The 144,179-nt window shown below is 37.4% G+C and overlaps 2 protein-coding genes across 2 annotated transcripts; both read left to right on the top strand.

Moving 5' to 3' along the window:
- The first annotated feature begins 77,134 nt into the window (after window positions 1-77,134).
- LOC139744815 (carbohydrate sulfotransferase 15-like) lies at window positions 77,135-92,321 on the top strand. Its single transcript, XM_071655233.1, has 7 exons — window positions 77,135-77,138; window positions 81,469-81,558; window positions 82,496-82,649; window positions 84,018-84,183; window positions 85,059-85,203; window positions 86,073-86,234; window positions 92,206-92,321. The coding sequence occupies exons 1-7, from the start codon at window positions 77,135-77,137 to the stop codon at window positions 92,319-92,321; spliced, it is 837 nt and encodes a 278-aa protein (XP_071511334.1).
- A 3,623-nt stretch (window positions 92,322-95,944) lies between these two features.
- Window positions 95,945-115,970, top strand: LOC139744030 (1,4-alpha-glucan-branching enzyme-like). Its single transcript, XM_071654495.1, has 14 exons — window positions 95,945-96,076; window positions 97,526-97,695; window positions 98,113-98,228; window positions 99,603-99,876; window positions 102,625-102,715; window positions 103,444-103,653; window positions 105,855-105,970; window positions 106,488-106,615; window positions 107,549-107,647; window positions 108,825-109,107; window positions 110,496-110,680; window positions 112,964-113,094; window positions 115,070-115,187; window positions 115,891-115,970. Exons 1-14 carry the CDS (start codon window positions 95,964-95,966, stop codon window positions 115,957-115,959), a joined length of 2,103 nt encoding a protein of 700 aa, XP_071510596.1. The 5' UTR covers window positions 95,945-95,963; the 3' UTR covers window positions 115,960-115,970.
- The last annotated feature ends 28,209 nt before the right edge of the window (window positions 115,971-144,179 follow it).

Here is a 144,179-nt window from a genome sequence, read left to right as displayed (position 1 = left end):
CCAAAATTGCAGGTATTTGATTTTTAGCTCAACTGAGCCGAAGGCTCAAGTGAGCTTTTGCCTTTTGTTTTTGTCCATCATCTGTAAACTTTCACATTTTCATCTTTTCTCCAGAATGGGTGGTCAGGTTTCAACTTAGTAGGAATTCTCCTTATGGGTAGAGGATCCATAATCGTTCAAATGGTACTAATGGTCCCAAGTCAGAGTTGTTTGGACATACCAATCACAAAAATTGGAAAATATTGTCTTCAAACCTATTTGTCAGGTTTAAGTGGAAATGATACAACAAACTAATTATATTACGAAGTTTTGTTGAAGCCTGAACCAAGGACACTTGCCTACTTGCATTTACAAAATCTTTAGCCAATAGAGTGAATTGAAATAGCTTCCCTTCTTCAACATAATTTATACATCTGAGGAAAGTGTACTTGATTGTATGATGAAACTCTTCTTTTCCTTATGTAGAGGAGGTCTTGGACACAACTGAAGTGGGCGCCTTCAAGGCCAAAATGAAGCAAAAAGCGGTGACTGCAATCGGTGAGAATTTTCATCTATCACAAATAATATCAGTTCATAATGCTTTTGATTTTACCATGATTAATCAGGAGTCAGTATGTCACCGTGATTTATTTGACTTACACTTTTTAGCAAGCTGTACTAAAATTCCTTTCTCTTTATTTCTCTAGGATGAGTCTTAAATCAAAGTGATACAGTTTGAATACATGCAGTTTCAAAGGCACAGCCACGATGGGTGAATTCTTTTAAAACCCACTTGCTCAACACAATATCAGATTCTTGATGACAATTTCCTTACAAGGAGTGCTGTACCTGCAGTCATGTAATCATGTCTTGTAAACTTCTTCAAAATTTCTTGCTTACTTATTTACTGCCCGTTATGCCACGGGCACGTAGAGCAGCAACAAAAGTTCACCGTTTGACCCTGTCCATGGCCAGGCGCTTTATAGTGTCCCCCAGGTGTGGTTCAGGTCCCTCATCTCTCTCTTCACAGTTCTTCTCCATGTGTTTTTGGGTCTCCCCTCTTCCTCCGCCCTTCTGGAGTCAAGTGGAGTGCTGTCTTGGTAGTGTTGTCCTGTTCTTTCCTAAGCACATGACCATCTCTAGCGCCTTCGTTGGATGATTGTGTTTATGCATCCCAACTGGCATTTATCATAAAGCTCTTTATTTGATATTGTATTTGACCAGAATATGCGATAGATTTTCCACAGTGATTTGTTGTGCAAAACTGACAGTTTTTGAATGTCGCTCTTCGTCATCCAGCATTCTGATCCGTACAGGAGAGTTGACAGAACACAGCTTTGATAAATCATTAACTTTGTTTTGGTGCTGAACTGCTGAGATTTCCAGATGAGATTCAGCACAGAGAATGCAGTCCTTGCTTTATTCATGCCACTTTTTAATGTCTACTCCTGCACCTCCATCATGTGTTACTGTACTTTCAAGATAAGTGAATTCATCTGTTGTTGGAAGATCTTCTCCATTAGCCTGTATGATTTCAGGGTTTTGAACATTGAGTGCCATTACTTCTGTTTTCCTGTGATTAATCTTCAAGCCAATTTGTTGTGCAAAGTCAGTAAGGTGGGATGTCTTCTCCTGCATGTGTTGGTGAGTGTGAGACACTAGAGCAAGATCGTCTGCAAAGTCTAGGTCCTCAAGTGTTGAAAGGAGTGTCCACCTAATGCCTCTTTTCTGATCTGCAGTAGTCTGCCTCATTATCCAATCAATGGCTTAACCTGGTTGAAGAGTAGTGCAGACATCACACCCTTGTCTCACCCCAGTCTTCACCTGGAAACTGTAGTTACTATTTCCAACCTTGCAAGTGAAATTGGTGTAAAAGCTCTTGATGATAGCCACTACTTGTTGAGGAATGCCGTAGATTTGTAGAATTTTCCATAAGCTGTCTCGGTGTAAACTGTCAAAAACTTTCTCGAAGTCAACAAAGTTAATGTACAGCTGGCTTTGCCATTCTGTGCATTGCTCAATTATGTTGGGCTAGACAAAAATCTGGTCTACGCATCCTCTTCCCCTTCGAAAACCTGCTTGCTCTGGTCTCAGTTGCTCATCAACAGCCCTGGTCAGCCTCTGAATGATAACTTTTGCAAGTATTTTACTCGGAAGTGTTATTTCCCGCCAGTTGCTACATTTCCTGAGTGAACCTTTCTTAGGGAGTTTGATGATGATCCCTTGTGACCAATCGTCCGGGACTTTCTTTCCTTCCCATACGTCAGTGAAGAGAGGATGCAGTATGTCTGCAGCCAATTCTGGGTCTGCTTGAAATAACTCAGCATTGAGGTTATCTAATCCCGGTGCCTTTTCATTCTTTGAGGACTTGATTGCCTGAATGATCTCAGCCCGAGTTGGTGGATTTATGTCTATATCTATATCTAAATCACAAACTTCTTCTGGTGTATCAGCTTCAATAACTGGGGTTGGCCTATTGAGGACTTCTTCAAAGTGTTCAGCCCATCTGGCATCCTACTCTGCTTCAGTAGTAAGAAGCTTTCCATTCTTGTCCTCTGTCGGTAATTCTGAGTATTTACTGTACTTGCCGCTAATCATTCTGGTCAGCTTGTATACTTTCCCTTGTTCACCAGCCTTTGCAGCCTCTTCTGCCTGACTAGCTAAATTGTCAATAAAGGCTCATTTATCAGCTCTTGACTTTCTTTTAACCTGTCTGATTTTGCAGCCATGCATTGTCTTTTCACTTCTCTACGCTTCTGTACAGTTTGCCGTGTGTCTTCAGTCATCCACTCCTTTCTCCCTCTCTTTGTAGTTTGAAGACTCGTTTCACGTGCTTTGTGGTAGGCTGTCTTGACCCTTTCCCACTCTTTATTGGTCTTATCTTGTTCCTCCTGTGTGTATTCAAGATCTGCTAGGACCTGAAATCTGTTCCTAAGCTCTAACACAAATGTGCCTTTAATTCTGGGGTCCTTAAGTTTATTAATGTCGTATCTTGGTTGCTTTGCTTTGTTAACTCCTGTTTTCCGGAGCTTCACTTGAAACACTGATAACATTAGATTGTGGTCACTAGCAGCATCCCCCCTCCCCTCTCATGACTCTTTAACATCTTGAAGCGATCGTCTCCACATACCATTAATCATGATGTGATCAATTTGGTTTCTATCCCTGCCATTTGGTGAGTACCAAGTCAGCTTGTGAATGTCTTTGTGCTGGAAGAGTGTCCCTCCAATTACTAGATTGTTGAGAGAGCAGAATTCCACAAGGCGTTCTCCATTTTCATTCATCACCCCACATCCATACCTCCCCATAGCCCTGTCATAGCCTAAGTTGTTGTCTACAACCTTAGCATTCAGGTCCCCCATCACAATCTTCATATCGTGTGCAGGAGCACTCTCTAGCTCATGTTGCAGTAGTTCATAGAAAGCATCTTTGGTCTCCTCAACGTTGTCGTTAGTCGAGGCATAGCACTGGATGATAGTTGTGTTAATTTCTTTTCCCCTGAGCCTAATCGTCATCATCCTGCTATTCACAGGCTTCCACTCAAGAAGACATTCCTTCACTCCCTGTCCGCCTGCTTTCACTTAAACCAGGAATTTGTACATTATATCTTCGCATTTCTGCAGTGACTTCATTTAATATCCCCGTTTCATACACAGTTCTTACATTCCAAAATCCTACTCGTGTTCTACATTTGGCATTCATGACCTCCACATTCCTGTCGGTGGCTTCCTTTCGGCTCTGACCACCGCCAATCATCCAGGTACCATTTGGTACACCAGGAGGCAAATTGCACCTGGTTTTTGCTTTATCTTTTGTTGCTGTTCCCGTAACAGATTTCTATTTACAGGACACGGTTGTTAACCCTGTGCCCAACCCCCAACCTGGAGGGCCAGGGATCACAATTCGTCTGGTCTCTACCCTTTGACCTCTCCGGCTTTGGTGTCCCTGCCGGGTGAATAGTCTCCCGCCGGCATAGCTCTAGGGGTCACTGAGACACGCAAGCCCATCAGACCACGACAAGGTTGTGATTCATCGCGGGTTCAAAATTTCTTATGTCTAAGTTTATTTTGTTCTAGAGAAAATAAGGTCAGGAGAAACAGAATGGGAGAACCAGGTGGCTGTCCGGGATTTCCTCTTCACTGATCTGTACATTGTGAATGCCCAGCGTACATGCATCGGAGAAGCTATCTCTCTGGAAGAATATCATGACCGTCGTTACATCGATGGAAAAATTCATGTGAAGGTTTCTAAAAATTTCTTTCCTTAATACCTCTAGTTTTCTTGATTGTTAATAAATTGATGTCATCATTCAGATGTTACCCTGCCTCTCAAAACAACCAAAAATTTGCCAGAAATGAATTCTGAATTAAAGGGGAAGGCTAGTAACTGATCAGTGTGAATGCTGAGGGATGATTGATCCAATTGTTGTGGGATTCATTTCAGAGTACATTATATATCTATTGTCGTGTGAAAATTATTTACTTCAGAACTGTCTAATATTCAAGTCATATGCAGCTTAATTCCCCGTCACTGACCAGGCACGCTAACCTGGATAGCGTTAAGCTGCACATTTCTTTAATATGAGACCATTCTGAAGAAAATAATTTTCACACAACAATAGATATATAACCTACTCTTGAATGAATCCCATAAGGATTGGAACAATCATCTCCGAGCATTTCCACCAATGTCCAATTTTTCCATCACAATTTTTACTTGATAATTTGAATCAATTGCTATTTACATAAGACAGTACGTATTTTACATTAATTCTTCCAGGTCTGGAATAACACTTTTTTTTTGTCGAGCCCACTGGAGGTGAGGGGAGAATAAAGGGATCGGCTGGTACTCTGTGCTGAGGACTTCAATTTCAATTAAACTAGGAGGGAAGAGTGTTTATGCAAAGTTACACATTTTGCTCATAACTTTTGATCCATATATCCATTTGTGACTAAACTTGGAAGGTAGATGTCCCTTTGGGAGTTGAAGGTCACCACAAGGTCAAAGGTCACAGGCTGTGGTCAATGAAATTTAAAGATATACTGGATTACTGGTTCTTCCTGAAAATTTACTTGAATGTGTTTCACCTTGTTTGTATTCTAAGTCAAAATACATTTTATATGAAGCCCAAAACGAGAAAATTTCCTGGCCAACTGCCTGCTGCAGTTAAGAGAACTCTCCTCTTCAAATATCCCATATGTTTTGACGTTGACCAACGTCAAAAAGTATGAAACCTTGATTTAACAATGGAAATGCAGCAATGTATTTAAGATATTGTTAAAAGGTATGAAAGTGTTGCTTTGGGTGTGCAATTTAATTACAAAATACCTCACACGGTCAGATCGGGTCCTAGATGAATATTTTTGGCATTATTTTCTAATGTCATTTGATTAGTGGCCTCACATGGTAATGGTTTTTCAATTTGAATAAAAACAGGCTCTGAATTGTAACATACATGATTTTATCCATCACCGATGTGATGAGATAATCATCATAGCTTTCAATTATTAAAGAGTAAATTCTTTCAAAAAAAGCATTGATGACCAGTACTCTTGTATAGCTTTAAGGGCTGCAGTGTTAAGTTTTTACGGCACATTTTGATTATCTTTTTAGCCAGAGGTTAGATCATCACCAAACTTGGTAAATGTCACTAAGAGAGTTGAAGGTCACAAGGTCAAAGGTCATAGGCTAGGGTCAACAAACTTTTAGGTCCCAATATTAAGATTTATGGCGCAATAGTGGGCAAGACACATATTGACTACTGCCTTGTATTGAATCTACTATTCTTCGATTTTCACATTTTTGATGCAGGACATTTTACAACAATTGCACAGTGACAATTGTCAGCACCAATTTACCTTAGCCATTTATATGTTTTTATCATTTCATGACAAGATTTTGCCAAACAAAACCTTAATATGGATGCTCATTTCAAATCATTAAGTCACACAAAAAGGTTTTACAACTTTATTTCTTCTAACCATGAGTATCAGTACAATTTAGATAATCCTTTTATGCTAACCAAGGTCAAGGACCACAAAACGGCCTATCAGTATGGCCCCGCTGATGTCTTCTTTAGCCGGGAGGCAGCCCCCATTCTCGAGATTTATGTCAGTGAGGTGCGGCCTTTGACGCCATCATACTTCAAGAAGGCCAATGGAGAGGAATATCTCTTCATCCATTCCAACGGAAAGGGTGTGAGAGCCATAGGCCCAGTTCTTGACACATTGTGGAATGCCGATGGAAACTCTGGAGCCTTCTTCCCAAGAAATTTGAGGAAGACGGTCTGCACAGAGGTAATGACTCTATATGAAGCAAATTTATCATATGATACATGTTTACAGTCTGACTTCTCTATCCAACTTCCCTTTATCTGGAACTCTCTATTACCTAGACGTGATCTTGCCATAATTTCTGAAATTTTATTTTAATTTTTACAATAATTATGGAATTCTTATGCTTACTAAGATGAAACATTTATTATTACCAACATAATTAACATACATTCACAGCAAATTTACTTCTAAACAATTTGCATTTAGTAGAACACCCCCATATCACTGCAAGAACACAGAGAAATGTGATTAGCTGAGTAGCTGCATGCATGTAACATTATGTCTCCCATATCTGGCCAAATCTCTTACCCAGATGAGCACCGGTCCCAACATGGCCAGATGAGAGAGGTCGGACTGTACCGTACTTATCTTTCCTTATTTTCTTTCACCAACATGATGATGATGATTTCATAGAAATTAACATGCTGTTTCATTCAGTTTAATTATTGTCGTGCTTGCAGAGAAGATACAAGACATTAGCTTCACTTTTTCTGATTACAGGAATGGCAACTTGCTTACATCTGTTTGCAGGAGCTTGTATTCAGCATGCAAGACGACGCTTGGCATTTGCCTTTTCCTAATAGCTCAATTAAGAGTGATTGTTTTTCCTTTTACACAAAGATTTCGTAGACTGCCAGGATTTCTAATTTTCCTGATTTGAAGTCTGTTGGAATTTCACAATAATGTAAATTTGCTCTTTTTCCATAGTGATTTAGAAATTTATACGCATATGATTGATTAGGTGAGGAAGAATCGGACACCTGCAGAGGCAGCCAAAGTTGCTACCTTCATGCAACATAGTTATGCGACACAGGGGAAGTATTATGTGGCTGCACAGACTGCAAGGGAAAACTACGAGTGCAGTGAAATGATTGAGGATATTTTTCTTGTGAAGGTAATTCCTAGTGTTTTCATGAATTCTGCATGGACACAAAGTCATTTTCAAGGCTCTGTGCTTATCAAATTGGCCTAAAGGGATAGTTCAGGAGTAAAACAATATTTGGTACTTCTTTCATTGTATGTATTCAATGTTTATAGCAAAATTTATTGAAATGACTATTTTCAATTCAAAAGTAAGTATTACACAAACATATACATATTTCACAATTTTTTCTGAATAGATTTTTAGCAAATAACAACAAAAATTTCAATAAAGTACAGTGTATGCAAATCATACATTTTTTCTGAATCATGAATGCTAAAATCAATATTTGGTGGTCTTGCTTCACTATTCCACCACTGAACTTCCCATTTAGCCTGAATGTAAATATATATCTAATATATTTCTTTTACAAAATTTATTTGCTTTTGTTAACTTTACAATGCTTTTATCTAACCATGACCTCCTCTTTGTAGTTTTTTACAGGAGTTTTGTGATCCATCTTCTCTCTGTATCTCAACAAGTGCACAAGTTCAATATTTTTGGAAGATTTTAAGTTGAATTGGCCAGTACTTCATACTATAATTGATTGGGCTGGGGATTTTGGGGTGGGGGGATTGTTACCACGTGATGCAGGTAAGTCTTCTTCATTTTTCTTTATATTTTATATCAATTTCTTTAATACTGAATAAGAAAATTATGAGTACCATTTCCAATTCAAAGTTTGATACTGTATTGAACGAATGGGATACCATGGAATATGGCACATTCAGGCATGGGCGGCGGAATGCACGGACAACACAATGGCTTGGGGGGTGGGAAGCATTGTTTGGACACAATACTAAATGCCCCCAACTCCATTGCTTATCCGCTCGTTCCACCACCCATGCATTTAGGGGCAAATATTGCATGAATCCAATATTTTGATGATTTGAGATAATTTTCATTGCTGCAGCAGTTTATTACGCCACGCATATTGGTAATAAAATATATAATGCAATGTGCAACTCAAACACACAAAATTGATCTTGAAAAACAGACCTGCAAAATCAGTGAAATTATTACATGACAAATATGCCAAATGGCCTTTAAATCAAATATAAGTTTTTATTATTTCACATAAAACTTAGGGAAAACATTTTTTTTTTAATGTGTTGCTTAACTTGATCGGCCTTATATAAAAGATAATGTTATTGAATTCATCATTAAAGATGTCGATTTTGCTTACATGCCTTCAGTCTAAAGGAGCCAGCGTTAAATTACCTATGTATAATGAGCAGTAGGAAATATTCTTTATACGTGCAGTAGTTATGAAATAAAAATCCTTCATTATTGTTATTAAACATACTTTGATCTGAATGCTATGATTTTGATTTCTTTCATATCTGCACTTATTATCATTGAAATCAATCCAATGCATATTCATTTCATTAACCAATTTTATCAATTTTTATTGATCACATTTTGAAACAGATAATAACCAGCCCAGTGTATTACGATGCTATTACAAGCAATCATACCACAGGTCTTTGTATATCAACCAGTCTTGGACAGTCATCAAGAAATCTACTGCAGCATCGAATGGGTGGGATCATACAAATAGCCAACAACCTTTTTGTAGGATCATGATCATGCTACCAGGGACATCATCAGGAGAGCCTAATCACGGTAGAAGTGACATCATAAGAAGAACCTAATCACACCACCAGTGTCATGATTGTAAGAGTGTGTTTAGACGACAGACACCATCGTCGGAAGAGCCTAGTCACAACACCATCGCCGTGATTGCTAGTGCATGATCCCACTACAAGCGCCATCATCAGAAGAGCCTAATCACACCACCAGTGCCATGTTAAAGAGCGTGATGATACTACAAGCGCCATCATCAGAAGAGCCTAATCACACCACCAGTGCCATGTTAAAGAGCGTGATGATACTACAAGCGCCATCATCAGAAGAGCCTAATCACACCACCAGTGCTATGATTGTAAAACGTGATTAGGCAACAAGGGCCATCATCAGAAGAGCCTAATCACACCACCAGTGCTATGATTGTACGAGCGTGATGACACTACAAGCGCCATCATCACAAGAGCCTAATCACACCACCAGTGCTACACGTATGATTGTAAAACGTGATTAGGCAACAAGCGCCATCATCACAAGAGCCTAATCACACTACTATAGTGCCATGATTGTAAGAGCGTGATGACACTATAAAGCGCCATCATCAGAAGAGCCTAATCACACCACCAGTGCCATGTTAAAGAGCGTGATGATACTACAAGCGCCATCATCAGAAGAGCCTAATCACACCACCAGTGCTATGATTGTAAAACGTGATTAGGCAACAAGGGCCATCATCAGAAGAGCCTAATCACACCACCAGTGCCATGATTGTAAGAACGTGATGACACTATGAAGCGCCATCATCAGAAGAGTCTAATGAGACCACCATCACCACCATTTTCAGAAGAACCTAATCACACCAAGAGTGCCATGATTGAAAGAGCATGATAAGGCAAAAAGCACTGTAATCGCAAGAGCCTATTCTCACCACCAGTGCCATCATTGTAAGAACGTATTCACACCACCAGTGCTCGCCATCATCGTATTAACCCTATTTTAACGAGGCTATTTGACCTCCCCTTTTTTTTGAGGGGGGTCAATCTGACCCCCTTCAGATCTCGGCTGTGGATCACGCGATCACCACAATACCTTGCACATTGATAAAGTGGAGTGTAAACTCGAAGACTATGCAGTTAGTGTTTCCGTAAGATTTTCATTATTCATAAATTATGCTAATTAATGTGTGAATGCAAGCTAATTTATTCATATTCAAATTTTTGGCTATGAATCCCAAAATAAAGACTCTAGAGTTCTAATTTTTTTGCATACAGAATCCTTTTGTACTTCAGAATGAGTGTACACCCCACAAAAAAAAAATGATTGAAAAATTTATTTCTCTTGTATTTTATTGATTTTTAATTTCGTATATATTTCTTTTCTTTTTTTTTCATAGTTAAGTTTTTAATTGTTTTTGAGAGCATGTACAATCAAACCGAATGCTCTGTCATTGTCAACGGAAAGATCACAGAATGGTTTCAAGTAGTGACAGGAGATAGACGAGGGTGTCTCCTTTCGGATCCCCAGCCTCTTCAACTTGTTTCTTGAATTTGTAATGAAAGACGTCCAAAATTTAGACAGTGGAATCTGGATGGGCGACATGTGCATGAACAACATCCGATATGCAGGCGACACCACACTGATGGATCTTGTCTTTGAGAAACTACAAGTCTCAACAAACGAACTGGAAAAGGCCTGCACAAGATGGGGTATGAAAATGAACCCAAGCAAATGCAAAGTCATATCACAAGACAAACGTCACATATCCTTGAATGGAGTAGCCATCGACAAAGTTGAGGATTTTGTATTCTTTGGTAGCAACATTCCTACAGTTGCCAATGATGTGATTTGTGGTACCAGATTAGAGGCCTGGACATTTGGCAAATTGAAAAGCACAATATGGACAAACCAGATTAACCCCAGATCACTTAAAGTGAGAATTTACAAAGCACTCATCCTCCCTATTGCCATCTACGGTGCTGAGTCGTGGACACTACGCCAAGCTGACCAGCGTTGATTAGACACTTGTGAAATGAGATGCCTACGAGTAATCCTTGGTGTGAGGCTCATTGACAAGATAAGGAATGAGGAAATTAGACAGAGGCTTCGTCTCACCAACACCATCTGTGATGAAGTAACCAAAAGGAGATTGAAGTGGTTTGGGCATGTAATTCGTATGCTGTCACATAGGATCCCATTCCAAGCCTTCAAGAATAACTTTCTCGGGAAAATACCACCAGGATGCCCTCCTGCCCGCTGGAGAGACCAAATTAAAAGAGAATTGGGCATTCCACTGAAAGAGCTGAACATCAAGCCCAGGGAAGACCAAACTGGAGAAGGATCACTCGTAGGAGAGCAAATGGACACACTGTCCTATGCAATTAAGTCAAGTAAGTAAAGTTTGGCGGGAAATAATTGCTGATCATTTCCATTACAAATACACCAAAATGAAATTCATTTGATAATTTTCAGTGAAAAAGATTGAATTTATGTGAATTTTTTGGAAAAAATCACACTTTACATTGGAATTGTACACAAAATCACATTTTTGGAGCAGTTTCTGCAAATTTGGTCTCAAAAGTTGCGGAATAAGTCAAAGAAAAAAGTAATGAAAAGGCGCGGCGAGAGCTTCTTTTGTTGCAGACTTATGCGCCAAATGTTGAGAGGAGGGGTCAATTTGATTCCCCCCCCCCCCCCCCCCCAGTTGAAATAGGGTTAAAGAATGAACACACATTAAAACAATATCAGTGTAGGAAGCTGATTATTGGATGAGTAAACAGGCCACCTGCCCTATCTTCGCCACAATCGTTCCTGAGTGTGATCGCTTGGCATCGTTGTGAAAATGTCTTCAACTGTATCAATGACAATGTTGGAGTTCAATCCTGTCATTGGCCCCGAAATTACAGCAGTGATCAGGCCACATGCTGTATCATCGTATTTAATAGTGTGATCAGTTTTCGTTTGCAATCAAAGTAAAGTCTGAGGGTAATCCAACTCGTGCTCCGGTTTCAGATGATCCTCTGATAATAACTGTCATTAGAGAGAGTTTGGGTTATGGTTGTGGTTGGGTTCTTTAGTCATGATAGGGTCAAAATTAGGTTACAAGGGTAAGGGTTATGGTTGAGGTTAGGGTTAACACAAGGAATTATCCCAGGAGCATTTGTTGCCTGTCTCCATCCATAGTTGCTAATGCCATGTCCCCAATTGATTTCTTGGATGAAATAAACAAATCAAGATCAAATCAGACATGAGCATTTTATTTTATGTAGTAGATATCATGTTTTGCACCAGTAAGGGGATGAGAAAATAAATAGTAATCCAATGATTTTTTTATCAGGTATGTATGGTCAGCAATTTAGTAGATGTTCAAAGGTCAAGTTCATAGAAAATCTATCACCAAATGTACCATATAAGCCATATATTTGTACTTGACATGTAAATGTTTTAAGATTAATGTGTTACTCAAAATGTTAATTATTTCTTCACTACAGTTGGCCTCGGTAATTGATGCCATGATGATCGAGTGGACCACCAAATGAAGTCAAGACATCTGAAATTGTAAGTGCATTTAGTTTTTCATAATTTCTTCAATGGGATGGTTTGGGTAAATCAAGTACTGGCCTTGTATAATGTCTATATTTCAAGAGTCCGTTCAATTCTTTTGGGAAATTTGAACACGTGCACTTATTGAGATAGGGAGAGACGTGTTTAATTTTTATTGTATTTGTTACTGGATTTAAGCATGCCATTCTATTTGATATAAAATTTATATGGTCACTTCATTTATCATCAGTTTATATACCTATGCTGCTTCTTGCAGGTACCTACAGTGATATCCTCCAATTCATCTAAGGCAGAACTTCGAGACATTTATTGCCTGAAGGGTTCATGCCAGAGGTTTTCAAATGACTGTATGGACTCATGCTCCATACAAATGCCATCTTCTTTAAAACTTGATTTAAGATCCAAAATGATGAAGGCTTGTAGGCGGTCATTATCTCTCTCCTTTTATCCTCACTGCAGTATTCACTACAGCCAGTGATTGATATGGGGTACTTTGTAAGTTTCTTGGTCTTGTTCTTGTTTTTGTTGTCGAGCCCACCGGAGGTGAGGGGAGACTAAGGGATCATCTGTGGCATCTGTACGTCCGTCCGTCGTCTGTCCGTAACGCTACAAAAACTTAAAATAACTCATTGCTGAGAACTTCAATTTCAATCAAACTTGGAGTGAAGAGTGGTTATGCAAAGTTACACATTTTACCAAACTTGAAGGTCAACTCAAGGTCAAAGGTCACAGACAGGGGTCAATGAACTTTATGGCCCAATGTCTTTACGGCACGTTTCGATTGAATGGCTAGAAACTTTTGATCCATAAGTCCTTTTGTTAAGATTTGGATGGTAGATGTCCCTTAGGGAGGTGATGGTCACCAGAAGGTCACAGACAGGGGTCAACAAACTTTTATGTCCCAATGGTAAGTTTTTACGGCGTGTTTCGATCTTGGCTCGTAAGTTTTGATCCATAAGTCTGTTTCTGACCAAACTCGGATGATAGATGTCCCTTGGGGAATTGAAGGTCACAACCAGGTCATAGGTCACAGGCTGGGGTCAATGAACTTTAAGGGCCTAATATTAAGTATTTAAGGCACGTTTTAACTATGGCTTATAAATTTTGAGCTAGAGGTCAGAATATACCAAAACTTGGATGGTAAATGTCACTTAGAGAGTTAAAGGTCACCACGAGGTCAAAGGTCATAGGCAGGGGTCAACAAATTCCTAGGGCCCAATGTAAAGTTTTTACAATGTGATAGTAGGCGAGACACATTTTGGCTAATGTCTTGTTATTCCACAGTGTCAGAATGACTGCATTTATACAATGAATTTTTGTCCTTTTTTATTCAAAAACCATGAATTGCAATAATTTCTGTTGTATATGTTCAAAGATAATGATGAACACGGCTCCATGGTTTTTTTTTTTAAGTTAGACTGGTTCCCTCTGCTCCTAACTACTTATTATTCTAACTATTAATCAATTATTAAGTATTTTAATAATTTATGTTGTATATACATTCACAGGTGCTGATGAACAAGGCTCCCACTGTCATTTTTTAACATTATTTTGTAATGTACATCTCAGTGACATCCGAAGGAGACGTATCCCTTGATAGGATCCAACAATCAGCAGTCCTTGTTCATTGTCTTGTGAAAAGAATTCAGTTTTTATGCAGCTGCAGAAAGAATCATTATAATTCATGAATTTGTTGTACCATGTTTTTCTTATGCAGAGTTAGAATGGTCCTTTCAGTTCTTGCATCCAAAATCATTCACCACTTGGATTATGGATCCCACTATTAAGACTTCTGGCGTTATCAAGAGGATAATCCAAAGACTGAATCACATCTATGTCATATCAAATGGATTCTAAAGGTATATTCGATTTATTTATCACTTAATAAGTACATGTTTTTCAATAATTTACAGGGGCGGTGCAGCCGTGGGGGCCGTGAGGTCCGTGGGGGCCGTGGGGGTCCGGGCCCCCACACTTTTTGTGCACCATACAAAGGAATACATAAGGTGTCATCACTTTGGGCCCCCACACTTTTTTCAACCCGGAAGTACGTAAGAGGCACTGCAATGGGAGGGGAGAGAATGAGCTGAGGACCATTTTTTTTTTTGCTTGTCAGCTGAAGAAACTCGGACGTGGACGGGTAGAGATCAGCTGAGGACCTTTCTTTTTTTTCTTTTCTTTTCTTTTGCCTGTCAGCCGAAGAAACGTGGACGGGGACCGGGAAAGATGAGCTGTGGGACCTTCTTTCTTTTTTTTTTGCTTGTTAGCTCATGAAAGCCGGAACTTTTGATAACAGTGCGCCGGCCCTGATTTATGTTGTATATACATTCACAGATGTTGATGAACAAGGCTCCATCTTTCATTTTTAGCTCACCTGAGCCAAAAACTCAAGTGAGCTATTGCCATCGCTCTTCGTCCGGCGTCGTCCGTCGTGCATCGTCCGGCGTGCATCGTCCGGCGTGCGTCGTGCGTAAACTTTTTACATTTTCTTCTTCTTCTGAAAACCCCAAGACCGATTTTCATCAAACTTGGCAGGTAGCAGCCCTAGGGGGTTCGAAACTCAATTAAGGAATCTGTAAAAATCTTCTTCTCTAGAACCAGAAGTGATAGAGCTAAGTTAATACTATGACTTAGTACATTGATGACTGTAGTTTCAAGTTTGTTCATGGCAGAATCAGGGGTGCCCCCCTTAGGACCCATGGGAAGGGGTTGGTGAGGGGTTCTAATGGGGCCTAAATTGTACATTTTCATCTTCTTCTTGAGAACCCCATGACCCATTTCCACCAAACTTGGCAGGTAGCATCCCCAGGGGGTTAGGAACTCAATGTGTGAAAATGGGCACCATGCCCCACCCAGGTGTCCCAGGGGGGCCCAAACCTCCCAAAGTTAAGAAATCTGTAAAAATCTTCTTCTCTAGAACCAGAAGTGATAGAGCTAAGTTAATACTAGGTGTTTCAAAAAACATTTCCCACTTTTGATTCTTAATAATTCATAAACTATATATCAAATAACACTGTCATTGATATGAGTAATAGCTGAATAGTGTACAATTTGGTTGGAGGTGGTTTGAATATGAAAACATAAATCGGTTTCATGAAATCCATGATTAATTTCACAGTTAGGTTCTAGATTTTGCTCTATTTTCAACCCTCTGTACAAAATTTCACTTTGCACTGGGGTCAATGGGTGTGTATGGGAGTGTGTGGTTAACACCATGACAATGGTCCTAAACAATGGTTAGGGTTTGAATGCTTCATTATTTATTCATGAGAAATTCCACTATCACAACTAGTATTTATTCAGCCTCTGGCAGTATCTGTATAAAGTCAAACGCCTGCCGATACTGTCGTTGGGTCTCGACAGTGCTCTCCCTACTTCTGAAAAACGAAATTACAATGAATACCTTCTGCTCTATCGTAAACATGGTGACAGGAAGCAAAGAAAATCAATTAGAGTATACACTTGTGTAAATGGAGCCTTAAATAAATCTGCTGTGAAACATATCGCCCCAATGATAAATGCTGCTGAACTCTACCAAAAATGATTTCTTTTTATCAAAAAGCGAAAATTTGTCAGACTATTTAATTAGTAGACAGTTGTATTAAGATGAGGAACTTTAGATCATTTATGCTTATTTATATCCCAAATTTAGTGATATGTGAAGCAAAAATTGAAAATGATTGCCAGCTGGAATGGAATGTGGTGTTTGCAAGCACATGGAAACGTGTGCTTCCTTTTTCCATGTGCATGCACTTTACCCTTTACCGTGCATGAATCCAGACTAGCAGTGCCCAGGGCAATCCACATGAATTATTGATTAAGCATACATGTGCATGGGAGCACGAGACTGATGCCTAGTCAACAGGTGGTTCAGGCATGTCCATTGTTCAGGGCCATTGTCAGCACACACTCACAAACACATCATGGGTTCCTGTGCAAGGTTCAATTTTTGTACAGAGGGTTAAAATTTGACCAAAATCTGAAACCTTACTTCAAACTCAATCTTAGATTTAATGAAACTGATTTATGCTTTCACATTCAAATCACCTCCAACCAAATTGTACACTATTCAGCTATTATTTATATCAATGACAGTTTTATCGGATGAATAATTTTTGAGCTATTAAAGGGGACCTCCGGATGATTTTCAGACTTTTACATTTGAACAACTATAAATTAGTCAAACTGAGTACAGAGTTTCAGAATTTATAGTGATTGGGATAAGTAGGCCTAATGAGAATGTTTTCAAAATTTATAATGAATTGCAATGAACAAGGATGATGACATAGCAGCCTCACCATAAGAATGCATGAGTTGGGGCTCAAGGAAGCAGAACAAAAGAAGAAGGTATGCATGGATTTTTCACAGGTGAACTTGTTGAGCAAGCGGTATTGTAATGGAATTACACTGCTACATTTCTGAAATATATGAGGCTCTGCTGATGTCATCATCACTGTTCAGTGTAATTTGTTTAAGATTTTCAATTTATTGGTTTCTCTGCTCAAGGACCACAATAAATTCCAAGGATCTATACATGGAGCTGTTGATTTATGTACTACATGATGTGAAATTATGAAAATCGTCCAGAATGCCCTTTTAATGATCAAAAGTGGGAAATGTTTTTTGAAACACCTAGTACTATGAGTTAGTACATTGATGACTGCAGTTTCAAGTTTGTTCATGGCAGAATCAGGGGTGTCCCCCTTGGGACCCAGGGGAGGGATCCTAAGGGGCCTAAATTGTACATTTTTATCTTCTTGAGAACCCAAACCCTCCCCCCCTCCCCCCCCCCCCCCCCCCCCCCCCCGGTCACAGAACATTAAAAAAAAAACCAAAAAATCTTCTATAGATCCAAAAGTACACTGGTCAGGTTAAATTGTATGTACATCTATACCTTTATACGTGAGGAATAAAACCTTTGCATGGAGGGGGAGGGGGTAATTGGGGGGTGGGACACTTCAAGGGGAAAAGGTAAATTTTGTCTTCCTTTAAACACATGATTGAATGTTATCCAGAATTGGTATGAATCTTGATTATTGTTAGGCGGCGGGAATTTCATTGAATGGTGCATGTGGCCCTCATGATTGCCAGTAACAAAGAGGCAAAACTCTTGAAGTTGTGAACGTCATCTTCTGCGATCAAGAAGTGGAACAGTCAAAATATATATTGTAGATATTCCTTTATAAGTGAAGAGTATCTGGTTGTTCATGACAGTAGCTGGGATGACTCAGGGCCCCTGTGTTGGAGAGACTAAAACATTCGGGGAGGGGCATGTTGCATTGTTATAAGTTATGTACCGGTAGTGTGGATACATAGGTGAGGAATGAAAGCTGTTTATGGCACTTAGAGGGTCTCTCCATTGTTCCCACATATGTACTCTATGTAAATGTAGATCCAGTAGGATTCCACATTTATAAACAAGGAGTTTTTTCTAGTTGGACCATAAGGAGCTTGCATTGAATGTGAATTTATCTTAGCCCTTGTTATGCCTATGATTTAAAAGTGTATTAGGAAAATACACCATGTTTTGAACTGCTGACTAGCAATGATGTCTTGACTATTCTATTTTGAAGAGAAATGTAATAATGTGGACCTTACTAATAACACAAATACATCCTTAGTGTTTTTGATTGACAAAACAGATTCTCCAACATTTGCGGTCCCAGTCTTACAACTTGATATTAAATGTACTTCCTTTTTTCACTAACATTTAATTCATCAGTTAAAGTATGTGCAGAATGTTATGGGAAATGTAATAAACAGTTATTGGTGTATTCTTTTTTTTTTTTTGTTCTTTTTTTACAGTGTCTATTGTTTCCTTGTTACTCTTGAAGCTTTGTTTTTATTGGTCAGAAACTTAACAATTTCTATAGTTCTAGATTTGAGTAAATTGTAGAAATAGTTAAAATGCTACCAATTTTACGCAGCCGAAAGTATCTTTATACAGGGTAATTCTGAATGTGCCACAGTTACCCGCTGGAGAGTGGTCCCAATTATCAGCTCATCTTCAACATTTAAGGTTTTTAATGTTACTTGAACAAACACTAATTTGTACTTCTAACTGTTACTTGTCACTCTCAACTGGTGTAGATTTACTGATTTTGCACATAACATACATTTACTAATGCTTTCCTGTTAATGCATAATTTTGTTGTCTTACAGTGTAGTTTACATTGTAACAAAATTTAATATTACAGTTTATAGTGGGTGTTTAAATAGCAAACATATTATCACATTCAGTTGCTGCTTATAATTATTGGAACAAGGTTATGGTTTGTTTTAAGACTTGTTTTACCAGAATAACATTAAGTAATAAACTATTTAGTGTTCTTTGCTTATTTAACAGATCAACCTCTAACATGTTAGCGGTAATACATAAGTTTGTGTAACCTGTGTGAGGTCTGAATAAATGCTCTGTTAAAAATCGCAACCTTTAATGTGTGTCAATCAGTAAATCACATTTAACTCTACATTCATTTTCAAAGTACAAGCCTCCCAAGTTTACTAAAAAATTGAATTAGAATGTTTTGACATAAATGGCTTTTAATGCATCAATTACTCCCATCTCTAACACACTATAACTGGAATGGACTTAATCTGTGAAATTGGAGACAAAAGCAACTTAAATAAAATAAAAATACTTCTGAAAATTATCAACACAATTTTGAACACAATGCTATCTTTCCTGTTTTGTTTGATTCTACTAAGTGTAGGTTTGCATTATTTGTGAATTGAAAAACAAAAACAAAGAGACAATTTACAAATTGAAGTCCACTTTTAATAATCAAGGTCCCTTTATTCATAAATGCAATAAAACTTCTTGTCATGCCCCAGCAGAGGAGATGCGAAAGATAAGAGTTTGGGTTTCCGCTTAACGTAATATAATAATTCAAAGGCTGTAATTCCAATATCATGTGACAATTGTGTTTAGCCCGATTCTAAAGATTCAGCAGAGTATCCTCTTTCTTTAGAACCCTTACCATGTTCTTTGCCATGGGTGCCAGGTTTATTTGGAGGCAAGATATTACACACTTGAATTTCTAGTCAGTAATAACAAAAGAAGCCAAGGAAAAGCAATGTTGACATTTGGGTGCACACTAAACAATAGAACCAATTATGCATACAATGCAGTCCACACAGTTCAGTTGGCATAACAGTGACTGTGATGATTGGACAAAAACGTGCACCTGGCATGCCACCGAACCTTTCCCTGAACTTGGCATGTTGGGGGTTATTAGAGTTTCAGGGTCAATGATCCAGGGTAGCTTGAAAAGCTGTAATTGCAATAATGTAGGCCAATTCTCATGAACATACAGAGTTAAAATAATAATGTAGAGCACTCTTCTTTTAATGAGTTTACTCATTTTTGTCTCGCCCACCGGAGGTGAAGGCGAGACTAAGGGATCCAAATGGCGTCCGTCCGTCGTCCGTCGTCCGTCACAAATGTTAAAGTTTACCTGCAAGACTCTCTTATGATGCATAACTTGGCAACTAATACAGCAATGGCAGCCACACTTGGGTGATAGAAGCACTAGGGGTATCTTCATGTTGCTACAATGGCAATCAAACTTGGGTGATGGTAGATGTCTCTTGGGAAGTTGAAGTTAGCCACAAGGTCAAAGGTTACAGAGAGGGGTCAACAAACTTTTAGGGCCCAATGTTAAGTTTTTAGGGCGCATTTCGTTTATGGCTCATAACTTTTGATCCCTTAGTCCGTTTGTGACCAAACTTGGATGGAAGATATCCCTTGGGAAGATGAAGGTCGTCACAAGGTCAAAGGTCACAGAAAGGGGTCAACAATTTTTAGGGCCCAATGTTAAGTTTTTATGGCGCGTTTTCAATTATGGCTCATTATTTTCGATCCCTTTGTCCGTTTGTGACCAAACTTGGATGGTAAATGTCCCTTAGGGTGTTGAAGGTCACCACACGGTCAAAGGTCATAAGCAGGTCAATTAACTTCTGGGCGTTATAAAAAATATTAATTCCTTGTACGCAAATGGGCTAGACACAATTTGGCGATTGCCTTGTATAACTATTCAACCTCTGTTTGAGTTTGGTAAAAGTTTTATGCCAGTAGAAGGTAGAAGTTACATTTTCCTTCTTATGTAAAGGAGGAAAAGCTCAATTGGGATTTAGATTGGTATGGATATTCCTGATTTAATAGGTTTAGGTATCTGAAGTCCAATGTAGATATAGTTTGGAAGTCAAGGGTTGAATAATTGCATATTTCTGATATATCAGGTTATAATTTTAACTACTAGCATTATTAGCTGTGGTTATTATGAAGGTAATCCAGTGATGTCATGTTACAGAGAATTGACCATGATCTAAGTAAGATTGATGGTTGATGTTCTGAGTACAATTGTTGGCATATTCTTTCAAAAAGTTTTAACAATTTACAAATATACTATTATTTAAGTATGATTATTTGAACAATTAACAAATATACCATAATTTCAGTATGATGATTACTCAGCAGCAATGTTTAATTTGATGTGTAATTAAAATAGGAGCATTTTATTATTTAGTCCATTCAGTGAGGATCTTACTCTCACACAAATTGACATTGTGAGTTTTCAAGGCTTAAACAGAAGGGTTGATGAACTTCAACTTCTGGAAAGCATTTCAGAATAACTTGGCTATGGGGGGGGGGGGGAGAATTATAGTCTGCTCCCTTAAATTAACTACACTGTGAAGCATATTTTTTATGTACTAAAATTTATCATGTACAGTGCACTCCCGTTATAACGAAATGCTTGGGACCAGCAGTTTTCTTTCGTTATAACGAAATTTCGTTATAACCGAACAAATACAATACATAATGAAAACAAGGAACCACGTATATATATCATATTATGTTTGCTGAATACTCATCATACACTGGAAAGCTATGTGAAATGTGATGGGATAACTGTCTTACAATGATAAACGCAAGTTCCCCTCAGAAACTGTGCGTGACACAAGGAGCGAACACACAGTGGTGTGAAGCGTTCACCCATGCAGAGACGCTATAAATGCTTGTTCCGCTACTTATTTTCGAAAGCAATTCGCACTTCGTTATAATGGAGCACATTTCTTTTGTTTTTCTTTGTCTGTGGAGCTCGGAAAAGACTTCGTTATAACGGAAATTTCGCTATAACCGTGTTCGTTATAAGCGAATTTTGTACCATAGACTTTAATGGTGATAATTTTGGGACCAGAAGATTTACTTCGTTATAACGAAATTTTGTTATAACCGTGTTCGTTGTAACGGGAGTGCACTGTACAAGTTTATATCATTTATAGGAAAATGAGGACGGAAAGCCTACAGAGAAGCAGGTAACCAAGCACTTCTGAATTTCTTGTTGTTATCTCATTTTTGTCCAGGAGGGAGAGTAGAGGATCCCTGGTATATTTGACAGCCATATGTCAATTTTGCATTTGTAAGGGTTACAAAGACCAAATTAACATTGTACTCATGGGTTGGGATAATTTAGGAAGGAGATTGCAAACTTGTGATGGTGGGGGGGGGGGGGGGGGGGTAAACAAGTTTCTATTATGATTTATAACTTTTAAAAGATATGACTATTTCCCCTTATCGAGAGGGTTAGAGTGTTGAATGTAACATCTGTGGTCAACTTGTGGAATTAGAATTTTTAATGGTAAAAGCCGAAGTATAGTTTTGGAAATCTTAAGAAATAGAATCCCTAGATGCTTTTATTTCATTGACCTTCATGAGTTCTGACAGCTCTGAATTTTTTTTTTCCCTCCCAAAACCATCAATTATTTTGGAATAGTCACAAAAATGTAATAGTGCTGGGGGATCCCAAGAGTTTTACCATAGGATTATGTACATAGTTCCATCTAGTGGTCGGTCATTGATTACTTAAAACTTTTCATTAACAGTACTTTAAGTATGTTTGATTTTATTTCCTGATGTCTGCAGTAAGAATCCTTCATTTTCCAAGAAATAATACAAAACTTCCCCCTTCAATCCAAAACCATACTTTGTCTTTAAATGAATAGTTTTGTAGTGGTTCCCTAATTGAGATTTTCTCTGAACCTCATTATAACAGTACATGTATATTTTTATGATAAACTGCACATATATGCCATGTGCGATGCCTAGCGATGCATGGGGATGAAGTTGTATAAATGAATTCATAATCAAATACTTATAATTGATTCAATGACCATCTTTTTTAAGAGAAAATGAAAGATATGTGCTGTTACTTGGCATGATTGATGAGATATTTTGACATCAAACTAATATTAAAATCAAATGAGAACAAAAAGTGAAAATTGAGCAGATTTTCTTCCCAACGATTCATTTGAATTTGAGTATGAAACGCCGGCAACGGTCTTTTACTCGATTTATATTTTTTGCTATTTAAGCCATTTCTGAATGGATTTTTCTCAAACAATGATCAATTTTATTTGTAAACTGTTATTATGCATCAATATTCATAGCGGTTCTCATTGTAACTTCTGAAATAATTTTCCTTCTGAAGCGCCCCCTCTTACCAACTACAAAACTTCCTCTTTAAAGGGGCTGTACATTACTGGTTGAGGTGGGGATTCATGTTTTCAACATTCCCAAGTGAGATAATGAGAAACCTCTTAATGAAATTTGAAAGAGCATGTAATTTTGATAAGGATGCGATGCTTATTTGATGAAAATCGGTTTCGAAGTGGCTGAGATATCAAAGAAAGTGATAATAATAAAAGGCGACAGGCCACAACTTTATTAGGATCTCTTTTTTTCACCTTGTTTTTGGATATCTCTGCCATTTCAAAACCGATTTTCATCAAATAAACTTTTGATACCCTTTAGAATTGCACGCTCTTTGACACCTCATAGAGTGGTTTCTGAATATCTCGCAAAACGTTAAATGCTAAATTCTCACCTTGACCAGAACTGTACACACCCTTTAATGGGCAAGAAGCATTTTGAACACTGCCTTGTTTATGAGTTAATTTCTGTAACCTCTTAAAGACGAGTCCAGAGTATACTTAGGCTGGGGTCTGTAGGAAATGCACGTTTTAGCAAAATCAGCTCCTCTTCAAGGGGTATTGGAATAATCCCAGAGGAGCTTATTAGTACATTCGCTTCTTAATATACCTTGGCACCACTTACTGCTAAACATTAATTGCTATTAATGACACAATTTTCTGAACAGACCTCAATTCCGGATTGCATTCCCCCAACTCCATCGAAACTTCGGCCTCGTCGACTGCAGGTACTCAAATTATTTATTCATATTTTTTTTTGTCTTATTGAATCATGAATTGTGTTGCATAAATTGTGTTAAGTACTAGATACATGTATGTATGTATACCTAAATGTAATCTTTGACCCTTTATCAGATTCAAATAGCTGTTTACAATTTTTAAATGTATTACCTGAATAGTATAGTCTTTTCATGTAAAAAATTACTTTTGAATTGAATTGAATTGAAAGGGTATTTTATTGAGTAATGTCCATTGCAGCCCGCAGGCTGGATTGCAGACATTTTACAGAAATAAGCACGATACTATAAAATATGTAGGCCTACAAGATTGTATAAGATACATAGAATGGAAAATGAATATCAATCATATTCGTCACACAATATCAACATTCAAAACAGAAACACATTTGCCATTATACATATACAATTTCTAACATCACTATTCTCATTACCATAAATAATCATGATTACTTTAAAAATATCTGTAAATTCAACTTCTTTCTCATCTTCCTCTGTTTTCCTTTTTCTCTTTTTGTTCTTCTTATTCTTCATTTTCTCTCAGTTTTTTAAGCTTTACATTATCCAACTTTCACTTTTTTTACTTCTACCTCATTTTATTCACTAACAATATCCAAAATTGATTATCATTATCATAACCACACATTTGATATCATTACAACAAAACCACCGTTTACAAACGTATTACTCTTACAACAATATCACGTTCACCCCCACCCCCCCCCCCCAAAAAAAAAAAAAAACTTATATATTATCATAGTTACTTAAAACATTGATTTCATATCAATTGGTCAAACATAAAAAAAGAAAAAAAAATCTTCATATATCACAGATCACATGACACAGAACATAAGAAGGCAGGTATTGCACTGGGTGAGTCAGAAAAGTTTGCCTGAGACTTTAAAAAATGGCACATGGCATATGAGGAAAAATGAAAAATTGGAAATGAAATCAACAATGAACATAAAAACATATTCTGTGCTTATCTTACATATACTGGTTACTTGCACTTGTTGATGCAGAGGTTGTTATAAACATTTCTCAAATACTATGATAGAATATATATATAGTCCTGAAAGCAATCAGTACATTTATGAATAAAATTGCACAAACCATATTCAGAAACACCGAAATAATGAAATGTTTGATTTTTGTCAAGCCCACCAGAGGTGAGGGGAGACTAAAGGATCGCATGCGGCATCTGTCCGTCCATCGTCCGTCTGTTGTCTGTCTGTGACACTACAAAAAGTTAAATAACTCTGTGCTGTGGGCTTCAATTTCAATCAAACTTAGAGGAAAGAGTGGTTATGCAAAGTTACACGTTCTACCAAACAGCAAAGTCACATTTAACCAAACATGAAGGTCATCACACAGTCAAAGGTCACAGGTAGGGGTATAGTTAAAATTTTTACAGTGTGTACGTGTTTCTAATTTGGCTAATAACTATGGATCCATACATGTGTAGGTCTGTTGAGACCACACTTTAATGGTAGATGTCTCTTAGGTAGCTGGAGATCACCTTAAGATCAACATCAGGGGTCAACAAACTTTAATTAATTTGTTGTTCATTCATGGCCAAGACACAGTTTGGCTGTTAAATTCCTATTTCTATCTAAATTTAGAATATGGAAAATTTGTCCCTTTATACCTAATCTAAATTTCTCACAGGAGATATTTTTGCTTCTGAAGTATTGAAACTTAATTGTCATGCCACTACAAGTACAATATTAACTGATTAATTTTTATTATGTGTGTCCTTTCTTTTATGGAAGACTAATGATGAAGATGACCAATGGGTGCCCCTAGCCAAGTCCTGCAAGGTAATGTCATTAAATTTATGAATAATGATTGCCGGAGGGCACATACCAAACCATACCATTTTCTGAAAGAAAATTTATGAGCTTTTCAAAACATACATGTCATGATGTCACCCGAGTACACTCTAGAGCGATGTCAGAGGTGTGATTTGTTAAGTAAACACAAGTTGCAGGCAGAGCACCCTTTCAGACCAGGGGCTTGTCTGGTTTGCGCTTTGGTGGTCTTGGCCTGGTGATGCAGCGAATTCTTCAATTATGTTTATTTTAAGATTGTTTTTTTTTCTTTTGTTCATGCAGTTTATTATATGCCCTTAAATTTAAGTTAAACTTTCAAGTACAGATTTACACATTAAAAAGTTGAAATAACACAACTTAGCTATTCATCATACAGATTAGTAATGAGGTCATCACTGATATTAATCATGTATGAATTCCTGCAACACATATCATGCATGCATTTACCCATAAGATGGTATTTTATGTGCAAGAAAATGCTGTTTTCACACACCAATAATAATGAAAAAAATCTCTATACTGAGGGAAGTAAACACCCCCTGCCACATACACCACCCCCCCCCCCAAAAAAAAGGTGGGGGGGGGGGGGGGGGTAGAGGGAAAGAAGAGATGGACAAGTGGTCTCATTTACCCAGAATAATGGTTTCTAATAGGCATGAACATGCCGTTTTTACTCAAAAATTTTCAAAAAAGCACCCCTCTCACACCACCCCCCCCCCCCCCGACATGTACCATGCACTGCTTGCTCAGCTCAGTCGCTTTGCTCCCTTATACAGTTGAACCTCTCTTATCCGTCCTCCCTTTATCCGGATCTCTCTATTATACGGACGCAATCTCGCAGTGATTTATTTTTAATAATTACGGGAGGAAAGGGGGATTCCCAACTCCTTGAGAACTCCTACACAAACACACATGATTAACATACATTACCATACATCAAATTTCCTTCCAAATTGCTTACCTTCAGACATTAACATCCCCAAACATCCCCAAATGTAACAATGAAAAGGTTGCAGTATACACTTTACTACATGTGGTACTACAATGGGCTACATCAGTATCCGGCCAAATCCCTTATCCGGATGAGCCCCAGTCCCGACGTGTCCGGATACGAGAGGTTCAACTGTATATTACCACCATCCCCTCCCCTCCCCCCCCCCCCCCCCCCCCCCATCATACCTGCCTACGCCACTGTCAACTGACAGTGTAGTAGTTGAATTCCTGCAGTGTTTGTCATCTGTCTGTCCAACACTATGAAACTTGGATACTCAACAATTTAATGAGGGCTTCATTTTCAATCAAGCTTTGATGGAAGAACGGGTTTGAAAAGTTTCACATTTTACCAAACATGAAGGTCATTACAAGGTCAATTGTCACATACAGGGGTTAACTTCTAATTTTTGCAGAGCATTTCTATTCTGGCTAATTTTGATCCATGGGTCCATGGATCCATGGATCCATGGATGGTAGGTGTCTCTTGACTAGCTAGAGATCACCTTAAGATTAAGAAACTTTTTTGAGTGGGAAAAATAATTTGTTATTCATTAATGGGCAAGACCCATTTTTGGCTTTTTATTGTCTTGTTTTCATTTAAAAGTAAAATACAGAAAATATGTCCCTTTTTGATTTAAATTTCTCACAGGAGATATTTTTGCTTCTGTAGGATTGAAATGAGTATATGAATATAAGAACGACCCAAGTCCATGGAAGACCATTTCGAGTAAACTAAAAAAAACTTCATATCTTTTTTGTTTGTCCAATAATATTCTATTTAACTGTGATGGGAAGGCAACATTGTATATACAAATTAGAACATATATTATTATGACAATTAACATTAACATTAATTGTGGAGAGGCCATTTTGTGCGATGGACTTGGGTCGTTCTTTGATTCATATGGACTTGGGTCGTTCTTTGATTCGTATACATGGTATTCTGCTATAGAGATGAGAGAAGGACGAGAGAGGGCGCTATAATATGAATGTAAGAATGACCCAAGTCCTTCATTCTTACATTCATATAAGATTTAACTCATTTATTTCAGGCACTTCCGGGGGTAATTAGGATTTATCAATTATACACAAGATGAGTGCATGCATAAGCTACAATTTCCCATGTCAAACTGAATTTGGCCAAAAATTGGACTTGGGTCGTTCTTATATTCATATACTCAAATGCATTCTTAATTGTCATGCCACTACAAGTACAATATTAACTGACAAATTTTTATTATGTGTGTCCTTTCTTTTATGGGAGACTACTGATGAGGATGATGAATGTGTGCCCCTAGCCAAGTCCCACAAGGTATTGTGTATTGAAAAATTTTTGTGAAGACACCAAAACGAGGGAAATAGGCACCAATTTGGAGCAACAGCCCAATTTGCCTCTTACTGTGATTACTATGAACATCAACATCTTTAAGAAGAATCTACCTTATGAAGTGTTTGAATTAAAGACACAGTTTAACACTGTAGGCGACTGATTTTAAAAAATTCTCAAACTGAGCTTCCTGATCTGCATAATTATGTTTAGATGGGTGAAAAAACTACAGAGGATGCAAAAATAATGAAGATCATGTATTAATTATGTAGATATCTATGGATTTTCTTATTTGGTGATATACCACCAAATAAGCTGACACAGTAGTCTATGGAGGCGATATTTTAGGTATTCACTGATTTGAAGCACTAAATGATAAGAATGAAGAGTAATTTTTTTCACAGCTCAATGTTTACACCCCATCACATATTCTGATAGCATGTCAACCCATGCAGCTCAGATGTTTTATATCAGGAAAATGTTGAAATATGCCTTTAAAATTACAGTGAAATAATCCAAATTATATAGTAACAATTAAAGGGACAGTACAGTACTGGTTGAGGTGGGGATTCATGTTTTGAAGATTTCTAAGTGAGATAATGAGAAACCTCTTATGAAATGTGAAAGAGCCTGTGATTTTAAGGATTCAATGTTGATTTGATGGAAATCAGTTTTCAAATGGCTGAGATGTAAAAAAAGTGATAATAATAAAAGCGAACAGGCCACAACTTTATTAGGGCAACTTTGTTTTAACTTGTTTTTTGATATCTCAGCCATTTCGAAACCAATTTTCATCAAATAAACTTTTGATACACTAAGAATTGCATGCTCTGTGACATCTCATAGAGTAGTTTCTGAATATCACGTAAAAAGTTAAAAGCTAAATCCTCGCCTCAACCAGAACTGTACACACCCTTTAAAGCTTACAAGTGCTTTCATTCTTTTTACGTGATAGCCATCCGAAGACACCTGTGACCCCGAGTGGCTGCCACCACCGCAGAAGGGACCAGGAACAGGTCCTCGTAAAGTATGCCAGTCTTCAATAAAGTTCTACAGTCACTTAGGACATAAAGTTATGAGTGCTTGCTGTAGACAATTATTAGTGTCGAAGTTGTTACCAGCATTTCATCAAACACAGATAATTTCTACTGTTGAAGTAAAAAATATGTATACAGCCGGTACATAATGTAAACTTTGGTGACCAAACTTGGATGGTATGTCCCTTTAGGACTTGAAGATCACCACACGTTCAAAAGTAAAAGGCAGTAGTCGTGGAACTTACAGGGTCCAATGTTGATTTTTATGGCACATTTTGTTTATGGCTCATAACTTTTGATTCATAAGTCCATTTGTAACCAAACTTGGATGGTAGATGTCCCTTGTGGAGTTGAATGTTACCACAAGGTCAAAGGTCAAGGGCATGGGTCAATAAACTTTTAGAGGATAATCTTAGTGCAAGGGGTTAAAAATAACATCATGCTCAAGCTTTGCATCTCTAAGAAAATCTGATCTGAAATGTGCCATGAAATTAATGTGTTATTTTCATTCCGTTTTGGAAATTAACCGACATAATTTATTACGGCATGTGGTAAATGGGTGTGAATTATTAAGAACACATATTTCATTAGAAACCTCTTTTATATTCAAGGTGATGACGGATTCTGAAGAGGATGTAGTCCTCTCACGCACGAAGAACATCTGCGCTAATAACAAGACGAAGAAGCTGGAGGAAAGGAAATCCTACCCTGAACTTGTAAGTTGTTGTTTTTTTTCCAACATATTATTACTAATTTTCATCACAAGCCCTTCTCACTAAACATTGAAATGGTTTATTGCCACTTGGTCTTCACCCATTTTGTATACAATCCATTTCATCTAGCATGTGATGCCCCAATGCCCACTTCCCTAAACAATCCCAATTCTTAACACTGGCGGATTTAGACGGGGGCATTTCTGGCCGTGACCCCCTTCGAAGCTCTATTTTAAAAAAGATGTACCTTTCTTGGACGATTTTTGTCATTGTGCCCCCTCTTTTGCAAAAAAAGAAAAGAAAAAAGGTCTTGAGGTTTAAAGTGCAAATACCTACTGCTTGTACGAGACTTACTTGTTGTTGACATAGCTGGCGTTCTGGAGAAAAAAGCGTGTCAGAGTCTAATAGGTTTAACATCAAACATATACTGTAACCTATACTTATCCACTCGGTCCAGTTGTGCTATTGTAATAGTCATTAGACCAACTTGATGATATTCCACATTCCTCACCAATGTGTATTAATCAACCATTATTGTCTGTCCCCTAGACTTTGAAAATTTTACAAAAATGGCACTTGTGGCATATAAAACAGGGACAGAAGAGGCAGCATGTAATTAAATACCTTTGTAACCCAATTATTGTGTTTTTATCTTAACAGATGCTTCTGGTCTTCAAATCCATGAAATTTGCGGGAAATGTCACCCGCAAGCAATTTATGGACCGCTGCCGACACCAGCATTACAAGGAGAAATTTTATTAGATGTAAGATGTAAACACAACCTCATGTTTATGTTTCATAGTATCATTTTGTTGTCACTTAAAGGGATATTTCGGTAGTTGTTCCGAAATGAAGTTTTTCTCCAAACAACATTTTTAACAATATATTTCTATAATAAACCTCACAAACATGACATTTCAAACTATTTGGTACCTTAGTTTTCCCTTCTTGACGATGTACAGGCTCAAGTTCTATAAAATCATAATACAATCGATTACTTGTAATCGATTCAATGACCATCTTTTTCAAGGTATATGAAAGACATGTACTGTTAGTTGGCATGAATTGTAACATTTTGACACGTAACTGATATTGAAATCAATTGAGAACTAGACTTGGAATTTGTCAACACTGACAAATTAGGTGATAATGTCTTTTCGAATATCAATAATTTGAGTCCTGATCCCAATATAGGCATGACCATACAGGTTTCATCTGTGTTTAGGGAAATTGGCCGTATCATGTTTGGATTCTCATTTAAAAAAGGGAGTCAGGTGTGCAATCTTTGGTACCAAAATCCGTATACTTCGTACACTATAACGAAGATACAGAATGAAGTATATTTCACCATTGACCCCACTTTGCACAGCCAAGATGGCATCTGAGCAAAAAGTGATTATTTTGTGAAATGATCCTTGTAACATGGTCTTTACGTGTGCAAAATATGGGAAAGCTAGGACATGTATTCACCAAGATACAGGATGAAACATTTATGACCTTTGACCCTAATTTACATACCCAAGATGGTGTCTGATCAAGTAGTTGTTATTTATTAAATAATGTACATGACATGAACTAAACATGTGCAAAATATAGGGGTGATAAGCTCGGCTTTTCTTGAGTTATTGCAAAAAAAGTTTCAGAAAGAAAGAAATATCTCAATACATGGAAGATAAGCTTTCATTTCAACCAAGTTTTTAGACGCGATGCCGACGTCACATGAAAAAAAGAAGTGCACGTTAACGATAGCCCAAAGTCTCAGCTACAACATATTAAAATCTGGGAGAAATTCACCAAAGTGTAAGTAAGCTAGTGCTCGATAAAGATAGTCATGTCAATTTTCATTTCCAGAAAAACTGCACTCCCATAGAGATAGCACATAAACTGGTCTAATTTGACACGATTACATTCAATCCATTTTTAAGAGGTGATGCTGAGGTGACAACCTCATGTGTATGTTTCATAGTATCATTTTATTGTCACTTAAAGGGATATTTCGGTAGTAGTTCCAAAATGAAGTTTTTCTCCAAACAACATTTTTAACACTATATTTCTATGATAAACCTCACAAACATGACATTTCAAACTATTTGGTACCTTAGTTTTCCCTTCTTGACGATGTACAGGCTAAAGTTGTAAAAAATAATAATACAATCGATTACTTGTATTCGATTCAATGACCATCTTTTTCAAGGTATATGAAAGACATGTACTCTTAATTGGCATGAATTGTAACATATTTTGACACGTAACTGATATTGAAATCAATTGAGAACTAGACTTGGAATTTGTCAACACTGACAAATTAGGTGATCTGATCTTTTCAAATATCAATAATTTGAGTCCTGATCCCAATATAGGCATGACCATACAGGTTTCATCTGTGTTTAGGGAAATTGGCCGTATCATGTTTGGATTCTCATTTAAAAAAGGGAGTCAGGTGTGCAATCTTTGGTACCAAAATCCGTATACTTCGTACACTGTAACGAAGATACAGAATGAAGTATATTTCACCATTGACCCCACTTTGCACAGCCATGGTCTTTACGTGTGCAAAATATGGGAAAACTAGGACATGTATTCACCAAGATACAGGATGAAACATTTATGACCTTTGACCCTAATTTACATACCCAAGATGGTGTCCGGTCAAGTAGTTATTCTTCCGAGTAAGTGCAGTCCACCATCTGATGTATTTTTGCACTGTTTAGCGGGTCTGGTGCGGTGTATGTACAGTGCCATTTAAAAATAACTACATGATAACTAAGTGCAGCTAAAAAACAGCATTCCCCTTCTATCGGAGCTGGAGTTTCTGCACCTCCTGCCTGAAACTGTCAGCAGAGGTACATTAATTTGATGAGGGCTTCTGGCAGAGAGTTCCACAGCCTTATGGAGTCAGGAAAGAATGATTTCTGGTAGAGTAGAGTTCTTGCAAAGGGTACTTGAAGCTGCTGAGAGTGTCCACGGTTTGATGTTGTTACCGGAAGTAGATTGGTATGAGGGATGTCTGTGAGTCGGTTGAGGATGCGATACATCACCATCATCTTGAGCTGAGCTCGGCGTTCTTGAAGAGATGGCCACTGGAGTTGGTGCAACATCGTTGTCACGCTACTTGTCCTGTGATAGTCTCTCTACGACAAAGCGGGCATATCGACGTTAAACCATTTTCAGCCTCTGGATATTTTCCTGGGTATGGGGGTCCCAAACTGTGCTAGCATATTCCAGGATGGGACGAACTAATGCCAAGTAGCACAACATTTTGGTTTTTCGAGGGCAAGGTCTGATGTTTTGTTGCAAGAATGCACTGATGCTACTTGCTTTCTTGGTGACAGCTTTTATGTGGGGAGTCCAGTTCATGTTGTTCTTGAGATGGATTCCAAGATATTTGGCTGTGTCTGCTTTTGCCAGGATCTGGCCATGGATGTTGTATGACCACTGGACAGGTTTCCTCTTGTTTGTGATGGTGAGGACACTTGGCACTTGAGGGGGTTGAATTCCATAAGCCAGTCACTCTCCCATTCTTGCAAGGCATCCAGATCCTCTTGCAGGTGTTTTGAGTTGGCCTCTGAGTTGATTCTTCGATAGAGCATGCAGTCATCAGCGAAGAGCCTGACGGTGCAACCGAGCAAGACATACTCAGGGAGGTTGTTAATGAACAGGAGGAAGAGGAGCGGGCCTAACACACTACCTTCAGGTACACCAGAAGTGACCTTGGCAGCACCTGATGTTGACCCTTCAAGGATTACTTGTTGGCTCCCGTTAGGAAGGAAGTCGGTACTCCATTATGGGTGTTGTCACTGATGCCATAATGATGCAACTTGTGAAGGAGTCTGGCATGGGGCACCTTATCAAAGGCTTTTGATAAGTCAAGTAGAATGACGTCATGTTGTTCTTTGTCGTCAATGCCTTTGGCGAAGTCCTGAATGGCAAGAATGAGCTGAGACTCACATGAGCGACATTTGCAAAAGCCATACTGGGCATCAGAGAGGATGTTGTTGTCTTACAGATGATTCATGATAGTACTGTATAATGTGCTCAAGAATTTTACATGAGACTGACGTTGGTGAGATAGGACGGTAGTTCTCTGCTTTGTTTCTGTCACCCTTTTTGTAGATTGGCGTGACGTCTGCTTCTTTCCAGTCATCTGGAATTTTTCCTTGTTATTTTATGAAATAAATGTACGTGACATGAACTAAACATGTGCAAAATATAGGGGTGATAAGCTTGGCTTTTCTTGAGTTATTGCAAAACAAGTTTCAGAAAGAAAGAAATATCTTAATACATCGAAGATAAGCTTTCATTTCAACCAAGTTTTTAGACGCGATGCCGACGTCATATGAAAAAAACGAAGGGCACTTTAACGATGCCCAAAGTCTCAGCTACAACATATTAAAATCTGGGAGAAATTCACCAAAGTGTAAGTGCTCGATAAAGATAGTCATGTCAATTTTCATTTCCAGAAAAACTGCACTCCCATAGAGATAGCACATAAACTGGTCTAATTTGACAAGATTACATTCAATCCATTTTTAAGAGGTGATGCTGAGGTGACAACCTCATGTGTATGTTTCATAGTATCATTTTATTGTCACTTAAAGGGATATTTCGGTAGTAGTTGCGAAATGAAGTTTTTCTCCAAACAACATTTTTAACACTATATTTCTATGATAAACCTCACAAACATGACATTTCAAACTATTTGGTACCTTAGTTTTCCCTTCTTGACGATGTACAGGCTAAAGTTGTACATGTATAAAATAATAATACAATTGATTACTTGTAATCGATTCAATGACCATCTTTTTCAAGGTATATGAAAGACATGTACTGTTAATTGGCATGAATTGTAACATATTTTGACACGTAACTGATATTGAAATCAATTGAGAACTAGACTTGGAATTTGTCAACACTGACAAATTAGGTGATCCGATCTTTTCGAATATCAATAATTTGAGTCCTGATCCCAATATAGGCATGACCATACAGGTTTCATCTGTGTTTAGGGAAATTGGCCGTATCATGTTTGGATTCTCATTTAAAAAAAGGGAGTCAGGTGTGCAATCTTTGGTACCAAAATCCGTATACTTCGTACACTATAACGAAGATACAGAATGAAGTATATTTCACCATTGACCCCACTTTGCACAGCCATGGTCTTTACGTGTGCAAAATATGGGAAAACTAGGACATGTATTCACCAAGATACAGGATGAAACATTTATGACCTTTGACCCTAATTTACATACCCAAGATGGTGTTCGATCAAGTAGTTGTTATTTTATGAAATAATGTACGTGACATGAACTAAACATGTTGAGGTGACAACCTCATGTGTATGTTTCATAGTATCATTTCATTACATCTTAAAGGGATATTTCGGTAGTAGTTCCGAAAAGAAGTTTTTCTCCAAACAACATTTTTAACACTATATTTCTATGATAAGCCTCACAAACATGACATTTCAAACTATTTGGTACCTTACAATAGTTTTCCCTTCTTGACGATGTACAGGCTGAAGTTGTAAAAAATAATAATACAATCGATTACTTGGAATCGATTCAATGACCGTCTTTTTCAAGGTATATGAAAGACATGTACTCTTAGTTGGCATGAATTGTGACATATTTTGACACGTAACTGATATTGAAATCAATTGAGAACTAGACTTGGAATTTGTCAACACTGACAAATTAGGTGATCCGATCTTTTCGAATATCAATAATTTGAGTCCTGATCCCAATATAGGCATGACCATACAGGTTTCATCTGTGTTTAGGGAAATTGGCCGTATCATGTTTGGATTCTCATTTAAAAAAGGGAGTCAGGTGTGCAATCTTTGGTACCAAAATCCGTATACTTCGTACACTGTAACGAAGATACAGAATGAAGTATATTTCACCATTGACCCCACTTTGCACAGCCAAGATGACATCTGAGCAAAAAGTGATTATTTTGTGAAATGATCCTTGTAGCATGGTCTTTACGTGTGCAAAATATGGGAAAGCTAGGACATGTATTCACCAAGATACAGGATGAAACATTTATGACCTTTGACCCTAATTTACATACCCAAGATGGTGTTCGATCAAGTAGTTGTCATTTATGAAATAATGTACATGACATGAACTAAACATGTGCAAAATATAGGAGTGATAAGCTCGGCTTTTCTTGAGTTATTGCAAAAAAAATTTCAGAAAGAAATAAATATCTTAATACATCGAAGATAAGCTTTCATTTCAACCAAATTTTTAGACGCGATGCCGACGTCATATGAAAAAACAAAGGGAACTTTAACGATGCCCAAAGTCTCAGCTACAACATATTAAAATCTGGGAGAAATTCACCAAAGTGTAAGTGCTCGATAAAGATAGTCATGCCAATTTTCATTTCCAGAAAAACTGCACTCCCATAAAGACAGCACATAAATTGGTCTACTTTGACAAGATTACATTCAATCCATTTTTAAGAGGTGATGCTGAGGTGACAACCTCATGTGTATGTTTCATAGTATCATTTTATTGTCACTTAAAGGGATATTTCGGTAGCAGTTCCAAAATGAAGTTTTTCTCCAAACAACATTTTTAATACTATATCTCTATGATAAGCCTCACAAACATGACATTTCAAACTATTTGGTACCTTACAATAGTTTTCCCTTCTTGACGATGTACAGGCTAAAGTTGTAAAAAATAATAATACAATCGATTACTTGTAATCGATTCAATGACCATCTTTTTCAAGGTATATGAAAGACATGTACTCTTAGTTGGCATGAATTGTGACATATTTTGACACGTAACTGATATTGAAATCAATTGAGAACTAGACTTGGAATTTGTCAACACTGACAAATTAGGTGATCCGATCTTTTCGAATATCAATAATTTGAGTCCTGATCCCAATATAGGCATGACCATACAGGTTTCATCTGTGTTTAGGGAAATTGGCCGTATCATGTTTGGATTCTCATTTAAAAAAAGGGAGTCAGGTGTGCAATCTTTGGTACCAAAATCCGTATACTTCGTACACTATAACGAAGATACAGAATGAAGTATATTTCACCATTGACCCCACTTTGCACAGCCAAGATGGCATCTGAGCAAAAAGTGATTATTTTGTGAAATGATCCTTGTAACATGGTCTTTACGTGTGCAAAATATGGGAAAGCTAGGACATGTATTCACCAAGATACAGGATGAAACATTTATGACCTTTGACCCTAATTTACATACCCAAGATGGTGTTCGATCAAGTAGTTGTCATTTATGAAATAATGTACGTGACATGAACTAAACATGTGCAAAATATAGGGGTGATAAGCTCGGCTTTTCTTGAGTTATTGCAAGAAAAGTTTCAGAAAGAAAGAAATATCTCAATACATCGAAGATAAGCTTTCATTTCAACCAAGTTTTTAGACGCGATGCCGACGTCATATGAAAAAATGAAGGGAACTTTAACGATGCCCAAAGTCTCAGCTACAACATTTAAAATCTGGGAGAAATTCACCAAAGTGTAAGTGAGCTAGTGCTCGATAAAGATAGTCATGTCAATTTTCATTTCCAGAAAAAACTGCACTCCCATAGAGATAGCACATAAACTGGTCTAATTTGACAAGATTACATTCAATCCATTTTTAAGAGGTGATGCTGAGGTGACAACCTCATGTGTATGTTTCATAGTATCATTTTATTGTCACTTAAAGGGATATTTCGGTAGTAGTTCCGAAATGAAGTTTTTCTCCAAACAACATTTTTAACACTATATTTCTATGATAAACCTCTCAAACATGACATTTCAAACTATTTGGTACCTTACAATAGTTTTCCCTTCTTGACGATGTACAGGCTGAAGTTGTAAAAAATAATAATACAATCGATTACTTGGAATCGATTCAATGACTATCTCTTTCAAGGTATATGAAAGACATGTACTGTTAGTTGGCATGAATTGTGACATATTTTGACACGTAACTGATATTGAAATCAATTGAGAACTAGACTTGGAATTTGTCAACACTGACAAATTAGGTGATAATGTCTTTTCGAATATCAATAATTTGAGTCCTGATCCCAATATAGGCATGACCATACAGGTTTCATCTGTGTTTAGGGAAATTGGCCGTATCATGTTTGGATTCTCATTTAAAAAAGGGAGTCAGGTGTGCAATCTTTGGTACCAAAATCCGTATACTTTGTACACTATAACGAAGATACAGAATGAAGTATATTTCACCATTGACCCCACTTTGCACAGCCAAGATGACATCTGAGCAAAAAGTGATTATTTTGTGAAATGATCCTTGTAACATGGTCTTTATGTGTGCAAAATATGGGAAAACTAGGACATGTATTCACCAAGATACAGGATGAAACATTTATGACCTTTGACCCTAATTTACATACCCAAGATGGTGTTCGATCAAGTAGTTGTCATTTTTGAAATAATGTACGTGACATGAACTAAACATGTGCAAAATATAGGGGTGATAAGCTCGGCTTTTCTTGAGTTATTGCAAGAAAAGTTTCAGAAAGAAAGAAATATCTCAATACATGGAAGATAAGCTTTCATTTCAACCAAGTTTTTAGACGTGATGCCGACGTCATATGAAAAAACAAAGGGAACTTTACCGATGCCCAAAGTCTCAGCTACAACATATTAAAATCTGGGAGAAATTCACCAAAGTGTAAGTGAGCTAGTGCTCGATAAAGATAGTCATGTCAATTTTCATTTCCAGAAAAACTGCATTCCCATAGAGATAGCACATAAACTGGTCTAATTTGACAAGATTACATGCAATCCATTTTTAAGAGGTGATGCTGAGGTGACAACCTCATGTGTATGTTTCATAGTATCATTTTATTGTCACTTAAAGGGATATTTCGGTAGTAGTTCCGAAATGAAGTTTTTCTCCAAACAACATTTTTAACACTATATTTCTATGATTAAAGCCTCACAAACATGACATTTCAAACTATTTGGTACCTTAGTTTTCCCTTCTTGACGATGTACAGGCTAAAGTTGAAAAAAATAATAATACAATCGATTACTTGTAATCGATTCAATGACCATCTTTTTCAAGGTATATGAAAGACATGTACTCTTAGTTGGCATGAATTGTGACATATTTTGACACGTAACTGATATTGAAATCAATTGAGAACTAGACTTGGAATTTGTCAACACAGACAAATTAGGTGATCCGATCTTTTTGAATATCAATAATTTGAGTCCTGATCCAAATATAGGCATGACCATAGAGGTTTCATCTGTATTTAGGGAAATTGACCGTATCATGTTTGGATTCTCATTTAAAAAAGGGAGTCAGGTGTGTAATCTTTGGTACCAAAATCTGTATACACTATAACGAAGATACAGAATGAAGTATATTTCACCATTGACCCCACTTTGCACAGCCAAGATAGCATCTGAGCAAAAAGTGATTATTTTGTGAAATGATCCTTGTAACATGGTCTTTACGTGTGCAAAATATGGGAAAGCTAGGACGTGTATTCACCAAGATACAGAATGAAACATTTATGATCTGTGACCCTAATTTACAAACCCAAGATGGTGTTCGATCAAGTAGTTATTTTTTGAAATAATGTACGTGACATGAACTAAACATGTGCAAAATATGGGGCTGATACAGCCTGCTTTTCTTGAGTTATTGCAAAGAAAAATTCAGAAAGAAAGAAATATCTCAATACATCAAAGCCAAGCTTTAATTTCAACCAAGTTTTTAGACGATTTATGGTAGTCATCAATCCTGCTTAAACAAAGAATGAACTCGCATAGACCAGAATGGCCAGAATGATCCGTCAAATAACACTTTGGAAAGCGTCCATTTCATTATGTTACATTGAATATAAGAACAACCTCTTTCTATCAATAGAGTATTGCCATAACAAATACCACTTTTGCTGATAGGTGGATGTGCTGGGATGTGCTGACAAGCAGCATTTATACTGACCGTATAAGCACCGAGTGTCAAAATGAATTGACAAACATTTGAAAGTATACAATTGGAGTTTGTATCTGTATTGAGGCGTGATATATGTAGAGAAAATTCATCACATCAGCAGTGTTACGTATAATTCAGAACATTAAAAATGTTAAACGAAGGAAGAGTTATACTGACCGTTTAAGCACTGAGTGTCAAAAAGAATTAACAAACATTTGAAAGTATACAATTGGAGTTTGTATCTGTATTGAGGTGTGATAAACGTAGAGACAATTTATCACATCGGCAGTGTTACGTATAATTCACAACATTAAAAATGTTAAACGGAGGAAGAGTTATACTGACCGTATAAGCACCGAGTGTCAAAATGAAATAACAAACATTTGAAAGTATACAATTGAAGTTTGTATCTATATTGAGGCATGATGTAGAGACAATTGATCACATCAGCAGTGTTGCGTATAATTCAGAACATTGAAAATGTTAAACGGAGGAAGAGTTATACTGAAAGTATAAGCAACGAGTGTCAAAATGAATTAAACATTTGAAAGTATACAATTGGAGTTTGTATCTGTATTGAGGCGTGATGTATGTAGAGACAATTTATCACATCAGCAGTGTTGCGTATAATTCACAACATTGAAAATGTTAAACGGAGGAAGAGTTATACTGACCGTATAAGCACTGAGTGTCAAAATGAATTGACAAACATTTGAAAGTATACAATTGGAGTTTGTATCTGTATTGAGGCGTGATATATGTAGAGACAATTTATCACATCAGTAGTGTTGCGTATAATTCAGAACATTGAAAATGTTAAACGGAGGAAGAGTTATACTGATCGTATAAGTACTGAGTGTCAAAATGAATTGACAAACATTTGAAAGTATACAATTGGAGTTTGTATCTGTATTGAGGTGTGATATATGTAGAGACAATTTATCACATCAGCAGCGTTACGTTTAATTCAGAACATTAAAAATGTTAAACGGAGGAAGAGTTATACTGACCGTATAAGCACTGAGTGTCAAAATGAATTAAACATTTGAAAGTATACAATTGGAGTTTGTATCTGTATTGAGGCGTGATGTATGTAGAGACAATGTATCACATCAGCAGTGTTGCGTTTAATTCAGAACATTAAAAATGTTAAACAGAGGAAGAGTTATACTGACCGTATAAGCACTGAGTGTCAAAATGAATTGACAAACATTTGAAAGTATACAATTGGAGTTTGTATCTGTATTGAGGCGTGATATACAATGTATAGACAATTTATCACATCAGTAGTGTTGCGTATAATTCAGAACATTGAAAATGTTAAACGGAGGAAGAGTTATACTGATCGTATAAGTACTGAGTGTCAAACTGAATTGACAAACATTTGAAAGTATACAATTGGAGTTTGTATCTGTATTGAGGTGTGATATATGTAGAGACAATTTATCACATCAGCAGCGTTACGTTTAATTCAGAACATTAAAAATGTTAAACGGAGGAAGAGTTATACTGACCGTATAAGCACTGAGTGTCAAAATGAATTAAACATTTGAAAGTATACAATTGGAGTTTGTATCTGTATTGAGGCGTGATATACAATGTATAGACAATTTATCACATCAGTAGTGTTGCGTATAATTCAGAACATTGAAAATGTTAAACGGAGGAAGAGTTATACTGATCGTATAAGCACTGAGTGTCAAAATGAATTGACAAACATTTGAAAGTATACAATTGGAGTTTGTATCTGTATTGAGGCGTGATATACAATGTATAGACAATTTATCACATCAGTAGTGTTGCGTATAATTCAGAACATTGAAAATGTTAAACGGAGGAAGAGTTATACTGATCGTATAAGCACTGAGTGTCAAAATGAATTGACAAACATTTGAAAGTATACAATTGGAGATTGTATCTGTATTGAGGTGTGATATATGTAGAGACAATTTATCACATCAGCAGTGTTACGTTTAATTCAGAACATTAAAAATGTTAAACGGAGGAAGAGTTATACTGACCGTATAAGCACTGAGTGTCAAAATGAATTAAACATTTGAAAGTATACAATTGGAGTTTGTATCTGTATTGAGGCGTGATGTATGTAGAGACAATTGATCACATCAGCAGTGTTGCGTATAATTCACAACATTGAAAATGTTAAACAGAGGAAGAGTTATACTGACCGTATAAGCACTGAGTGTCAAAATGAATTGACAAACATTTGAAAGTATACAATTGGAGTTTGTATCTGTATTGAGGCGTGATATACAATGTATAGACAATTTATCACATCAGTAGTGTTGCGTATAATTCAGAACATTGAAAATGTTAAACGGAGGAAGAGTTATACTGATCGTATAAGCACTGATTGATTGATTGATTGATTAAAAGGTCTTTATTCAAATAAAATCTGAGTCGGCGACTAAAAGTCGAATTACACAGATATACAGAGATTATACAGCAAAACAAATGAATTGACAAACATTTGAAAGTATACAATTGGAGATTGTATCTGTATTGAGGTGTGATATATGTAGAGACAATTTATCACATCAGCAGTGTTAAGTATAATTCAGAACATTAAAAATGTTAAACGGAGGAAGAGTTATACTGACCGCATAAGCACTGAGTGTCAAAATGAATTAACAAACATTTGAAAGTATACAATTGGAGTTTGTATCTGTACGACATCATGACGTTTGTGCATTGAATAAAAAAAAGAAGTTGATATGAACTAGTTTGGCATACATGTACAACCATGTATTTACTTACGAGTGATCCATCCACAGCTACAATATAATACAGTAACTTAGTCATGAGTTTGTGTTTATTTTGAATGAAAATAGTTATGGGAACCATGTGCAAAATTGAGTAAGATGAGCTTCAGAATTTTACGTAAACAAGCAAAATATTTACACAAAAACAAAATTCACTACATATATTCTCAAACACATATGAAAGTGATTAAATACAAACCATAGAGATGAAAGATTGCATGCAATACAGTGCACTCCCGTTATAACAAACTGCTCTGGACCGGCAGTTTTCTTTCGTTATAACCGAACAAATACAATATATAACGACAACAAGGAACCACGTATATATATCATTATGTTTGCTGAATACTCATCATACACTGGAAAGCTTTGTGAAATGTGATGGAATAACTGTATTACAATAATAAATGCAAGTTCCCCTCAGAAACTGCATGACACAAGGAGCGAACACACAGTGGTGTGAAGCGTTCACCCATGCAGAGACGCTATAAATGCTTGTTCCTCTACGTATTTTCGAAAGCAATTTGCATTTCGTTATAACGGAGCACATTTCTTTTGTTTTTCTTTGTCTGTGGCACGCGGAAAAGACTTCGTTAATAACGCAAATTTCGCTATAACCGTGTTCGTTATAAGCGAATTTTGTACCATAGACTTTAAAGGTGATAATTTCACTTCGTTATAACTGTGTTCGTTGTAACGGGAGTGCACTGTATTGATTTCTATTCTGTTTTTTCATCTTGTGCACATTAGGCCCAAGAAAGGTTATATTGCCGAGAAACAAGTTTGCAATAATAAACAATAATCACCTACAGTGTAACAAGAGAATAGAATGAATCTCTGTACATACTTTTCAGCTAAGTATAAAAAGAAAAAAATAACAAATAATCCCTAGTGGATATTCCATTGAGATCATTCTGAAAATGTTAAATGAAAACATCCCCTCACAGTTACACTGAACATTTTCTTGTTTTAAACATTGCAGCACTGGTTGCATTTGTATAGAGATATCTAAAGGTTTAATTGTCCCCGCCGAACGAGTTCGAGCAGGGGACTATGAAACGGGCTCCATACGTATGTGTGTCCGTGTGTGCGTCCGTGTGTGATCAAAATCTTCAATTTGCTACTTCTCTGTCATTTATGAGCCAATTTTGATTCTGCTAGCTTTATATGACAGCACTACATGGGAGCTTTGAAACTTCTACACAGAATTTCAGTTTTGACGTTGACCTTTGACCTATATTGTACATTTTGCTACAAAATGCTACTCCTTCGCCATTTCTAACCAGATTTCGATTCCGTTTGCTTTATGTGATGGCATTGATAGGTGAGGACTTCAAAACTTCTACACAGAATTTTGACCTTTGACTTGTTTGACCTTTGACCTTGATTTTTTACCTATATTTGATTTGATTTGATTTGATTTATTCATTCTCCGTATGGCAACATTTACATTTTTTTTTCAACATAATCAAACATAATGATATACAAATATGAAACTCATTATAGCTAGTATCAACAATTTCAACAATTTTGATTACAAATGCATTTAAGACAACATTACGATACATGTGATACGAATTACCATACAGAACGGTCGCCAATAATAAGCTATAAGCTTGACCCTGTGTACATTGTACATTTTGCTACAAAATGCTACTTTCGGCGGGGACATATATTATGCAATGCGTAATTTCTACTTTTCCTTGTTCAAATCTGCACAGAGGAGCCAAAGTCCCCAAAGAAAAAACCAGTGCCCTGTTGCATGATAAAATGTATACATGAACACGTAATATGAAGGATGCTCCTTCAAATCACCAAAATTCAAAGATAGGATGTTCACTAATAAACCATACAGAAAGTCTAAGAGAAGTTCGGTGCTTTGGTTGACTTTCCTCATATTTCTACTGTGCTGAGTAATGCCAATTTTGAAATTATATTGTGTTACAGGTAATTTAAATCCGGGGCTGCAGAACTCTTCACTTTCTAATAGACTCTGTAAAATTTGAAAAATTTCATCATTCTGACATACATATGTATAATAAAAATCATAAGGTTTGTTTGTATCATTTACCCATATACGTGTATGTGCAAAACAAGAATGATTTATTTCTGTTAAAATGTTCAGCTTTTTTCAGAAAATTGAATTTACAAACATATTATACTTTAATCACTTTTAGAATCAATCTATTCTTACTAAAACAGCTTTCATTATTTCATGATTTAAATTGGTCAATTCAACAACTTTACAAACATTTGGCACACACACACGCACAAATTTAATGCACCTATCCAGTGTGTAACAGTGCTGGGGGCACTTCTTAAATTGCTGTACAAATTTAGCCAAGAATGAATTAAAAAAAAAAAAAAAAAACTACCAGTTGAAATAAAAAAAAAATAACAACTCCAGAATATTCGATATCACACAGCATAGGTGTAGCACCACAGGTCTCTTGGCAATCTTGCTAAACATATCAGCGATGTTGGGTCATTTCTGAGGATTCCTGAAGATTTCTGGATAATTGGCGTGTCATACATTTTGCAGATATCACACCAATGTAACACATATACATGCATGTGCAAATGGCTATGTCCAAGTAATGGTGTACACTTCTAAGAGAAGCTCAAATCCGTACAAGTATGAAGAAACAAGGCTGATCCTCATTTAAAGTCCAAAAGTGTTTCTACACATGCGTCCATATAAGCTCCCAAAAGGTGGATACTCTAAATGTGCTTCGAACTCCCACGTAGATTCGTTTCCTAGGTATGAAATGAAACAGAGGTTAAAATGCATGGCATTAAAGATTTACATAAGATCAAATAATATTAATTTTATAAGATAAAGATGCAATTTAAAAAAAAAAACTAGAAAAAAAAAACAGAATCTCTGACTTTAAGCATGGCAAACATCACAGTAAATGACACAAGGGCTTCATGTAGGGAACTACAATGTACCTATAATCTATCACCAAATCTGTGTCCCCGAGCTGTCTGAATCTGTGGAGACTATGGGCATAAATGACATAACAAGGTGAATGTCAAGCATTGTCTAGCCTTCTTGACACAAATCTCCCTTTAAGGTATATTCAAATCCCCAAACCTTATTTGTCCATGGGAAACTTACAGGATGAGCAACACTCATACCACAATGTAGTCAGCAAAATTAGCAAGATACAATTCTATTTGAATTTTGGCATGGCAAATTTAACATACTGTACGAAGAAAGTTGTCAACAATATTTGTGTATTAGTTTAAAGATGGCCCATCCCTTTTGCAATCCTTCCCAATAAAAACAAAATGGAATATTATCCTCAAGAATACATTCTTCAGTTTTTGAAAGTACATGTACTTCGCAATGTAAACAGCCTATATTGCAGCCCATGAATGATTGTGTGGACGTGGTGGATGGAAGTTGTCACGTTGGCAATGTTTGCTGTCAATATTGACCCTTCTACAATCGGATTTATCATTTAGTGGGCATTTCCATGGTAAATCATGTTACATTTTTAATCTAGATTAAGGTTGTTGAAACCTGTGTCTTTAAAATAAGGAGCTTCCTGTTTCTAGTGTTTAATTTATTACCCGGTATGTAGATGTCCATCCACCCTACCTGATTTGGTTAAGTGTGAGAAATAATTGGACAAACGTCGGTAACTCACGTTTTAGCAAAAAACTGCTCACATTATAGTTTCCACCCCATTTAAAATTCTCCTCATTCGAAAGACATACACAAAGGACTCACATTTGGGACTTATTAACCAACTATTGATACACGTTACTGAATATAGTAGCGATTAAGGTTGCACAAGACTTTTTAAAAATCTTCATGAGGATCAGGAACTCATGTTAGGGTTTCTCCATCGCCGTTTTGGGGTATTTTTTTTACATTAAAATGGTCATGAATACAAGAAAATTGATTGTTGATATTGTTTTTCAAAATCATATCAAGAAATAAAAAAATGAATAATTTCTCAGATGTTCTCACATAATTGAATTTTGGTCAGATGTAGTCCCGCATACTAGTATACGTTTTTTATGCTGTTCTGATATATCTGATTAACAGAGTCATACATGTAACAGAACAAAATGAAGGTGGCAGATGATAGCCCATGCAGTTCCTGCATAATCCCTAACACAGGGAACTTGTAAACAAATAGATTTTTAGAAATAACCACTTGAAAATTTAGAAGGATGTCTCCTTTCTCATGGAAATGCCCAAGTTCGAATTTATGTGTAAGTTTATCAATGCAATTTGGATTTGATTCTAGAAAAGTGAAAGTTGGATACAAAACTGCATCAAGCTACATGTAGCACCTTTTTTTTTTTTGCCAATTAAAAAGTGGTCCTGCACTGCCTGTCCTGGTAGTGATACAGTGTGTGGTAGATCTAGATTACTATTGTTCTAGATATATGTAGCAGGTACCTCACCCGGCCTGTTTATTTTAAAAAACTGTTTCAGTTACCAAGAAAACTTTAAATAATAATTTCCTTTAACATTTAGTTCCAAGTCTTTACTATTTTAGTTTTTAAGAAGGCAACTGGTGGCTTCTTACGCCTTTAAAATAATTTCATGTCTATTATCAAGCTACTGGTTTTTATAGGCATGCGCACTAACACTGTGTAGTAACAGCTGTAACTGGTAAGAATAATTTGGTGTCTATCCTTTATGCGCCATTGGATTCTACAAATGTCATTTGTACTACTTTTGTGAAAGTGTGTGATAGACGTCCCATATACTTTATCTTTCAGCCACATGCCGATGCACATGAATATTCATGCGTGTTTTGTGGATGTATAGTTTTTGAAGAAAAATACATATTTCTTGTGATTTATACAAAATCATAGGTTAAGGGCTAGGTTTAGGATTAGGTTTAGGATTAGGGTTAGGGTAGGGATTATTTAAGTTATTTTATTTGGGATTATCGGGATCCAAATCAATCAGTAACTACGCAAGAACTGTACAAAACTTAGTTGCTATCAATATCATCTCGGATCGTGAGCAGTTGTGTGTGTAGATGTGGATATTATACTGGACATACTGCTTGATAGTTGATATTCCGCCATTTTTTTTTTCTAATTACTCAGAGTCGGCTGAGCTTTATTCCGTCAGGCTATACCAAGTCCTGACTGAGAAGTAAGGTTGTACACTCTTACGTACATTGCCATAGGCCCTATGTATTAGCATGGAGCTACATAGGCGTGTGGCTGAAAGATAAAGACACACGTGTGTGTCGGTATCCACACTACCACAGCCTAAAAAATAAAAGGTGTATACCATAACTGTAGTGTCTGTATTGTTAGGGTTGTAAATTTTACATGCGTAAACTGAGTGATGGCATAAGAATAGACAGGAAATGTCTTATGCCTCGGCGTAATAGTTACTGCCTTTTAAGAATAAGAGCTACCCCAAAAAATACTTACTGTCGTCAATGCTGAGCTGCCATAAGTGTGAAGAAATCAACACTGAGCTCAACGTAATTTCCTAACGCTCTAGACTCTACACTACAGTAAAGAGTCATCATGACAGTTTACTGTGGTATTCCGCCTCACGAAATTCAACTCAAGTCAAGATGATAGAAGGCCAAAATCGTTCCTGGACTTGAATTTGAAGTCTTGACTTGAACTTGAAGTTGAGCCATATCTTGATAAATAACAACAATCAATGCCATTGGCATTGCAGCTTAAGTTCAAGTTCAAGAATGCGTGCAGTTGCAGCGGAATGTTGTCACCATGATTTGAGCGGGCCGCGATCGGTGCCTTCGCCAGCGCCGTGGGCTTAGAGGCACTGCAGCAGTGACATCGCGTTCGAAGCGAAGTCCCATTTTCGTTGTAGTAATTTCTCGTTATGGAAGAGTTTCTGAAGTTCCTCCTTCGGACACAAAATTCACTGATTGCTCTCAAAATCGTCACATTAAATTCACGCTCTGGAAAAGTTCAGTTCAAGCTAATTTTACACAATAAAATGGACACGTCGGCACGACACAAACACAGCTCAGCCGAAAAGTAACACTTATTGCATACATTGTACATACACGTAATAATAATACGTGCATATATAAAATCAGTCGAGAGATGGCGCTGTCGTAACCCTAGCCCTAGCCCTAACCCTAACCCTAACCCTACCCAAAGTTCAAATGAAGATTACACATTTAAATTTTAAGAAAATCAAAACGAACTACACTAATTCCAAAATTCAACTCTTAAATCGTAGTTAGGTATCAACAACATGGTGAAATCATGAAAGAAATTCACGAATAAAAGCATTCAATTACACCCTTAAAAATCAGACTCCCATAGGCTTTGTACACAAAATCCTAGAGATGCTAAAAAAAGAAAACCGCATTTTTTGAAAAATTCAAGTTAGATTTTCTATTTTTTCAAAAATTTCGATACATCATAAAAATCCAAATGGATTCCAATGTATTTTCAGTCTGCACAATGAAAAATAAGTTTCTAAAACGGATTTGAAAAAAGTAAATTTGTGCAACGGATTCAAAAAACCCAAAAGTGTCTCTCCGACAAAAAATAACTCAAATTCAAAAAATAACGTTTAAAATTACAAAATAAATGAAAAAGTGTGAAAAAAGCATGAAAAGTGTACAATGGTACATATTTTTAGTGAATAGGATTATTTGATGCATTTCCAAAGTTCCTATCAAGAGAAATCAACAATCTCTTGAATTGGCACATAACGCAAATTTTCACTATAACTGTTTGTAGTAAACATATAAGTTCAATTGCATTTTTTCTGAAAACCCCCAAAGAGAATGCATTTTTGTAGAAAATATAACTTATATAGTCTTAAAGAGCAGGAAATTATGTATCTATCTCTTTTTACATGATTTCAATTCCCTCAATATTAAAAAAGTTATGAAAACTCAAAGAGTGGTTCATAGTATTTTGTGCAATGGATCCATTCGACGGAGAGAGAGAGAGAGAGAGGGAGAGAGATAAAGAAAGAAACAAAACTCGAACAACAAACTACTTTAATTCAATTTTAAACCCTTTTCTTTAATCATTTCATCTTAGATTTTTATTTTATTATTATTTCTATTTCTGTAACTTGGCCTGAGTTACTCAGTACATTATGAAATGCGTGAATAAATGAATCAAACTTACGGTCTCCTTCACACCTCACTCCGGCGTCTCTACTGTGACTACAGCCATGACACCCCCATGGATAACGAAGACAATAAACCAGAGAGTTTTCCGTTCCATCACACCAAGCCCAGTCAACCCAGATTGGTCCAGATCCCTGCCCAAAGTGCGATGACCTATAACTAGCTGAGGCCGATGAGTAGCCGAGTTCTCTGCACACCACGTGCGCGTCTCTCATATCCCAGGCACCGTCACACACCGTGCCCCACTGCCCGTTACACGATATCTCAACTCGGCCTTCATTTGGGGTTGATCCACCAACCAGCCTCACTGTAATAACATGAGATAAAAAGATAAATAGATATATGAATGACATTTATCAAAATCACATGAATTGCAACCTAATATTGTATTGTACGTTAGGCAGATTAATCAACACATCCCATAAGAAAAAGAAAAGTCTGCCCGCAGATCTCCGGCAGACTTGCCGCAGGTCTGCAGCATACTTTTTAGTCTGCAGCGGGGGTATGCGGCAGAACCAAGCTTTGCTGCAGACCTGCCGCATACTAACTGTTAGTATGCGGCAGGAACACTGACAGTCTGTGGCAGATCTGCGGGAAGGCTGCCACAGAGAGGAACTTGCGGCAGACTTCTCGCATACTGCATACCTGCATGTGTAGAAATCTTGCCGCAGATCTGCCATAACCTCTTCCTGAAATTGTACTTATGAATCAGCCTGCTGCAGATCTGCCGCAGATCTGCCACATTTATTTTAGTAACCGTGCCATAAAACATAACAATTTTTTGTGGGTATACAAATCATGTGATGCATTGCAATTGTATGTAGAACTATAGCTGAGTCTAAGCATTAGACTGCTGCATACCTGCCGCTTACTTGCAGCAGCCCTAGCTAATTCGTGCATACTTGCCGATGTAGGTTAGGTCATCTTAATACTAGATCTACATATTTAATAGGCGTCTGCTGTGAGACTTGCCGCTGACTTGCCCCAGCCTAATGCCGCTTTAATACTTAATACTGCATACCTGTAGAAATCTTGCCGCAGATCTACCACTTAAGCTCTTCCTGAAATCGTACTTATATGAATATTCATCATTAACAGTCTGCCGCATAGATCTGCCGCAGACTCTCCAGTCTCCCTCAGTGGCCTGGAAGAGTCTGCGGCAGCAGCTACGAGTAATTTGCATGTGAAAATGATGCCTGTCTGCGGCAGATCTGCGGCAAGGCATCTGCAGCAGTATGCGGCAGGCTGATTTCTTCCCTATGGGATGGCGCAGTTAATAAATATTCGTAATAAAAAACTTAACTGCAAATGCACATAACATTAGAAACCAAGAAACAAATCCCTTCAAATACACACATATACGATGTTGTGCTTGTCTGTTTTTGCAGGCTTATCGTATTCATTCGTTTGTGAATATCTTCATATTCACGGACACAAATCTGAGGGTTGGTGTTGTGAGTAACCCGTGGGTCTTAGGTCGATGTTTAGTAGTGACATCTCACCAGATCAGCACAATAACGACATCACAAACCAAACCAATTACAAACATTTCTGAGACAACCAAACGACGCCTCTTACACAAACTACTAGTTAGAGAAGTCTGTTCAACACTTGCCAAAGTGCCATAATGTTAACGTTCAATATTCCAACATCTCTAACTCATGAAATGAGAATAAATACACCATAATAACAAATCAAATTCATAATCTCTTACAGTCTTATCTGCTATAGCAAACTCAAATGGCAACTTCTACAGGAACGCAGGACACAGAGCAAGATGCTGACGATACACCGTGTAATCGACCAGAGTATGGGCATCAAAACATCAAACATCAAACATTCCTAGAATGCCGAGTACCAACATCACTCCGTGGACACTCCAGGCATTTTCCAGATAAATTTTGTACGGACTCTTGTCTACCCCTTCCCAGATGCTATCAGGTTATGGAAACACTCTGTCTGAGCAACTAGTCACCACCACCTCTGTAAACCTCTTCAAGCAGATGTACAACATCCTGTTTCATTGATAGAAGAGCATTGTTTTTAGCTGCACAAAGTACGAATACGATGTAAAACTGTTTTTAAAGTCACTAGTTACATCCACCACACCTGCCAATAGAACACCAATAGGCTTATTTTACATGTTCACCTGATGGTGGACTGTACTTTCCAAGAAGAAGGGGAGAGAAAGGACTCGAGAAGAAAAAGAAGAAGAAGAAGAAGGAGAAGAAGAAGAAGCTGTTTACAAAGTAAACCTTATGGAAGAAGGATTAACCTAACCGGTATTAGGCCTATGCCGTACTGCTAATCAAAATACTATTTATGATAATCAAACTATCAGTATACTAGCAGCTATCACAGCACTACAGTACAAGAAATGATTTGAATATTTTTAAATTGATTTAGACCAAATCAAAGCGACTTGAAACTTAAGAATTTTACAATGTCTTGCGTCTCTTAACAGGCACACAAACTGGAACAGCAAACGGTATGGTCTATAGTAGTAGGCCTAGTGTAGGTCTACGTCTATAAATGTTAGTTTAACTGTAACGTTTAAGTCTGATATCATCAATGCTAGGTCATTCTACTCCTAGTTTCTACCTCTTACATTGGCCTTAACTCTACATGTTAATCACACCTTACCCTCATGATCACGATAGCATTTCCAGCAACCTTTAATCCCAATAATAGTTGACACATTCACGGGCTGTCGTAACCTTACACTTTCTCCAAACTTGTCATCAACTTTGGTGTAGATACAAGTTTATCCAACCGAATTTCTTTCGCCGAAGCTTTCAGCCAACACACATACACTACGCACACAAAACTATGCAACATGCACACACTATGCGCGTGATTTCACACCTTAGTATTTTGTGATAGTGGAATGCGATGCAATCCCGCACACATTAGCAGCTGCCAGGAGCCGGCAAATGCAAGCCAACTGAAATGTTACACTAAGAATAAAGATTGATTAGTGTAAGCATTATAAGAATTAATGAACATGCACTAGTAATCCTATCTTAATTGTCATTTAAAAGCAATGAAATGCAGCTTCAAATACTAGTAATCACTTTAACATAGGTTCGACTCACCATCCAGCCATGAACAAACAGCAAGTGATGCCGAATTTATGAAATGGATGATTATACTAGTGATGTAGATTGAGCCCTCTATAGTTTGATCAATGCACAGCATGCACACCGTGCCGCCCCCCCCCCCCACATTCCCCTATCATGACAATTAAAGTTTTAAGACTGTCATTATTTACAAGAAAGAACATTGAGAAATATATTTTTTTAAAGGACAGATTACATCTTATATTTCTGTTGTATTTCAATAATGAGAATGTCACTCCAACAAATTAAAAATTAAACTTTGAATGATTATCTACATTAACAATACGGGCTATACTTTGTTGCAGGTGCATGATTTTCATGACAAAACGATCTGCAGCCAAATTTGAACTTGGGCCGTTCTTATTATAGGCCTTATAGAGAGACTCTTATAATACATAATTTCTACCCCAAAACGATGCTCTTGGCTCTATGGAACAGAGTATAGGTCCTACAAAAAAAAAATGTATCACGTTACAACAGAGTATCACAGAAGATATAAGAACAATAAACAAAGAAACTATACTCATAGGTGCCTATATACAAGTAAACATTCTTTGTCAATGTAAATACACAAATCATAGGTCTTGAGGTTCTTTTTGAAAGCATCAATAGAAGGTGCTGGTCGAAAAGATATTGGAAGGCTGTTCCAAAGTTTTTGGCCCATGTATGAGAAAGCACAATCCCCTCAACTAATTAATTCGAGGTGAAGCTTTAATCTTTGTGAGTTCTATGAACGAAGATTTCGTGGTGATTGGTAAAGAAGAATGTTTTTAAGATAGGCAGTGGAAATTTTTTTTACAATGTATACGATAGACATGAAAGAAGAAGAATCTTGAAGTTAATACCTTTTGCTACCCCTGTCATGAGCCAGCAGCCCCCCCCCCCCCCTTTACTTTTCTGCACACGTATTTTTTTTCTTGTGTTCTTTTTTGTTACCTCATGAAACCCCGATGTGCCCTCCCCCAACCCCGCACATACACACACTTTTGAAAACGTGGCTCCGGCGCGCCGGAGCCACGGCGGTGCTGGCGGCACAAGGTGAAAACGGTGCACTATACTTAGTTATTTGTGACAGGCTGCAATACATTGCCGAAATCTCAAGTCTGAAGGTTTATGGTATTGTTGATAACCACAAATTGTCTTAATATAACTGTTGGCATCTTGACATGTAATTTACGTGAATACATGAAATTATGATGAAAACGTACAAAACTATTATAGAGGCGTTGTTAATTAAATTTTATTGTAATTAATGCAGTTGTTTTGGAGGACGACCGCGTAGTTCCAAAACACAGGAATGATATTCAAATTATGATCATAATGTATAAGGGCGTAAGGGATATTCATGGCTCTCATACAAACGAAACAAAATAAATCACTATTATTGTAATCCATATTTTCAAGCATTCTCAAAAATACCGTATTTTGGCCATGACAAGAAGTAATCATGACCGGAGATCAAGCAGCTGTCAAGTGGGTACACCGAGCTTCATTCAGTTCTTGCTATACTTGCTATATCTTGCTATACAAATAAACGATTTCATGCCCATTTTTTTTTTTCAGGAAAACAAGTATTTGCTTTCTGCCCTATACCAATAGGGCCTGGCCACAGTGGGAAAGGAGGTAAAAACTTCATCATGTATTTGGCATTGAACAGGGATTAACAGGACATTGGTACTTTGGCTTTTTGATGAGGAAAGTCATTACCATGAACGGGCTATAAGAAGTAGGGAAAGACAAAGCAAAGTGAAGTATAAGGCGAAACAAGATTTGCTTTTAAAAGTTGAATCCAGCCGTGATTGTGTGTCAGCTGTATATACTCACGTAATAACTATAGGCCTATCCATTGGTACCCGCCTCTCATCATACTCATTTTGCTTTGATATACGCGCACAAAGCTTAGTGTACCGTATTTATAATACAATGTGCCTGTTCCACTGTGTATTTTGGAACGTAGTCAAATTATCAAGTGGCGTGCACCCGTCCCAGTGGCGGATCCAGAGGGGGCGCAACTGGCGCACGCCCCCCCCCCTTTATTTTTTCGTTAAGAATAAAAGAAATGAATAGAAAAAAAAAAATGAAATGAAACCCGGAAGTGGCACCAGAAATATCATTTGCCCCCCCCCCCCCCCCCCTTTACAGAATTCTTGGATCCGCCCCTGCGTCCGGTACTCACCCGCATAACCAGGACATGTGTTTCCACACTTATCGCCGCATCCAGTATAGAGTGGACGTTATGTTATGAATTTCATTCGTCACACAGCACACACTGCCTCTAGGTGTTAAAAAGTTAGTAATCGACAGAAAACCCTACCTCAGGAGTTATTTTAACCCGGTTAAGATAAATGAAGGGATCAAACACCGTGCCTTCTCTATAATTTTAGTAGAATACTTATCTCTCTCACATGGTGTTGAAATCCTACCCTTCCTGATTTTCAGCACTTGTGGGTAAAAGTTGACATCCGATTTCTCAACTCCATTGTTTTCCGTTTCGACATTCTGTGTGATAAATTTCCATTTCACCAAGCATATCTCCCTGTGCTAAGACCTTATTGTCTTCTAAATGATTTGTATAAAGCTTCTCGACATGTGTCACACATTCTATCCTGCTGTTGTAAAGTAGGAATTTTTTTCGCTTGTACAGAGATCATTTCAGACCTGGAAACTATACTCGTTTTATCAGGGACAAAAATCCTTATTATAAGCCTTACATGAATATGGCAGAAATCGTCTGTCTTTTAACGTAAGTAATTTCAATTTAATGAACCATTCGGTCACATTTTCAAGGCTAAATATAATATCCAATAATCACATGCATTCAGATTATGTCCGTCACAAACTCATAAGTACTTCAAATTCATTTTCACAATTTTTACCGGTCAGTCTAACCCAAAGAAGGTACACCAATCATCGCTTCGGATGATTTCGCTGGTAGTGGTGAAGCCGTCTGTGATTTGGACGCCGTTCAAATACCAGGTCAGAGCAGCCGAGCCGTGGATGTCATTTCCTGAGCACACTGCTGTGACTTCAAGGCCAGCCCGGAGAGTCAAGGGTACCTCGAGGTTCACTGTCATTGCAACTGAAAGAACAAAAAGAAAATCCTGAGTCATGACTTAATGAATTTAACACAGATACAAAAGACTCGTATGCACACTTTAGGTTCTACATTATCCTAAATACAAAGTACACATGTATAAGTGAAGTGAGCAATTGCATTGAGTAATTTGATAAGAAAGGAATGGTAAATACAGACTCCTGATGATACACAACATTAATAGATGAAAATTTACCCAAACATGGTCATTTTCAGTCTTTCATAACATTTTATAACATTCCATTTGCATCACGACTTCCCACATATCTCTTCGCCGCTTCACACGTTGTAGCTGCCTGCAATGTAAAATTCATGTCAGTGTATATAAATTGCACGAAAATGGATAATGCCATGGTGCAAAATAATAAACAGACTATTTAACGTTTTTTATACTCCTTACCGTTATGGTAAATATTCATGAGAAGAATCCCGACCTGAACCAACACTCCGTTGCCGATCATTCTGATGTGAGTCTTGGATAACATGAGAACCCTGCTGGATGAAATAAAAATGAAAATAATTAACTATACTATAGTGAGTACATACTATTAAAACTTAAGTACATTGCATTCAAAAATACAAATAGATATAAAATATCAATAAACTGACGAATGAAAACAAAGAAATGAATAACTTATAATCAGTATAAGATATCGATACAAAGTAATTCTTCTTAATTTAGTTGACTTCTAAAAGAGGAATGAATATTTCGCATAGCAAATACCAGATGTTTGAGGAAGATAAAATTCAGCATTCGTTAGTCTTCTGTACTCGCCTCTACTCACAATTGATATCACTCCTGGAGAATGTGAAGGAGAGAGTGTTGTACATTTCAAGAAATACTTGATTATAAACATCATTCGTCACCCGGTCTGGTATAGTTGTAAATGGAGAAAAGACAACTTCCGTGATCCAGATCCGTCCGCGCAACGTGCGGTGGGCTGGAAGGCTGGTCTCTCGCTTCCCATGATCAAAACACATGTCTTGATTTCCTTGTTTTACTTCAGTTGGGTTTGAATGCTGTGAAAATCAGATTTCTTGTGTTCAAGCTTTTAGAGTTTAAAATTCTATTTACGTAGATATACGAGTCTTTGCAAATCCCTTCTGAAGCATATTTGAACACCAATGTCTATTGTTATCGAATTGCTGAAAAAAAAAAACCTTCAGATAAATAAAAACAGAAAATATGACAGATTTGCTACGGCGTAGAGACGAATTCAAGGATGTACCAAGAACTTCCGTTATAATGATAAGTGAGAAACGGACAAAGATAGCATGTGTTTATTGTTTAAATCATGAGAATGGACGAATTTTCACAATTGAGATATCAAATTTAGACTGATCAATGAACTACAATGTATATAAATGGGAATCACGGCATTGCGCATTGGAAATACTGGTCTGAGTATTATATAGCATCATGATGTATCCAGTTATTTGTTCATGGATATTTCCTGTCAAGCTATATGGATAATTATATGATCTCACTTTTTGCTGTTCTTGTTTTGACTGCTTGGGCATATTTCCGGTTTTTTGTTGACGTTTGAGGTCCTGCGAGTCCGTTTTGAAATTATTTCACTGCACTTCCTCTATTAACAGTTCGTAATGATCTGTGAATATAGCAGACACTAAGAATATGTGATAATCATTGAGGTGTTGATAACTCCATCTTTTAGAAACTAGTATAATACTATGTTCTGATGTTCTCAATATTCTACCACAGTTACAACTATAGCAGGCACATGCACTGTGACGTCTTGTTGAGATGTCTCTACTTGTAGGAATATCTCAGATTCGTTTACTTTCAGTGGACATACAGTATTACCAATACCACCTGTGAAAGTTCTTCAAGGCCCTAAACTTACTGAACTGTATTTTAGGTTGACTTCCGTCTGCCTCCTCCGACACGATTTTACTGTAGAACTAATGGTAAATACGCTCTGTTGAGATATCTCGACTTGTAGAAAAACCTCAGGATCTTTTCTTTTAATGCTCCATTACATTTTACTTCTATACTGTTATACTTCTAATAGTACGATGTCCTGTGAAAGTTCTTTAAGACCCTAAAAATCATTGAACTGTATTGCAGGTTGACTTCCGTCTGCCTCCTCTGACGCGATTTTACTGTAGAACGAGTGGTATATACGCTCTGTTGAGATATCTCGACTTGTAGAGAAATCTCAGCTTCTTTTCTTCCCATGCTCCATTATATTCTACTTTGATTTTTGTTATACTACCAATACTACCGGTGAAAGTTAGAGACCTTAGACGTAATACTGGACTGCATGATTGCAGGTTGACTTCCGTCTGCCCTCCTCAGACACGATTTTGCTGAAGAACTGGTCGTTGAGGGAGTTCATCAGTGTGGCTTATCAGATTCGGCACTGGGGCTTATCTTAGTTGTTGTGGGTACATGTATCAGCACTTTCGTAATTAGCTCACGTGAACCTTTCCGAAAATGACCTTTCTTTTTGCTCATTTGGTTGAGGCATGTAATTTTTGTTTCAAAGCGTTATGAGGCATACGGTTGCCCGACGTAGCAATTTATGGAATTCATGTTCAAACAAAGAATAAATGTGCATAGACCAGACTGGTTACCAGAGAAGCCGCCTCTCGATCAACAATCAGGGAAGCATCATTTCATAGTGTGCACTGTATGCAGAGCAAACTATTTCTACTATTATTGCCAAATGCTGGGCTTTAATGAACAATTTGCTGCTATCAGGTGGATGTGCTAGCACGAACTGTTAAGGTTTACATGAGCAATCATGGCATCACAGATGCAATGCCTGTTATAAAATGACTTTTTTTTTTTTTTTTTTTTGCTCATGCGCAAAGTCGAACTACAAAATGGCTTTTAACCAAACAAAACCAAACCAAACCAAACAAAACCAGGACGATTGTTTTTCAATAGCTCTTTTGTTTGAAAATATACTGCCCTGTAACTGAAGATAGGAGACTGGTATCTACACGGAAGATAGAAGTAGAAATAAACAATGACTTCGTAGAGGTCAGTCGAAATAAAGAAAGAAACAAACAAACAAAGAAACATCAACAAACTCACCTATTCAACAGGAACCCATTAGAAAGAGTAACAAAATTCACTTGCTTTCAACCAAAGGAAGTCTGCTCTTTAAATTCAAGCTTCCATATTACTATCAGTGATGAATGATATCATTTTTTTTCAATTTTTATTTCATTTCTTTTATTTCAATATTTGCCATGAGGGGCATATCTTCAATGCACGTATTACTTGATATTCTAATGTAATAATACATATTAATTTGTAAAAGACAATCCACTTTAACAGGTCAAAAACCATTCCTGGCAAAGGAATGGAAGCTGGTGATGAAGTTAAGAACATGTGGCAACATGAAGCAACAGGCTAAATCCAATTACGTGTTCATGGATATTCCCTGTAAAGCTATATCGATAGAGGATCTCACTTTTTGCTGTTCTTGTTTTCACTGCTTGGGTAAATTGCCGTGTTTTTTGTTTGTTTGTTTTTTTGACGGTTGGAGTCTGACGAGTCCATTTCAAAATAATTTTACTGCACTTCCTCTATTAAATCTTCGTAATGCTCTTTGAATTCCAGAACCTAGGAATATGTGATTAGCATAAGGTGTTGATAACTCCATCTTTTACAAGTTTAACAGGTCGTATGTTCATGCATGATGTTCTCAATATTACATCACAGTTACAACTTACCGGCACATGCACTGTAAGACGTCCTGTTGGGATGTCTCTTCTTGTAGGAATATTTTACTGTTTTACTTTCCATGGTATATTATGCTACCAAAACCACCACTGAATGTTTTGTAGAACTTAGATTATTGAACTGCATTGCAAGTTTACTTCCGTCTTCCTCCTCTGACACAAATTTACTGTAGAACGAGAGATTGACACGTCTTGTTGAGATATTTCGACTTGTAGGAAAACCTCAGATTATTTTACTTGCAGCACTTCATTACACTCTAATACTGGAATACTACAAATACCTTTTAGTTAAATTACTTTATTTGAGGTTTATTGCAGGTTGACTTCCGTCTGCGGCCTCCTCCGACACGATTTTGCTGAAGAACGAGTGACTTATCATAAGCAAGTGTTGAGATATCTAGAATTGTGGGAAAACCTCAGACTCTTTTAATTTCAATACTGCATTATATTCCACTATTATAGGCCTTCTCTGATCAATCCCATCTCAGGCATTTCTGTAAGACCTGAATCTTAATGGTGATTAGGTTGACATCTAATCTGACTCCTCCGATAGAATTTTGCTCTATAGAACATGTCGTTGAGGGCGTTTGTCATAATAGTTTGTTTTATTTCAGATTAAAACCCCAACCAAAATCATCATCATCATCATCAACTGCAACAACAACAAAACAATACCTTTTTGATAAAGCTCTTTGCGTTTGAAAATCTATGACCCCGTCCTGGATAGGTGCCTGCTTTAATGAAACATAGAAGTGAAAATGAAGAAATAAGACTTTGAAGACTGTATATTATTTTGGAAACGTTTGTGTGTTTCCTTTTTGTTTTGTTTATTTTATTTTTACTTCAAGCAGAATTGTGTGATTAGATGTGTCCGAAGAGCCCCTTTTTCATTTCTTAAAAATCTATACACACTTTTTCAAGATCAATTCTTACATCTTTTGAAAGGATGCTGATAGCACTGTTTCGAAAGTTGGTACTACACATTAACAACATGTGTCAATCATATTAGTCGAGCATGATAAAATAGAAGTTGATTTGATAATCCCTTCATTGCCGTTGCTATGAAGTTTTACATCATTTTTTTTTTTTTTTTTTTTTTTGCCCTACTGCGATATTTGTTTTACACAGCACGGCTCACGGTAAGATTAAACGCTTGAATAGGCTGTACTTCAGAACCTCTTTTCTCGAAACACACTTTTCCAGAGTGTGTGCTTTCTTTCCAATGTTTAGATAGCTTAGGAGAGTATATTTGAGTTGAGTTTTGCATTATTTAAAGTTTCAAGTCTGGATACTCTTCCAGAACATGATCGCGCTAAAAAATCCATGTCTTGTGGCTTCTTTATTGGTTTTCTGATGTAGGGTCATTTATGTATACACACACACACACAAACACACACACACACACACACACACACACACACACACACACATAGTCTTAAATACATTCATATACTTTTATAGGTTGAGACCTATACTTATGTTTGCTCTCTAACATTCTTTGGTGAGATAACGAAATAACTCTTTTTGAAATATGAAAGATATGTGATTCCAAAAGGAATCCACTTTATTTGATAAAAATTGTTTTGGATATGGCTGAGATATTCAAAAAAGACTGATCCTAATAAAAGGTGGGGCAAACCTTTTATTACGGTCTCTTTGTTTTATTTTATTTTTTTTTTTGTTGATATCTTAGCCATAAACCGATTTTCATCAAATGATTTTAGAATTCCTGTTAGAATAATATGCTCTGTAATATTTTGTGAGTGATTTCTTGATATCTAGCAAAATGTTTAAACTCTCATCCTAATCTCTAACGATACTACACCATCCATTTCAAACATACAATCATATCCATCTACTCACTAATATAAATTCGTCTCGATTTCACGCGGAGTCTCATATTGTGTTTTTCTTCTGCCTCCAAACTTGTTTTCTGCAAACATCCTGTCATTCTCTATACGGTCATACTACAAGGTCATGAGCATCGCAGATACACTCAACTCCAACGCTGCAGTTTGCCTTACACAGTCATGGGTAGTCTGTGTTCACCATTCTATACCTATGCACATAAGCACGCCATTTCATGCTTACACACGTGGACATGATGCATACACAAACATACATGTGTCTCAATCTTACTTTTGCCAATTTTTACACAGCGTACTTCTCCCGCTCATCCGTCACGTGACTTTAATAGAAACATCCTTACCTATTCACAAACACGTTCTACTATCCGTCACTGACTGTGATTTTGATTTTAGATTCTGTTTTCTTTTCAGAAAGAGGGAGAAAAGATACAATGACAAATATGCAATCATGAAATCAGACAAGTGTTGTAAAGACGTGGTTATTGATCTTCAAAAGAAGTCTTTACTGAGTGATATGCTTTCACAATGACAATCCTATACTACCGGATAAAGACTGATGTAATCATATCATCAATAAAGCCTAAACAGGATATGATTTGATCAAATGCTTTGAACACATAGAAGCAAAGAAAATGTCCAGGGGGTGTTCCATAAAGCTGTTCGAAAAGTTATGAACGACTTATTAACGACTGGTGATCAGTTCTTGTGCTGAATTATTGATATTCTGATAAGTATAGCACATCTGAACTGAAAACCAGTTTTTGTTCGTTACTTTACGAACATCTTTATGAAACATGGTCCTGGTTTAAAACCAGTACATCATATCAATGAAGGATTCACGTAAGTCTTCTTGTGTCAGAGACTATTCTGTCAACAATGATTTAGGTTCTGAGAACACGGTCTATAGGAAGATGGGAAGATCTTTACTCATGAATACAATTATTATAATACCTTATTCAGTACACACGCAGTTAACATCGCATACGTCTTTACGGAGAGATAGTCTTGTCATACTAAACCCAGTGATGCTGCGATCAGGGATGACTAGATCACAAGTCATAAGGTGTGTGTCTGTGCGTGTGAACGTGGATACACGTTACATATCCAAGCCACGATAGTCTTCTTTTCATGTCCAGCAGCTTGAGAATTTTACTTGAATTTTGAGTGCGCACTTTGGTATATTATATAATTAGAATGAATATGATTTGATCCTATATTTTGACGTACAATGGACATAGGATGTAATGAAAATTGTTTGTTTTAAAAGTAAAGACCAGTTAATCACATCTATGAAGGTTTCACGTAATTGTCCTCGAGTCGGAGACTAGACTTCTCTTCCTTCACCAATTATTTAGGTACTGAGAAGAAGGTCTGACTAAAAAAAAAAAGCAAGATAAAAAAAAAAATCCGCTTAAAGATAATACTTGTTCTTACCTATTTCCGTGCACATACCATGCAATCGACATATACGTATTAGAATAGAAGTAATATCAATTTCTGGTTGTCATCTGCTTAATAAAAGAGGTAAATTATCTACTGCCTTTACACTCATCCACTGTCACATTCGCCAGGTGGGTGGTTGTTTTTGTCGAACAAAATGACAAACTTGATTATGAGGCCGATATTCCGGTTTGTGCTGTCCATCTATAAGAAGAGTAACAAAACAAAATAGAAATAATTTGGCTATTAGAAGAGTATAAAGACATATTTGACAAGGGAAAAATCTCCATAGTATACAGGCTTAATCATTACTAGAGCGGAGGCATACAGGTCACATGTTATTTAATGTCATAAAATTATGGGTTTCAAAATTTACTTGTGATTACAACCTTATCAGCAAAACTAACAAATTATATATTCAAAAAGTAAAGGTTACAATTGTTGTAGTTGTTGTTGTTGTTGTTGTTGTTGTTATTGACATAACATTGTTCAAACACTCACAAGACCAACGTTTCAAAATGCTGTTGTTACTCTACATGATAGAAACCGTTCACGGAGACTCGGTTCTACCTGGGGACACAGTTACATCCCCTATCCAGTAATAAAATGTTCAAACCAGAAACTGCCACCCTTAGCTTTTCTTCGTAATTATTTCCATTGAAGTACTGATCGACTCGTGTATAAATTTAAACAAGGTTGACAGTCTAACGGCCGCAGGAGAAGAAAAAGACGAAGATGTCAACAACGAATAAAAATGAACAGAAGAAGTAAGGGAAGAGTGGGAAGAAGAAAGTAGAGACAAAGAGGTTAAAGGGTGAATTTTTAACACTTGAAGGGGATGTAGAAGGCATGATAGAAACAGTCAAAGAAAAAGAAGAAAAGGTACGGTGAAATGAAAAGAAAAAGAATGTAGTAGATTATGATTTTTCTTCTTTTTATCACCACGATCGCACAGTTAGCCATCAAAATGAGGAACGCCGTCACAAACAGGGCGTACGTAGTCGACGACTTTTGAAGAACTCCTCGATGAAGACAAGTAATTGGACCTGTATGGTAAAATATGACCTTACTATTTGACAGAGAACCATCAAAAAGGAATATGGGATGAAAACTACCAAAGCCTACAATATATCTTATTCCTCAAAAACTATTTCTTGACCCCTGATTGGTTGAGGCCAGCGAAAGCGACAAAACATTATTTATGTCATGAAAATCGTAGCCCAAATATTTCCCTTGGGGGAAAAAAATATTACCATGCTGCAATGGCGATGGGTATTTGCCAAGCGCGTATTTTAATGCATAATACATCATGTTACAGTACGATTTTTCACCAAACGCACTGCGTCTTCGCTTCGAGAGATAAAGGGCATCCCACAGTCAATGCATACAGTTATACACTTCCACATTGTGAAACTTTCGAATCTTTAGACCAGTCAACCACGCTCTTTGCTGTTACTCTTCAATTAATTGGGAGGGATATGAAACAAATATACCAGACCATTATTCGACGTTCTGGTTAAACTATGTCTCTTCGTTGTCTTACGTAGCATTATAGCACTATTTCAAAATAGAACTAGTGAAGTCGCCTCATGCATATAGTTTCAACCAGAACCTCTCAGGCCTGATAATTAAATTATTATAACATAGAATAAAGAGGAGGCAAAAACATATCATTTTTTTTTCTTGAAATTATGCAAAGGCAGCTTAAGATTTTCAGGAATTCTGGAGTTCCAAGAATTGGATCCAGGAAACTTTATCGACTGTTTCTGGGCATGAAGTCTTCAGAAACAAAATGGATGAATATTAGATTGATGATGTGTGTATTTTGAATGAATGTCATCACAACGGTTGAAATAATTCATTAAAAAAACGGGTGGAAGTTTAATATAAGTGAACTCACGCATAAAAATTCCAGTCTCATCAAAACTAAATCATGTAGGGATAAAGAGATATCAAAACGCTGGAGAAAATTGTCTCCGCCAACCTCGCTACGTGTAACCTTCCAGTTCTGCGGGTTTATTTTTTGTTTCTTTGTTTGATTTATTTGATTGTTTGTTATTTTGTTTGTTCGTGATTTTTTTTTTTTTTTTTTTTTTTGCTTTCTACATCATATTCCTTTGGTAAATAAAATCGTATCAGAAGAACATTAACCTTTCACCGAGCCGTTACTTGGAATCTCACATTAAAATCTTACGTTTTGTTTTTTTTCTTTGTTTTGTTTCTTGTTTTTTTTTTTTGCTTGATTGTTTACTTGTTTGTTTTTCTTTCTTTTTTTGTTCTTTCGCTTTCTACATCACAGCCTTGTGGTAAATAAAATCAATATATCAAAAGTATACCAACCTTTCTCCGAGCCGAAAGTCGAGCAGTACTCTAGACTGGTGTAGGTCCAACCAATTCCGTTCGTCCCCGAGCACGTGACATTGATGCACCTGTTGTGTGGGCGTGGTCTGAAGAGAGCCGAGGTACTGCTGGACGAGGAGAGAGTGGTGTTGTCGACTCCGATGGTGTATGTGTGAAGGTGTGGGGAGGGCTGGTCCTCGGGACTAATGTGACACGTGATAACGAGAATGACCTGGCTTCCTTCTCCATTGATCTCCTGGGTCTCGATGTAGAGGATGTCACTCGCTGGAGGCGCGTGACCTAAGATTGAAAAAAAAAAAACAACAACAACATAAAAAAACCAATCATTTTTTGGGGGGGAGTGGAGGTGGGGGTGGGGGTTGGGAGACTGTGTCAGGTACTTACCATTCTTCTCAAATCCTGAATATCGTTGATAAACAATATTAAGACCCCTACTCAAAATTCGAAGGATCAGAATTTAACAAGTAAACAACTTCAGAAGAATGGTAAATGAAAATGTAAAAGCGTTGGTCCTTCATAATCATCATCATAGTTTGTTACTGGCTTTAAGATCTGAGTAGGATGACTTCTTGAATATTCGTTATCAACACATTCAATATCTTGGACTTTTCCTTATTAGATTTAGTGAGAGGCAAAGAAGAGATTGATTGTTTTTTTGTTTGTTTGTTTTTTCTGGGGAGGGGGAATAAGTTTACTAATCTTGCAACGTGAAGATGAGAGCCCTTAACTCCAAACCGACTACTAATTAAATTTTTAATAGATTTGCATTCATTTTGAATTAACCAACACACAAAGAAGTGGATGTCCGTCATTGATAATTAAAGAGCCCCCATAAGTCATATAATTGTTCTCTTAGTCATTGTTCTTGCACACACTTTTCTCTTTAGGCAGTTATTCCTAAAGCGTTGCCGCATCGTTTGGTACCACCATACGATTTGATTTATTGATAAATAAACTAATAGGAAAATGGTCTAACATAAGATTATCTCATCTCAAGAGAATACACACCAGACGAAAACATCTAGGAAAAGTCGTTAGTGTTCGAGTAGAACGAGTAGACAAGGCTTAAATATAATAGTGAATTCAAGCGGGTAGATCTATATTTGGTTCAAAATAAAAACCTAACTCTGTAATAACATGTAATGTTGCTTATTTTATTGCTGTTTTGTTTGTTTGCTTTTGTCAAGAAATCAACGATAGTATTCCTTATGAGAAACATCCCCCTCCAATCCTCGGTAATCACAGGAAGATTTTAAACCAGACACTGTTGAGTTTGGATGACATTGCGCAATCTCGACAAATAAGCTTGTAAAATTTTGCGTTGTCTATCAAAAAACAAAACACGACAAAACACCTAATTAACACTTTAAAACTCATTTAAAAATGAATGTTAGCATTAAAACTTTACTATTTTGTTAAACAAAAAGAAAAACGAACAAACAAACAAACAAATCCTACTCTACTACGGCAGTATTTTGTTTGTTCACGTGAACAAATTTGCGACTAGAAAAAAAAGAAAAAAATAAGTATATGAACTGAAATTGATTTGCATCAAAACGCTGGAGAAAATTGTCTCCGCCAACCTCGCTACGTGTAACCTTCCAGTTCTGCGGGTTTATTTTTTGTTTCTTTGTTTGGTTTATTTGATTGTTTGTTATTTTGTTTGTTCGTGATTTTTTTTTTTCTGTTTTGCTTTCTACATCATATTCCTTTGGTGAATAAAATCGTATCAGAAGAACATTAACCTTTCACCGAGCCGTTACTTGGAATCTCACATTAAAATCTTACGTTGTTGTTGTTTTTTTTCTTTGTTTGTTTGTTTGGTTTTTTTTTTTGCTTGATTGTTTACTTGTTTGTTTTTCTTTCTTTTTTTGTTCTTTCGCTTTCTACATCACAGCCTTGTGGTAAATAAAATCAATATATCAAAAGTATATCAACCTTTCTCCGAGCCGAAAGTCGAGCAGTACTCTAGACTGGTGTTATAGGTCCAACCAATCCCGTTCGTCCCCGAGCACGTGACATTGATGCACCTGTTGTGTGGGCGTGGTCTGAAGAGAGCCGAGGTACTGCTGGACGAGGAGAGAGTGGTGTTGTCGACTCCGATGGTGTATGTGTGAAGGTGTGGGGAGGGCTGGTCCTCGGGACTAATATGACACGTGATAAAGAGAATGACCTGGCTTCCTTCTCCATTGATCTCCTGGGTCTCGATGGAGAGGATGTTGCTCGCTGGAGGTGCTTGAACTAGACATACAAAAATGAGAGAAAAAAAAGTGTTTTGTTGCTTGTTTGTTTATTTCTTTGAGTTATGATTAATGGCGGTACGTGACAAATTTAGAAATACAAATATTGGGAAGTGGTGCAATGCATCTAAAGAGAATACCCGCCCTATTAAAACTTATGAGCAGTAGAAATATTATTCACGATTTCAAACAATTGTAAATTCAAGCTACCTTCCAGCACTAAGGGGAAAAAAAAATAACTCTCTTGCATTACCGCTATTAGGTCGATTGACATTTAAGCTAATTGATCGAAAGGTTTAGGGTAAATACAAAATAACGATGTCAAAAGAAAAATGAATCTATTCAAAGTGCCGCGACCTGAATTATTGTTCATTCTTTTTTTAATTTCACAAGGCAACATGTACTAATGTGTCTCCTTAATCAACTTGGAAGAATCAACGATAAAGGTGCTACCCTTATCATTATTAAAACAGAACTGGTGTATGTAGATGATAAAGATGGATAAATCTTCAAAAAAAAAATCTGTCTAGTAAATTAACAATACGTAAGAGAAAGTGGTTATTATGTAGATTTGGTGAGAGAATGTGTGCATGAACTCAAATGGACTTTAACACTATGGAAAAATGTTATCGTCTCACCGTCGCTTCTTGGACAGTAAGTCTTTGTTGTGTTCGTCATTCCGATGTCGTTGATACCAGTGCAGGAGATTTCAACGCATTCACTCGGAATGGACTCAAGGATCAAGGAAGGGGAGTTTGAAGCTGACTCGATGACGTCATTCACTGCAATCTTGTAAGTTTCTATTGGTGGAAATGGCTGGTCACGTGGGTCGACGTGACACGTGATCCTGAGGCCATTAGTTTCTTGCCCGTCCTCGTTGTCAACAATCTTGATCAAGATGATATTGTCTGCTGGAGCGTCTGTCACATGACAAGGATCTGATGACAGATTAATAACTCATTTCCATAATTATTCACCAATCATCCAGAAACATCAACAAAATAAATGACATGTTAAAAAAAAGTAGGACTTACTATATTTTTAGCGCAAAAAATGGCCGTGAGAGCAATTACATTTTCCCCCTTAAGAACAGGTTCTAGGCCATTATTCACCAGCCTAGGAGTGTTAGATGTTTTTGACCCATAAGCTTGCAGTGTCAACCTTTGTATATGATCTACACACGGGACATTTACCACATTCTGTAACACAATATTATGAGCCAATGAATCATGCATACAGGACTAGAGGCAAAGATCATTCCATGCTTAGACTCCCGAAATGTAAAACGACACATGGTACATTTTCTATATCTTTTGTCGGATCAAAGTTTTGGAATAGTTTGCCCAATGTTCAAGAGGAAAGAACAAGATCTTCATTTCGAAGAAACCTAAAAAATCACTTGTTAAAAGAAGTTTAGTGATGAAAAGAAATTTCAGTGTTCAGTTTAATGTACTTCTATAGTATAGTTACTTTAAAAGAGTAGACCTTGCAATAAGCAGCTTAAATATACATGTATAATGGGAGAACCATTCCCGACTAGCACTTGTGCTAACTTTTGGTTCTCCCTTTAACATTATCTTCTGTTTTTCTATTATTTTTTTTCTATTACTTTTTTCATAACCTCTGTCTATGCATATATGTCTACATTACATACTTATTCATTCTCTTTGCCTTTTTCAGTGATAAATGTATCACAGCAAAACTAAATCTATTATAACACATGTATTCTCATCTAAGGTAGATATAAGTATGTAAAATATATGCTTGCAAAGCTGTAAGAACCTTGTACAAAATCATCGTATTCTCATAAAAAATTTCATGTTATTGTATCTTACACTGTGGAATTTTATGTTATCATGTTATCATATTCACATGTATTATTGTTAATAAACTCAACTCAACTCAACTCAACTCAACTCAACTATAATGTTACAGGCAAGTGTACATAATGTTTTCAAACGGGGAATGAGAGTAAAATAATAATGCTTAACCAGGCATAGGAATGACACATATATTCCAAAGTTTTCTTATCAGCTAACGACCAGGCAATATTATTTTGGGGCACTGGGGGTGCTATGTATTAAGTATGATACTTAATATTCCCAAGGATCGTACTTGTCACACAATTTTTGTTTGAGTTTATTATCAGAAATATCCGTGGATATTTCTCTTCTCTATTTTTATAGCAAAAGGATCAAGGTTACTATCAATAAGTGCATATCTTATCTTCTCATGAATTTTATCTCGAGACGTCATCATCTTGTGTCTGCATATCAACCAGAATAGCCTTCTACAATATTTGAATAGTACCGTACACAAAAGCATGACATCCTTTTGCCTTACAAGCAGGTCCCGATAGACCTGGGGGCGTTTCATGAAGGAACTTGTCGGAAAAATGTCCGACAAGTCAATTATATCCGACAAGTTCAGAGAAATCAGCCAATCAGACTAAATAATTTCTCAAAACTTGTCGGATATGATTGACTTTTTAGATATCCTAGATAAATAATGAGTGAATGATATACTATTCTATAACAATATACATGTAGTTATTTTGAGATACACAGGTCGGGAAAAAAATATAGAATACCAATGCTATAGTGCCCGGACACTGTTCATTGAACCACGTGTACCGGGGAAATATGACAAGGACAATACATTCGTACACACATTCAATTACCCACACGCATATACACTGTTGGACGCGAGACAGTACCGAGAGGAGAGAAGACGGTAACAATATACAAGTCTACGAAGAACAATAGACGGGAAAGGAAAAGGAGAGAAGAAAGAAGAGAGGTCTGCACACAGAACACGCCAAGTGCTGCGACATCAGGACAGGTGAAAGCTCAAACATAAATTATAGCAATTTAAATTATCTAAGATTATAAGTAGAAAGTAAATATTTTCTGAGTTTATATTTAAATGTGATAAATTTGGGGGAATCTTTTAAACTATTATCTAAATTATTCCAAAGTCTGGGTCCGGTATAAAGAAATGTATTTTGGGCATGTGCGGTTCTCATTAACGGAAGATGGAATTCGTCGGATCGTCGCGTGGGATAGTTATGAACATGACTGTTTCGATGAAATAAATCGTGGAATATTTTAGGTAAAAAGGTACTATTGTAATTAAACATAAACTGACCAAGTTGAAACACATACAAATCATTTACTTTTAATATTTTATGGTCAGAAAACAAAGCATCTGTATGTTCTCGGGTATGTAAATTAAAAACAATTCTAAGCGCTTTCTTTTGCAATAAAAGAAGTTTATCAAGTAACATCTGATATGTATTACCCCAAGCAAGAATCCCGTAGTTTAAATAAGGGAGTATCAAACTAGAATAAAGAGTTAATAATGCAGATGAAGGAAGATAATATTTCAATCTATTCATTACGCCAATGTTACGTGAAATAATTTTACATATGTTATCAATATGATTCCTCCATGAAAGCTTGTTATCAACGCAAACACCAAGAAATTTAAAAGAAGAAACTTCTTCTAAGGGAGTAGTATCAAATGTTATATTGCCTGGGAGGCTATCTAAAGAATTACTAAAAAGCATAACTTTTGTTTTTTGAATATTTAATGACAATTTGTTTGCGTATATCCATTGTATAACCTTTATCAATTCTTCATTGACTGTTCTTATTAAGATATTTGGGTCAGGGTGGGAAAAAAAAAGATTAGAGTCATCCGCGAATAATATGAATGATAGTTTCTCCGAGGATCTATGAAAATCATTAATATAAATAATGAATAACAATGGGCCTAATAAACTCCCTTGTGGAACACCACATGCAATTGTTTTACTTTGAGAGTCAAAGCCGTTGACATGTACAAATTGGGATCTTTCTGATAGGTAACTCGTGAACCACTCCAAGGCCTTTCCACGTATTCCATAATGAGACAGTTTGGCGAGAAGTATTCCGTGGTTAATCGTGTCAAAGGCCTTGGAGAAGTCCAAGAAGATACCTATTGTGTGTGAAAGTGTGTTCATGAAATGCCTCCCTGATACTGACTGTGACTAAAACTGTACATACTCCAGGGGCGTCACCAGCTTTTTTTCAAGGGGGGTGCGTTTTGACACTAAATGTTTACGAGATTTTTTGGACAGACATTTGGAATATCGAAGCTCTCAATCCCTAGACTTTTACTGTTTTTTGAGGGAAACCAAGCGGGGAAAGGGCACCGGCGTAGCTAGGATTTCATCTTGGGGGGGGGGGGGGGGGAGGGTTTAGTATGCGAGGGAGCGAGCAAGGGGGGGGGGGGGTGGAAGTGCCGGAGGGGGTTGTACCCCCTATAAATGGATTATGGAATGACGGTGTGAAACGACAAATTACTGGCAGCGATATCAGGAGAATGGCATAACGACTACATGCGAGCGAGGGGAGCGAGCGAGCTTGAAAATTTTGACATTTTACAGTCCCAAAACTGCCGTTTGTAGCCATTTTTTTGCTTTGTAAATTAAGGGGGGGGGGGCGCACCGGGCGCAACTGCTGGCAATTACTGGCAGCAACATCAGGTGAATTGCATAATAATTAAATGCGAGCGAGCAAAGAGAGCGAGTTTGGAAATTTTGACATTTTACAGTCCCAAAACTGCCATTTGGAGCCATATTTTTTCGCTTTGGAAATAAAGGAGGAATTATGGGGGGCGCAACGGGCGAAACTGCCGGTAATTACTGGTAGCAACATCAGGAGAATTGCATAACAATTAAATGCGAGCGAGCGAGCGAGCGAGCTTGAAAATTTTGACATTTTACAGTCCCAAAACTGCCGTTTGTAGCCATATCTATTTGCTTTGGAAATTAAGGGGAGGGGGGGGGGGGGGGGCACCGGGCGCAACTGCTGGCAATTACTGGCAGCAACATCAGGTGAATGGCATAGCGATTAAATGCGAGCGAGCGAAGAGAGCGAGCTTGAAAATTTTGACATTTTACAGTCCCAAAACTGCCATTTGGAGCCATATTTTTTCGCTTTGGAAATAAAGGAGGAATGGGGGGCGCAACGGGCGAAACTGCCGGTAATTACTGGCAGCAACATCAGGAGAATTTCATAACAATTAAATGCGAGCGAGCAAGCGAGCGAGCTTTAAAATTTTGACATTTTACAGTCCCAAAACTGCCATTTGTAGCCATATTTTTTTTTTGCTTTGAAAATTATGGGGGGGGGGGGGGGGCGCACCGGGCGCAACTGCTGGCAATTACTGGCAGCAACATCAGGTGAATGGCATAACAATTAAATGCGAGCGAGCGAAGAGAGCGAGCTTGAAAATTTTGACATTTTACAGTCCCAAAACTGCCATTTGGAGCCATATTTTTTTGCTTTGGAAATAAAGGAGGGGGGGGGGGGGGGCGCACCGGGTGCAACTGCCGGCAATTACTGGCAGCAACATCAGGAGAATTGCGTAACAATTAAATGCGAGCGAGCGAGCGAGCGAGTGAGCGAGCTTGAAAATTTTGACATTTTACAGTAAAAAACAAACAAACTGCCGTTTGTAGCTATATTTCTTCGCTTTAGAATTTAAGGAGGCGCATCGGGCGCAACTGCTGGCAAATACTGGCAGCAATATCAGGAGAGCATAATGATTACATTCGAGCGAGCGGAACGAGCGAGCTTGAAAATTTTACATTTTACAGTCCAAAAACTGCCGTTCTTAGTCATATTTTTTCGCTTTGGAAATTAAGGGGGAGGGGCACCGGGCGGAACTGCTGGCAATTACTGGCAGCAACATCAGGTGAATTGCATAACAATTAAATGCGAGCGAGCGAAGAGAGCGAGCTTGAAAATTTTACATTTTACAGTCCAAAAACTGCCGTTCTTAGCCATATTTTTTCGCTTTGGAAATTAAGGGGGGGGGGCCGCACCGGGCGCAACTGCAGGCAATTACTGGCAGCAACATCAGAAGAATGGCATAAAGACTAAATGCGAGCGAACGGAGCGAGCAAGCTTGAAAAATTTGACATTTTACAGTCCCCAAACTGCCGTTTGTAGCTATATTTTTCGCTTTGGAAATTAAGGGGGGGGGGGGGCGCACCAGGCGCAACTGCTGGCAATTACTGGCAGCAACTTCAAGAGAATGGCATTACGACTAAATGCAAGCGAGAGGAGCGAGCGAGCTTGAAAATTTTGACATTTTACTGTCCAAAAGCTGCCGTTTGCAGCTATTTTATTTTCATTTTTTCGCTTTGGAAATTAAAGGGGGGGGGGGGGGACGCCCGGTGCGCCCCTCCCCCTGGATCTACCACTGGTAGTCAAGGGTGTCGGTGTATGTTCATGACTGGGGGAGGTATGACCAGCGAGGTGGAATCGAAGTGACCAAGCGGGGAAAGGATGTCCAAAATCTGCACTTTAGAGCATCCCCTTAACTAATTGTGCGTGTTTGTTTGTGTGTGTGTATTATATACATGGAAAAGTTAGGAATTAGCCCAGGTCAAGTCTTTTTATTGGCAATGCAAGACATTTTTATATAGACTAGTATGTAAAGCAAAACTGCAAAATCAATGATCTAGCCTTGATATATTATAACGAAGCGTATAAGGTACAAAGGTGTATACATTCTACATCACATTCCGCAACATTGTAGCGACTCTTCGTTCGGATGTACTGAGTACACTGCGCACATCCTGCTTAAAACCAGGAATCACAATCTTTTGTCGGGTCCAGGCTTTTTGAACAATGTTTCACACTACATGTATATACCTATTTAATTATGGTTAAAAGAAATCATAGAAAAATATCTTATTTCTGGATCACCCTTTCATTCAAAAGCAGTTTACTAACACTTGAACTACTATTTCGGTAAATCTTTTTTTTTTTTTACCAGCGGATTGGGAGGGGGCGCACCCCCCCCCCCCCCCCCTCCGTAGTTACCGCCACTGCTTTTGGGTGAAATAATTGGATAGATTTCTTGAATTCTAACAAAAAAGCAAGAAAATTTTTTCATCGCGGGAATTATGATTATGTGGGGTGGGGCAAATGGTGCGCTTGCTTTCCAATATTTTTATGGGGGCAACATTTTTGTTTTCTTTCAAAAGCAAGAAAATCTTCTCATTTCGGGAATTATTGATTATGGGGGGGGGGGGGGCAAAACAAAAATGTGCTTGCCCCTCCATTTTTTTTTCTTTTTTTTTAATGAGGCTAAGGCTCACTCTTGGGCTGGTAATATGGATTGGTCAGAAGTAACGTACATAGACCCTACATACTTGTAAGTAGCACACGTACATACAAACGTGTATAAGTGCTCCGTATCGTACGGATGTACAGTACGGTCGATAAATAGTAAACACTGTACAATACTAATAGATATGTATAAAATCAGTGCTGCCAGAACCAGGGGTGCGAATTGTTTTTGCCGACGATTTGTGTGTGTGTGTGTGTGTGTGTGTGTGTGTGTGTGTGTCACTGGTGCAAAAAAAAAAATAGAAAAGAATAATTATTTAGCGTCCGGCGTTGAGGTCGCTCGCAGACTGATTTTTTTTTTTTTTTTTTTAAAGGATCTGAAGGGGGGTGCGTTCGCACCCAACGCACCCCCCCCCCCCCCCCCCCCCCCCCCCTGGTGACGCCCATGTACTCACGTTGAACTTCCAGGGTTAGGGACCGTTCACTGGCGATGAGACGACACTGAAGTACGCCCTCATTGTCAGCTGCCGTTGGAGTAAACGTCAACTCACTACGAACGTTGTAATGTGTAAAACGATTGATACGGTAGTCAAGACCCGAAGTAAGAGACTCGTCGACAACATTATCGCTTCCTTTACATGAGACACAAAGGAAAATAGAAACCAACGAACTGAAATGAGTCTGAATAACATCAGAGGATTTATCTTAGACATATTTCAGATTTATCACTGGAAATTTGGGCCTTGCTCATTAATTTGGAGAGCTTTCGATTACCGTCAATATTCAATTCAATAGTTTTACCAATTCCTTAAAAAAATGATCCAAACCTGTACATGTAAACAGATTGACTTTCATTCATCTGATAAGGACAGTTCGTTAAACACTATGAAGTATATGCACCAACTATATTAACAAAAATAAAAGAAACAATGTACATAATTATAGTGACAAAGAAGAAGAAGAAGAAGAAGTAATCATACCGATGGAAAAGAGTGTTTCACTAAGGAAGTGTTCCAACAGGCGCGCCGGAAGCAGTTTTGGATTGGGGGGGGGGGGGGGGGCAAACATTGGAGGGGGCTCAAGATTAGACCATGCATATGTTACACAATATACACATGCATACACACACACACACACACACACACACACACACACACACACACATTTATTATATATATATATATATATATATATATATATATATGTAAAAGTGGCGTACGGTGGGTCGAAACATGGGGGGAACCATTATAAAGTAATTTTGACGGTCTGTGTGCTTGTGCGTGTGTGCGTGATAATGGGACTACAATACATTACGGAATGTGATACATTCAACAACGCAGTCATTGAGGAACATTGTAAGTTTTCCTTACATGGATTATGGAATGACGGTGTGAAACGATCGACAAATTATATACTGTCAGCAACATAAGGTGAATGGTATAACAATAAAATGCGAGCGAGGGAAGCGAGCGAGCTTGAAAATTTTGATATTCTACAGTTCCAAAACTGGAGTTTTAATCGTAGCTATATACGTATTTCGCTTTGGAAATAAATGGGGCGCATCGGGCGCAACTGCTGGCAATTATTGGCAGCAACATTAGGAGAATGGCGTAACGATTCAATGCGAGCGAGCTTGAGAATTTTGACATTTTACAATCCCGAAACTCCCGTTTGTAGCTATATCTTTCGCTTTGGAAATTAAGGGGGGGGGGGCATCGGGCGCAACTGCTGGCAATTACTGGCAGCAACGTCAGGAGAGTGGCATAACGATTCAATGCGAGCGAGCGAAGCGAGCGAGCTTGAAAATTTTGACATGTTACAGTCCAAAAACTCCCGTTTGTAGCTATATCTTTCGCTTTGGAAATTAAGGGGGGGGGGGCATCGGGCGCAACTGCTGGCAATTACTGGCGACAACATTAGGAGAGTGGCATAACGATTGAATGCGAGCGAGCGAAGAGAGCGAGCTTGAAAATTTTGACATTTTACAGTCCCAAAACTCCCGTTTGTAGCTATATTTATCTTTCGCTTTGGAAATTAAGGGGTGGGAGCATTGGGCGCAACTACTGGCAATTACTGTCAGCAACATTAGGAGAATGGCATAACGATTCAATGCGAGCGAGCGAAGCGAGCGAGCTTGAAAATTTTGACATTCTAGAGTCCAACAACTACCGTCGTAGCTATGTTTTTCGCTTTAGAAATTAAGGGGGAGGCGCACCGGGCTCAACTGCTGGATGCGAGCGAGCGAAGCGAGCGAGCTTGAAAATTTTGACATTTTACAGTCCAAAAGCTGCCGTTTGTAGCCATATTTTTTCCCTTTTATTCATATATATACATACTTATTTTATTTTCTTTGTTTATTCATTTATTATTATTATTATTATTATTATTTTTTTGTTTTTTTTTTTTGGGGGGGGGGGCTTTTGGGGGGGGGGGGGGCAAAAAAGCGTTTTGCCCCCCCCCCCCCCACTTTTTGGATTTGGGGGGGGGGGGGGCCGCCCCCCCCCCCCCCCCCACTTCCGGCGCCTATGTGTTCCAATATAAGGACGGTTGATAAAGAGGACTTGACACATGGCGTAAAATTGATTTACTCATGAGTTCGCGAAACCAAGTATTTCTTAATCTTGTTTTAGGACTGTTGTCGATGGAAAATAGCTTCAGGACTGAATATCAGGACGGTCCGAGTATACCTATGCTATCATAGTACATGTATACGTGTATATACACTACCATACCGCGGCCAACTGTTTGAGTGCAGCGCAGAGCTTCAATTCAAACCATCGACTTATTTCGCAATGGGTAAGAGTGTAACCGAAATATTCAACTCCTGCAGGAATTTTACAGATTCAGATAATGTGTTTTAGGTTGTAAAATCTTTGGGGCGCGTTTGTAGATGTGTGAATATGATAATACGAGGCTATGCGAAACTACAACTTGCCCTAGGCCTACATACTTCAAGTACAAGAATGATCGCCAGGCCCAGTGTGATGCCGGGCACGAGTCCTGGGGTGTTATTCTGAAAATATTCATAAGTTTCTTCCTAAATATTTCCCAGAATAATGAGGGAGAAAGTTAGGAAGTGCCCCCCAAAAGACATGACCATTACTCTGACACCCGGGTCTGAAACTTGATCCTAAGAACTTCTTAAAGCATATTAGGTCATTCTTATCCCAGCCCACCGCAGTTTCTGATATCAAAATCAATATTACTAGCATAAAGTTTCGTCGCCCTTAGTATGAACAAGTAACCATGCCTACATAACGTATCTTGCCAAGTCGACATCTGAAAAGTTACATGTCATCATGGTGACATAAGTTATCTACCCAAGCTGATATCTAAAATGTTACATGTCGTCATGGTGACATAAGATATCTTGCCAAGTCGACATCTAAAAAGTTACATGTCGTCATGGTGACATAAGGTATCTTGCCAAGTTGACTTATAGAAAATTACATGTCGTCATGGCGACATAACTTATCTCGCCAAGTCGACTTAAATGATTGTTTTTATTTTGTCAACACCATGCGCGCACGTGGTCGAGATCTTATGAAGATGGTGACCTATTACAATTATACTAACAAAGTCTATTAACTTGTCAGCCGGCTTGTCAGTCTAACAAGTTAGTCTCTTTACCAACTTAGTCTTAGTAACAGCTAAATCATGGATTCCGAAAAGGAGGCCGAGGACATTAGCAAAAACAACAACAACAATTTCACTAAGCGGAAGTAAAAAAAAAAAGACAAAGTAATACACATACAAAAGCACACATACCAACGCACATTGACAAACACAAGGCGGCTCTCTTGTAAGGAAGGATTGATGACAGGATAGAAAGATAGTGAGGAAGGTAGTAGGTCCGAAGTGGACAAGGGGGGGGGGGGGGGGAGGGAGGGGGAGAGGAGAGGGAAACGATGGGTCATAACCAGGGCTCTGGAGGCACAGAAGCACGGGCTCACTGATTAACAAAGAGTAGTGAGATTACCGAGCAACAACAGTTTTGAAAATCACAAGTATAAAAAAAAAGAATGAATCATTATGCTGCATACGAAGTTTTTAAATAATTCTTTAACTTTAAAGAAAACATATTAAAACTTAAAACTTCTTTTATATTATTATCAAGAGAATTCCAGAATTTTGGTCCAGAAAAGGAGAATAAAGATTTTGCAAAAACCGTCCTAGTCAAAGGCAAATGATATTTATGGGATTGACGGGTTGGATGTGCATTTCATGAACAGTTTCATTCTTTAAAAACATGGAATCAAACACAAGGGGGAGAGAATGGTTAGTGAGTTTATACATGAATTGTCCTAATTGCAAACGATAAAGATCATAAATTTTCAGAATATTATTTTTGTGAAATAAATTATTAGTATGACCTCTCCACGATTCGTGACAAATGATACGAAGAGCTGTTTTCTGTATTGTAGATTACTCATAATGTCTAATTCATACCAAAGAGTTGAGGGCGCTTGTATAATACTCTCTCCCTCGTATACTACGTGTTTGTATGAAATGGCGCCGACTACGGAATGGATAATCTTTTCATTATCATCTGACACAGCATTTTAAAGTCTCTTTAAGAAAGGCGACAATCCTTCACGGGGTAAAATGCGTAACTTTTCCCGTGTAATTTTGGATGCTGCTGTTTGCGATAATCCCAAAAATTGATTAAAGGTTTTTCAAGCAGTAGCCGCTGACATGATAATTTTGTATCTTGTTATATCTTAAAGAAATATCATTGATTATCATAATTAACTCACTTTGAAAATGTTTAATGCTTTCCTTATTCGTCTTCCTAAAATCATTTTCTTTTAGTGAATTCTATAATACAATGAATCAATTTCTTGCTAAAGTCAAAAAAGTGCATAACCAATGCTTAAATTCATCCTCTTTGAACATTCTTCTATATTTCTTCCTGCTCACAGGAAGTCAAGAAAGGAAGTAATACATTACAAAATATATATATTTTTTTTTTTTCATCTTGATTTTTATTTCATTATTATTTCCATTTTTGTTACTTGGCCTGAGTTACGATATGAAATGCGTGAATAAATGAATCAAACTTACGGTCTCCTTCACACCTCACTCCGGCGTCTTCACTGTGACTACAGCCCTGATGACATCTCCATGGCCAACGAAAGCAATGAACCAGAGAGTTTTCCGTTCCCTCACAGTAAACCCAATGAAGCCAGATTGGTCCAGAACCCGGCCCAAAGCGAGCTCTCAAATAATAATTCAAAGCTGATGAGTAGCCGAGATCTCTGCACACCGCGTGCGCGTCGTTGATATCCCACCAGCTGTCACACACCGTGCCCCACTGTCCGTTACACGATATCTCAACTCGGCCTTCATTTGGGGTTGATCCACCAACCAGCCTCACTGTAATAACATTCCTTTGATAAAAAGATAAATAGAAAGATAAATGGCATTAAAATCACATGCCTGGCAACCACAGACCAAATTGCACTTGAGTTAATAAATGAATATGAATGAATGGTTTATTGATAATCAAACTTCGATTCCAGCCGAATGGCTGAATTGCGTCTTATTTACATTGATAAAATTACAGTGAGACAAAATAAATTACATATACAATGTGTAAAACACGAACAAAATACAATCATTACGACGACAACAACAACAAATCATCAATACATCAATAGGGGCAATCCATGATTATAAATCATATTACAACAAAGCAGTGTTTGAGTGAAAAAAAAAATATACCCTATATCCTCCAGTCATATGACAACCATTTCAGCGAATAAAGAAGGCATAGAAGAGGAGAGGAGGCGTGGAATGTGGAATGTTGAGAGATAGAGAATTCTACATGAAGTGTGAGGCTGAGACAAGAACAGAGTGAGGGGGAGAGAGGAGAAAAAAGAAACAAGGCTGGGGAGAAGAAAAGGGAGGCACAAAGGGAGAGCAGGAGAAATGTGAGGATAAAGGAGAAGAAGAAGAGTGAGTTGAGGGGAAAGGGAGAAAAGAAAGGGAAAAAAACCTGTATGCAACTGGATAAATAAATAACAGGCAATTCAAACAAAAATAAACATACAGAAGTCATTGAAGTCTATGTATAGTGTCGTTTGATACACATGTTAAACTATATTCGTGACTATAGTCACGAATATAGTGACTATAGTCACTTGGCGGAGGTCTGCGCTCTCAGAGTGCTTTTCTATAGCGCAGACCTCCGCCAAGTATGCAGCTCATTTCCACCATTGATCTTGTTCTTCCATAGAGATATCAGTGATTTCCACCCATTATACGTACATGTACTTCATTGTGTGCTGAAAGTCGCCCGATTTCCCAATATAGAAGCCATTGTTAGGGCGTCATAAACATCTCAGCTGCACAGCGCGCCTTGCCCTAACAGAAACTATAGAGCACGCACTTTATTGTTGTTGTTGATTCGTATTTTAGATGGGTATTAAAAAAAAGCCAAACTCGGTTGCCAGTGCACCTTGGCAGCCTTATGCAATTATTTATGTTATTATAGCGTATAATTATTCGGCCAATTCTATAGCAATGTTGTTAATTTCAGGAGACACAAAACACAGATATTAAAGTCGTATACGACTTTTCAAGGGTTATGTCCAGTAATGCATTTGTAACACCAGCTTATACTTTCAAACGATGGAAAAGTCTAAATATCGTTGTTTAAGGGAAAAAAATCACAAAACACCCCGGATGTAGTTTACACCAGGAAAGAGATCATGCAGTGGTGGACGATGGGAAGAAAGCGTGAGTTGATCGAGACAGGTGCAATGGTTGTCATACTGTAACTCATCACTGTTCACAGTTTACAGTCAACCTTGCCTTTAAAGCCAATTCAAAGTTATCAGAGTGACTTTCGACTATAAAAACCACAAAAGCATTTATATCATTGTCATATCAATCCCTGGGTATATACGGCAATGATTTTGTTTTAAACACACTCTCAGAGTGCCACACAAATACCACATTTTAATGCAGTCGTAAAAGGTTTTTTTTTGCTCGACTAGGTCATTTTTGTAAAGTAGGAATATATTATGACTGCTGAAAAAAAAAAGATAAACATGATATTTCTATTGCGATTAATATGCTATATGCAACTTAAAATCTTGATTTTTGTCTTCGTCGACTGTAGATTTATCTCTGGAAAGCTACGCGAGTCTGTCATCGCAACTCGTTCAACGTTTCACCGACGATCCCTCCACGAAGACAAGGCTTGTGTATGGTAAGTATTACATGGAGGAAAATCGCAGATAATTTCCAAGAACTTTGACTTGTCTCAAGTTTGCTGGGGTCGATGTGCAAGTTACACGATTATTTTTTTAAAAGACCACTCTGGAAATTAAGACAACCAGCTCTCAAATCGTCTAAAAATGTGCTCTTTATTCTTAACAAATACCAAGAATAAAGTGTACGGTTCATCTTAAAACCGGCTGTCTATAAACGAAAACATCGGTGTTATAATATTTTTTAACAATGGCATTATAACATGTCACTGTCTGGTTTGAAAGCAAGGGGTAGCACATGGTACCCAAGCAAACGACCCGCATCACTGTCAAATATACAATCTCATGACACACACAATGCCAGATTAGATGCAGTGTCATAATCACAATGGTGTGTGTGTGTGTGGGGGGGGGGGGGTCAAACTTCACTTTCACTTGAAAAGCTCAGAGAATAAAGATATACTGATGCTGTAAATGCCTTTCTCCTCTTGTGAGATGATATTCATGATATGACTGCCTCAACCCTTAACATTACAAGGGAGACGACATCATTGTAAAAATTCGATTTCCTTTCTATATCACTCTTACACACATCAGACAATCTAATTTTCCCAGAGATGATTATTCATTCATTAGATTGTGCCCTTTTTTGAGGGGAGGGAGAGGGGAGTTGCGATAGCGTTTTTTGATTATGATTGATACATCGACATAATCTTGTAAACGCAAAGGTAGCAGTGCAGTATAGTTCACACGACAGGAGAATACGCCAGCGAGTATTGTGTGATGTAATTTTGACAAGAGTTCGCATGTAAAATATGAGACTACACTATCATTTAAGATTTTATGTGCATTTTTATAATCATATAAGACACATTTGTCTTCAATCAGTCTTATTCTGAAGACTTCACTCTCTTTATTTCTTTGGCCTTCACTAAGGAGACGGATCACCAAGCACTTTTTGGGACAATCCAAACTGGAAGACTTGGTTTAGAAATCGCTATCAAGGACCGCAATACGTCACTGCTGACGTCATGAGAGCTATACAGCCTGATGCAAAGCTGTTAGTAATTCTTCGTGAACCTGTGTCAAGGTAAAGGGACTAATTACTCCTCCCTCTCCTCCTCAAAACGTCGCTTCTCTTTTTTTTTTTTGGGGGGGGGGGGGCGTCATTCAAAGGAAATATTACCGACATAAAGCTGTGTTTGTTACTCTGTCTGTTTCTTGTTGTTTGTCTGTTTGTATTTATGTTTGATTATTCTTGTCGGATCGCTATGATTATTCTTCAAGCTTTCTTATCGTTTTATCATTGTTTTCTTTCATCTATTAAACCGTATTCTAAAAGTGATCATTGTTTACTTTATGAGTGTCATTATGATGGCAATTTATAGGTAGGTCGTAGTTAGGGAAGTATTAATCAATGATGCTTTCTCTTGTACAGAATTAGAGAAACAATAATTCACAAAAATAATCATTTTTCAAACCTCAGACAACAAATCGAATTGTTCCCCAACTAACCAAAGTTAATAAAATCTGAAAATCATACAGTTTTTAAATGTAGGATGTTTCTGTAATTCGTCGTGTTGAATTCACCACAAAACTCCAGCGAATTTTGATACATTCAATTTATCGTATTGTACATCTATACAAATAGATCCTAGATGTTGCCCGACAAGTACAAACTATTCTCGTTTCCCCAAATCTTGGAATGTGAAGAGCGTGTTTCCTCTGTTAGCAGTCAAACGCATTGTTTGACATTAAACTATTAAAATGAGTATATGAATATAAGAACGACCCAAGTCCAATTTTTGGCCAAATTCAGTTTGACATGGGAAATTGTAGATTGTGCATGGACTCATCTTGTGTGTAATGATAAGTCCTAATTACCCAGAACGACCCAAGTCCATATGAATCAAAGAACGACCCAAGTCCATCACACAAAATGGCGTCTCCACAATAATGTTAACGTTAATTGTCATAATAAATATGTTCTAATTTGTATATACAATGTTGCCTTCCCATCACAGTTAAATAGAATATTATTGGACAAACAAAAAAGATATGAAGTTGTTTTTAGTTTACTTGAAATGGTCTTCCATGGACTTGGGTCGTTCTTATATTCATATACTCAAATATTATATCGTTTTTCATTCGAAATGATCAACAGGTAACTGCAGTTATATTCTATTATATTCTTAACACTATGATTGTTAATCTTTTTCATTGTGAGATATGCGTCTGATACAGTGCACTCCCGTTACAAAGGCGTAGAAATTCTGGTTTCAAAGTTATCATTTATGCTTTACTTTTGGGCCATCACACTAAACGAAAGAAAAAAGACGGACCCGAGGACTTCAATAATAACCAGAGTGCACACAGAATGACACTGTGGAATATCTCGGAAGTATTCCTATTCTACGATTGTCTAGGAATTTTACAATCAATTTCTTCATTTCTTCAGACTTTACTCCGGCTATCTCTACTTTGAAGATTCCTCCAGAAAGAGTCCAGAGCATTTTCATCAAGAGGTTACCATGGCAATAAGTAAGTTCAACTCATGCAGAGAGAAACTGAGTTACCGCGCATGCGCCTACAGCCCGGACCAGATTCATCATGGCTACTTTGCAGTAAGTCACGTGACAGTATAGGATACAATTACATTGAAATGTTTATATTTTGTGTATACTCCAGTAAAGGTTGGAAATGTTTTACAAAACCGCAATGGGTCGAGGACGATTGGAAATGCAGTGGTGAATGGGGGGGGGGGGGGGGCACCGGGCGCTTCTTTATTTATCTATTTATTTATGTATTTATTTATTTGTTCATTTATTCATTTATCTATCTATCTATCCATCTATCTATCTATCTATCTATCTATTCAATTGACATTTACTTTTCATAAAAGAATGCCTGGATCCGCTCCTGGAAATGTTTAGTTTATACCTTGTAATCAAAAAACAAAACAAAACAAAACAAAACAAAACAAAACAAAACAAAAACAGTAATCTTTATTATGGAGAAAACAGAGCTGAGTATAAAGTGTGGTAAAAAAGAAAAGAAAACCAAAAGATCGAGGAGAGATCTGAGACGGGATGCCATGGAGACAGAAGACGATGAGCGAACAATTACCATGGTGACCCACCTACAATAACATTGCTTTTTGGTACCAGGTAAACAGTTTGAATGCAAAGAGTAAAGCGTCATTTTCCTTTTCTTTTCTTTTTTGATCAATTTAGTAAGCCATGGAGTTTAACAGGGAAGAGTTTAATCTTCTCAAGGATAGTGCACACGCTTTATAACAGAAAATATTTTGAAGAAAGATTTATATCAATAAAATCATCACATTCATTCTGATAACTTCCTTTGTTTTTTTACCAGGTTCATTCTCAAATATCTCAAGTTGATAGATGAATATGTCGGTGTCTGTTGCGAAATTCTTCAAGTGATAATGACTGTGACAGAGAACTAGATGATAGGCTAGTTGTGTGATCTATCTTTGCAGCGAATCCTGATCGGCCTCTACGCCGTCTTCACCCGGGACTGGTTGCGAGCCTTCCCGAGAGAGCAGCTGAGGATTGTTAGGATGGAGGATTGGCAAGTCAACTGTACAGGGATACTGACCGACATCTTCTCCTTTCTTACACTAGGTAAATTTGGATTTACATGCCGTTGTGAAGTTTTAGTCTTGCTAATGTTATAGCACTTATTTTCTGTGTCTTTCTCGCCGTTATTGATCCATTTTCTCAATGATCAAAATAACGTTTTCTACAAATTTGATTGATATCACAAGACATATATTAAATGTGAGCAAAGAGTAGATTCAGCACTTCAGAAAAGCCGTACTTATACTCGCTTGAAGAGGAACGCGTCAAACTTTCCATTATATTCAAAAGAAATAATAATAAAAATGATTATTAAACGGGATTTTTTGTCCTGCGATCTCCTTTTACATACATACTGCAAGATGGTGTAACATAAAGCATGGCTTATTGTTGACACGATAGTTCTCAACTTTCTAAAGAAAATAAATATCTCCTCTCTGCATTTGCTCCTTCTTTACAAGACACAAAATTACTCGTTCTTCCAGGATTCGATTTTCCTTTTGAGTGATGCTCGTTATTTCTTAGGTTCGTTATTCCAAAACACATGAATTATGTGTATCTATTTAGATGTTCGTTTGTCCAAAAAATGAAGTAAGATTCTTACGTTCGTGGCGTCATTCTGAATATTTGTTATTCAAAAGAATGAAAAAAAATAGATATTTAATAGGAAGGTTCGTTTATCCGAAAATGAATAAAGTTCATTGATTGCTGTTTGCCCCCCCCCCCCCCCTCTATGTCATACGGCTCGATAGTCCGAAATGAAATGATATGTGGACAAATATCCAAGCCTATCCCCATGTACTTTATTTTCGGACTGCCGAACTTTCGGCATAAAGAATCTCTGGAATAGAAAAGACTTAAGCGACTTTTTTTTTCAGTGTTTTTCAATGTTTTGTTATGTTTTTCCCTTGCAGGGAATCTAAGCCAGGAGCACACAGCTCAGATCTGTGAAGCCACGCCCCAAAACTCCAACAAGGCAAAGCTGCGGGAGGTAGGGGGCATGTTACCACAGACGGTATCCCTCCTGGAAGACTTTTACCAGCGATCTAACGAAGAGCTCAGCCAGCTACTGGGCAGTGACAAATTTTTGTGGAAAGACACATACTTAGCTCAAGAAATATCACAAAATAAAAGAGATGGATAGATAGGTGAATAGATAGATAGATAGATGGATTGATAGATAGATAGACAGACAGATAGATAGACAGACAGATAGATAGGCAGACAGATAGATAAATAGATATATTGATAGATAGAAAGATAGATAGATAGATGTTTAATAGATAGAAAGATAGATAGATAGATAGATAGATAGATAGGCAGATAGATAGATAGAAAGATAGATAGATTGATAGACAGATTGATAGATAGACAAGGATATTGATAGATAGACAGATAGATTGATAAATGAGTGTAGACAGGTAGATTGATAGATAGATAGAAAGATATATGAATTGATAGACAGATAGATTAATAGATAGACAGAAAGATAGATAGAAAGGTATATAAATTGATGATAGATTGATAGATAGACAGGCAGACTAATAGATAGATTAATAGATGCATGTAGACAGGTATAATAGATTGATAGATAGACAAAGAAATAGATAATGATATAGACGGTTAGGTATAGACAGAGATCACATGCACGAGAAGGCAGACTGAAAGGGGAAAAACACAATAATTATCTGAGAGTCTACGTGTTGGTATCTGCCTTTAAAAAGATGGAGAAGAGTGACAGAAAAAAAAAGAGGAATTGATGTAAATGTTGCAATAATTATCACGCTGAATTTCAAAGTCATGCAATGTTAATGTGAAGAAATAAGCACAGAAAAGTATCACCGTTGTTTACAACATGATTATACCTTGTGTAATATTAGCAATGTACCTGCAGGCGAAAGAGATATGTTTTGCCAAAATAAATTAGCGCGATAAATAAAAGCACACGCATCAGAAGTTATGAACATTTCAAGTGGGTATGAGACTTGAGCGTATATGATTGAAATAACATTCCCATGAAATTAATCTATAAAGAGTTTGAATATAAGCTACTAAAGCTACCAAACAACGTTCACTGGAAACCCATGGCGCCTAATTAAGGAATATGAAGTTCTTTAACCTAAATAAAATTACATACTTCTTTGATGAAATTGTTGCAGCAACTTTTTACAGTGACTGCGTTTTAGAGAAGGACACAATTTTAACATTAAACAGTTTCCTTACAATTTTCATCTTCTTGTTTCATTCTTAGGATAGAAGAAATCGTGTGTGACTAATAGTATTATGTAAAGGTTTTAAAAATAAAAATTAACATGGGGGATGGAGAGAACAATCATTAGAGCTTCAAAAACTGTTTTGACCTTATATGAAATACTCTGCATAAAGACTGGTTGGTTGGTTGGACACAATGGTTGGTCACAATGCAATCACGTGACTAATGTGGCTAGGATCAAAATCGTTAGAGCTAGAGTGACATCACGTGAAATAATAAGATTCCAGGATTTTACTGGCTGCTGACAAGCTGCCCTTGAATGAAATGAAATATATTCATGCACAACATGATATAACACAATGTTACCATGTCTTTTGCTGCGGATAGACTTGGCAATGATGACTTTTATTTTACCTTCGATGATGTTGCGATTCATGTTAATGAAAATAGAACAAAACTTGCCTCTCATGTACATTTTCTTGAGGTTAAAAAGAGTGACTGTTTGTCGTGAGAGGAACACATTGGTGTCATCTGCAACAAAATGTCAAAGAGTATCGTGATTTTAAACAGCCTATGGTCATACAACAGATCTTTGTTGTCATTATTGCATATCACACCCTTATTTTGCCACTTTGAATTACCTATTTTAGCATGGGGGAAATCTAGTAAATGTAATGTGCAGAGACTGCCATCTAAATTACAAAAGCGAGCTATTAAAATAGTCTTGCATTCACCGTACTTAGGGTGCCTTCTTTGCCGATATTTTGTCTATTTTAAGTGTGTATGATATAAATGTATTACAGAATGCCGTATTGTGTATCATGTTCTTATGCTATAATGATATTTCATCCGCATCCTTGCTATATAGGTTATTTCAAATAAAACAAAGATAATCATAATTATGGCACAAGAAATTGTAGAAAATTTTATTCACCGCTGATTCGAACATCCTACTGCAAAAAGTTTATTTTTTCAAGGCCCTCAAATCTGAAATTTTACACTGATGTGAAATGTAAGAAGACGGTAAAACTTTTTATGAAAACTTTCACGCGTATTTCCAACGGAAGGTATTCTCGAAGTAATCAGTATCATTCAGAATTGATAAGAAATTAGCATTAAAGGGGTATGTTTTTAAAAATGGCATCTTGTAGAAGCTGGTGTATGTTTTGTCTTTGTATTGTGTGTGTATAATATGTGTGTGTGTGTGCGTGCGAGTGCCGACTTTTTTATCAGTTATAGTTTATAAAAAGAAGAGACAAAACTCTGTGTCTACTTCCAGGGGTTGATTTTTTATCAGGCCCATTGCCTTCTCATTAACCCCTTCATCTGAAAACTTTGGGCGTGTGTTTGGTTGTTTGCTTGTTTTGTCACATTTGACATCATACTTGTTATACTATTGTCATATCTTTATGTATTCATATCTTATTAAGTGAAAATATATGAAATGAAATGTAATGAATGAAATGAAATGAAATGAAATGAAATCTTTCTACACGCGCCGAGCGCTACGGGACTTGGGGGAAAATATACCTCCCACGGAGATGTCATGTGTTACATTGCACCTCTCAAACAAACGTATTGTGGATGATATTTGAGTCATGTTTGTATGATCCTAAATTTGTCCGATTATACTGTTTGATTTCTTATTGAAAGAGAAATTAACAGGCATTATACTTTTCTACCCAGTGATTATTGTTATAATAGATTATTAGGATAAAGATATTGAAAGAGAATAATTACAATCAACTAAATGTACATTTTGAGTATCTGCGGAAAAATTCAACATTCATCTAACAATCACGAAATAATTATGTTTTCCCAGATGTGCCCTTGTATTTCAAAGGAGTTTCTGTTGAGTTTGCTCCTGATAAATTCATACGAACATGTGTGTGCGCGCATGCGTGATTTCGTTTGTATTAATTTTGTTTCACTGTAATAGGAGATGAATTACATAGAGTTCCGTAGATTTTGAATTTTCAATACCCACCAAAATCGACTGGATCAAATTTCGTGTTAGAGGTCAATCATCCAAACTTTGAATAAAAGCGAATTAATCGAGTTATTTCGAAAGGCCGACTCATTCCACTTTTCTCTGCTTGTAATGGCAAATCAATATTTCTTTTTTTTTCTTATGACAAGAATCAAAATGTCTAGATGAATATGCACAAATTTACTTTTACCCCCTTTCTTTTGTGTTTTCTACATAGTTATGCTTATAGACAAAGTTTGCAAGTTAATTCCGTGCTTTAAAAAGAAATAACTTTTGACATGAAATTATAGCTGTATAGTGTTACGAAAGAACAAAACGGTGTTCACACAGATGTATTACTTTTTGTCGCAACCGATTGAAAAATTTAGTCTCAATATCTATAAATAGTGCTGTAATTGTAGCACAAAACAAATTGCAAATTAACAAATAAAACACACACATAGACTCCCACATACACACGTTCAGTCCTTCATGTACCTAAATGTATCAACATCCATTCATTCTTCTGGACCACACACCGAACCTTGTTTAATATTACCTCTGCTTCCACACTATATTTCTCTCAATTCATTAATTCAGAGAATATTCTCTGCCGTCAAATTACAAAGTCTGAACACACTACCAATAAACACATCCTTAGAAATGCAGCAGTTGGCATTGCCCATGAATTGTTACGTATTTAAAGTAAGCCTACTTCAACGTTTAAACTCACACGGCTTCCAACATACACAATGTGCACATCATCACACATACGTATATCACACATACATACAAACGCACAAACGTCTCGATGTCACGTCCGTCACTCACCCTCCTTCGTATTACTCCTCAAACCATAGCTCTTTTGTTTGATTTATTGATAAAGTCAACTTACAGGAACCTATTATTGTATCCAAGCATAGGGATGGTACAGTATTGGTCGAGATGAAAATTGAGCTGTTTACTTTTTGTGAGATACCAAGAAAACACTTATGAAATAGTACAGAGCATACCATTTTAAGAGGAATTCAAAGTTTATTTGATGAAAATCGGGTTTGGAATGACTGAAACATCCAAAAACAAAGTAAAACTAAACGATCGTAATGAAATGTGGGTCCCACACTTGATTACAATCGCTCTGTTTCGGATATCTCAGCTATTCAAAACCAAATTTCATCAAATAAATGTTGAATTTATCATGGAATTACATGCTCCTTCATATTTCATGAGAGGTTTCTCATTATCTAACAAAAAAAGTAAAAAATGTTATAAACCTGAAGTTATGTCTCAACCAAAACTATACGATCCCTTTAACGGTTTAAGACTGGTGTGTAATTCGTCACTGTAATTTCGATTCCAAATTCTTTTCTTTGCTGGAAAATATAGAAAAGTAAAACAACAACTTACAATAAACAGTTTAAATAATGAAAAGAGACAAGTGTTAAAAAGATGTGATTTTCAATCTTCAAGAAATGTCTTTACTGTTTGAAATACGTTTACAATGACAATTCTATACTACTGCATTGAGGCTAAATAATAATCATGCAATCCTTACATCGCCCACTTCTTAAGTGATCATACTTTGATCTAATGCTTTCATTACAGAGCAAAGAAATGTCCTGTCTAAAACCAGGAAAAAAAATGTGGAGGTTTCAACTGTCGTTATTCCAATGAATAAACGTCTCTCCTTACTGTATATAGTTGTCCTTCATTACCGAGCCTGATTAAAAGGAAAACGTCAGAAAATGTTAAAAAAAAATACATGGAAGATCTCACGTACATATTTTTTTTTTTCTCTACATCCAGTCGACATCACTTACGTATTCACATTAAAAAAAAGAAAAAAAAATGTGAGAAATATTTTGTTTTCTGTTCATTATCTTGACAACCTTTCTGCTTTTAGATCTCGCATGCTGATGTGGAAGTATCATTTTCTTTTCGTGCAATTTGCTGAGGTGGAGTTGAGACTAATATGAAGGAAAAAATAAATGTTTAAATAAATGTGAATTTCGATTGAAATTAGGATCTAAGAGTCTATGAACTGGCACTCCTCTACTGTCACATCCGTCAGTGGGCTGACTGTCTTTGTCGAAAGAAATGCAACCGTGAATATTCGACCACGATTCCAGTTTATCTCTGTCTATAGGAAAAGTAAACAAAGAAAGGACAGAAACAATTTGACTATATTAGATCATAAGACAGATACATTTGAAAATAGGAAAATATCTTTATCTTTTCTAGTGTTCAAATATACAGTTAAAACCTCAGGAGGTTATAGGTTTTTATATTTATTTGTAATAATAACAACAGCACGATCGGGAGTCGCATTGAAATATACAACTCATTTCTTCATGGTTATTTTAGCGAGAAATATAGTATTGTTATTCTACATCATGATAGAACCTGGTTACGTAGTTCATGGTGGAAACGCATTTTTCTTATTCACCATGCAGTCGAGCCACTATGAGCCAGTATCAAATAAAGATTTCTTATTCTAAAGGCATGTCGCCTCAAGCTTTCTTTTGCAATTACTTCGATACATCTAATGATTGGCAATGAAGGACATTTAAACAAGACTAAATACTAAAACTAGACGAAGAAAACGGAGATGCCAACGATGAATAGGAATGAAAAGAGAAGCAGAGGAATTGGAATAAGAAGATGGAGACAAAGAGGTTAAAGGTTAACATAACTTGAAGAAAAAAAAACTTGAAGAGGAAATAAAAAAGGGGGAGTGTCGGTATAAACAAAATGATATTATTGCGAGGAAGAAGATGATGTACATTGTCGTAGAAAAGGAAGAAGAAGAGAGATATACCTCTTCAGAAGATTATGATTTTTCTTCTTGTCATCACCGTGATCGTAGAGGTCATCATCGACATGAAGAATGCCGTGACGACCAGGACGTACGTAGTCGAGGACCTTTGGAGAACACCAGGACCAGAACCTGGATGGCAAGACCAAAATCATGACCGTATATGACAGAACACAATGAAGGGACTTTCGAAAGCAAACGACTAAAGATCATAATCTAGACGTATATGATATACTTCCTCTATACAGTCATGTCCTGATACTTTATAAATAGCAGACGCAAGTTATATCATGTGCTTTGAATTTCGCATGATGCAGTCATATATGATAGTATCTGCATGCGTGTACTCACGTTACTTTGTTATCGTGACGTTTGTCGATGAAAAAACAACAACATAAAACACAACACAGCCCCATGATGATAGCGTTTCTATATCTTACATAGAAGAAAAAATCTCTCAATTTATCATTGATCCCTTCTATATACCAATGAGTCAATGTGCACGAATTTCTCACACAAACCACATGGGCAGATAACTATAGTGCTTATGTTTGTCTGTGTTTTTTTTTGTGTGTGTGGATAATTCATGTGCATGTGTGTATTATTTTGTATTTGTATATCTGTGTTGTACAGATGCAACAGATGTATTGTAAGTACATCGCGAGGCAATCACCATTGATTGTCAATAATAGTATTTAACTTGTAATGTGTGTGCAGGGTTGAGTTTCGAAAGATATTTTTATCTGATTTTGCTTGTATGAACCTGCATTTGAATATTTTTCATAATTATTCTCATTTGTACACTGACCACCTTAGTATACTTTGGTACTGCTGATCAGTCTTTTTGTATAGCAATACATGAATAAATGAACGAATGAATAAATAAATAAATGAATAAATAAATAAGTAAATAAATAAAATAAATAAATAAATAAATACATACATACATACATACATAAATAAGTAAATGACTTGATAGATAATGAATACATAAATAGATAGATAAAAATTTGTGGCACCTATAAAATAGAGATTATCTTTTATCACATCTTTAGTTGTAACTCACTCTCGTCAAAACACTTCCGGTTCTAGAAATTCTTTTCGAATCAAAATGGAATGTTAATCAAGCAACATTTTCTTGTTTCCCTTAACTTGAAATCGGTATATCATTTTGTTTGATAAAAAAAAAAAATTCAACCGTATTGAATTTAATATCCGAATTGACACCTAACAATGTAAACGTTACATTAGAATTCAGAGCGTACTTGAGGTAGCGATGTTAATGACATCACATTGATCTGGGTGGATGCCCTTTGAATGTAAGATATTAACATTGGAATCTAATCCCGCATTTAAAAGACAAAAGTACGCAGAGTTTTGGAGAAAATAATGTTTTATTTTGTAGGTAAAACACTGCGTATCCTTTGAGAGATACTACAGAATGTCATCAAGTTTGTATAGATCATTGTCTTTCCGCTAAGAGATAGTTCCAACTGAACTCCTACCAAAAATCTACTAGTTTCCCTATGTGGAGCATGCCTTGGATAAAGGCCCTACTATGATATGACCAAAAAAAAAAAAAAAAAAAAAAGCAAGAGGAAATGGATTAGATCACACGATCATTCCTAAAGTTTGAGGGAAATTAGACAATCCATGAATAAATCTTGGTGCAGCCATCGCTCGATGAGATTTTAAATACAACAGTTTGTATAAGTTGTATTTATGTATTGAAAGCGATATAATAAAAAAGTTAATAGAAAAAAAAACATACATATTTATCTATTTTCTAGCATAATGAAAAAGCAATAGACCTACCTCTTTCAGCAAGCAAGATTAAGAAAATAACCCTTAAATCACCATTAAATCTGTTAGAAAACGAGGAAAAGTATTCTTTTTCATAAAACAGTGAAAAATTTGTGGAATTATCTTCATATATGTTTTATGATATTATTTTCCTCGTAAGTGTGACGTCAGGAGTTGTATATTCTTCTATTCCAGCCATGACTGTACCAAAACTTTATAATTTCATATTTTTTTTTCAGTAGAACGTGCGTTTTTCCTCAAATTTTACTGATGCATTTAATTACAGTAAAAGTATAATATCGTGCATTTGCACAACCCGAAACTAGCGCTAAAACTAAAAGCACGCGAATATTTTGGCTTGTCATATTATGTTCCTGTAGTTGATGTAGTAATTCAGCGGAATTAAAAAAAAAAAACAACAAACTTGCGAAACTCTCATACTCCGCCGAGCGAGAAATACCAGTCTCGCGAAAATGTCCACCTTTACGCTAATATTGTTGCAATATCTCCCAATCCATATAATGGTTTACATTCCCAATAAACTAAACGCGTCTATTGCAATGGGTCGAAAAGCCGATGGTAATTCGCTTCTTAAATAGGTTCGTATTGAAATTTTAGGCTCATTATAGAGATGCAAAGAAAGATGAAGAAAATGGAACTTTGAAGTCTGCATGCAAATGACATCATTCCATGAGCGGTAGAAATGTAAAAAAAAAAAAAAATCAATTCAGCGGTGTCGGAAAAAGTTATAGACTGTCAAAAGAAAACATTCACGACATTTTGTATACTCGCACTACCCGAAGAAAATCTACTTTTGACACGAATACTTCTGTGTACGTATTGTGAACAAGTATTTATCTATCAATATACTTTGTTATATATGTAATCCAGGATGGCCCCTTCACTGTTTTCCAGAGGGAGGGCCTTGTAAATAAACACATACAAAATAATAATCATAACAAATAAAATAAACATACCTATATATATCCGACAGTATAATAGAACAGTTGTTAAAAGTGAGAAAATGAGGAATAAAACTAAAAGCAGGCTGAAAGTGACAGTTTGAACCAGGATTGAAGAAAAACAAACAAACAATGGACTCTCCCTCCCATGATAATGTGTGGATAACATGTCAAAATAGGCTTGCCCGTGAAATATTACAAACCAAACAAAATAAATGTTCTGTTTAATGATCTACCAATTCAAAAAGTGTTATCTATAGAAAAAAAAAGTCACTTAACCCTACAAAGCCCAAACTGGACATTATTGATAAAATAGGCCCTATGCACATTGCAGTGGGATAACAATCCGTTGAAGGCACAAACACGCCAAAAAGCATACCGTACATAATAGGCCTAGGCATTATTATACACCAATAATTGACTCTGTCCTATCGGTCATGCACTGTAGCTGAGGAGGATAATACTATGTAGATAGTTAATGAACATATCGCAAAGTGGGAAACTTTTTGTTTTGTTTTGTTGTTGTTGCTTTTTTTTTTTGCAAATCCTGCGTGGACCCTTGACCACCCCCCCCCCCCCGAAGCCGCAGCAGACCCTGCATGTTTTGAATTGATTGTAAGCGCTTTGGGCCTTGTGGGAAAAGCGCACTATAAATAATAGTAATAGTAATAGTAGTAGTAATAGTAGCACTTAAATAGATTACTCTACTTGCCTTTTTTTTTCTCCTTTATTCTCTCCATTGTCGTCTTCTTTTGCTTTGATCTCACTGTGGATTCTAACTATTATTGTATTCGAGTTACCTATACTCGATGAAAGCATTCAATGATATAATTATAATTGTTGTTGTTGTTGTTGTTGTTGTTGTTGTTTCAATTTATGCTACGTAGTTTGTTCTTCCGAAAAGGGTATTCCCCATAATACAGCTCTATGCTCTATGTGCAACGATGCGGACTGCTTTGGTCTTGCTGCGTGTTTCACGCGTTATTCTCGCCCCTTTGGGCGAGTCGATCACGTTGGCACTTCGTGCAAAAACATCGCATCAAGATGGCCGTGAATGGGATGATAATCAAGGCGGACGATGTAGTAATTCCTCGACTTGACCGCTTGCTGGAGCTTGACCCCTACCTCTCCGGCCACCAGCGAGAGCTAAAGAGAAGGTATGTAGGAGAATGACCACAATTTAACCAGTCAACCTTGTTTTCTGCAAACCTAGCCCTAGCTCGCTCGCCATGCATGTTCCCATCTCGTGTTGCGCAAGATCCCAGGCCAGCCAGGGGCGGGCGGCGGGCAGAGCAGGGCAGTCCACGGCTAGCTGCAATCGCCTGGGCTCTGCTGCCTTGTCATGCCTGTAGCTCGTGATCTAGCGTCGAGCTTTGCCTTTGAGATGCACGGTCCATTACATTTCAGGTACATCGGTCACACAGGTCTAATGTCGAGATCTAAGGCAGCAAAAATAAATATTAACATTAAACAGATATTTGCAGTGTAAAAGTTTAGCTAGTAGTTACTAGTAGTATAATGATCATCGTGCCTGGAGAATAGACCAAAGTGCAGTGCAGTGTTCAATTCACGTCACTGCACTCTCTCGCTGAGCCTGAGGGATGACAGTGACACTGCCACTGGTTAGTAAGTAGATGTATCTACTACTATTCATTAGGTCTAGCAGACAGACGGGGGGGGGGGGGGGGGGGGGGGGGGAGGGAGCTGTTTTTAAGTTGAAAAGGACTTCAGAAGGACTGGTTGCACTAGTAATTAGTTCTTATGACATTAGACAGAAAGATCCGTCTGTCCGGAGGACTCTTTTATATTTTGCCATTAACGCTGTCCTCGATCCGTGAAGACAGACGCAGTCTCCGCGGAACATTCCCCGACGGACAGATACAGACCGATCTTTCGGTCAATTATGACATATGCTATCCACTGGCCAAAGCGTGATATCGGATATCGGTCCCCTCTTGTTCTGCGTGTGCGTCTCTCAACTAGACTATGTCAAAGTCTATAAAGAAGTCCCCGGGTATTTTTGCGTATTAAAATTATGAATTAAATGAATGGTTCTTGGCCCTGAATTGAGTGGAGACCTATTTCACGATAATGCAGCTATCTAGACCTCTAGTACTTTATCAGAATCTCAATAATTCAGCACAAGAAGTGATCACCAGTTGTGCTTAAGTCCTTCTTAATCTTAACTTTAAAAACGTGCAGCTTCTTCTTCAAATCAAGTTAGGCCTAGATTCTATACTTATCAATGTTCCATCTGGAACCAAACGAGGAGTCCAGTTTCTGCTTAACACGAATAATCCCTTTGTTATACACTCCCCTGGGAACTGCATGGGTGGCAGATCAGTTCACTTTGTGTCATGTGCATGCTAGATTGTGTACCATATGGTACAACTCTTGCCTAGCTAGGGAAAATTAATTGTCTAATGTGCCCTATTGAACTATTTTAGCTTTGATAGGGATAGCTGTGACTGAAATGGTGGCGACTGAGCTACGCCTACTCCGTTTTAGTACCACTGATGAGGAAAAATAATGTAAATAACATAATAGCATCTGAGTTGTAAAAAACAAACAAAAAAACATTCATGATCTTGTCTTTGTTGTGACAGGTATGGATGTTTTGAGCAAATCTTGAAATCGATTGAGACCAACGAGGGCGGGCTTGATGCTTTCACCAAAGCCTACCAGACTTACGGCATCCACAGGACAGCTGACGGGGGCGTTGTGTGCAAGGAATGGGTTCCTGGGGCTGAGGCTGTCTACTTGAAAGGGGACTTCAGTGAGTAACCTGCTTTGTTTACCTGGAGCTGAGGTTCACATTTAGGGTTCTAGGGCCGGACAATTACCCCCTGAACAATTACCCCAGACCCTTCCCACGATCCTGACACTAATCCTGATCCTGTTGAACCTAATCTCGGCTGCAAAGCCAACCCCCCTTCCCCCTTTTGGAGGGGGGGGGGGGGGGATTGGAATAGAGGAAAATCTGGGATCTTGATATGGATTCAGTGTTTGCTGGTATTTCATGTCTATCACAAAGATGTATGTATTTTGTAAGATATCTCTTGATACAGCTCATGTGAATGAAGGTCTTCTATTCATAGACATGTAATGTGTGTGTTTAGAATTCTGATGGCAGTTGAAGTGTAAGAAAGTCACAAATTCTAATTATTTTTCTTTATTTTTATTTCATCTATAGATGGCTGGAATCCAACCCAAAATCCTTTGCAGAACTCTGGCTTTGGAAAATGGGAAATTACTTTGCCTCCAAAAGAAGATGGAAGTTCACCGGTTCCACATAACTCTGTCATCAAAGTAAGTAATCTGTTTAATTTCGTTACAGGAGTGTCCTTTGCTAAAATGACTTTGTTTGTTTGGTTTCTGCTTTACAAGCTCTCTTGCTCCTATTTCCAATGTTCTCAAAATATTATAAAAATATGAGCTACTCATGTGATGTTAATGACTGATCATTTGTTATACAGCAGAAGTAAACTTCAGTTTTCTTGTCTTCAAAATATTTTAGAAAGTTTTGTTCATGTACAGCAAGATTCTGAAATTCCTTAACCCTATTCTAACTGGGCTATCTGAGACCAAGTTTTTACTGAGGGGGGGTCAATTTGATCCCCCCTTCAGATCTCGGCCGCCGATAGCGCAATCGCCGCGAAATTTTGCCTGAAGATAGAGCTGGATGTCAACTGCAAGATTACATGGTCATACGATAGAAAAATATTGCCTTTCTATTTTTAATAAATTAATTGTGCAAATTTGTGCATGAAATCACATTTTCACCTATAACTCCATTAAAAAGACTGGAGGATTGCTAAATTTTTGTGTCAGAATTCCTCAAGACACATCAAACAATTTTTGTGTAAAAAAATAGCACAATCAAAATCAATTTCTTTTGTTTTCTATTGTTTTGTTAATTTCTTATGTATTTTATTGTTTTTTCGACCTTTTGTTTTCTATTGTTTTTTTGCCAAAATTTGTTGCAAGCACTTTTTCAGGCTTATCTACACTAGAATTGATTAATTTCAATGGTTAAAAGTTGAAATAATCTTATTTATATCAATTTAACCAAAAAAGACAATTTGCATTGGATTTGCACACGATATCATGAATTTGAGCTGTTTTGGGGTTGACATGCATACCCCTATGCAAAACATTACGTAACTTCAGAACGGTATACCCGGACGTCGCAAATTTGGTCTCAAAAATATGTGGGAGACTTCAATTTAAAAAGTCGTGAAATGACGCGGCAAAACCTTTGCGCGTTGCGAAATCGTGGCGCGAAACGTCGAGGGGGGGGTCAATTTGACCCCCCCCCCCAGTTAGAATAGGGTTAAATCCTCAAGTATGACCCCCCCCCCCATTTCATAATAAGTTGTGGGTCAAGTGAAATTTTACTTGACTAACATAAAAAAAATTATGACTCTCTGTGACAGACAGTCATCGGGTAAATTCTACAAATTAAATCTTGCAATTGTTTTTAATAACAGTGGTTGTTTAGTCAGCAGCCATGTTCAATGTAAAAAGTACTAATATATTAATAACAGATAGATTTTCTTTCCTGTGCAGTGCCTTGCGTTGTGCTTGTTTTCTCCCTAATATCATTGACTCAATTTGTGTAATTTGTCCAAAACATGTCTGATTGTTTGTTGTTTTTGTTTGTCTCGCTCCCTGTCCATGTAGCTTGGTATCAAGACCAAGTCTGGTGAAATGGTAGACCGGGTCCTACCCTGGGCCAGGTACACAGTCCAGGACCCACAGACCACTTTGTTCCAGAGTGTGTTTTGGGACCCACCCAAGGAGGCTATTTACCAGCCCAAAAATCCCAAACCTCAATGGGACGGTCAGCTTGGTCTGAGGATCTATGAGGCTCACGTTGGAATCTCTTCGTGGGAAGGCAAGGTAGCATCTTATGACCACTTCACTGATAACGTCTTACCCAGGATCAAGGGACAAGGTGAGCCTAGACTAGACCCTGACGGGGGGACCTATAAACATCAATATGTTTGTGTGATTGATTTTCCACGTGGAGTGGCTCAAAAACATATTTGCAGGTTGTTGAATTTGCTCTTTGCAATTGTCAAACTCATTCACAATGCAGAGACTCCAACTCTCCCGTTTTCGACGGGAGATCTCCCGCCGAAAGCCCAGTTTTGCAAAATCTCCCGTTCCCCCGCTTGAGATTTGATTTCTCCCGCCCTGGCTCTGTGTCTCCCGGTGGAAAGGATTTCTTACTTATTGCTATCGTATGTTGGAAAGATAAGCCTTAGATAGCACCAGAGAGCATCTAGAACCCTAGGAACTTCGCGCTTCGCACACATCAACTTGGAGTCTCCCGTTTGCTAGGGGTTTCGGGCGGGAGAATCTCCAGATCAGAAGGTGCTTGGGGTTGGAGTCTGTGACAATGTGCAGAGAAAACTGTGAAAATATTCTTGTGAGTTTTAGAATTTGCACTAGCAAGAAAATTAATGTACTGCAAACAATTCTGCATTTACAGCATCAGTAGGCCTTGGTAGGGGGACCTCTCAGAGGGTTTCCCCAGGCCACGTCACACCATTCCCATTTCATAAAACTTATTTTCACTGACAACTGCCACATTTCTGTGACAAATATGCTCTTAGACAATCAGATGCAGGGTTTTCAATAGCTTATAACAACAATGTGAGGGGCCCACATTCTACAAGCTTTATCTTTTTAATGGGTCCCTCCATTTTTCGAATTTTGCATACTGTTTAGTTATTTCTAATCACTTGAGTTTTATGATAGTGTATAATTATTGTAAGGTGGTACAATCATTGTACATTCTTTTCATGTTAGTTTACGCACCTTATTTTCTGTTACCAAAAAAGTGATGTTTATATTTTTTGTCGAAAAATGAAATAAAACATTGAATTGAATTGAATTGAATGACAAATTGTCACTGAAGACAAGTTTTATGAAATGGGCCTCAGGTTGGGCTTTGCAGGGATAGTCTGGAGAAGTAAATCTGTTTTTACAACTGACCATTCACACTATTATCTGAGCTGTGGGGACACTCAGGGTTTGCGGCTAGCCCTACTGTTTGAAACCAGAGGTTATAGTGGGGCAGATATGTGAAAAAAATGCTCACATCTGGCGGAAAGTATGAAATTTTGCATACAGGGGTATTTTGAGGCGCTGATTTCAAAAATTGCCAGATCCAATAGATCTGATCACGGGGTCGGCCGCCATTTTGAATTCCAAAATGGCCGCCGTCAAAGATCCCTATCTTCAGTTCTGAATGACATTAGCCATTGGAATTTGATATATAAAAGCATGAAGATATGATGACTTCAATAACAGACTTATTTGATATGTCTGACAAGCTGCACGGCAGCCAATTTGAATTTAATAAATATTTGCCATGTTGGACGTTGAAAATCTCCATCTCGGGTTTGTAAATTAGGCTACCTGATTGAGCGTGCGTTTGTAACTGATAGAGTGCACGCTGATGTATTTACATTGTGACGTCAGTGAAAGGTGCATTATGCTTCCTTTTTGCTGCACTTTTTGACATGCCCGTGAATGTTAGTCGTGATGTTTGTCTTCGTAGCCACATTGGAATTCAAAATAGCAGGCATTGCGTTTGTCAGACACATCACATCAGTTAATAGTTTAACTCAGTATGTTAAAATACTTGTTTACACCTAATTTCAGAGTCACTCACCACTTAGAAATCGAGATAGAGATTTTGAATATTTCGTCGAGGCGGCCATATTGGAATTCAAAATGGCGGCCATTCGATGTTTGTCAGACACTCCGAATCAATCTGTCATCAAATTCAATGTGTCAAAACGCTCATGTGTACCAAATTTTGGTGCAAAAGGTCATTCAGAACTGAAGATAGGGATCTTTGAATTTGTTTTGTGATGGCGGCCATATTGGAATTCAAAATGGCGGCCGACCCCGTGGTCAAATCTCTTGGATCCGGCAATATTTGAAATCAGCGCCCCAAAATACCTCTACATGCAAAATTTCATACTTTCCGCCGGATGTGAGCATTTCGACCAATTTTTGTTACATATCTGCCCTACTATTATGTGTATGCGTACCTTTGGTGGATCCAGGTGGACACTATCAATACGAGCCCAAGGTCACCCCCTCCAAATTTTGTTCCAGGACCCAACACGTCTGCAAGGATACCAGGAAAAATCCAGGGCCCCATTTCATAAAACTTGTTATCAGTGACAAGTTGTCATAGTCATCTGATTGGCTAGGAGCAAATTTGTCACAGAAATGTGGCAGTTATCACTCATAACAAGTTTTATGAAACGGGACCCTGATGTGTGTCCACACTAGGACTTTGGAGGTCGATGTGGATAGCACTGGTAGGAAGTTAGGTGGCTAGTCCAGATTTACTGATGAAATTCATTTGTACAGATGGTCTGGAGTCAGTCCTTTCATTTGGTTTTGATGTAAACACCAGTCATTATGAGAATATCCCAATTCAAGTTTCTTTGAAGCGTGTCCATGTTGTCTCTTTGAAAATTCCCAGTCTCCTTCCACATTTAATTTGCTTGTACGAAAAATATTACAGAACTATTCTGTGTGGGAGGTTAGTTTTCATGTTGTAAGCAACGTAGTCAATTATCTATATGAGATCAACGATTGTAACAAATTCACCAACATTTCTTTTACTTACTAGATTGCTTGTTTGTTTGTCTGTCTGTCTCTCATCTCATGTCAGGCTACAATGCTGTACAGTTGATGGCTGTCATGGAACATGCATTCTATGCCAGCTTTGGTTACCAGGTTACCAGTTTCTTTGCATCTTCAAGGTAAATATACTCCTCTCTCTCTCTCTCTCTCTCTCTCTCTCTCTCTCTCTCTCGCCTGTCTACCGCATTTACACACTGAGGCAAGTGGCTGACAACCCTTATTCACTGTTTATTTCACAAGGTTTCTATTTTAGTGAATTTCGAAAATTGGCTGCTGCTCGGAAATTTAAAAATCTATGAAAATATCAAGTCTGATCCCAAGGTGAATACCTGCATGTGTACATTTCTCCATTCAGTCCTATATGCCATGATTGCGAATCTAAGCACTCGCAAAATTGTTTGGAAGTCATGAAAAATTAGACTCGTTAAATATATGGCGTATACAGTAATGTATTCGATTAATTAACTGTTCTGCAGACAATATGTTTTAATGGTTCTGTGGTACTTTCAAAATTAGTACAACTTTGTAAAATGTAACTGGTAAACCCAAGACCTGTCTATTTCGCAAATTCAGAAATAAGTATACTGTTGTAAAAGAGTTTGTGTGAGATGTCATGTCAGTAACTGTTTCTGGTTTGTGATGGATGTCACGTCTTTCATTATTTTGAAGAGATTTTCAGGTGTTCATGATCTCTACTGTAAAGCTCTCAACAATATTTCAGTCATTCTGTTCTTGTCCTTTCATGAATGTGAGTCAAGTCTCCTACCGATTTGCACCATGAGGGATCTTCTAGTCAACTTTTTAGAGCAATTTATTCATTCCTCTTTGGTATCTTGTTTTCTTACAGTCGCTATGGCAACCCAGAGGCTCTAAAGCGATTGGTGGACACAGCTCATGGTATGGGCATCTACGTCTTCCTGGATATGGTTCACAGCCATGCGGCTAAAAACGTGTTGGATGGTTTGAATCAGTTTGATGGCACGGAGAGCTGTTACTTCCATTCTGGAACCCGGGGAACTCATCTACTGTGGGATAGCAGGCTCTTTGACTACAACAAGTAAGATCCATTGTCTTTATACCTGTAGTAAATAAATGTGACCTGCCGCGACAAAAGTATCCAAAAGTTGCTGACGGCTGAGCAGAGAAAATCAAGTTTGTAGTCAAGTCATCAAAATCGGTCAAAACCATCTGATTTCTGTTTTTGGCAAAATGTTGTAGTCTAATGATTTGTCTATCATCTGCTGAAATTTCGAAGCTAAATGATCAAAGGAAAGGCAGAGAATTAGCATTTTTCTGGGCCATGTTTTTCCAATTTTTCAACGAAACAGAAATGTGTGCGAAGATTTGGATGACCGCAGATAGACTCTGCCCATAGCAATGAGGGAGTGATCTTATTGGTCAGTGCGTGGCATCCTGGTTACTGATTGGTCATGCATAGACCACTTGCGCTACGCTTGAATAAACATCACAGAGGTTGCTATGTTCAGATCTTCTATTGCCAAGAAGTGAAATTGTCTTACCTCTCCATGGTTATGATTGAGTCAGAGAGAAAACTTTGAAGACAGTTTTTTCGAAATGCTGATTTCCTAAACCACTCGACATGGTCTTATAAAATCATCAATATCTCCGCAGACAAGTACTTTTATGAGTCATGTTATATATGAAATTAAAGCAGAAGAGTAGGGGAATAATGTCATGTCATTTTCAGAAAGTCAACCTCCCCTCGACTTTCAGAACCTTTTATTGTAGTGGGTCACAAATTGATAACTAAGAACACGGTACGTGAGGGATAAGAACCATGACTGGCTATGGGGTGGAAACTTGATGGTCTGGTGGATATGATGCATGTCTAGCAATCAGGAGGTCACTGGTTCAAATCCCCAAGTGAATACTGTTTATGCCAAATATATTTCGAGGTTGTCATTTTTGCAAATTTTGTGACTTGGGTGCTATTTGCAAATGAAGACATGCAAAAAATATTGACTCTGACATTGATGTGAATGTGACTCGCACAGAAACAACACTCTGTGCAGTACTGTGCTCCATGATCCCAAATTAAACTACTCACAAAATCGTCAAGAAGTCCATATTGGCAAAAAATTAGACTCAGTAGTTATGTATATGTCGTATAGAGTATATTAGCCCATGATTTTTATCATGGCTAGTATCAGTGCTCTAAATACTGAAAGATTGGTGTTTATTTACGTCGATGACAAGCAATTTGTTAATCAGTTGCAATGACAAAAATTTTACGTTCTGGATTGTTTTGTTCTCTTTTTCCTCTTTCTCTGATACTACTCTGATGGGAATTATGTCACTCTGAAAAGTTTACTTCAGTTTGATTTGTTTTTAATTTTAGTTTCCTCCCAAGAAATCCATCTTTCAGTATGATACTGAGCTTTTCTAGAATCTCTTCCTAACCCATTGAGCACAAGCTGATTTTGCCATAACATGTATTTCCCATAGATACCTGCCCAAGTATACTCGTGACTTGTCTTCAGAGGGGTAATTATTGTAAAACCAAAAACATTTTCGTCATAAAACTTCTGAAAATTATAAATGATGGGCTTCTTTGCGGCATGAAACTTTTATTCGCGAATTGGCACTGGCATTCACTGCATTGTGTAGACAAAACTTTTTCATGCATTTTACTTTTGCAAACCTCATCTCCTCATTGCTAAATGTGCAAAAGTTTTGTGCATGGGAAAATTTTCTGGTTTTACAGTATTTTTCCTGTTTATGCTGCGTTTACACCATGTTCCCGGTAACCACAGCAGCCCCGTCTCAGGTCACCGTTGACAAAACGGGATGGATATGAAACAATGCGATGAGACAGGATAGGCAAATGTGCCAGGCCGTGATTGCCTGGGATGCCGTGTCAGATTTTTAAACTGGCAAAAAAATTGCAACGGCAGTCCCGGTGCTAATAAGGAATCTTGTATGCCACGATTAAACAGGGTGAACGCCACAGAACACAATATCACGTAATAGACCGTAACAAAACTTGGATGTGGCCCGTAGCGGGAAGCAACAGAAAATATTGATAGTCTAGCCTGACCAGACGCCATGAGAACAGCGTCTGATACTGATATGTTCAGCGGGGTGAGGACTGGGACAAACAAGACTAGAATGTGAAGGGAGGAAAACAGTTGAATGTCTCATAATACCCACAGAGCACTACGCTTCGGGCAAATGGAGCTGCCGTGGCTGGCGGGAACATGATGTTAACGTAGCTTTACTGTTTGATTTTTCCTGCAGCTGGGAGGTACTACGCTTTCTCTTGTCCAACCTAAGATGGTGGGTGGAAGAGTTTGGCTTCGATGGATTCAGGTTTGATGGAGTGAGCTCTATGATCTACCATCACCATGGCGTAGGTCAGTTTGTCTGGATTCATTCATTAGGGTTGACCTGTCTGTTTGTTTCAACTGCATCTCAAAATTCCACCATGTTGATCATCTTGTTTTTTTGACCAAAAGGGCAGGAACTTCTTCCGCCTACCATAAGTCTACCTATTTATATATTTGTCAATCAGTCTTTCAGTCAGTCAATCAATCAATCAATCAATCAATTAATCAATGTGAATATCTATCTTTCTACCTATTTATCAATTCATCCATCTATAGTCTGTTTACACATCAATCTACTGTATACATTTCTCTGTCAATCAATCTATCTATCCATTAATCTATGCATCTACCTGGTGGTGTCAATCTATTTGTCTTGCTATCTATCTATCTATCTATCTACATGTATCTATCTATCTATCTATCTATCTATCTATCTATCTATTTATCTATCTATCTATCAATCAATCTATCTATCTATCTATCTATCCATCTATCTATCTATATCAATCTATCTATCTCATTGTTTCATCAATGTTTCCTGTAGGTACTGGTTTTAGTGGAGACTACAGTGATTATTTTGGGCTGGCAGTAGACACCGAAGCCCTCACCTACCTGACTCTAGCCAATCACATGCTACACTCTTTCTACCCAGGCATTGTCACTATAGCAGAGGTAAGTAGACGTTAACCCTTTGGGGACAGGCTGCTTTCTCTATAACATGCATTTCCCATAGACAGCTGTCTGAGTATACTTGGGACAAGTCTTCAACAGGTTAAAGTGGTCCTGTGCTTAGTGGGTTTGGCTTGCTCATCCTAGATTCAAATTCTGCTCTTACATTTAAATATATTGCAGGCTTTGCCTTGAAAATATTTGCCTACTGGTTAAAGTCTTTATGTTCACACGTCCGACTCAGTCAACGGCGTGCCAACTTAACATATTCTGCTCAAATGCTCAAACCCGCCCAAACCTTGTATATACCGATGGTATAATACTCTGCATACATTTGAGCCAAAGACAATCATTCCTGTCAAGCTGTATGGCTTGGAGACTGCCTCCAATAACTCTGAGCTCAGTGGAGATATAAACCAAATGCTCATCTGAAATATTTACTCTCTGTAAAGCTGATACTGCTATCAGAAGCACCGGTTACTATCAACCTGTTTGATTTAGGTCTTGTTTGGTAAAGTAATGTCTATTTTAACCATAACTGGAGGGCCATGTAAGTTTTGATTCATGCATGGACATAGGAATGCACCTGCCTCATTGAAACCCACACAAGCATCTCTTCCTCCTTTAATATTTTGGAGGTCCCTCAAGTTAGACACTATGGCTGATTTTGGTTACAGTGTTGGAAAAGTGGGGGCATTTCATGAAGCATTTGTCACATAGATTATATGTACATATATATATTTTTCTTTCTCGCAAACTATTATAAGCTACTGAAATCCTTGAATCTGATTGGCCGAGAGCAAATTTGTCAGGGAAAAAAAAGGGGAAAAAAAAGAAAAAAAGAAATGACAAGAGGTTTGCGAAATTGCCCGTAAATTGATGTATAGGAAAGGTCAATGCACTCTCACCCTGAGGTCTGTCTGTGTCTGTGTGTAGGAAGTGTCTGGGATGCCCGCCCTCTGTAGGCCAGTGGAAGAAGGAGGAAATGGATTTGACTTCAGGCTTGGTATGGCTATTCCTGACAAGTGGATCAAGGTTTGTCAAGACTGCCCTCTACTGGTGACCATGTGCATATAATAATGATAATAATAATAATAATAATGATAATATAATAACAATTTCTTATGTAGCGCATTTCAGACTTGAAAAGAATTTCAGTGTGCCTTAGAAACAAACAAATTATACCACAATACAAAATATAACAACAAAAATTACTATTTAACAAACACAATATATTACTCTACAACAACTATTTCTTAACCCGTTGAGGACGGTTTGATTTTGCTACAACACGCATTTCCCATAGACACCTGCCCGAGTATACTTGGGACTCGTCCTCAACGGGTTAAACATACATGAAAAGTGCGGCAATTATCAAATCATAGGCACTTTTACTGAGATAACGAGTCGTTTATTTGTGTAGATAAGTTTTTGTTTGATATTGTTGTAAGAGACCAGAGGACAATTCTTTTTGGTCTACACTGTATGCATTGAATGTTAGAAAGAAAAAGGCTCAAATTCCCGAAAATTATTTCTCCCCCTTTCTCAAGGTAAAAATATGACAAAGCAACCAAGGACCTTCAAAGAGAATTTTTATTGTGAAATCATGTGTAAAACCAGAAATAAGTACTGACAAAATTGCAAGTGAGTTTTTGAGAGGACTAAATTCGCAAAATTTGATCCAGTTCAGTGATTTTATCATGGACAAGACTGACTGTAATTTTGATGAAGAGAAAACATGCTCACTGAGCATCTAGTCAAGATAAAATAACAGACTTTCTCAAATTTTCAAATCTTATTCTTAAATCAATGATTATATATGATGACAAAGCTCTATTTAAGCTCATAATTACATTCAACACGGTAGGTCATTGAGTGTTATCACATTCCATTCAACACGGTAGGTCATTGAGTGTTATCACATTCCATTCAACACGGTAGGTCATTGAGTGCTATCACATTCCATTCAACACAGTAGGTCATTGAGTGTTATCACATTCCATTCAACACAGTAGGTCATTGAGTGTTATCACATTCCATTCAACACGGTAGGTCATTGAGTGTTATCACATTCCATTCAACATGGTAGGTCATTGAGTGTTATCACATTCCATTCAACATGGTAGGTCATTGAGTGTTATCACATTCCATTCAACAGGGTAAGTCATTGAGTGTTATCACATCTTTCCTCTCATTCTTGCTGCTCGTGTAGTTACTCAAGGAGTACAAAGATGAAGACTGGAACATAGGAAACATCGTCTGGACCCTCATCAACCGTCGCCATAGCGAGAGGACGATAGCCTATGCCGAGAGTCATGACCAAGCTTTAGTTGGAGATAAGACCATCGCTTTCTGGCTAATGGACAAAGAGATGTATACCAACATGTCGGTTCTCACAACACAGACTGACATTATCGATAGAGGCCTTGCTCTACACAAATGTATTCGACTCATCACTCATGCCCTAGGAGGGGAGGCATGGCTAAACTTTATGGGTGAGTTGACTTACTGTAAAAGTAGATAGTTTCATGCAACTAATTTCTGGCACTCGGCCGAGTAAGAAAAGTTTAGTGTGTTGCCAATTCCGTGGAACTAAGACATCAGCATCCGGAACACGAGGCAAGCAAAAATATTGGCATGCTTTTATTTTTGCGCTAGTTCTGGTTGCACGAAATGGGCAAAAATTTCAACTTTTACAGTAATATTGATATGTTTATTTTAATATTTCTTCAGTTTTATAAAAAAAAAAAGGAACAGGGTAGTCATGTTCAGGGCCCAAGGGCCTACGTACTTTTCAAGTGATCCCTGTTACAAATAGCACATATTGCGAGTAAAAATCATATAAAACAACAGCAACAAAAGAGAATACTGGGTATGTCTGATGAAAACCTCCAGTAATATTTTTTGCTTCACACTTCATGCAGTGGGCTACACAGTGAGGGGCAAAATTAACTTGCTCAAAGGAAAACTGACTTTACTTTTAGATAATGCTGGTAAATAAGATTGTGCATATCTTCTTCCTCCATGTCATACTATAGTTATATCATAATCCTTTTTTAATGATTTATTAACAGCTGTTGCATCATCTTTCTTCTGTGATATGATCATTTGATCCTGTTATAGTATGAATAATGAGCTTGAAGCTACAAGGTGTATGCATTGAATATTGATCTATTGGAGACTAGTCACAAGTACACTAAAGCGCGACGCACACTACACGACTCACAACTATACGACCTTCGGACCATGAGACCCAGTCGTACGACCTGCCAACGCACACTATACGATCAGACCTTACAGGTAGGCTTACGACTGTTCTGTCTTCAGTACATTTTACCAATGAGTATTAAAGCGCACGCAGTGCGGATGCGCACTGCATGCGCTTGCATTTTACTGTATCTTGATTGGCTGAAATGACTGGTCGAAGAAATTCAACATGTCAAATTTCTACGACTGGAAACTGGTAAGACTGTGACGTCACACTTCCAGTCTTAAGGTCGTACGACCGGTCATATAGTGTGCAGTGGGCTTTAGTCAGGTACCTATTGGAAATGGGTGTCCTAATAAAATCAGCTCGTCCTCCATGATATAAGTTCAGACCACTGTCCTTCAACACGCTGGCTCAAAGTCACCAAGCTGGTTTAAACTTAGATCACAGTCTAAAATAGTGTGAAATAGGTGTACAGGCTACCTTTGACATGCGTGTATCAACACATGCTTGTTACTGGACGTCTATTGGCATGCGCAATCTGTCAGCCACATTTACACAGAAAAGATTTGCACAGACCATGATCTAAATCAAAACTACCTTTATGAATTTGGGCCCTAATGTTTCTGTGATGTAGAAGACTGTTTTCATGCAGATTGTATCTCTGATATCTAGGGAATGAGTTTGGTCACCCTGAGTGGCTGGACTTTCCTCGACCAGGAAACAACAACAGCTACCACTACGCCAGGAGACAGTGGCATCTTGCTGATGATAATCTCTTGAGGTATCGATTCCTCAACAACTTTGACCGAGCCATGAACAGTCTGGATGACAAGTTCCACTGGTTGTCAAGTCCTCAGGTGAGTCTCGAACTCGGACCTCTACAGCTTTTTCTGTTTCTACCTTTATTCCTTTTGTGCTTGAGGCTTTTACAATGTATATAAAGCAGGGATTGTCTTTATGATTACCTCTTGTCTTGATATGGTGGCATTGATAGTGACAGAGACTCCAACTCTCCCACTTTCGACGGGAGATCTCCCGCCGAAAGCCCATTTTTGCAGAATCTCCCGTTCTCCCGCTTGAGATTTAATTTCTCCCGCTTGAAATCATTTCTTACTTAGTTTCATTGTATGTTGCAAAATAAGCCTTAGATAGCGCAAGAGAGCATCTAAAGCCCTAGACCGCAAGGTACTTGATGCTCGTAATGTGCGCTTCACGCACATCAAGTTGGAGTCTCCCGTTTGCTAGGGGTTTCAGGCGGGAGAATCTCAAGATCTGAAGGTGCTTTGGGTTGGAGTCTCTTCAGTGATGATGATTGACCATTGATGGATTATTACTTCATTGTCCTCAATGGAAATTGCTCAAGCATTCGATATTACAAGGAAATAATCAGCAGATACGGTTGTATGTTACAAGTACGCCAAAGACTTACGTATCACAAGATGCAACTGCAACTGAAACATACTGGCAAGTACAAATTCTTTGAGAGTTTTTTTTTTTTTGTCATGAGCACTTCAGCAGAAATAATCCTGTCCAAGAAAACATTGTTAGTATTGTTACCCACGCCGATGAAAATCGGCAGGGGGTTATGTAAAGGGTTCCGTATGTTTGTTTGTTTGTTTGTTTGTTTGTTTGTTTGTGTACAAGATAACAAGAGAACGGGTTAACAGATTTGCACGAAATGTTCAGGGGATGTTTGGATAATGGCAGGAAAGAATCGATTAGATTTTGGTGATAATCGGTTGACCCTTGCAAATTCTGTGTGACCTTGAAGTTTTGACCCCATGATATAGTGACCACTCCGAAAATTTCCCGTTTCTCACTTTGCGATTTTCCGCTACCATACGAACACATAAACTCCCAAACGATCCAACTTCGCTGCTCAAATGTTCGTAAGAATTCCGAAATTTACGTTTAGGCCTATTTGAGGGACTATGTCCTTCTAGATTTATGAAAGTTTGTTCTCCGTCGTCACAAACTGGCCCGTATTTTGATGATTTTTCAAATTAACATTGATTGTTTTTTTCGTTGGAGGAGCATTTGCTCGGTCGCAGTCACACTGCACGATATGCGCGCTCAATGTCAATGCGTGTGCAAGGCCGCTGAAAATGCATCGCGCTCTACCCTGTTGGTGCAAAATAGCATCGGGGACGTTGCGGCGCTCGTTGGTGACCGAATACTGGTGCAGTAGACATTTGCATTTAACCCTTGCATTGAATAATTCCCGTAGACACTAATCATAGGGGTAATTGCCTAGGGGGTACGTAAATTTTGTTTTTCTTTTGCGCTTTTGTGGATACCATCAAAGTCGTACACTCATACGACCTTTGATATCAACACACTCTCGGCTTGCAATAAGCAAAATATCCCGCAAGAAAACGGCGTATTTCTCGATTTTTAGCGCTTTTTCGGCGACCCGTCACGTAGGCAATACTCTTAAAACTGGACTTAATTCGCGCGCGCTTGGAAAAGTTCCGAATCTGCACTTTTGACGGTGGAATTTGGGATTTTCGATGGATTTTTGGAGGAGACTAAAGGACTTTCCTGTGGTGAATGAGTGTTACCGTATGTGAAATGATGTGATTTGCGTGTGATGTGACTGTAGAACCAAAGATCATCGTACACTGAAGTGTACGATCTTTGGTAGAACGCACTGGCTGGTGATAAAGGACACTGGCAATTAAGTGACCGAATTCTGGTAGATGACCGAATGCACAGTATGTTTACCCCGACTTTGTACAAGGCGTGGGTCTGCCGCCTTTGACGGCCCCTCTCTAGTTATTATTATTATTTTCATTAATGTTATTATTATTATTACTGTTATTATTACATGTATCATCATTATTATCATTACTATCAGTATTATCATCACTGGGCCCTCCATGATAATTATCATCCATGCACTGTAAATCATTGATGTATTCGCGGCATAAATTTTTTGAATTGGAGCCAATGGCTTTCTTTGCGGCATGAAATTTTCAGGACCTGCCTCTGCATTCAATGCATATAGTGTAAACAAGAACTTTCGCATGCATTTCGATTTCGCGAAACTTTGCGCTCGCGAAATTCACAAAATTAAAATCCACGCGAACATTCCTCGTTTTACAGTAAATCAGTGATATGTGTTGTGTGTTTCTACCCAGGCCTACATCAGCTGTAAACACGAGGATGACAAGATGGTAGTCTTTGAGAGAGCCAGACTTCTCTTCCTCTTCAACTTCCATCACACCAAGAGTTTCCCTGACTACCGAGTGGGCGTGGGTTTGCCTGGAAAGTATCCTTTGTCACCTCTGTAATCGTAGAGATCTCTGTAACCTTTTTGACTGCTTTGACCTCTGTGACCTTTGAGACATTTTTGACCTTGAGAAAATTGTGACACATGTGACCCTTGTGATTTTTGAGACCTTGAGACAATTGAGATCTCTGTGACCTTTGTACTTTGTAACCTTGAGACTTTATGACCTCTGACCTTTCAGATGTTTCTGACCCTTGTGACCTTTTAGACCTTTAGACCATTGAGACATCTGTGACCTTTGTGACCTTCAGACCTTTGTGACATAATTATGTGACCTTTGATACATTTTTGCCCTTTAACCCGTTGAGGACGGACTGATTTTGCTACAACACACATTTCCCATAGACACCTGCCCGAGTATACTTGGGACTCGTCCTCAACGGGTTAAGACCTTGAGACCATTGAGACCTCTGTGACCTCTGTGACCTTGAGACTTCGTGACCTCTAACCTTTCAGATGTTTCTGATCCTTGTGACCTCTGAGGCCTTCAGACCATTAAACCATCTTTGACTTTTGTGACCTTGAGATTTTTGTGACATAATTATGTGACCTTTCATGAGACATTTGTGACCTTTGTGACCTGAGGACCCTAGTGACCTTTGTAACCTGAGGACCCTAGTGACCTTTGAGACCTATTTGACCTCTCTTTGACCTTTGTGACCTTGAGATCCAGGACTTCCGTTACCTTGAGACCTTCTATGACCTCTGTGACCTTTCAGACATTTCTGGCCTCTCTGACCTTTCTGACCTTTGAGACCTCTTTGACCTCTTTGACCTTCATGACCTTGGTGACAGCTGTAATATTCATGGTTTAGCAGCACTAACCAAAATATAGGAATGCAATAAATGATTGAACTTTAGATGGGATTGATTTTTTAAATTTCTCCAGCTGTGTTTATTGGTGATTCAGTAATGAATGTCCATAATAATTGAATCTCCATGCTAGAATAGAAGCTCAGCTGCATTGGAACTTCATATGAAATTAGCATTGAACTTTTGTTCACAATACAAGATATTTACCTTTAGAATTTGCAGCCGTCAATGCTCCAGCTTCATCAGCAGAATGACCAGTATTCCCCTGATGAATCCTGCAGCATTTACAGCTGAAAATTCCAGATGTATATCATTTTCATTGAGATCAAAAGTAGAGCCCTAATCTCAATATCTCCATGCTGTTTTAAATGGATTTTGATTGGAAGAGTAAAATCGTGCACACTGTATAGTAAAAGAGGCATTACATTTTTGGACAAAAAAAAAAAAAATGAAGAGAAATTCACTTTGTGAAGTTACACTGGATTCATGGAAGATTTAAGATTAATTAAGATTGCCTAGATGATTGAGACCAAGGCTGTGAGAGCAGTTCTATATAAACAATGCTGGTCTCCATCAATTCAACAACTTAAATTTTTCACCATGATAAAGGCACTAATGTTCAGTCACTTCAACTCTGGAACGATCAAATATAAAGTAAGTTCTTCTTGAGTGTATATCACAGAAGAGAATTACGTGTAAATTTGTATGCATGTAGAAAGGAGACCAAGTTGAAGGTCATGACATCAACACTTTGTCTCATTAACATATGACTGAAAGGGATATCATTAGCATGGGAAAACTGTTGAAGTCCTTGAACAATCTGTTTGATTGCTAGATTAAAATGAGACTTTCAGTGTACTGTTCATTTCATATTACAGTGCTTAGAAATGCTAAAGTACATTCAGATTATTTTTCACCTAAATATTGATGAATTACAGTTCTGATGAGAGGGAAAAAGAACTGAAAAAAAAAATGATGGACTTCAATTTCAGTAGATCCCTGATGCCTAACTTTCTTTGTTTTTCTCACAAAATATTCTTGTTACTGACTTACTCTTTATAGGGGTTTGTAGTATTAGAGCCATTAAAAATGATATCTTTGGATGGAAAGGAAGTTTCATTCCTTCAACAATCATCACCAGATACAAACTAGTCTTGAATTCAGACTCTGAGGAATTTGGGGGCCACAATAGACTGGACCAATCAACGGATTATTTCACCTCAGACCAAGGCTTTGCCAACAGGGAGCATTCACTTCAGGTAAGGTTCAACTTAGACTCAAGTGTTCTGTGTAAAGTCTGTACAGGTTCTAAGAATGAGCGACTCCCAAATAATGATAGCTTGAAGCCAGCCTGTAGTTTCCTCTAGCAAATGTTTCATTTGACTGTACATTGTAGGTAGCCATGATACTGCAGCTCCCTTCCTATCATGACTTTAGTCTTGGACACCAGAGAAGAACAGAATCATGATATTTTGTTAATTAATCTGAAATGGGCAATCCATCTATTTTGTAATCTTTCTGTAATTCATGCATGATTTATGTAGTGTTTTGTTTAATTTTTTTTATGTGAAACAGAGAATAAATAAACAAGTGTTACTGTATTATACAGGTTATATTTAATTTTATTTATCAGTTTTTGCAACTTTTTCATGTACATAATTTCACAGCGAAATTGCAAACAAATATGTGGGATGTATTGGCTGGTAATGTGAAATATATATTAATATAATTGCAATCACTGAATACACAATTCAAGAAAGTGAAATCGGTATGCCAGATCCACGATAATTGAGGGCTTTATATGCTAATAATATCCTGGGATTATTTAAGTGAATATTTTTGCAAGTCTACAAAAAACAGTGGAATATCATAATGACAAAGCAAATTGACAATTGCAGAGTTCTGATGGTAAGATATTCTTGTGCTGGTCTGAAATGAGATTACACCCTTGTCAACCCACAGGTGTACATCCCAAGCCGTGTAGCCCTTGTCTTGGCACTGGAAGAAGACATCGTCAAGTTAGGAGTGTGAGATGTCTGCTGCCCTCTAGTGTTGTAGGTCAGATAGTAGCAGGCTGCTCTGCAGTGGATGGAATTGTCTACAGGCAACCCTGGTAATCACAATATTTATTGACAACAACACAATGATTTTTGTTGCTGAAATCTTCTCAGTCCGATTCTGTTGAGTGCAGATCATGAAAGTGGAAGAAATGCATGGAACAATTCTCAAGATTGTCACAATATGTTTACTGTGTTACTATATTGCAGCTTAATTCACTGTCCATAATATTTGCAGTCATCCATAGACTTTGTACTGTAGTCATCAAGTTGTTACAGTGAGTTAGATATGATTTAAATCAACATTGTGTTTTCAGTTATATTGGTTGTGAACCAGACATGATCCAAAAATCTTGAGAACTCTCATTTTATCTCGAATGACCAAGTTTAATTCAGGAACATATAAAGAAAACTCATCTTGAGTGTATTATCTATTAATAACTTCATATTACCACTTTGTGCACAATGTAATAAGAGTAGGCATTGTGATTGTTTTGTTTTTGTCTATTTTTTTGTGCATAAAAAGTTACGCACAGCTGTTCTCTTGACACAAATGTCCCATAAGCTCTGTGTGCGCAATGTAGTAAGAATAAGTGGGAATTTCAGAGGATATAATTTATGGGAGAAATATTTGTGAACTGTTCCATGCACAAACATAAAGTAACTTATAAATGTGACCGGCGACAACGGTTTCAGGCAAAAGTCGGGAATTTTGAAAATTTATTTTTTCATTGAATCACATTGCCCATTTTCTAAGCTTTACATTGATATAAAACACTTGTAGTATCCGGTACAGTAAGTGGTCATACAAAGCGAAATATAATGCATTTTTTGATTTGTTAGCCTGACAAAATTGCGAGAAAACGGGCTTTGAAGATTCAACTCATGCTCGAAGACCATGCCCAGTGGCGATGCGAGGTGAGAATCACCCATCCGTACAATGGTGCCAATGGAGATTAAGCTCCACCTCTAGCAACCACAGCGGCTTCTGATTGGCTCACTGAGAGAGTCAAATTTCCCGGGCACCTTCCTCGGAGCTCAGCGTATTGAGCCGAATGCCCAATGCGTTTCGCTCGGGTTTGTTTACCAGTACGTCTTTTAAAATGGTCTGGTTACGTGAGTATGGTGCACGTATTACTCAATGGCATCCACACGCTATGCCTGTGTGTATACGTCACTGGAGAGGGTGGCACATTCGTATCCACATCTTTACAAATCACGTTTTCATAGCGGTTGATTTGTCTTGTATATTTCATCATTGGGACCCTTTCTAAGGCAGAAAGATGAAAAGGGTCATGCTTCCTGTTGTTGTTGTTTTTTTGAGCCATGCATGTGTTGCATTGGGCTGTAAACAAGCAAGCAAACAAGCAAACAAACAAACACGACATTTATGACCACTCCTTCTCTCTCTTCTGCTGTCTTTTTGAGTCAACCTGCTGTAATATTTACTACAAGCACAATTTACAAATCAGTTTCCGATTGTATGTTGCACGATTTGTGTGGTGATTTGCCACTCTGATACGCTTAAATAACCCATGTTCCCTATCGTATCTATTTTCACGTAAATGTTAGTGCTTCCTAGTTTTGCTATCACTTTTTGTTTCACTTGGTTGCGGTAGAAAAGCTCGTATAGAAAGCCCAACGAAGAGCATACTCTAAAGACTGAGTGTACTGGTATTTATTGTAGCAACAACAATGGAATATGCATGCGTAGACAAAACATTTCCGACTCGCTGCGAGGCGTATCTCCGAAAGCCGAACTATGTAAATGTGTGCAACGCACTATCCAATCACACGCGAGATGCCGCGCCGTAGCAACACTGGGCATAGTGGCACGGCGTTCGAAAGAAGATCGAAACTGAAGAGTGCGATCCGACATAGGGTGTCTAAAATTCCATTTTCGGTAGGAAAAACTTAGTATTATGCTGTGAAATTTAGTGTAGATGTAGAAAACATATCAAAGATGCAATTTCTGCAAAAACCCAAAATCGACAAAAATAATGGTCAAAATCTTTGTACCCTGCCTAGGAGGGAATTTGCTCTTGCGACTTTTGCCTGAAACCGTTGTCGCGGGTCACAAATACTCTATACCTCTGCTGTAGAGCTTCAGAGAGAGACATAATATATGCTTCAGTAGATTAATCATTTGTTTGACCATTTCTAGATGTTTCATCTGAATAAAATGATGTGAGACATGTTATCAAAGTAAATTATTTCTGTCTAGCCATAGAAGGAGTATGGAATGTTGCACGATGAGTTTAGATACCGTGTATTATGTAACAGGCCATATGGAAGGCTGAACTGTAGTATGTGAAATTCAGCTCACTTCCGCACCATGATGATATGATGTGATCAGACACATCTTGCTTTTTTTTTCTGCTTAATATTTCATGTGTTAACTGTGAAATATAGATGTGACCCGCTACAACAAAAGGATCCTAAAGTCGCTGACGGGCGAGCCAAGTATGGCCGAGAAAAATGCTATTTTCAGGCCTTTCCTTTGATCATTAATTACCTTCAAAATTTCGGCAGATGATAGAAGATTAGACTACAAAATTATGTTAAAAACAGAAATCCGAACGTTTTGACAGATTTTGGTAATCTGACTTCAAACTCGATTTTCTAGACTCACCCGTCAGTGACTTTAGGATCCTTTTGTTGTAGCGGGTCACATATAAATCAGCTTTGTGTGTTTGGAAGTTGTTACAGAGCAAACCTTTTGCTAAACCCATTGAATACGAGTCCTGAGTACTTCTTTGGCAAGTGTCTATGGGAAATGTCCTCACTGGGTTAACCCATTGGACGAGTCCCGAGTATACTCGGGCAGTTGTCTATGGGAAATGAGTGTTGTAGCAAAATCAGTCCATCCTCAAGGGGTTAATAATTATGTTTAACTGCTAATCTTTGTGGTTGTTCAGGAAGGTGGTGTTTTTACCTACCACATTCAAAGCCAAGTTTGCTGAAGGAATTATAATCTTCTTCTCTTTACGACTCTGAATTTTATTTTATTTCTCTCTGTAAAAACCAGAGAGATTATTCTCCTCTCCACCACTAGAGGGCAAACTATACAATGGCGTCCAAGATTTCATGGGGGCTGCCATCTTACTCGCTTAGTAATGGTGGACTTCGCATGCTCAAGTAATGTTTATACAGCGCGTATTTGAAATTTTGAACTTTTACGCAAGTACACACTTCTAGATTTGGCTGCTCCTCGGTTGCTGGTTTGCTAGCGTGTAGCACAAAGGGTGAGCCGACAGTACCACCTCGTTGTCTTCCAGTGCTCTCTGTGCGCATACTTTGCACTCTTGCACCTACTCATTTTAAGTTCTTTGGTAAAAGCCTAGACGGAACTGATGAAATTCATTAAATATTTAAAACAGCTGAATAAAGTTCCAGATACTCTGTTCAAATATAGTGTCTTGTACAATGGGTTGCCAAGTTGAGTATCAGTTTTGTTCTAAGTGATTTTAGAATTGTGGCTTTTGAATTTTGAATAATGGTGTTGTATCAGACCAAAATGATGCTCAAATGAAAAAAAAAAAAAATGAGAAAAGCTTTTCTTCTTCCTTACGAAATACTAGCAATAAATGATAAATATTATGATGACATGACACAGACTTAAACCACAGAAATATGATTTCTAAAACTAGATAGGTCAAAGCATATTAACACCATCATAGTACACTATGTTTGCACTTGTCTCTTTCCTGACTATTCACCCACTCCCAGCTACCAAAAATGAAGTGATATTAATCAATCACCCTTCATCTTTTCTATAGCAAAACAAGAAAGAAAAAGGGGCTTTGCCTTGAAACAGATGCATTGAATTATTCTTTTCTTTTTTTCTCCTGGAAAGAATGTGATCCCTTGTACAAAATCAAATACTATTGTGTGCATTCATAAAAGATGATGTTTACTGACTGCATTGAAAAAAAAGACAGTGGTGTTCTTGCAGGGAGACTACCATGTGTTGATTTTGTCCCCTACAGTGAGGAAGTTATGGGTACAGGTCGGTATTAACTCTTTATTTTGTGCTTTTTTTTTTCACTCTGTAAGATTTTTTTCTTCATTTCACTGTATAACTGGGTCATTAAAATGAGATCAAAATCTATATTTTGTATTACGTTCAGATACTGAAATATTATTTCTTATGAAGGGAGAATAATTCCCTTTTTAATATGGTGTTCACTATGCCACATCTATCATGGAATTCAAATTTAGAATACTATCGACTTTGACAAATTTGTTTTGTTACTTTGATATGGAATAGCTTCCTTGTAAATTGTATACGACATCTCATAATGAATGAGAATCAATCTTTCTGAATGTTTTAAACAATAATATTGAGATGAAATAAAGTTTAGTTGATAGTGGAACTATCCCCTGGTTTGAATCTTTTATCTAATCAAGTGGAAGCACTGCTGTAGGAGTTTCTGAGAAGCTGTTCTTTCTCTCCCTTTCATCTTGTCACTCTGTGTTCCCTCTTCCTGTAGCTACCAAAACAAACTCTTTTTCTATCTCTCCAGCTTCAAGATTATGTTACTATCCCTCTCGCTATCAAGATTGTTAGTTATTGACAGATAGCTCACTATCTTTATAGCTGCGTTTGTACAAGAATACTTACTCTCTAGCTGCAAAATGTTTTGATAATTTTACTACTTCTTAAGCTACAAGATATTTTATGACACGTCTGTAGCTACAAGATGTTTGACTATCTTACTGTATCTATAAGATTAATTTCAATACTACCCATCTAGCTACAAGATGGTCTTAACTCTGTTGTAACCCACATGATACCACAACACAAAGGTAATCCTTTCTTGATTCAAGATGTGTTGCTATTTTTCCCTTGCAGCTATGAGATATTTTACTAGGTCTCTCGAACTAAATAATATTTTACTATTTCTGTCTCTAGCTTCATGATGTTTTTCAATCTCACTCTAGCTACAATGTAGCTACAAGATCTTTTACTCTCTCTCTCTAGCCAAAAAATATTTCTCCCTCATGAGCTACTCTAGGTTTTCTTCCCTCACTGTGTTCATCCTTTCTTTATGATTCCTGTTTGATAGGACTTTCTAATGATAGAGATTATAGAAGATAAAACAGTACTTTATTCACCACCAGTATAAAATTTGTTAGACGGATCTCTCCCCCCCCCCCCCCCCCCCCGAAAAAAAAAAACAGGCTTTATCACAATCAATTGTCAGTGGTGCTTTTGCAAAATGACTTTGGTCCAAGATTTTTAACTGTTCAGTTTGCTACAATTCCTGTGAATGCAGCCTACTTGGTATCAAGATTTGAAGTCTATTATTAAAAACATTCTCTCTTTTTGTATAACTATTGTTCTTGCTTGGTCAGGTGTACTGGTACGTGTATATCTATTGTCAAGCAAGGGTGTGTGAAGTTTTGGTTCATTAGTGCAGAATTAGAGGAGTACAGTAGTAATGACAACAAAAGCTAGGACAGTAGTGGATCCAGAGGAGGCACCCCCGGTGCGCCCCATCTTCAATTTTTGTTAAAACAAAAGAAGTAAAAAGAAAAAATGGAGGAGGCGAGTGTGCTCCCCTTTAATATTGTACGGGCACCTCCCCTTTTTGGAATTCCTGGATCTGCCCCTGTGGGAGGATATTCACGTATCATTGGCAAGAGTTGTATTCTCTATGGTCAGCCTGGATGGTGAGAGCTTGGTCGGGATCATAAAATTCTGCGTGCATGTACAGTTGAACCTCTCGTATCCGGACATGTCGGGACCGGGGCTCATCCGGATAAGGGATTTGGCCGGATACTGGAGACTCAATACTTTATACATGTACTATACACATGTACTGATGTAGCCCATTGTAGTACCACATGTAGTAATGTGTATACTGCAACCTTTTCATTGTTACATTTGGGGATGTTTGGGGATGTTAAAATGTCTGAAGGTAAGCAATTTGGAAGGAAATTTGATGAGATGTAAGTTACTCATGTTGGAAGTAATATGTAATTCATGTGTGTTTGTGTAGGAGTTCACAAGTTGGGAATCCCCCTTTCCTCCCGTAATTATTAAAAAAAAAATCACAGCGAGATTGCGTCCGTATAATAGAGAGATCCGGATAAAGGGAGGCCGGATAAGAGAGGTTCAACTGTACTTTAATGCCAAGTCTTATAGGACGTATGCCAAGTACATCCACCTATGAAGAAGCTGCCAAGTAGTGTATACACAAACATGTTAACAGCTATGTTCATCAGTTGCTGTTTGACACACATAACTGAAGAAATGCCAAAATTGATTTTCTGGTTTACAAACATGTTGTTTGCTATGTTCAAGCATACCAGCATAAATGCTTTTATGTTTATTAATCATAACTGTGTTAGCATAAGAAGAGTGTGGTATGGTGCCAGTTGAATTGATATGACTTCATTCTTGAAGTCTGTGTATACAAAACTTGTTTATAGGTTGCTGCCAAATTGATTGAGACACATAAAGCATTATTACAATGGAGTGCCATAGCCGTCCCCCAGATATAGCGTGTTATTGTGTGCTGTGCGCTTCTACTGATCCGTGCATTCACATTCTACACCACCATTCACTGTGCAGTGGGTTTGGCCATTGTATATAGAGCTGATAGACAAGGTGTGTATCAGAGTCAACTCTTGAAGAAATACCAGGCAGATGTTTAACGAGCATTTTGTCTCCTTGACATTGTAAGCCAAGCAGTAGAGGAATCACTCTGTTTGTATGATGTTGTAGGTGTTTAACGGGTAGAGAACAGTTTGTATTTTATCTCCTGCAAATTAAAAAACCTTTGAGTAAGGACACGTTTGATTAATGATGCTGAAGAAGATGCATTGTTATATTTTTAGAACCAAGAGAATGATTAAAGTTGTGTTGAAAGAGGATGAAATAAACTTTTTGAGCAAAGTAATCTGTTTTGCTCTTGCAAACGTACATCAATGTATTGTTGCCGGAAGGTTTTGTTATTGAGTAGGTGATGGTATGCTGTGGAGGTACTATGCTCTGTGACGTCATTAACATTCCGAGTCAACGCAGAGTCACGTTTGATTGGTTCTGTTAATGTGATGCCGTTATAATGGTTCTAATGCCCGTATATTGAATGTAACAAAGTGCATCGCCGCCAGAGTGGAGAAATGTATTGTCATTTGATACGTCACAAAAGAGGGTGCGTTGTCCGGGTTGTTACCTACCTTCTGTTTCATTCAAATTGAGATATCCAGTCCACTATGTTTGTTATCTTACAAAATGGGGACCAAAGAAATCATTTGGCACCCTATTATATTATTTACAGAGGTTCCGAGCAGGGCGGTGAGACGAAAACTCCCAGTTATAAGCAAGCTGTGCAATAGAAAGACTTCATCTTTTATACCAAAACAGAAAGAAAAGTCAATAATCTACACAGTGGCGGGTCTAGGGTGAGCGAGTACCGGGTGCGTGCCCCATTTATTTATTTGTGTGTTTTTTTGTTTTGTTTTTTGGGCAAAAAAAAAAACAAAACTCGCACATGCACAAAGAAATAAAAAGAAAAAAAAAGGGGTGCGTGCGCCTCCCTTTAATTTTGAAAAGGTGCCCCCTCTTTACGGGATTCCTGGATCCGCCCATGCTACAAAGTGAAAGAACTTAATGTACATGATGTAGCAGAGTTTTGGGATGCAGAACAGAATGCAAACAATACGTGTCGACAAGAGAACCTCATGTCTGTGTTGAAAATCACCAGTCTTGCATGATTTGATATTCAAACGCTGCATATCATTTCAGGTTCAGTGTAGTGTACACGCACCCCACAATTCCTCTACAATTAGAATAATGACGTGGAATCGAATTTTACTCATTTGAGTGATTTCAAAGTTCACATCATCCGGTTTTGCATTATTTCCAATACCCATGAAATTTCAATTGAAATGGGTTAACCATCTGTGAGAAAAAATTCAAAGGTGGTGGTGGGGGGGGGGGGGGGGGGAAAGTTATCAACTGCAGGCGAATATATTCACGTGATGAATACAAGAGGTTATTCTAGTTGTTATTCAGACTTATTATTCAGTGTCTTGTGGATTTTGTAGTGACCGTGGTGTGTTTATTCCGTCCGCATGAGATGTCCTATTCCCCCAAACATATGAGAAACCCTCAATCACGTGAAGGTTATATTAACAGGTCAAGGATACTTTTTTCTATGGAAGTCATCGAGTGGATTTGGATTGTGCGGATCCAGTTCCCATATTGTGTATCCCTGTCCCTTGGAATATGGATGAAATACACTGTATAACTATAGATATAGAATAAAGTTAAGCATGCGGTCTTCATGGTATTTTCCTTAAATTTCGTCCCCGTTTTCCCCTTCCTCCTTCCCCCTCCGACTCGTCTTTCCCTTCCCTGTCCTGTGTTATCTATCATCTATCTCAAGGGAATGAGAAGCGTGCTCGGCTGTCGCCGTTCTCAAGGAAATGTTCTCACATTCCCTTGAGAACGGCGAGAACATGCTTTCCGAACGTCGGAACTGGGTAGGCCCTTTTCAAGTCCAAACACATACCCTATAACAGTACGTGGTGCACCGTGAGGCCTTCCACCACCCAACGTTCTGCTGTCACACGGAAACCTTCAAAGATTTCATCTACACGTATTTCTGAGTTATGCGAGGGTCACATTGATATCGGTACTCCTCCCCTCATATTTGCTGTAGTGGTTTTGCCTGTATGTTCTTCACTTCTAAGATTGTTGTAAGGATCAAACAACAACATGCAAAAATATGCCTTAATACCGACACGGGCAAAGAACAATTTACAAGATGAGATTACCAAAAATTCAAAAAGTAACATCAAAACAAAAGTCCATTCTATCTTGACTGTTGTTGGTGACGCTTTTCTCTTCTTGATTTATTGACCTCCTTCCTCTGATGATCAATTTTCATGGTAACATCATGTGTGAATTTCTTGTAGCTTGTAGCTTGTAACAACACTATAACAACTTGTCACTGATAACAAGTTTTATGGCACGGGCCCCCAGGAGACATTACATTTTAGGTCCAGAAAGTCTGAGGGAAGACACATTGGCGATGGCATTCTTGACATCAACTGGTAGCTAATATCCCTGAAAGCATCATTCTTATAACTGTTTGTAAACCACTAGTTTATTTCGTAACATTTTTAGTTTTCCTTTTTATCTCCTGTATATATACGCCAGCTGTATCAGTTTGATTATTTTCTTCAGCCGGTAACATAAAAGAAGCCAAGAGGAGAGTAGATACACAGAAAAAAAAAAACACGTGAATGACTGTACGAAAGAAAAAATGAATATGAATTAATGAGGGAATGAATGAATGAACGAACGAATGAATGAATGATTGTATGAAAAAAAAAATACTGAATATGAGTGTGTATAAACGAATGACTATGAAAGAATGAATGAATAAATGAATGAATGAATGAATGTATGTATGAAAAAATACTGAATATGAATGAATATGAATGTGTAAACAAATGACTGAAAGAATGAAGGAATAAATAAATGAATGAACGAATGAATGAATAGAAGAATGAATGAATGATTGTATGAAAGAATACATGAATGAATGAATGAATGAATGAATCAAAATGAGTACATATGTAACTAGACTTGGAATTTGTCAAGACTGACAAATTAGGTGATCCGATTTGTTTTAATCGATGATTCGAGTCCTGATCGCAATAGGCATGACCATATAGGTTTCATCTGTGTTTAGAGACATTGGCCGTGTGATGTTTGGATTCCCATTTAGAAAAGAGAGTCAGGTCTGCCATCTTTGGTACCAAATTCGGTATACACTATAACGAAGATACAGAATGAAGTATATTTGACCATTGACCCAACTTTGCGCAGCCAAGATGGCATCTGAGCAAAAAGTGGTTATTTTGTGAAATGATTCTTGTAACATGGTCTTTGCGTGTGGAAAATACGGGAAAGATAGGACATGTATTCACCAAGATACAGGTTGAAACATTTATGACCTTTGACCCTAATTTACATACCCAAGATGGTGTCTGATCAAGTAGTTGTTATTTTATGAAATAAAGTACGTGACATGACCTAAACATGTGCAAAATATGGGCGTGATAGGGGCTGGTTTTTTTAACTTATTGCAAAGAAAGTGGCATAAAGAAAGAAATATCTCAATACATCGAAGATAAGTATAATTTCAACCAAGTTTTTTGACGTGATATCGGCGCCGTATGAAAAAATGGAGGGTATAGTCGCGATAGCCCAAAGTCTGAGCTACAACATATTAAAATCTGGGAGAAATTCACGAAAGAGTAAGTGAGCTAGTGTTCGATAAAGACCGTCATGTCAATTTTCATTTCCAGAAAAATTCCCTCCCGTAGAGATAACACGTAAACTGGTTAAATTTGACAAGGTTACATTATATCTATTTTCACGAGGTGAAGACATCATCCGATTAAAACTTTGATTGAACAAAACTTAAAGAGTATTACATTGGCTACAACATACTGAAATCTGGAAGAAATTCACCGAAGGGTAATTGAGCTAGTCGTCGATAAAGACAATCATGTCAATTTTCACATCTAGACAAATTCCCTCCCATAGAGATAACACGTCATAATGAAGATAAAGAAAGAAGTACATATGACCTTTGACCCTACTTTGCACAGACAAGATGGCGTCTGAGCAAAAAGTAGTTACTTTGTGAAATGATTCTTGTAACATGGTCTTTAAGTATGCAAAATATGGGAAAGATAAGACATGTATTCACCAAGATACAGGATGAAACATTTTTGACCTTTGACCCTAATTTACATACCCAAGAAGGTACCCGATCAAGTAGTTGTTATTTTATGAAATAATGTACGTGACATAAACTAAACATGTGCAAAATATTGGGCTGATAGAGCTTGTTTTTCTTGAGTTATTGCAAAGAAAGTTGCAGAAAGAAAGGAATATGAAAATACATGGAAGATAAGCTTTAATTTCAACCAAGTTTTTGGGCATGATGCCGACTCCGTATGAAAAAACAAAGGGCACATTTACGATAGCCCAAAGTCTCAGCTACAACATACTAAAATATGGGAGAAATTCACCGAAGCATAAGTGAGCTAGTGCTCGATAAAGATAGTCATGTCAGTTTTCATTTCCAGAAAAACTGCACTCCCATAGAGATAACACGTAAACTGGTCAAATTTAACAATGTTACTTTTAATCCCTTTTTACGAGGTGATGCCGTCATCCAATCAAATTGTTGTTATTATATATCTGAAAGACCATTTAATAAGCTACAACATATTGAAATTTGGACGAAAATCAACTAAAGAATAAGTGAGATATGCTTGAATGAACTTGAAATTTGATGACGTCATTTTGAAAATTTACTTTTTTAAATTTATTAAGAAATTTGATATATTTTAATCATTTTTCCAGCATTGCCAACCCATGAAATGACATGTACAACTCATCAGCTTTCAGAATATGTAAAAAAGATGGGGGGTCACCGTCCATCCTGACGAGTAAAATTGGATTTAAAATTGGCAGTTTTTTGGCATTGTTGCACTGTATATCGCCATTGACGCGCGCGCGGAATTTCAACTTTGACGGACCCATATGACGTCATCTTGAGTCGGATTGACTTGAAACTTGGTAGAAATATTCCTTGACATTTCACACATCCGATCAAAGTGAAAAAACGGGAAATTTTCATTGCATATGAGCTGTGCGTGCGTATATGTGCGCGCGCGTACGCGTCCGTCCGATTTTTTCAATTTTTCAAAAAATGCTCCAAATGGTCTGAAACGTATGCAAAAAAAATTTGAGCTTGATTGGAGCATACAAATATTTCAACGCGCGCGTACGCGCACGTCTTTACGATGCGAGGAATTTTGAAAATATGGGTAGAATTCCCTTGAATTGAAATTTATGTGACGTAAATTTCATTGAGAAATTCCACTCCATTAATGAGATATGATTGAAAATGTGTTTTCATATAATGACGTCATAGTGACGTCACGGTCGACTGATCACTACGATTTTACTTGACATGTCGTCTTTGGGACATGATACACATATGGTATAAGTTTGACATTCATAGGCAATGCACTTTCTGAGCTCATCTCTACACAACTTTTGCGGAGAAATAAAGAAGAAGAAGAAGAAGAAGAAGACTAGAGATTGTAATTTGTCATCACTGACAAATTAAGGTGATCCGATTTTTTTTAATCAATGATTCGAGTCCTGATCGCAATAGGCATGACAATACAAGTTTCATCTGTGTTTAGAGACATTGGCCGTGTGAGGTTTGGATTCTCATTTAGAAAAGGGAGTCATATCTGCCATCTTTGGTACCAATTCTGTATACACTGAATAACGAAGATACAGCAACGAATACATATGACCTTTGACCCACCTTTACACTCCCAAGATGGCATCTGAGGAAAAAGTGGTTATTTTGTGAAATGATTCTTGCGACATCGTCTATATTCGTGTGCAAAATATGGCAAAGATAGGACAGGTATTCACCAAGATGCAAAATGCAAAGTCTTAGGTACAACATAAAATCTGGGAGAAATTCACCGAAGGGTAAGTGAGAGCTAGTGCTCGATAAAGAAAAGCATGTCAATTTTCACATTAAAAAAAATCCCTCCCATAGAGATAACACGTCATAACGAAAATACAGAAAGAAGTACATATGACCTTTGACCTCACTTTGCACACCCAAGATGGCGTCTGAGCAAAAAGTGGTTATTTTGTGAAATGATCCTTGTTACATGGTCTTTGTGTGTGCAAAATATGGGAAAGATAGGACATGTATTCACCAAGATACAGGATGAAACATTTATGACCTTTGACCCTAATTTACACACCCAAGATGGTGTCTGATCAAGTAGTTGTTATTTTATGAAATAATGTACGTGACATGAACTAAACATGTGCAAAATATGGGATTGATAGCCATTGTTGTTGTTCATCTATTGCACAGAAAGTAGTAGAAAGAAAGAAAAATAAAGAAAATGATTCGAGTCCTGATCGTAATAGGCATGACAATACAAGTTTCATCTGTGTTTAGAGACATTGGCCGTGTGAGGTTTGGATTCTCATTTAGAAAAGGGAGTCATATCTGCCATCTTTGGTACCAATTCTGTATACACTGAATAACGAAGATACAGCAACGAATACATATGACCTTTGACCCACCTTTACACTCCCAAGATGGCATCTGAGGAAAGAGTGGTTATTTTGTGAAATGATTCTTGCGACATCGTCTATATTCGTGTGCAAAATATGGCAACGATAGGACAGGTATTCACCAAGATGCAAAATGCAAAGTCTTAGGTACAACATAAAATCTGGGAGAAATTCACCGAAGGGTAAGTGAGAGCTAGTGGTCGATAAAGAAAAGCATGTCGATTTTCACATTAAAAAAAAATCCCTCCCATAGAGATAACACGTCATAACGAAAATACAGAAAGAAGTACATATGACCTTTGACCTCACTTTGCACACCCAAGATGGCGTCTGAGCAAAAAGTGGTTATTTTGTGAAATGATCCTTGTTACATGGTCTTTGTGTGTGCAAAATATGGGAAAGATAGGACATGTATTCACCAAGATACAGGATGAAACATTTATGACCTTTGACCCTAATTTACATACCCAAGATGGTGTCTGATCAAGTAGTTGTTATTTTATGAAATAATGTACGTGACATGAACTAAACATGTGCAAAATATGGGATTGATAGCCATTGTTGTTGTTCATCTATTGCACAGAAAGTAGTAGAAAGAAAGAAAAATAAAGAAAAAAATATGTTATTTTATAGAAATTTGAAGGAGAAGCATAAAAAAATCAGAAAAAGATAAAGTTAGGAAGGGAGATTAAGACTAACTAAAGAAAAAGAAGAAAAAAAGTGTTTAAAAAAATGAAAAAAAAATATTGGCAGGGGTGAGCCTCGAACCAGGGACCTTAGGATTACGAGTCGGATGCGCTATGCAATGACCTATTTCATGCTCCATAGGCCCTGTGTATTAAGGAAAAATGACGCTGCATCGAAGCCACGTGCCATTTTCAACCAAGTTTTTCGACGTGATGCCGACGTCGTATGAAAAAATGAAGGGCACATTTACGATAGCCCAAAGTCTCAGCTACAACATACTAAAATCTGGGAAAAATTCACCGAAGCAAAAGTGAGCTAGTGGTCGAAAAAGAGAGTCATGTCAATTTTCACTGCCAGAAAAACTGCTCTCCCATAGAGATAACACGTAAACTGGTCAAATTCTACAAGGATACATTCAATCCATTTTTACGAGGCGATGACGTCATCCAATCAAAATGTTGTTTTTACATTAATGAAAGAACATTTCATAAGCTACAACATACTGAAATATGGGAGAAAATTGGCAGTGGATAAGTGAGATACGCTCGAGTAAACTTGTAATTTGATGACGTCATTTTGAAAATTTACTTTTTTTACTTTATTAAGAAATTTGATATCTTTTAATCATTTTGCCAGCATCGCCAACCCATGAAATAACATTTCCAACTCATCAGCTTTCAGAATATGTAAAGAAAATGGGGGGTCACCGTCCATTCTGACGAGTAAAATCGGATTTAAAATTGGCGTTTTTTTGGCATCGTTGCACTGTATATCGCCATTGACGCGCGCGCGGAATTTCATCTTTGACGGGCCCGTATGAGGTCATATTGAGTCGGATTGACTTGAAACTTGGTAGAAATATTCCTTGACATTTTAGGTATCCGATAAATGTAAAAAAACGGGAAATTTCTATTGCATATGAGCTGTGTGTGCGAATATGTGCGCGCGCGTACGCGTCCGTCCAATTTTTTCAATTTTTCAAAAAATGCTCCAAATGGTCTGAAACGTGTGCAAAAAAAATTTGAGCTCGATTTAAGCATACAAATATTTCGACGTGCGCGTACGCGCACGTTTTAAGAGAAAATATGAATTTTGAGAATATGAGTGAAATTTGCATAACTTGAAATGAATGTGACGTAAATTTCATTGAAAAATTCCATTCCATTAATGAGATATGAATGAAAATGTGTTTTCATATAATGACGTCATAGTGACGTCACGGTTGACTGATCACAATGATACATTAGATTTGTCGTCTTTGGGACATGATACATATATGGTATGAGTTTGGAATTGATACTCTGAGAACTTTTTGAGTAAGTAGATACACAACTTTTGTCCAGAAATAAGAAGAAGAACCAACAAAGAATCCGTACAGATACAGAAGGTGATCCGAGAGGATACTCGGATCACCTAACTAGAGATTGTAATTTGTCATTACTGACAAATTAAGGTGATCCGATTTTTTTTTTCATCAATGATTCGAGTCCTGATCGCAATAGGCATGACCATACAGGTTTCGTCTGTTGCTAAAAACGTTGGCCGTGTGATGTTTTAATTCTCGTTTAGAAAAGGGAGTCACATCTGCCATCTTTGGTACCAAATTCCGTATACACTAGATAACGAAGATACAACAACAAATACATACTAGAGATTGTAATTTGTCATCACTGACAAATTAAGGTGATCCGATTTTTTTTATCAATGATTCGAGTCCTGATCGCAATAGGCATGACCATACAAGTTTCATCTGTGTTTAGAGACATTGGCCGTGTGATGTTTGCATTCTCATTTAGCAAAGGGAGTCGTATCTGCCATGTTAGGTACCAAATTCTGTATACACTATAACGAAGAAACAGCAACAAGTACATATGACCGTTGACCCACCTTTGCACTCCTAAGATTGCATCTGATGAAATAGTGGTTATTTTGTGAAATGATTCTCGCGACATCGTCTATACGTGTGAAAAATATGGGAAAGATAGGACAGGTATTCACTAAGATACAAGATGAAACATTTATGACCTTTGACCCTAATTTACATACCCAAGATGTTGTCCGATCTAGTAGTTGTTATTTTACGAAATAATGTACGAGCCATGAACTAAACATGTGCAAAATATGGGGGTGAAAGGGCGTGTTTTTCTTGAGTTATTGCAAAGAAAGTTGCAGAAAGAAAGAAATATCTCAATACATAGAAGATAAGCTTTAATTTCAACCAAGTTTTTTTATCGTAATTCCGACATCGTATGAAAAAACGAATGGCACATAACGATAGCGCAAAGTCTCAGCTACAACATATTAAAATCTGGGAGAACTTCACCGAAGGGTAAGTGAGCTAGTGCTCGATAAAGACAATCATGTCAATTTTCACATTTAAAAAAATTCCCTCCCATAGAGATAACACGTCATAACGAAGATACAAAAAGAAGTACATATGACCTTTGACCTCAATTTGCACAGACAAGATGGCATCTGAGTAAAAAGTGGTTATTTTGTGTAATGATTCTTGTAACATGGTCTTTGCGTGTGCAAAATATGGGAAAGATAGGACATGTATTCACTAAGATACAGGGTGAAACACTTATGACCTTTGACCCTAATTTACATACCCAAGATGGTGTCCGATCAAGTAGTTGTTATTTCATGAAATAATTCACGTGACATGAACTAAACATGTGCAAAATATGGAAGTGATAGAGGCCGTTTTTCTTGAGTTATTGCAAAGAAAGTTGCAGAAAGAAAGAAATATCTCAATACATCGAAGATAAGCCTGAATTTCAACCCAATTTTTTGACGTGATTCTGACATCGTATGAAAAAACAAAGGGCACACTTACGGTAGCGTAAAGTATCAGCTACAACATATTAAAATCTGGGAGAAATTTACCGAAGCTTAAGTGAGCTAATGCTCGATAAAGATAGTAATGTCAATTTTCATTTCCAGAAAAACTGCACTCCCATAGAGATAACACGTAAACTGGTCAAATTTGACAAGATTACTTTCAATCCATTTTTACGAGGTGATACCGTTATCCAATCAAAATTTTGTTATTTTATGTTTGAAAGAACATTAAATAAGCTACATCATACTGAAATCTGGGTGAAAATTGACAAAGGACTAGTGAGATACCCTCGAATGAACTTGAAATTTGATGACGTCATTTTGAAAATTTACCTTTTTTACTTTATTAAGAAATTTGATATCTTTTAATCATTTTGTCAGCATTGCCACCCCATGAAATGACATGTACAACTCATCAGCTTTCAAAATATGTACAGAAAATGGGGGGTCACCGTCCATCCTGACGAGTAAAATCGGATTTAAAATTGGCGTTTTTTTGGCATAGTTGCACTGTATATCGCCATTGACGCGCGCGCGGAATTTCAACTTTGACGGGCCCGTATGACGTCATATTGAGTCGGATTGACTTGAAACTTGGTAGAAATATTCTTTGACATTTCAGACAGCCGATAAGTGTGAAAAAACGGGAAATTTCTATTGCATATGAGCTGTGCGTGCGTATATGTGCGCGCGCGTACGCGTCCGTCCAATTTTTTCAATTTTTCAAAAAATGCTCCAAATGATCTGAAACGTGTGCAAAAAAAATTTGAGCTCGATTGGAGCATGTTAACATTTTAACGCGCGCGTACGCGCACGGTTTGAGTGTAAACTGAAATGTGAGTAAATGTGTAGAATACGCTTGATTTGAACTATATGTGACGTAAATTTCATGGAAAAATTCCTTTCCATTAATGAGATAATAATGAAAATGTGTTTTCATATAATGACGTCATAGTGACGTCACGGTCCATTGATCACAATGATTTTACAAAATCTGTCGTCTTTGTGACATGATACATATATGGTATAATTTTGAAATTGATAGGCAGAGGACTTTCTGAGTTAATCTCTGCACAACTTTTGTCCAGAAATAAAGAATCAGTACAGATACAATAGGTGATCCGAAGGATACTCGGATCACCTAACTAGAGATTGTAATTTGTCATCACTGACAAATTAAGGTGATCCGATTTTTTTTAATCAATGATTCGAGTCCTGATCGCAATAGGCATGACAATACAAGTTTCATCTGTGTTTAGAGACATTGGCCGTGTGAGGTTTGGATTCTCATTTAGAAAAGGGAGTCATATCTGCCATCTTTGGTACCAATTCTGTATACACTGAATAACGAAGATACAGCAACGAATACATATGACCTTTGACCCACCTTTACACTCCCAAGATGGCATCTGAGGAAAAAGTGGTTATTTTGTGAAATGATTCTTGCGACATCGTCTATATTCGTGTGCAAAATATGGCAAAGATAGGACAGGTATTCACCAAGATGCAAAATGCAAAGTCTTAGGTACAACATAAAATCTGGGAGAAATTCACCGAAGGGTAAGTGAGAGCTAGTGCTCGATAAAGAAAAGCATGTCAATTTTCACATTAAAAAAAATCCCTCCCATAGAGATAACACGTCATAACGAAAATACAGAAAGAAGTACATATGACCTTTGACCTCACTTTGCACACCCAAGATGGCGTCTGAGCAAAAAGTGGTTATTTTGTGAAATGATCCTTGTTACATGGTCTTTGTGTGTGCAAAATATGGGAAAGATAGGACATGTATTCACCAAGATACAGGATGAAACATTTATGACCTTTGACCCTAATTTACACACCCAAGATGGTGTCTGATCAAGTAGTTGTTATTTTATGAAATAATGTACGTGACATGAACTAAACATGTGCAAAATATGGGATTGATAGCCATTGTTGTTGTTCATCTATTGCACAGAAAGTAGTAGAAAGAAAGAAAAATAAAGAAAATGATTCGAGTCCTGATCGTAATAGGCATGACAATACAAGTTTCATCTGTGTTTAGAGACATTGGCCGTGTGAGGTTTGGATTCTCATTTAGAAAAGGGAGTCATATCTGCCATCTTTGGTACCAATTCTGTATACACTGAATAACGAAGATACAGCAACGAATACATATGACCTTTGACCCACCTTTACACTCCCAAGATGGCATCTGAGGAAAGAGTGGTTATTTTGTGAAATGATTCTTGCGACATCGTCTATATTCGTGTGCAAAATATGGCAACGATAGGACAGGTATTCACCAAGATGCAAAATGCAAAGTCTTAGGTACAACATAAAATCTGGGAGAAATTCACCGAAGGGTAAGTGAGAGCTAGTGGTCGATAAAGAAAAGCATGTCGATTTTCACATTAAAAAAAAAATCCCTCCCATAGAGATAACACGTCATAACGAAAATACAGAAAGAAGTACATATGACCTTTGACCTCACTTTGCACACCCAAGATGGCGTCTGAGCAAAAAGTGGTTATTTTGTGAAATGATCCTTGTTACATGGTCTTTGTGTGTGCAAAATATGGGAAAGATAGGACATGTATTCACCAAGATACAGGATGAAACATTTATGACCTTTGACCCTAATTTACATACCCAAGATGGTGTCTGATCAAGTAGTTGTTATTTTATGAAATAATGTACGTGACATGAACTAAACATGTGCAAAATATGGGATTGATAGCCATTGTTGTTGTTCATCTATTGCACAGAAAGTAGTAGAAAGAAAGAAAAATAAAGAAAAAAATATGTTATTTTATAGAAATTTGAAGGAGAAGCATAAAAAAATCAGAAAAAGATAAAGTTAGGAAGGGAGATTAAGACTAACTAAAGAAAAAGAAGAAAAAAAGTGTTTAAAAAAATGAAAAAAAAATATTGGCAGGGGTGAGCCTCGAACCAGGGACCTTAGGATTACGAGTCGGATGCGCTATGCAATGACCTATTTCATGCTCCATAGGCCCTGTGTATTAAGGAAAAATGACGCTGCATCGAAGCCACGTGCCATTTTCAACCAAGTTTTTCGACGTGATGCCGACGTCGTATGAAAAAATGAAGGGCACACTTACGATAGCCCAAAGTCTCAGCTACAACATACTAAAATCTGGGAAAAATTCACCGAAGCAAAAGTGAGCTAGTGGTCGAAAAAGAGAGTCATGTCAATTTTCACTGCCAGAAAAACTGCTCTCCCATAGAGATAACACGTAAACTGGTCAAATTCTACAAGGATACATTCAATCCATTTTTACGAGGCGATGACGTCATCCAATCAAAATGTTGTTTTTACATTAATGAAAGAACATTTCATAAGCTACAACATACTGAAATATGGGAGAAAATTGGCAGTGGATAAGTGAGATACGCTCGAGTAAACTTGTAATTTGATGACGTCATTTTGAAAATTTACTTTTTTTACTTTATTAAGAAATTTGATATCTTTTAATCATTTTGCCAGCATCGCCAACCCATGAAATAACATTTCCAACTCATCAGCTTTCAGAATATGTAAAGAAAATGGGGGGTCACCGTCCATTCTGACGAGTAAAATCGGATTTAAAATTGGCGTTTTTTTGGCATCGTTGCACTGTATATCGCCATTGACGCGCGCGCGGAATTTCATCTTTGACGGGCCCGTATGAGGTCATATTGAGTCGGATTGACTTGAAACTTGGTAGAAATATTCCTTGACATTTTAGGTATCCGATAAATGTAAAAAAACGGGAAATTTCTATTGCATATGAGCTGTGTGTGCGAATATGTGCGCGCGCGTACGCGTCCGTCCAATTTTTTCAATTTTTCAAAAAATGCTCCAAATGGTCTGAAACGTGTGCAAAAAAAATTTGAGCTCGATTTAAGCATACAAATATTTCGACGTGCGCGTACGCGCACGTTTTAAGAGAAAATATGAATTTTGAGAATATGAGTGAAATTTGCATAACTTGAAATGAATGTGACGTAAATTTCATTGAAAAATTCCATTCCATTAATGAGATATGAATGAAAATGTGTTTTCATATAATGACGTCATAGTGACGTCACGGTTGACTGATCACAATGATACATTAGATTTGTCGTCTTTGGGACATGATACATATATGGTATGAGTTTGGAATTGATACTCTGAGAACTTTTTGAGTAAGTAGATACACAACTTTTGTCCAGAAATAAGAAGAAGAACCAACTAGAGATTGTAATTTGTCATCACTGACAAATTAAGGTGATCCGATTTTTTTTAATCAATGATTCGAGTCCTGATCGCAATAGGCATGACAATACAAGTTTCATCTGTGTTTAGAGACATTGGCCGTGTGAGGTTTGGATTCTCATTTAGAAAAGGGAGTCATATCTGCCATCTTTGGTACCAATTCTGTATACACTGAATAACGAAGATACAGCAACGAATACATATGACCTTTGACCCACCTTTACACTCCCAAGATGGCATCTGAGGAAAAAGTGGTTATTTTGTGAAATGATTCTTGCGACATCGTCTATATTCGTGTGCAAAATATGGCAAAGATAGGACAGGTATTCACCAAGATGCAAAATGCAAAGTCTTAGGTACAACATAAAATCTGGGAGAAATTCACCGAAGGGTAAGTGAGAGCTAGTGCTCGATAAAGAAAAGCATGTCGATTTTCACATTAAAAAAAATCCCTCCCATAGAGATAACACGTCATAACGAAAATACAGAAAGAAGTACATATGACCTTTGACCTCACTTTGCACACCCAAGATGGCGTCTGAGCAAAAAGTGGTTATTTTGTGAAATGATCCTTGTTACATGGTCTTTGTGTGTGCAAAATATGGGAAAGATAGGACATGTATTCACCAAGATACAGGATGAAACATTTATGACCTTTGACCCTAATTTACATACCCAAGATGGTGTCTGATCAAGTAGTTGTTATTTTATGAAATAATGTACGTGACATGAACTAAACATGTGCAAAATATGGGATTGATAGCCATTGTTGTTGTTCATCTATTGCACAGAAAGTAGTAGAAAGAAAGAAAAATAAAGAAAATGATTCGAGTCCTGATCGTAATAGGCATGACAATACAAGTTTCATCTGTGTTTAGAGACATTGGCCGTGTGAGGTTTGGATTCTCATTTAGAAAAGGGAGTCATATCTGCCATCTTTGGTACCAATTCTGTATACACTGAATAACGAAGATACAGCAACGAATACATATGACCTTTGACCCACCTTTACACTCCCAAGATGGCATCTGAGGAAAGAGTGGTTATTTTGTGAAATGATTCTTGCGACATCGTCTATATTCGTGTGCAAAATATGGCAACGATAGGACAGGTATTCACCAAGATGCAAAATGCAAAGTCTTAGGTACAACATAAAATCTGGGAGAAATTCACCGAAGGGTAAGTGAGAGCTAGTGGTCGATAAAGAAAAGCATGTCGATTTTCACATTAAAAAAAATCCCTCCCATAGAGATAACACGTCATAACGAAAATACAGAAAGAAGTACATATGACCTTTGACCTCACTTTGCACACCCAAGATGGCGTCTGAGCAAAAAGTGGTTATTTTGTGAAATGATCCTTGTTACATGGTCTTTGTGTGTGCAAAATATGGGAAAGATAGGACATGTATTCACCAAGATACAGGATGAAATATTTATGACCTTTGACCCTAATTTACATACCCAAGATGGTGTCTGATCAAGTAGTTGTTATTTTATGAAATAATGTACGTGACATGAACTAAACATGTGCAAAATATGGGATTGATAGCCATTGTTGTTGTTCATCTATTGCACAGAAAGTAGTAGAAAGAAAGAAAAATAAAGAAAAAAATATGTTATTTTATAGAAATTTGAAGGAGAAGCATAAAAAAATCAGAAAAAGATAAAGTTAGGAAGGGAGATTAAGACTAACTAAAGAAAAAGAAGAAAAAAAGTGTTTAAAAAAATGAAAAAAAAATATTGGCAGGGGTGAGCCTCGAACCAGGGACCTTAGGATTACGAGTCGGATGCGCTATGCAATGACCTATTTCATGCTCCATAGGCCCTGTGTATTAAGGAAAAATGACGCTGCATCGAAGCCACGTGCCATTTTCAACCAAGTTTTTCGACGTGATGCCGACGTCGTATGAAAAAATGAAGGGCACACTTACGATAGCCCAAAGTCTCAGCTACAACATACTAAAATCTGGGAAAAATTCACCGAAGCAAAAGTGAGCTAGTGGTCGAAAAAGAGAGTCATGTCAATTTTCACTGCCAGAAAAACTGCTCTCCCATAGAGATAACACGTAAACTGGTCAAATTCTACAAGGATACATTCAATCCATTTTTACGAGGCGATGACGTCATCCAATCAAAATGTTGTTTTTACATTAATGAAAGAACATTTCATAAGCTACAACATACTGAAATATGGGAGAAAATTGGCAGTGGATAAGTGAGATACGCTCGAGTAAACTTGTAATTTGATGACGTCATTTTGAAAATTTACTTTTTTTACTTTATTAAGAAATTTGATATCTTTTAATCATTTTGCCAGCATCGCCAACCCATGAAATAACATTTCCAACTCATCAGCTTTCAGAATATGTAAAGAAAATGGGGGGTCACCGTCCATTCTGACGAGTAAAATCGGATTTAAAATTGGCGTTTTTTTGGCATCGTTGCACTGTATATCGCCATTGACGCGCGCGCGGAATTTCATCTTTGACGGGCCCGTATGACGTCATATTGAGTCGGATTGACTTGAAACTTGGTAGAAATATTCCTTGACATTTTAGGTATCCGATAAGTGTAAAAAAACGGGAAATTTCTATTGCATATGAGCTGTGTGTGCGAATATGTGCGCGCGCGTACGCGTCCGTCCAATTTTTTCAATTTTTCAAAAAATGCTCCAAATGGTCTGAAACGTGTGCAAAAAAAATTTGAGCTCGATTTAAGCATACAAATATTTCGACGTGCGCGTACGCGCACGTTTTAAGAGAAAATATGAATTTTGAGAATATGAGTGAAATTTGCATAACTTGAAATGAATGTGACGTAAATTTCATTGAAAAATTCCATTCCATTAATGAGATATGAATGAAAATGTGTTTTCATATAATGACGTCATAGTGACGTCACGGTTGACTGATCACAATGATACATTAGATTTGTCGTCTTTGGGACATGATACATATATGGTATGAGTTTGGAATTGATACTCTGAGAACTTTTTGAGTAAGTAGATACACAACTTTTGTCCAGAAATAAGAAGAAGAACCAACAAAGAATCCGTACAGATACAGAAGGTGATCCGAGAGGATACTCGGATCACCTAACTAGACTTGGAATTTGTGAAGACTGACAAATTAGGTGATCCGATTTTTTTTAATCAATGATTTGAGTCCTGATCGCAATAGGCATGACCATATAGGTTTCATCTGTGTTTAGAGACATTGGACGTGTGATATTTGGATTCTCATTTAGAAAAGAGAGTCAGGTCTGCTATCTTTGTTACCAAATTCGGTATACACTATAACGAAGATACAGAATGAAGTATATTTGACCATTGACCCAACTTTGCACAGCCAAGATGGCATCTGAGCAAAAATTGGTTATTTTGTGAAATGATTCTTGTAACATGTCCTTTGCGTGTGCAAAATATGGGAAAGATAGGACATGTATTCACCAAGATACAGGTTAAAACATTTATGACCGTTGACCCTAATTTACATACCCAAGATGGTGTCTGATCAAGTAGTTGTTATTTTATGAAATAATGTACGTGACATAAACTAAACATGTGCAAAATATGGGGATGATAGGGGCTGTTTTTCTTGAGTTATTGCAAAGAAAGTTGCAGAGAGAAAGAAATATCTCAATACATCGAAGATAAGTTTGATGTCAACCAAGTTTTTTGACGTGATTTCGGCGTCGTATGAAAAAATGGAGAATCAGTGATGATAGCCCAAAGTCTGAGCTACAACATATTAAAATCTGGGAGAAATTTACAGAAGAGTAAGTGAGGTAGTGCTCGATAAAGACCGTCATGTCAATTTTTATTTCCAGAAAAATTCCCTCCCATAGAGATAACACGTAAACTGGTTAAATTTGACAAGGTTACATTATATCCATTTTCACGTGGTGAAGACATCATCCGATTAAAACTTTGATTAACCAAACTTAAAGAGTATTACATTGGCTACAACATACTCAAATCTGGAAGAAATTCACCGAAGGGTAATTGAGCTAGTCGTCGATAAAGACAATCATGTCAATTTTCACATCTAGAAAAATTCCCTCCCATAGAGATAACACGTCATAATGAAGATAAAGAAAGAAGTACATATGACCTTTGACCCTACTTTGCACAGACAAGATGGCGTCTGAGCAAAAAGTGGTTATTTTGTGAAATGATTCTTGTAACATGGTCTTTACGTAAGCAAAATATGGGAAAGATAAGACATGTATTCACCAAGATACAGGATGAAACATTTTTGACCTTTGACCCTAATTTACATACCCAAGAAGGTGCCCGATCAAGTAGTTGTTATTTTATGAAATAATGTACGTGACATAAACTAAACATGTGCAAAATATTGGGCTGATAGAGCTTGTTTTTCTTGAGTTATTGCAAAGAAAGTTGCAGAAAGAAAGGAATATGAAAATACATGGAAGATAAGCTTTAATTTCAACCAAGTTTTTGGGCATGATGCCGACTCCGTATGAAAAAACAAAGGGCACATTAACGATAGCCCAAAGTCTCAGCTACAACATACTAAAATATGGGAGAAATTCACCGAAGCATAAGTGAGCTAGTGCTCGATAAAGATAGTCATGTCAGTTTTCATTTCCAGAAAAACTGCACTCCCATAGAGATAACACGTAAACTGGTCAAATTTAACAATGTTACTTTTAATCCCTTTTTACGAGGTGATGCCGTTATCCAATCAAATTGTTGTTATTATATATCTGAAAGACCATTTAATAAGCTACAACATATTGAAATTTGGACGAAAATCAACTAAAGAATAAGTGAGATATGCTTGAATGAACTTGAAATTTGATGACGTCATTTTGAAAATTTACTTTTTTAACTTTATTAAGAAATTTGATATATTTTAATCATTTTTCCAGCATTGCCAACCCATGAAATGACATGTACAACTCATCAGCTTTCAAAATATGTAAAGAAAATGGGGGGTCACCGTCCATCCTGACGAGTAAAATCGGATTTAAAATTGGCAGTTTTTTGGCATTGTTGCACTGTATATCGCCATTGACGCGCGCGCGGAATTTCAACTTTGACGGACCCGTATGACGTCATTTTGAGTGGGATTGACTTGAAACTTTGTAGAAATATTCCTTGACATTTCAGGCATCCGATCTGTGTAAAAAAAGTGGAAATTTCTATTGCATATGAGCTGTACGTGCGTATATGCGCGCGCGCGCACGCGTCCGTCCAATTTTTTCAATTTTTCAAAAAATGCTCCAAATGGTCTGAAACGTGTGCAAAAAAAATTTGAGCTCGATTTGAGCATACAAATATTTCAACGCGCGCGTACGCGCACGTTTTAAGAGAAAATATGAATTTTGAGAATATGAATAGAATGTGCATAAATTGAAGTGTATGTGACGTAAATTTCATTGAAAAATTCCATTCTATTAATGAGATATGAATGAAAATGTGTTTTCATATAATGACGTCATAGTGACGTCACGGTCGACTGATCACAATTATACATTAGATTTGTCGTCTTTGGGACATGATACATATATGGTATGAGTTTAAAATTGATACTCTGAGAACTTTTTGAGTAAGTAGATACACAACTTTTGTCCAGAAATAAGAAGAACCAACAAAGAATCCGTACAGATACAGAAGGTGATCCGAGAGGATACTCGGATCACCTAACAAAGAATCCGTACAGATACAGAAGGTGATCCGAGAGGATACTCGGATCACCTAACTAGACTTGGAATTTGTCAAGACTGACAAATTAGGTGATCCGATTTGTTTTAATCGATGATTCGAGTCCTGATCGCAATAGGCATGACCATATAGGTTTCATCTGTGTTTAGAGACATTGGCCGTGTGATGTTTGGATTCCCATTTAGAAAAGAGAGTCAGGTCTGCCATCTTTGGTACCAAATTCGGTATACACTATAACGAAGATACAGAATGAAGTATATTTGACCATTGACCCAACTTTGCGCAGCCAAGATGGCATCTGAGCAAAAAGTGGTTATTTTGTGAAATGATTCTTGTAACATGGTCTTTGCGTGTGGAAAATACGGGAAAGATAGGACATGTATTCACCAAGATACAGGTTGAAACATTTATGACCTTTGACCCTAATTTACATACCCAAGATGGTGTCTGATCAAGTAGTTGTTATTTTATGAAATAAAGTACGTGACATGACCTAAACATGTGCAAAATATGGGCGTGATAGGGGCTGGTTTTTTTAACTTATTGCAAAGAAAGTGGCATAAAGAAAGAAATATCTCAATACATCGAAGATAAGTATAATTTCAACCAAGTTTTTTGACGTGATATCGGCGCCGTATGAAAAAATGGAGGGTATAGTCGCGATAGCCCAAAGTCTGAGCTACAACATATTAAAATCTGGGAGAAATTCACGAAAGAGTAAGTGAGCTAGTGTTCGATAAAGACCGTCATGTCAATTTTCATTTCCAGAAAAATTCCCTCCCGTAGAGATAACACGTAAACTGGTTAAATTTGACAAGGTTACATTATATCTATTTTCACGAGGTGAAGACATCATCCGATTAAAACTTTGATTGAACAAAACTTAAAGAGTATTACATTGGCTACAACATACTGAAATCTGGAAGAAATTCACCGAAGGGTAATTGAGCTAGTCGTCGATAAAGACAATCATGTCAATTTTCACATCTAGACAAATTCCCTCCCATAGAGATAACACGTCATAATGAAGATAAAGAAAGAAGTACATATGACCTTTGACCCTACTTTGCACAGACAAGATGGCGTCTGAGCAAAAAGTAGTTACTTTGTGAAATGATTCTTGTAACATGGTCTTTAAGTATGCAAAATATGGGAAAGATAAGACATGTATTCACCAAGATACAGGATGAAACATTTTTGACCTTTGACCCTAATTTACATACCCAAGAAGGTACCCGATCAAGTAGTTGTTATTTTATGAAATAATGTACGTGACATAAACTAAACATGTGCAAAATATTGGGCTGATAGAGCTTGTTTTTCTTGAGTTATTGCAAAGAAAGTTGCAGAAAGAAAGGAATATGAAAATACATGGAAGATAAGCTTTAATTTCAACCAAGTTTTTGGGCATGATGCCGACTCCGTATGAAAAAACAAAGGGCACATTTACGATAGCCCAAAGTCTCAGCTACAACATACTAAAATATGGGAGAAATTCACCGAAGCATAAGTGAGCTAGTGCTCGATAAAGATAGTCATGTCAGTTTTCATTTCCAGAAAAACTGCACTC

Source organism: Diadema antillarum, unplaced genomic scaffold (genome assembly GCF_040938485.1).
Source record: "Diadema antillarum isolate AM-2024a unplaced genomic scaffold, OU_Dant_1.0 scf00000035, whole genome shotgun sequence".
NCBI classification, from domain to species: domain Eukaryota; kingdom Metazoa; phylum Echinodermata; class Echinoidea; order Diadematoida; family Diadematidae; genus Diadema; species Diadema antillarum.
Note: the sequence above shows the minus strand (reverse complement) of the source record. Positions and strands in the feature narration are given on the sequence as shown.

What these genes read in the sequence shown, in the direction of transcription:
- LOC139744030 (XM_071654495.1), top strand. Translation starts at nt 95,964, where the DNA reads ATGGCCGTGAATGGGATGATAATCAAGGCGGACGATGTAGTAATTCCT. An exon ending in GGCATGGCTAAACTTTATGG is followed by an intron (nt 109,108 to 110,495) that starts GTGAGTTGACTT and finishes TCTGATATCTAG; the next exon opens with GGAATGAGTTTGGTCACCCT. An exon ending in GGCGTGGGTTTGCCTGGAAA is followed by an intron (nt 113,095 to 115,069) that starts GTATCCTTTGTC and finishes AATCATCACCAG; the next exon opens with ATACAAACTAGTCTTGAATT.
- LOC139744815 (XM_071655233.1), top strand. An exon ending in CTTCGTGAACCTGTGTCAAG is followed by an intron (nt 82,650 to 84,017) that starts GTAAAGGGACTA and finishes TCATTTCTTCAG; the next exon opens with ACTTTACTCCGGCTATCTCT. An exon ending in TTCATCATGGCTACTTTGCA is followed by an intron (nt 84,184 to 85,058) that starts GTAAGTCACGTG and finishes CTATCTTTGCAG; the next exon opens with CGAATCCTGATCGGCCTCTA.